The sequence below is a fragment of the Carettochelys insculpta genome, chromosome 16 (assembly GCF_033958435.1).
Source record: "Carettochelys insculpta isolate YL-2023 chromosome 16, ASM3395843v1, whole genome shotgun sequence".
Lineage (NCBI taxonomy): Eukaryota > Metazoa > Chordata > Testudines > Carettochelyidae > Carettochelys > Carettochelys insculpta.
Genome location: NC_134152.1, coordinates 17696348 through 17840526, shown reverse-complemented (window position 1 = coordinate 17840526; position 144179 = coordinate 17696348). Strand labels below are relative to the sequence as shown.

General features: G+C 42.5%; 1 protein-coding gene across 1 annotated transcript; it reads right to left on the bottom strand.

Moving 5' to 3' along the window:
* Positions 1-45960: 45960 nt before the first annotated feature.
* CPPED1 (calcineurin like phosphoesterase domain containing 1) lies at positions 45961-143059 on the bottom strand. Its single transcript, XM_075010728.1, has 4 exons — positions 142758-143059; positions 122733-122951; positions 77468-77890; positions 45961-48606 (listed from the first exon to the last, which is right to left on the bottom strand). The coding sequence occupies exons 1-4, from the start codon at positions 142819-142821 to the stop codon at positions 48377-48379; spliced, it is 936 nt and encodes a 311-aa protein (XP_074866829.1). The 5' UTR covers positions 142822-143059; the 3' UTR covers positions 45961-48376.
* Between the last annotated feature and the right edge of the window lie 1120 nt (positions 143060-144179).

Sequence of the window (144179 nt, the reverse complement as noted above, 5' to 3'; positions counted from 1 at the left end):
CTCCTCCTCAAGTGACACCGGCCTCCACATCATCCTCCCATCCAGGAGCTCCAGCCGGGCGTCCGCCCCCCAGCCCCGGGTGTCCCCCGACCGTGGGAGTGGACCGTCAGGTATGTACCCCCCCAGTGCACACCCCCGGGGTTGAGGGGTGGGGGTAATAGATATGACCAGGGCCCTCCACATGCCCAGATGACCATGGCCCCAAGGACAGCAGTGGCATGTCCCTCAGAAGAGTGCATCAGCCCCTTCCCCCACCCCCCAGCACGACAGTGCCATGCCCCATCCCCGGGGCTGCGGGTAGCGGAACCTCTAGGGTCCCCCGGGGGGAGGGGGTGGGACACCCAGCAGCAGCAGCAGCATGTGATGGAGTGGGGGAAGTGCAAATGCGAGACTCAGGCTAGATATGAGAAACAAGCTGAATAGCTCCCAGTGGCTAAGGATGATCCTGGGGCTACAACTGGCAGGTAACACCTCTGCCCTGAACAAAGAGGAGGGAGGAGCTGAGCTGGGTTTGAATTGGGGGCGGCAGTTAGAGGCTAGGGGAAGGGAGAGCTAGAAGGCAGCCAGCCTGAGGAAGGGGAAAGCTACACCCCAGAGGGGCACCCCTCGGGGTCTTCTCCCCAGGACGGGTTGGAGGGACCGTCTCTGACTGCTGTACTGTCGCTTCTGTGAGAAACTGGGCATCTGTTGCCTAATAAACTTCCTATCGTACCTGCTGAGTGAATGAGAGTCACTCCTGCCAGCGGACGGGGTGCAGTGCAGGGGGACCCCTGAACCCCATCACAGCAGCATCTCCCGGGGATGGGGATGGGGAACCTGCAGCACAGGGGTGGGGGGACAAGGGCCACAGCTCGGGGCCCACACTAACGGCTGTCTCCACTCTTCTTCCCCCCACCTCCTGTGTTCTGCAGCTGCACCATCGGAAGGACCGGAGAGCGCCGGCGAGGCGTCAGTGGTCCCGGAAAGCCCTCCGGGGCCATCAATCCAGGTCAGCCCCTTGGTGGAGGACCGACCAGCCCCACGGCGGGAAAGACGGCGGACCCAGCAGCAGCAGCCAACGGCGATGGACCCCCAGCTGCTGGCCCTCCACCGTCGGCAGCTGGAGGTCGCTGAGCAGTAGCTGCGTGTGGAGGAACGCCGCCTCCAGCTGCAGGAGCGGGCGCTGGCCTGGCACCAGGAGGCATGGGGGCCTACATGCGGACCCTCAACCGCATCGCGGACTCCCTGGCCCCCCAGGCTGCGCCGGCTGCTGCAGCGCCCGCCCTGCCTGCTCCACCTGCTGCTGCACCCGCTGCTCCATGCACTGCGCTGTCCGCTGTCGCACCGCCACCTGCCACCGAGGGCCATTCCGCTGAGGGGGACCTGGGGCCAGCTGACAGTCGCCGGCTGTATCTCCTGCTCCGCCCGGCTCCCAGCCAGCCCCGGCCAGAGCTGCAGCCGAGGCGGGAATCCCGGCCGCCCACTCCCCCAGCACTGGACTGTAGGGGCGTGGGGCCCAGGACGTGGCCCCCCCCCTTTGTATATATTCCCCCCAGTTTATTGTTATTTTGTTGTAAATAGTTTGTATATTTGACCCGTTACTATGCTGATCCTTACCCCCCATGTAAATAGTTCTCCCCTTCCTTGTCTTCGCCTTTCATGTTATCCCTTTTTTTATAATGTATATATATTTATCAGTTAGATTTCCCCTGTACAAAGTTAGTTTGTCTTGTTCGTAATAATAATAAGAGTTCTCCTAAAGATGTTTGAGTTGACAAACAACTGTCTGCTTTTATTTTTACAAGAAAAGTCGGGGGACGTGCTCTTGGGTGCTCTGTGGTGTGGGCATAGGAGCAGGGAGTGTTGTGGAAGATGGGGGAGCAGTGGGGGGCCTTCCAGCGTTCACCCCACAGCCTCATCGAACTGGGCCCGCAGGGCCTCCTGGACCCGGGTCCCTTCGGGGTCCACCTGGTGACTGGGGGCAGCGGGTGGCTGCATGTCGGCCCTGCCAGCCTCCACAGCCCAGCCCTGAAAGAAGGCCTCCCCCTTGCTCTCCACCAGGTTGTGGAGGGCACTGCACGCGCCCACAATCTGGAGGATGTTGGTGAGGCCTGCATCAAGGCGGGTGAGGAGACACCCTTTGAGGCGGCCAAATGTGCGCTCCACCACCTGGTGTGCGTGGTTCAGGAGCTGGTTGAAGCGCTCCTGGATGGCAGACAGATGGCCCGTGTACGGGTGCATCAGCCAGGGCCGGAGGGCGTATGCCGCATCTGCGATGACGCAGAGGGGCATGGTGGTGTCCCCCACAGCGATCTCCCACTGGGGGATGTAGGTCCCTGCCTCCAGCCGGCGGCACAGGCCCAAATTCCGGAATACCCGGGTGTCGTGGGTGCTGCCAGGCCAGTCCACATAAATGTCCAGGAAACGGCCCCGGCTGTCCACCAAGGCCTGGAGGACCACTGAGTGGTAGCCCTTCCTGTTTATGTAGCGTCCTCCACTGTGCTCCGGGGCGCGGATGGGGATGTGAGTCCCATCCAGAGCCCCGAAGCAATTGGGGAAGCCCAGGGTGGCAAAGCCCGCGATGGCGGCATCCGGGTCCCCAAGCCTCACGAGCCTGTGGAGGAGCAGGGCATTGATGGCGCGGACGACCTGCAGGGGAAGCACATGGGAGAGCACCAATGAGGGGTGTGTGGCCCTCCCCTGCCAGGGCTCCCCTCCCCTCACCTCCCCTCCCCTCTCCTGCCAGGGCTGCCTCCCCCTCCCCCCGTGGGTCCTCTTACCTCCATGAGGACAGCCCCGATGGTGGCCTTGCCGACGCCAAACTGCTGGCCCACGGATCGGTAGCTGTCTGGAGTGGCCAGCTTCCAGACAGCGATGCCGACCCATTTCTTGACGCTGAGGGCACGCCGCATGGCGGTGTCCTGGTGCCTCAGTGCGGGGGTGAGTCACTGGCACAGCTCCAGAAATGTCTGCCGGCTCATCCGAAAGTTCTGGAGCCAGTGGTCGTCGTCCCACTCTCCGAGCACCAGCCACTCCCACCAGTTGGTGCTGGTGGGGTAGCTCCACAGCCGGCAGCGTGTGTGGCAGGGGAGGGGGTTGAGTCCTCCTCCCCTGTGGGCAGCTCCTCCTCTGTGGCAAGGAGGTGATCAGCTGCCTCCCGCATGGCATCGAGCAGGGCGAGCACTGCTCCTGCAGGGGCGGCTGTGTGGACCTCTGGCTGCTGCGGCTGCTGCTGCTGCTGCTGGGGTTCCATGACTGCGTCGCTCGAGGTGTGCGTGCCTATGGCTCTGCAGACCGCGTGCTGTGCAGGCTGAGTGTGTCTGGGAGGGGCTCTTTAAGGGAGCGGCTAGCTGTTGCCCCGGAAGCGCTAGTCCGCCTGTGACCCTCTCTGCAACTGTTCCTGGCACCCTTATTTCGATGTGTGCTACTTTGGCATGTAGACGTTCCCTCGCAGCGCCTATTTTGATGTGGTGCTGCGCAACGTCGACGCTGAATGTCGACGTTGCCAGCCCTGGGGGACGTGTAGATGTTATTCATCGAAATAGCCTATTTCGATGTTGCTACATCGAAATAAGCTACTTCGATGTAGCGTTCATGTGTAGACGTAGCTTAATATAGCTCCCATATCAAGTAAAGAGAAGTCTATGCAGAAAGCATAATACTGGAATTAAAAAAAAAATTGCAGAAATACCATTAACTCTGCCTGCTCATCTGTGTGCTGCATTTTATAAAACATTAGTCCTCAGGCTGGGACGTTTATTTGCATGAAGACATTTGTAGAATCAGGGCCTTAATGATTCGTTCCCTTTTTGTCCTGTGGTTTTTGCATACTGCTAGTTGGCAGAAGCACTTGGTGTGATGTGTTGTGGCAGTCAGAGATATATTGCTCAGGAGAAGGGGAACTCAAGACAGAGGTGCAAAAATTACAATCAGTACATCTCAACATAGACTTGGATTTGCAAGAAAAAAACAGGTTGTGTGAGGAAGAGGAGTTTACCTCAGGTGCAGGTGTCACAAAGATGGGTTGGTTCTAAATTTCTTATATTTTCCTTACCTTAGATTATTCTGGAAATAGATTGGTCTCAGTCTGCCAAAAAGTATGGATGTTCTGTAGTTATTGCTCTGTGGTCAACATTGTACAGATAGTTCTTTGTTAAAATAGTACTATTGTCCATCCATGTGCTCCCAACAAACACCCTCACTTCAGTTTGTCATGTCATCCAGATCTTGTGAAAAAAATTGGAAAAACTCATCCAACCTATTTTAACCAGTTGCTTGTCACAAATATTGTTCATTAGATAGTTTAGTAATTATACCCCATGCTAATGTATAGGTTGAACCTCTCTTGTCTGGCACCCTAGGGACCTGCTGGATGAGAAAATTTGCCAGACCTCAGGAAGTCAATATTTTCTAGCATACTAGCAACACTCCCACTGCTTACTGGGCTCTTAGAAGACATTTAGGGGTGAATTACAGCTCAATAACAGCACAGAACGCTGAGAACCAGGACTGGTGGCTGGAATCAAACTTTATGGGACCACAGGAAACTTGGCCACACCCATGATAAGTGGTCGTCTGGCTAACTAAAATCATGTCAGATTATGGATGGTGATGGATGAGAGAGTTCTGGATTAGAGAGGTTCAACTTGTATCACTATTTTGAAGGTTAGCCCATGATATAATTGTTACTGCATCAACAGGACTCACTCAAGTTATTGTCTATGTATTTTTGCATGTAGATACGATCTGTAAATGCCTCTCATTAAGAAAAAAGACAAATAAATCGGGTTTATGCTGCATATAAATATTCTGGAATGCTTTCTTGCTCGCTGACTTGTTTTTTAGCTCCACCAAAATCAGTGGAAAATTCTTCCATGTGCACAAATTATTTCATGGCTTGGTATCTGTGTGCCGTTCCCAGGCAACAAAGCATTTGATTATATTGAAAAGTGCCACAAAATAATTTAATGTGATGGTATCTCATTTATTAAGTGAAAAACCAACAGTACAATACTATAGAAAATCTTTTTTTTGAAAAGCCTTTAACTAGGGAAAGGCAGACCATACAGTTAGTAATGTTCGAGTAAATAAACTCATGCAGAGCCATTTTATTTCTTCTTCTCTGGTAAGATTAAATTTGGGAAATGTAAAGCGTGTGTGTATCTGTGTGTGAGAGAGAGAGAGAATAAAAAGTGCATTTCAGGTATGTAGAATCTGCAGCATTCACTGTCAGTAATAAGACAAATGTAGACCTTATACAAAAAATGGGCACAATCCTCAGCTTATGTAAAATGAAGTCAGTGTAACCACACAGATTTACACCATTTGGGAAGCTGGTTTGATATTGTAAGAGCACACAGGTAGGCAGTATGAAGCAGGCTGAACAATACTATTGATTATTTTGAAACTATCACAACTCATGTCTCTTAATTTTCATCATAGGATAAGGAGAGAAATGTAGCTGAGCTAGCACTAAGAAGTATATTACTTTCTAACAATAAGTAGTTTATTATTACAAGGCAAAATTTAATAGGGGTTGGCAGGAGGGCATCAGGGTGAATATAGATAGAGATTATTCCTCAGCTCCTTAGTTTTAACTTTCTACATTCTTTGCAGAAAGGAGAAATACAGCTAATACAGACAACATTAATTTTAGAGTAATCTCTTATTGAGCAGAGAAGAAAATGTGATGGATAAATATGGAAAAAGATCAGAATGCAGTTTTGATGCTAGTAGCCATCTCACCATTATTAGAGGCTGCATATACATGTCCTCAATGTCCATTATGTTTTTTGAAAATCTATATCACATCTGACGTCAGTGGGGGTAATGTTTGCTTTTGCAGAGGTATTACTCTTTGGCTATGTCTACAGTAGCACACTACGTCGAAGTAGCCTATTTCAAAGTAAGAACATCGAAATAGGCTACTTCGACGCATATCATCTACACATCCTCCGAGGCTGGTGCCGTCGACGTTCAGCGTCGAAGTAATGACGGGGAACGTCAAAAGGAGCCGCTCCGGAAGGAAATGTGGAGCGTCCACACACACAAGCTCTCCCCATCGAAATAAGGAGCCAGCAAAGCCTGTGGATTCAGTCACAGGCTGGACTAGCCCTTCTGGGGCAACAGCAAGCTGCTCCATTAAAGGGCCCCTCCCAGACACACTCGGTCTGCATAGCACGAGGTCCGCAGAGCTGACAACCAGTTGCAGACCCCGTGCACACAGCATGGACCCCCAGCAGCACCAGCAGCAGCAGCCAGAAGCCCTGGGCTAAGGGTTGCTGCATATGGCGACCACAGAGCCCCGCAGGGGCTGGGCAGAGCACCTCTCAACCCCTCAGCTGATGGCTGCCATGGAGGACCCCGCTATTTCAATGTATTGGGATGCAGATCATCTACACACGCCCTACTTCAATGCTGAATGTCAAAGTAGGGTGCTATTCCCATCTTCAGATAGGAATAGTGATTTCAATGTCTTGCCACCTAATGTCAATTTCAACGTTGAAATAGCGCATGGCACGTGTAGACACAAAGCGTGCTATTTCGACGTTGTGCCGGCTACTTCAAAGTAGCCGGCTAGTGTAGATGCACCCTTTGTGCATTCAACATGTAAAATGTGCATTGCAGCTGAGTTGGTATTGCTCTAGAATCTCAACTTCTGAATTTCATTTTCCTGTGTGTATTTTCATTGAGCAGCCCTCATGAGCCTTTTGCATTTATTTTTCTTTACTTTGATTAATAATCCAAGTTCTTTGGCTCCTGAGTGCATTGTATCAGTTGGGTTTGTGTGTCTGGGGATGGTTTGAGCCTTTGTTCATTGATCATCTTTGTTCCATCTTGTGAGTCCCATCTGTGTTTAATGAGGGGGTAGGGCTGACCTAGAACAGCAGGGCTTAAAAGCCAAAGGCTAAGCAACCAAAGGACCACAAATAGGGGAGTTTGAGAGGGAGTTTATAAGAGGTATTCCTAATATAACCAGTACAGTTAGGAAGGCCAGATGTTGTTGCAAGGAGGGCTTTGATGCAGTTACAGAAAGAGGACAGGAAGGATGGGCTCCCCATAAACCAAAATGGAACCAGATTACTGGCACTTGGAGTTAAAAAGGTCATGAAAGAGTTTTTAAACTAAGGGCTGAGTGAAAGCCGATTGGTGCAGAGGCGCACATTGAACAGCCAGAGACATCTCTTAGGGGACAGTATAATAACAGGGATTTTCTGTATTCTAGTAAGGAGGAGAGTATTGAAGATAATAAAATACGGGTAAGATCAGATGAGAAACAAAAGAAAAAGAGTCCAACACACCAGGAAATGGCAGACAGATAAATAGTGACAAATTTGTAAAGTACTTATACACAAACTCTAGAAGCTGAAATAATATCATAGGTGAACTAGAGTGCCTCTTACCAAAGGAGGATATTGATGTAATAAGCAGCACAGAAACTTTGTGGAATGAGGGACAATCAGTGGGACTCAGTCATACCAGGGTACAAAATATATCAGAAGGACCGAACATCTGTCCTCTTCTTTACTTTAAAAACACTGTCTGAAGCTTGTAAGGAATATGGGGAATATGGAGTATATCCTGTAGAGTAGGACTCTAAGCACCACTGCTTAGAGGTACATTAGTTTTCAGTATATTAGATTTATGTAACTTGCTAGCAGATGGGGAATGGCAATCTCCTGGTAAGTCAGCTCTGCTGTATTATGGCTGACATTTGTGCCTTCACTTTCTTACCTAAGAAAAAAGCCAAATAACAATTTTAAAAACAAGAGGGGAGCAGAGGACAACTCAGCAGTTCCTAAATGCTTATTCAGGGCCCTCAGCTATGATTCTACATATGAGCTTGGCAAAAATGTTGCTGAGCCTTGAAAGCCATGTGTCTAGACAAACAGCTCCAACTCTGTAAATGATTTAGCAGTAGGGATGCTATGTGTCAGCAATATGATGCTTAAGTACTGTGAAGCAATACAAATATGTTTCTCTCTCTTTTTTTAATGCCCGGATGTGTATTCCATATAAAATGTGACAAAAATGGATACTCAAAAGGTAGCTACAGTTATTGCATGATCAGCCTGGCACCCGCTCTCAGGAAATAAACATTACAAATATTCACAATATGGATTTTTTAAAAAGTCAACTTCCATTCAGTGTGTTCATGCAAAATAACCATGTATCATTACTTCAAAGGAGTTACGGTTTTCTTTGCCACATCGTAGGATTATATTTTACTCCAAGTGTCACACTGACACTTCATGTCATGCTGAGCACCAGACTTTTGTAGCTTCATGCACTTTGAGTTCCAGTTTGCTTACGAGAGAGAGAACAACCCTAACTACATAGTCAGTCAGTGCTGCTATTTGACCCCTTCAGTAACATTATATTTTCTATCACATAATATGATTGTGGAACCAGGCAGAACTGTGACTGTGTGACACCAGGATCTTTGTGCATATGTCATAAATATTTTGTGCTGAATGCCAAGGCAAAATGAGGTTATAAAACTATTTCATATTGGTCATTCTTTTGCCCTGTCTAGTTTTAACACTTGCATGAAATGGAAAGTAGTACTATCTGTTTCCTTAGCTGACAACCTTGTACAAAAGGGCAAAGAACCAGCATGTAGCAACGCAATAGTAGGGAATTAGGGGGATGTTACAATTCCCTCCAGAAGACCTCCACATATTCTTTATTAGCCTTACACAACTCTGTGTACGGTAGAGTGCACAGTAAGGCTGCTCTAAATGTTTGGTAATCATTTCCAAGGCTTGTATTTGATTATAGTGACTCTGATTTCAGTTCCTTGGTTCTGCTTTTTCTGTGTTTTTCTACCCTGCGAAGAATATTATTGACATTTATTCAGTTCAATATCATAACAGAGAGAAAACCATGCTAGTCTATATACTATCAAAACAACAAAGCAGTCAAGTAGCACTTTAACAGAATAATTTGTTAGGTGAGCTTTTGTGGGACAGACCCACTTCTTCCAATCATAGACATACCAGAACAGACTCAATATTTAAGGCACAGAGAACCAAAAATAGTACTCAAGGTAGACAAATCAGAAAGAAATATCAAGGTGAGCAAATCAGAGAGTAGTGGGGTAGAAGGGGGCAGGAGTCAAGTGCCAACAAAGCCCAGATGCTTTGTGTATTGGACAGACTTCAAACTCTCTTAGACAAAGAGTTAATGGGCACAAAACAGACATATAAACACTCCTGATCCATAAACCTGTTAGCCAGAATTTTAATGGAGTGGGCCATTCTGTTAATGACTTAAAAGTCTGCATTTTACTGAAGAAGAATTTTCACAACACTCTTCAAAGAGAGGCTGCTGAGCTCTCTTTTATATTCAAATTCGACACATTAACACATGGGTTGAATCGGGATGTGAATATTCTGGGTAATTATAGGGGTTCATTTGCATACTTGGCTTAATCTAATTCTTGATTCCCTCCCTCTTCTACTCCTCTACTCTCTGATTTGCTCACCTTGCTATTTCTTTCTGATTTGTCTACCTTGATTACTATTTTTGGTTCACTGTGCTTTAAATATTGAGTCTGTTCTGGTATGGCTATGATCTGAAGAAGTGGGTCCGTCCCATGAAAGCTCATCACCTAATAAATTATTCTGGTAGTCTTTAAAGTGCTACTTGACTGTTTTTTTGTTTTGTTAGTTCAATATCAGTTATTCACAGCCCCTTGGGAAGCTCAGTTCTCTGTACACTATCATGCTGAAAGGCTTGATTAAAGTGTTATCTTGCTAGTTGGTAGTACAGCCCCTTGCTTGCCTGAGACTTTGTCACTGGTCATGTCAAAGGCTATGAGTCTTCTGTGTTGTATTTATAGATTCACCTTTGTCTTTCAATTATGGTCTAATTTACGGGGTGGAAAATAAGTTTTTTACAGCTGCTGCCATTGCAGGTCCCCTGTTGTTTGCAGTGGATTGTAATATATATGTAATTAAAACAAGAAATCCAATTTGCTGATATTAATACTGATTTATTCCAACTAGGCTTTTCTTAAAAAAAGTGGATATTGTGGTGTAGCGAACGAAGCCCTGTGACATACAAATGCAGGGCAGGGCAGTCGGTGTGTGTGGTGGGGGGGCTGTCAGGAGACAGTGGGTGCAGGGGAAGTGTGGGAGAAGGGTGCAGGGCTGGGTCAGTCCTGATCACAGTTGGTGATCCGGTTGGATTAACAATTCTATGGGCTGTGGATATCGGATATTGTGGGCCCCGGTATATGTCATTTTCTTATTGAATACAAAATAATCACATGCACTGGGGTGGTGGTGGTGGGGGGGTCTTTGGGCTTCCTCATGGCTCTGGGGTAGGGCTAAAATGAGGGGTTGGGAGTCTGTGAGGGGGCTTCAGATTGGGACAGGGGGTTGGGATGTGAGAGGAGGGTTCTGGCTGGGGATGTGGGCTCTGGGGTGGGGATGAGGGGCTTGTGGTGCCTGTCACATGTTGCTGGAGGCAGTTATTTGACACTGTGGCTATGTCTATACTAGCCCCAAACTTCAAAATGGCCATGTAAATGGCCATTTCGAAGTTTACTAATGAAGTGCTGAAATACATATTCAGCGCCTCATTAGCATGTGGGCGGCCGCGGCGCTTAGAAATTGACGCGGCTCACCACCGCGTGGCTCGTCCTGACGGGGCTCCTTTTCAAAAGGACCCCACCTACTTCAAAGTCCCCTTATTCCTGTGAGCAGATGGGAATAAGGGGACTTCGAAGTAGGCGGGGTCCTTTCGAAAAGGAGCCCCATCTGGATGAGCCGCGCAGCGGCAAGCCACGTCAATTTCGAAGCACCACAGCTGCCCGCATGCTAATGAAGCACTGAATATGTATTTCAGCGCTTCATTAGTAAACTTTGAAATGGCCATTTGCGTGGCCATTTCGAAGTTTGGGGCTAGTGTAGACGTAGCCTGTGACAGTTCCAGAGTTTCTTCTCTACTGCCCTAGGCCGTGGCTTGGTGCATTCCGCAGCACCTTGCTACATAGTAGTTAATTAGCTTAGTTATTATTTAGTTTCCTGCAGCTGCTTAGCTCATTTCCTTTCACTTTATCATCATTTTTTTTTACTTGACTTGTGGGCGTCTGCCTGAGGAGTCCTTCAGTCAAATCTCAGCATAGACAGGTATTCTACAGGCAGAAGCCCTTCCCCAATCCCCTCAACCTAAATGCTTTGTTTCCCAGGCCTCAGCTGTAAGCTGATGACATCTGTCTCAAACAGCTGTGATCATGGTATTGGCTGTGTAGGAGAAGCGCAGAGCACAGAAGTGTCAGTGCTGCCTCAAGCTCATGGCCAGACGAAAGACAAGCCAGAGCATTGCAGCTCAAATGCCTCCTTATGGAGGAGTCTCTCAGACCCACATCAGAGCCCAAAACTTTGACCTCTCCTCCCCTCCCAGATTCACTTCACTGACCACAACGAATCTTCAAACCCTACTTTGGAGCAGCCTGCTAGAACTCAGCTGAAGAGACCAGCACCTGTGTCCCCACCATAGCCAAGAAGAGCCAGTCCACGAGTGGACGTGCAGCCCTGGCGCTGGCTGTCCTGTCAGCGCTAGAAGTAGAAACAGTGGGAACTACTGGACCCACTAGAGCCAGGGGCTCTGAGAGAGCCACAATGGAGAAACCAGAACTCTGTATCTCTGCACTGCCAGCACCAAAGCTGTGGCCTGCACAGAGTGGGGTGGCATCAGTTCAAAATGCAATGTCTTCAAAACTATGCCCAAAATGCACAGTGCCCCACAGCCCCCAGAACCAACAGGCAGGCTGCCACAAGGGCCAATCAAACACACCTCGCAACAGTTAGACAGATGGATCTGGCATTTGGATCCACCCCAACTCCCCTATCGTTGGTAGTGATGTTAACATGGCACCAAGTCTCCTCAAATCCTCAACACAATTTTGCTCCTTATTGACGTGAGGAGGAGGGCAAAGAGGGACAAGGAGATCTCCCTCCACTCTCTCTTATCAACCAGGCACCATCCAACCCAGGAGCCCAAATACTTACAATGGTATAGACAACACTGGGGGCCCTCTAGCTGCCTGCACCCCAGTGGGCCACATATCCCCCGATGACAGAGTCAGAGCAGACAGCTACAGAAGGGTGATAGAGGGGAGAGATGTTACCCCTAGATTGAGTAAGTCCCTGTTCCCAGAATAAACTAGCGAGGGCTGATTGAGAACCAGCAGGCACCCGCTAGAAGCAATCAGGGCAGTTAGGTCAATTAGAATATCTGGGGTCAGTTAAGAGGCTTGTGGACTCCAGGGAGCCAGGTTAAGCAGGACAGTCAGAGTGAATAAAGAACCAGCTGAGACTGGCTATAAGTAGTAGGCATCCTTCGGTCTGCATAGACTATGGATCGCGACCTTTATAGTTTCAGTTGAGGACTTCATTTACAGCGTCTACTGTGACTATGAAGACCCACACGAGAGTGACAGTCCTTGCTGCATCTCTTGCAGATGTGGTGGGTGTCTGGCAAGTCCTTATTGTGCTTTCTGTGCGCTCGCTTCTCCTCTGCTAGCTGTCTGATCCTCATCTCGCCCTTCTGAAGGCCCTTGTGTAACCCCTGTCTCCATCTGCTGTGGTCGTCTGCTAGTTCTTCTCAGTTGTCCAGCTCGATGTCTACCTCTTTGAGGTCTCTCTTGCAGACATCTTTGTAGCGCAACTGGGGGCATCCGGGAGGTCTTTTGCCAGAGGCTAGCTCACCATACAGGATGTCTTTTGGAATCCTTCCATCATTCATCCTGTGGACGTGGCCAAGCCAGTGGAGCCGACGCTGCCTGAGGAGGGTGTGCATAGTTGGGATTCCAGCTTGCTTAAGGACGGCGGTGTTGGTCACTCTGTCCTTCCATGATATTCCAAGGATGCGCCTGAGGCAGCGCAAGTGGAAGACGTTCAGCCTCTTTTCCTGGCGGGCATACAGGGTCCAAGTCTCGCTGCCATAAAGGAGGGTGCTGAGGATGCAGGCTCTGTAGACTTGCATTTTGGTGTGAGTGTACAGCTTGTTGTTATTCCACACTCTCTTGCTGAGTCTGGACAGAGTTGTGGCCGCTTTTCCGATCCTCCTATTTAGCTCAGTGTCCAATGACAGGGTGTCAGTGATGGTGGACTCAAGGTAAACGAACTCGTGGATGACCTTTAACGTATAGTTGTCAATGCTGATTGATGGGGATTCAGCAACATCCTGACCGAGTACGTTTGTCTTCTTTAGGCTGATGGTAAGCCCAAAGTCCTTGCACGCTTTGGAGAACTGATCCAGCAGTTTTTGAAGCTGGTCTTCTGTGTGAGACACTACAGCAGCATTGTCTGCGAACAGCATGTCTCTGATGAGGACTTCCCGCACCTTAGACTTAGTTTTCAGCCTTGCAAGATTAAACAGTTTCCCATCAGATCTTGTGTGCTGCAAGATGCCCTCTGTTGAAGATCCAAAGGCATGCTTCAGGAGGAGTGTGAAGAAGATCCCGAACAATGTTGGAGCAAGCATGCATCCTTGTTTGACACCGCTCCTGATTCTGAAAGCATCCGACAACGCGCCGTCATATTGGATGGTTCCTCTCATGTCTTCGTGGAACAACTGGATCATCTTGAGTAACCGTGGAGGACAGCCTATCTTGTGGAGCAGCTTGAACAGACCATGCCTGCTGACCAAGTCAAAGGCCTTGGTCAGGTCGATGAGGGCTATGTAGAGTGGCTTCCTCTGCTCCCTGCACTTCTCCTGCAGCTGCCTTAGAGAGAAGACCATGTCAACGGTAGACCTCTCTGAGCGGAATCTGCACTGCGATTCAGGGTACACCCTTTCAGCAATCTTCTAGAGTCTACCAAGGATGACTCAAGCGAACAGTTTACCAGTGACGCTTAGGAGGGAGATTCCACAGTAGTTGTTGCAGTCGCTTCTGTCTCCTTTGTTCTTATACAATGTTACAATGTTAGCGTCGCGCATATCCTGTGGAACTTCACCCTCTTTCCAGCACAGGCACAGTAACTCATGTAGGGGTTCCAGGAGTGTGTAAAGTTCTTGGGTAAAGCCCAAGAAGAACCCAGAGAGCATGGTGTTGGCTTTGCTGTCAGAAACACTCTTCTACAAATGGTGGAATTAGTCATGGGTGGATCAGAAAGACTTCTTCGGATCACGCTTCAAACTTGCACCGGTCCCGTCCACCTGATCAGCGCTTATGCTCCAACCCTGTACGCCACAGCAGAAGTAAAAGACAAGTTCTATGACGTGCTTAGTGCTGCTGTAGCGCAAATACCTGCTCGTGAACAACTGTACATCTTGGGTGACTTCAGTGCAAGAGTTGGAGCTGATTGGGCCTCATGGCCTTCCTACTTAGGACACTTTGGTGTGGGAAAAATGAATGACAATGGACAGCATCTCCTTGAACTGTGCACATACCACAATCTGTGCATCACAAACACATTCTTCCAAATGAAGCCCCAGCACAGAGTGTTGTGGAGACACCCACGCTCGAAGCACTGGCATCAACTAGACGTGGTCATCACTAGGTGTAATAACCTCAAAAACGTCCTTCTGACATGCAGCTATCATAGTGCTGACTGTGATACAGATCACTCGCTAGTTTGCTCCAAGCTCAAGCTGAGACCCAAGAAGCTGTACCGCTCTAAACCTGCTGGAAGGCCCCGCATTGATGCCAGAAAGACGGCAAACTCGGAGAAAGCTGAAAAGTTCAGAGGGACCCTCCAGGAAAATCTGCGCAGTGGCCCTGGGGGCACCGATGTGACATCCAAATGGCAACATCTGAGGGATACAGTTTACAACACGGCCTTGTCGGTGTTTGGAAGAAGAGCTAGAAACATGAACGACGGGTTTGAAGCTAACTCCGATGAGATGATTCCAGTCATTGAAAAGAAGGGTGCTGCACTCCTGGAGTACAAAAGCTCACCGTGCCAGAGTACCCAGCAAGATAATCAATGTGCTAAAGGAGTACTCAAGGATGACAAGGCCATTATGGGGAAACTAAATGAATTCTTTGCATTGGCCTTCATGGTTGGGGATGTGAGGGAAATCCCCAAAACTGAGTCATTCTTTTTAGGTGACAATCTGTCCCACATTAAGATGTCATTTGTGGAGGTTTTTGGAACAAATTAAGAGACTAAACAGTACTAAGTCACCAGGATCAGATGACATTCACCACAGAGTTTTCAAGGAACTGAGATTTGAAATCAGAGAATTACTGACGGTGGTTTGTAACCTAACCTTTAAAGCAGCCTCTGATCCAAATTAGCGACAGACAGCTAATGTGATGCAGATTTTTAAAAAGGGTTCTAGTGGCATTCCTGGCCATTATAGGCTGGAAAGCATAATTTCAGTACCAGGCAAACTTGTTGAAACAATAATAAAGAACAGAATTGCCGCACACATAGATGAACATTTGTAAAGGAAAACCATGCCTCCCAATCTACTAGAAGAAGTCAACAAGCCTGTGGACAGGGGGGATCCAGTTGATATAGTGCACTTAGATTTCCAGAAAGCATTTGACAAGGTCCCTCACCAAAGACTCTTAAAGTAAGCTGTCATAGGACAAGAGGGAAGGTCCTCTCATGGATTGATAACTGGTTAAAAGAATGGAAACAAAGGGTAGGAATAAATGGTCAGTTTTCAGAATGAAGAGCGGTAACTACTGGTGTTCAGAAGAGGTCCATACTAGGATTGATCCCATTCAACATATTCATAAATGATCTGGAGAAAGGGGGAAAGACTCAGGTGCCAAAATTTGCAGATGATAAAAAAATGATCATGACAATTAAGTCCACAGCACACTGTGAAAGCTTAAAAGGATCTCACAAAACAAAACTGAGTTGACAACAAAATGGCAGATGAAATTAAATGTTGATAAAGGCAGGGTAATGCCTATTGGAAAACATAATCCTAACTACACATATAAAATGATGTGGTCTAACTTAGCTGTTACCACTCAAGAGTGAGAGCTTAGAGTTGTGAATAGGTTCACTGAAAACATCCACAAAGCATGCAGCAGCAGTGAAAAAGGCAAACAGAATGTTGGGAATCATTAAGAAATGGATACATAATAAGGCAGAAAATACCATATTGCCTCTATATAAATCCCTGTTACACCCATTTCTCAAATATAACTTGCAAATGTGGTTGCCTTATCTCAAAAAAGAACTATTGGAAAAGGTTCAAAAAAGGGCAAAAAATGATTGGGGTGCATAGAACAGCTGCCATATCAGGCAAGATTAGAAAGACTGGGATTTTCAGCTTGGAAACAAATCAGTTAAAGAGGGATATGTTAGAGGTCTGTAACATCATGACTGGTGTAGAAAAAAGCAAATAAGGAAAAGTTAGTTACTCCCTTCCAGAACACAAGACATGGTGCGGGGAGGAGTGTCATCAAATGAAATTTGAAGGCAGGAGATGTAAAACAAACAAAAGGATGTATTTCTTCACACAACACACAGTCAACCTGTGGAACTCTCTGCCAGAGGATCCCGTGAAGGCCAAGACTGTAACAAGGTTCAGAAAAGAGCTAGCTACATTCATGGAGGCTAGGTTCAGCAATGTTGCCTCTAGCCTCTGTTTGTGAGGGCTGGAAATGGGCTACAGGGGGTGAATCATGCCATGAGTACTTGTTTTGATCATTCCCTCTGGGGCACCTGGGCACTGGTCATTGTCAGAAGACCGGATAGTGAGTGCGATGACCTATTACGGTCATTTTATTGGTCTTATGTTTAAGGATAACATATACCTCAGACCGCACCCCCAATTTTCTACTAAAACTCGTTTCAGCATTCCACTTTGGCCAGCTCACCTATTTACCTACATTTTACCCTAACCCCTCCGCCCACTCATAGAACATGTTACTCACTCCTATTTGGAAGGTATTGGCCTTCTGCATAGATGGAACTAGACTGTTCCGTAAACCGCCTGGCTTGTTTGTATCCACCACTGAACATTCCTAACAGAGTGCCATCGCTAAACAAAGACTCACCAAGGCTACGTCTACACATGAAGCCTACATCGAAGTAGCCTATTTCGATGTAGCGACATCGAAATAGGCTATTTCGATGAATAACGTCTACACGTCCTCCAGGGCTGGCAATGTCGATGTTCAACATCGACGTTGCGCAGCACCACATCGAAATAGGTGCAGCGAGGGAACGTCTACACGCCACAGTAGCACACATCGAAATAAGGGTGCCAGGCACAGCTGCAGACAGGGTCACAGGGCGGACTCAACAGCAAGCCGCTCCCTTAAAGGGCCCCTCCCAGACACACTTGCACTAAACAGCACAAGATCCACAGAGCCGACAACGAGTTGCAGACCCTGTGCATGCAGCATGAATCCCCCGCTGCAGCAGCAGCAGCCAGAAGCCCTGGGCTAAAGGCTGCTGCACACGGTGACCATAGAGCCCCGCACGGGCTGGAGAGACAGCGTCTCTCAACCCCCCAGCTGATGGCTGCCATGGAGGACCCCACAATTTCGACGTTGCAGGACGCGGATCGTCTACACGGTCCCTACTTCGACGTTGAACTACGAAGTAGGGCGCTATTCCGATCCCCTCATGAGGTTAGCGACTTCGACGTCTCGCCGCGTAACGTCGAAGTTAACTTCGAAATAGCGCCCGACGCGTGTAGCCGCGACGGGCGCTATTTCGAAGTTAGTGCCGCTACTTCGAAGTAGCGTGCACATGTAGACACAGCCCAAGTGAATCACCGATTGCATAGAAGTCTGCTATCATGAGTGTGACTGGCAACCTCACAAATACATTTGCATTCATTCTGCCAGAGCCCTTTCCACCTCCAATCTCTTTCTGAATAATATACCCATGACAAGTATTTGCAGAGCTGCTACCTGGGACTCAACCCATGCCCTTACATAGCACTACGCATTAGAGGAGCAGGCAACATCTGATACCTTGTTTGGACATTCTGTATTGGCATCTGTCCTGACTCCAATTCTGAAGCCTCCTTCTTCTATTGGAGGGCACTGCTCTGAAATCACCTGAAGTGGAGCACCCACATGAACAGCACTTTTAGAGGAAGAATAGAGGTTTACTCTTCTTGAGGGTTACATCTCTTTGAGACATGGCCCCCTGTGGGAGCACCACTACTCCCCTGCCTTCCCTGTCCCCTTGCCCTCTTGCCTTTCTTACTCTGCAATAGAGATGGAACAAAGCCGGAGGGGGGGGAGTGTCACAGCATCACCTAACTCCCTGCAACAGGGATCTCACATATGTGACCCACCCATGCACTGCTACCAAAAGTCTCTGAGTATGAGCACAGGAGCACCCACAGGGATACACATCTCAAAGAACCTCAGTTACAGTGCAAGGTGCATAACCCTCTTGTACGTATCTATAAATAACTTCCTAGCCATATGCAGGTTGAGTATTTTTGCAGCTGACATACAAACATGAAACCATATACAAGGAGTTGAAATTATTCTGCTACTAACCCAGCATAGGAGGAAACATGAGTAGTGTATCCATCTCATGGCACTCTTCTAAGGTGCCAGGATTTAATTTAGTGAATCACAAATCACATAGAGCATACTGAGCTTGTCTTAAAAAATCTCAAACCTAAAAACACTAATTTGGAGAAAATTGGTTTTCTATGAATAGACTGAGTGTTGCAATGCAAAGTATTTCCTAGTCAATGAAGGAGCCCATGGAAGCCTACCAGTGGTTTTGTTGCTGAGGTGTCTAGCGATCCTGTTGTAATTGGCCTGAACAGGCAAAATTAGCCTGTAGATTTGGTAGTTTTAGTAATGATGATCAAGAAGGCAAGAGCCCATCTTGACTGTCAAAGGTATTGTCTACATTAGCCCCCCTCCTTCAAAGGGGGCATGTAAATGAGCCTGAGCGGAGAATAGCAGTGAGATGCTGCACTGCATATGCAGCATCTCATTAGCATAATTCTTGCCGCATGAACTTCAAAGTTGCTAACTTAGGCACACTGGCAAGTTGTGTAGCCACAGGCACGTTGAAGTGCCTGCACAACTTCGAAGTGCCCTTACTCCCAAAGTGTTTTAGGTCACCCCACAGCTGGTGGGACCCAGCTACAGAGGCTTCAGTCTAAACTGGGACCCTTTTATTCCCGTGCCCCTGAATACCCATACATGCTGCCAGCACTTACACATGCCAATGAGAGCGATTTGTGTCAAAACATTGAAAGTTGGCCTTGATTACAAGAGCTTATTTTTTGGCTGCCCAAGCTGAGTAGTCTTGACTTGCTTTTTTCCAGAGGTGCTCACTGTGTGCAACCCAAATTGAAGTTAATGGGAGCTGTAGGTGTGAAACACCTCCGAAATCAAAGCCAAGGTGCCTCAAGCTGAGTCATGCACACCAATAGTAACATTTTTGAACCTTTGCCCCTTAGATCCCCATATTTGTTTAAATAAATTTTATTATCATGAGCAGACTGAGCATTTTGGAGGTGCAAATATACAGATGCACCTTCACCAAATTTTCCAAGGCATTAGCATGTAGGATTTAAATGGACTATAATCAGCTGATAAAACAACCTGCTGTTAGTCAATCTTATTGTTGCATTGCTGGACATGAGTTATTGTGAGCCCGAAGCACGCTGCTTTCCTTGTCCTTTCTGGTGTGAGCATATTGTCTCCTCCAAATGGGCTGCCTGATCTTTGTATTCATGTGCTAGCACCCCTATAGAAAGGGTATGGCCTTTCATGTGTCTGGGCTGTTGGCATGAAAATAGACACTTCATGCCACAGCCTTCCTCCATCCACTATTGCCGTGAGAAATAGTTTTTAAAATTAGCGAAAGGCTCGTCCAATCCCCGAGTGCCATCAGGATGTGCTCTCCAAGTAAGACTGTGGAATTTTCCTTTTGCGTTTAGACTCTGTGCTTATTTGACTAGGGGTTTCAATCTTTTTAATAAATGCTTTTGCTGAGAGAATTGTTAGATCACCTGGTGTGGCTCTCTCATGCTGCTGTGTTTAGCTGGAAGAGTAAAGGAGGTAGTAACCGAAATAGCTGTCAGCTGAAAGATGAGGTTTCATGTCTGCTTTTCTCCCAACAGACAGAAATTCAATAGTATGGCAAAGGAATTTCATAAAGAATTGTCAAGTTTGAGACCATTGACAAATGTAATAAATTTACTGCAGGCAAATTTAGCAGCTGTTTCTGTAAACTGGGATCCATTCATTCTCCTGAAGGCACCATCCTTGCCCTTGACCTTTATGTAGCTGTAGTTGCCTGATATTTTTTCGTAAGAGAGATCCTGGGAACAAGATGGAGAAGTTGAAGATTTCTTGAGAACTGGTATTACTAAATAAAAAGTTGTTACTTAACCATATTTAAAAATACTGAAGATGAGTGTGAAACCAGCTTTTACACATCCATTGCCTACTTCATCTGCATAAACCTCCGTTAAAACGCAGGGTTTGCCTTGAACTGGATTCTCATTTTTCTTATGTGGCGGAGGGTGAAGGCTCACTCATTTAGGGCTGCAACTCTGGCTTATGATTTCCTGACTGAGCTCCTATGCAACACGCTGCATCAAGGGACTTTTAAGCAGATGCACGGTTCATCTGGATTGCTCTTCTCGAAGGGAAGATCACTAACATTATTCTCAATCAAAGATATGTATTGAAAGATTTTAGTTTAAATTTGGTATTTGTGAAATCCTTTTTTCCAGACTGAAAGTCTATTGTAGAATTGTGTAACACAAATGGAAAACATTCCTCTGGCCGAGTAAGGCCAAAGCATACAAGAAGCATAATAATCATAGTGAAGTGCATTTGCCTGGATAGTTTATGGTCAATATGAAATGCAATTTATATATAAAGATAGGAAGCACATGTTCTGATTCATACATTCATTAAGTATGTGATGTGCCAAGGAGATTATTGACAGACCATTAGACACCTCCATGTTTTCTCAGCAAAGGAAGACTTTTCATAATCAAATAGACGTCAGAAATGCAGGGCTAGAAGGAACCTCGAGAGGTCATCTAGTCCTCCTCAACCCCTTAGGACACAACCAACTGTGTCTAGATCATCCCTTAAGACTGTTTCTCTTACTTGTTCTTTCCAACTATATTTAACCTAAATCTTCCTTACTGAAAACTAAGCTCATTACTTTTTGTCCTACTTTCAGTGAACATGAAGAGCAATAGCTAACTGCCCTCTTTACAGTAGACCTTAACTGCCCTCTTTACAGTAGACCTTAACATATTTGAAGACTGTTATCAGGGCCCCAGTCAGTCTTCTTTTCTCAAGATTCAACATGTCCAGTGTTTCTTTAAAGCTTTCCTCATACATCAGGTTTTCCAAACCTTTGATCCTTTTTTGTTGCTTTCCTCTGGACGTCCTCCATTTTTTTAAAGTGTGACACCCTAAACTAGATGAAGTAGTCTAGCTGAGACCTCACCAGTACTGTGCAGAGGAGAGCAGTGACCTCCCAAATTGTACATAGGCCACTCCTCTTAATACAACCCCAGAATTATATTTCCCACTTGTGCAATTATATTACATTGTAGGCTCACACTCAACTTCTTTCCCACTAAACCCCAAGATCGTTTTTTTACTTCCCCATTCTGTGAGCTCAGATTTAATATAACAATGCTGCAACTTGACAGTGCCTGTCCTTAAGATAGCTGATAGATAGATTTAAGAATTTAAAGAACTCCAATTGTGTATTTGCCTTTTTTTCCTCTTCAAAAATGTTGACCTTTACATTTGTTTTTATTGAATTGTAGCTTGTTAAATTGGAAAATAGGTCTAAAGTTTTCAAGGTGGTTTGAATTTTCATCCAGTCTTCCAAGTGGCTGGTGTCATGTGCAAATTTCATAAACATGCTGTACACTCTATTATCCAAGTCATTCATTAAAATATTGACTAGTATCAAGCCCAGGATGGACCCAATATGTTCTCCCAGTTTTACAGTGATAGCTGTCTTTCAAACAGTTTTGCCCTCACCTTATAGTAATTTCCTCTAGACCACATTTCTCTAGTTTGCTCATGAACATATCATATGATACTGTGTGAAATGCCACATCTCTTGATTTCAGACCAATAACCCTGTCAAAGAAAGAAATTAAGCTAGGTTGGCACAATTTGTTATTGTTAAATCCATATAACTATTCCTTATGATACTCTAGGTGTTTACAAATCATTTAATAATTTGTACTAGAATATCTCCAGGTATTTAAGTTAGATTGACTTAGAATTCCCTATACGTTCTTCTTTGTCTCCCATTTTAAAGATAGGTACTCTGTTTACCCCTTTCCTACCTTTTGGGACCTCACCTGTCCTCCATGAGTTCTTGAAGATAACTGTTAACAGTTCTGAAATTTCTTCACCTTGTTCCATATTTACCCTAGGGGTGAATTTCATCAGGTACTGTCCACATCTAACTTAACCAAATATTCTTTAACCTGTTCTTCACCTATTCTGATTTGCATGTCTTCCCGCTTGTCTATATTAATTAGGTTGAGTATCTGATCAGAGTTAACCTTTTTAACGAAGAACAAAGCAAAATAGTGATTAAAAACTGCAGCTTTCTTAATTTCTTCAGTTGTTACCCTTTTCTTTTGCTAAGTAGAGAACCTACTCTTTTCTCCTTCTCTCTGGCTCCTAATGTATTCATAGAACCTCTTTTCATTTCCTTTTATGTCTCTCGTGTGGTATAAGTCATTCTCAGCCTTAACCTTTCTGATTTTTCTCCCTTCATGCTTGAGCTTTTTTGTACTCATCCTTAGCAATCTGGACATGTTCCCACTTTTTGTAACATTCCTTTTTCAAATTGTCAAATCATTAAAGAGCTCTTGATGGAGACACGTTGGCTTCTTACTATTGTTGCCTCTTAGCCTTGGCAACTTAGGTGGTGGTTGCAGAAGAGGTGCAAAGGACTGAACAGAGAGAACAGGCGTCTCGATCCTTGAGGCAGTACCTCCCACTCGGAGAGAGAGTCTTTTATTATTTATTCAGATTTATAGAATAGGCTTCAGATTTAATATAACAGTGCTGCAGCTTGACTGTGCCTGTGCTCTGGATAGGTAATAGATTTAAGGATTGTCAGTCTGGTACCCCTCTGGAGCAGTAAGTTAAGGTACACAGACATTAACAGCAGACAAAATCTCCTTTGTTGCAGGTGCTGCTAGGTGGGTTTACTATCATGAAGCACTGCACTTGAATCTCCTCTCATTTACACTGCTGTAATTCTTTTGGTTTCAGTGCAGCTGTTCCTTAGTTTACCCTCCTTTGGATGAAAGGAGAATTACCTCCCTACCTTGACTTAGGATATGTAACCACCATGCAATCTACAGCTTAGTGGTGAGCAGGGGACTTCCTAACCACCAACGATGACTGAAACCACTGCCCCTGAGGGCTGCATATAATGAGTTACTGTCACAGTTGGTACTTTTGCTGGCAGTCTTAACACAGAGGCTATAAAGACCAAAGTAACTTCTCACTCCTTGCTGATATCCAGGTGAGTTAAAAAGGGAAGCCTACACTTCTGCAGCTTGTGCTGTTACGTCCTTGCAGAGAGAAAATATTCCAGACTTTCAGACTCAGTTTGGATTTGGGACTTTGCATATGTCCAAAAGTTTCACTTTAGGAAATAACCAAACAGAATCCATCTGTATATGGTGAAGAGGACAAGAGATTGCAGGCTAATTAAGGTAGCCTTTGTAAGATTATGTGGTAGATATCCAAGGCCTTGAAGCTTGACTTCCAGCTTGAGGGGAAATCAGTGATATCGAGTACAGGTATGTTCTAAACTGCATGGGTGATGAGTGAAGCTTCCCCTTGGACAGACTAGCTCCCTGCCCTGTCTTGTCTGGCCAAGGTCCTGCCTTTTCCGGCTGAGGCCACACCCCCACTTACTGTTCTCAGCCTCTCCATCCTGGGGTTGGGGTGGCACTGAAAGCTCAGGCCCTTCCCTGCAAGGCCCTACCTGGGACACACAGGATGTACTGAGACTTCAAGCGGAGACAGGGAGTCTGAGAGCTCAGCCCTGGCTGTGATCAAATGCTCAGTCTAAACCAGGACTGTGGCAGAACTCTGCTGTGGTTGGAAGTCAGATCCCAGATCCATCCTCTGTTCCACCCCCACTCCACTTCATTCCCTGTGGGGCCCCTCACCCCCCTGCCGAGTCCCTGAGACCAGAAAAGTTCTACGTTTCTATGCTAGGCCATGCCAGAGAGTGAATTTTTCAGGGTGTCCCAAATCCACCACTGCCCTCCTCAAAGTGGCGGAAGGTTTGGAGAGGCTTAGCCTCCCCATGCCTCCATTAAGAGCCACCAGTATTTAAGTAAAACTTACTTTATTTCCAAGCGCACCCATGTCCTAAAATGAGATGGGCAAACAGCATGCAAGACAGTTTTTTTTGTCATGACACCAAATGCCCAGTTCCCAGCCCCTGCAAGGATTTGCTCAGAGACCACTTTAGAGAGAGCACACTCTCCCGCTGCTTGTCCAGTTCCCTCTACTCAGAACCTTGATAACAAAAACTTCTAGTACCATGATACGTCTTCCCACAGCAGAACATTTGCTCGTAGGCCAAGAAAAAAACTAGACAAACTATACAGTGCCTGGTGGCGTGCTGCCAATAACAATATATTATTTTGACCAGTCCGGGCTGAATAATTGCGTAACATGTTTTTTGAACAAGCTATTAAATGTTATCTCAAAATTCACTGAATAAATGCTGGAACGCTATATTGTCTCATAGTAAAAAGACATGAATAATAAAAATTGAATAATTTATTGAAAATATAGTATGATATTCATTGAGTAAATTATTCAGCAGCTATGTTTTACCTGTTCTAGCTCTAACTAATAATATGGCATTATAAATAGGGCAAAGAAGCAACACGACTTCCATTGGTTAATTTGTATCAGACCAGTAGCTGGGTTAGTCTGTATCTTCAAAAACAAAAAGAAGTCCTGTGGCACCTTGTAAACGAACAGAAATTTTGGAGCATAAGCTTTTGTGGGCAAAGACCTGCTTCGGTAGATGCATGATTAATTTCGTTGCTGCTGGATACCATGCGCTAAAATGTCCCAGTGTGTGCCTTTGGTAGTTTTCCACTATGATTAGTAAATTCTGACATCCAGGAACAGAAGTGCTGATGATCCATTAGCAGTCATTCCAAAATAGTTTGTTACCAAGTCAAGTCATGAATGAGTATGTTTTGGAGGATCGTTAAGCTTTTAAATTTTCTCCTTTCAGATGTGGCTAACAATTCTAGTCATTCACATTTTTTTGAACCATGTTTCTGAAGCGTTTTATAATCTTAATGTAAGTGAAACTTTGGCCTATTTTGCAAAGCCTGTGCAAATAGGAAAACTCTTAATAGCAGGTGTGTTTAATTAAAAGGCTGTTTGATACATGTTTTTACCAGGACTACTTAAGTGTATTGAAATGCATTAGTCACATGCCATATTTGGTACCCATCCCTGTAAGAGTGAGTGTTCATGTCAGAGGTAATAAAAAGGTGCAATGCACTTGAGCAGTCAGGTTGCATTACTTGCTCTTACAGTGCCAGTTAGCAAGGAATATTCAACTGAACAAGAAAAAACACCCACCTTTTGAATGCCTCTTTCCATTTTTTCCTTTCCTGTTAAACATTTGGAAAATATGGAGCTAGGTGAACGATGCCACTGTTAGAGTCCTGCCAAAAATATAAATTTAAAATCACTTTGTTAAATTTAAGTTGACATGACTCTGTCTGACATCAAAATGAGACCACATAGGAGTCTCGTTGTGTTATTTTAACACACTGTGCCTCACTATAAAGAAGTGAGTGCTCTGTTAGGGACGGCTTCTAAGTTCCTCTAGTGTGATCACTGCATAAGATAGTTCAGGGAGAGCATTAAAGTAATGAGTTCGGAATCAGTGTCAGAGTTAGCGAAGAGGCCCTGTAGCTTCCTCTACTGAGAAACAAATGGCAGCACAGGATGCACGTTTTGGCTCTTTATTACAGAAATAGTAAGAGGAATTACACACAAGAGACTTGCCACGGTACAGAGGACATCTTTGCTGAGACTTCTCAATGAGGCTGATTTTTAAAACGTTTTTGGGCTTTTCTACCCTCAGCGCATTATCAAGTGAGTCTGTGGAAAAAAGAAGAAAGGAAATATTCTAGAATAGCTTGTTTTAAAATAACACCGCTACACACCAAATCCATTTTGTAATAGTACTCAGCTACTTCAAAATACAGCGTCTTCCCACATAAAGTCTATTTCAAAAGAGATCTATTGGACACGCTTTGGCTTTTTTAGAAATAGGCTCTATTCCCTGTTTTAACAGCCCTATTTGGAAATTGCTATTTCAAAATAGGCATTATTCTTTGTGCAATGAAGTTTACCTGTTTCAAAATAAACCAACCGCTAGTTTGAAATTATTTTGAAATAGCATCTGTGTTGTGTGGACGCTGGGAAAGTTATTTCAGAATAATGTTGCTGTGTAGACGTTGCTCCATTTGATCTATGATTGATCTACTTTTGCTGAGGCGCTGGGTATCTGCACTGCGCTAGCATGTTTTAAGTGTGGACATGTTCTGGGTATTCAACCACGTCTAGCTTCATTCAAAAATCATTAAAAGGCACAGGAGACTTTCCATTCACATCAATGGGCTTTGGAGCAGGTTTTATTTTTAAACTGTCTTATTTTTAAGCAACAGTATACCCTTAAGTGGCTATTGTCTCTGTTTCTCTCTTTGTCTTTCACACTAATTTAATTTGTGAAAACAATTTATGAATTACTTTATAATATTTATAAATGTTTAATTTTATAGGGTATTAATAACAGGCCAAAGCCTTCTTGAAAGTGGGTAAAGTTTTCAAAAGCACCTAAATGTAGGCCCCTGATTTCCATTGACTGTCTATGGGCTGTAGGCTGCTAAGTCACACATGAACCTTTGTGGTGTTCACGTTGTGGGCACAATAATGTTGTGAAAATAGTATTTTGTAATATTTTCACCTAAACAATATTGATGAACAGCAACTTCTTCCTGAAGATTTGGACTTCAGTAGCACTGCTTAAGTGCTGAAAATTAAGCAAAGGGCCTCACCAGGTCAGGCCCTGAACATTCTGTACTTTACAGCTCCAGCTCTGAACCAACATTTTATCTAATTTAAAAATGAAGATTTTCAGCTTGCCCGGGGGGGAAGTAAGATGAATGGCCATATTGTAGGGAACCTCTTTGGGTTGCTGCTGGATGCCATGTTAATCTCCAGTAATGAAGAAATCATTTGTCTTACTTGAAATATGCAAGTGTTCTTGAGTGTGCCCCAAGAGCTTAGTTCTAAGGTCTGGAGTGCCTGCAATGGCTGTCGCTCTCAGTTTGTGGTACAACCAGCATGCAACCACATTTGGAGTGACAACCTGCAGTGGAGTCAGTTATGCTATGTTAATTTGGTCTCCTTTCCTGGTTCTTGATCTTTCTGCAACTGGCAATGCAGATGCCAAATGGCCTGGTGGTGATAGCCTCAACTGCAATAAAACACTTCTCTATTAGAAACTGATCTGAGACAATCCACTCACGTTACATGGGTTAGCAATCAATCCATGTGCTATGTTCTGTCACTATTAATATTAGAGCTAAAAATGTGACTTAGAAGTGAAGTCCACTGCTGTTCACGTTGAACTATGATTCCCTTACACTGCAGCAAGGAATGATGTGTAGAATGGTGTTGCCTTACAAAGGAATTTTTGTTAAATCCATATCAGAGTTAAACAGATTATTTCGTTCCTTCTTGTCATCTGGAACATTACTTTGGAACTATAATGGACAAGACTGAACTGCTCCAGAAATCTGGGTAGATGACTGATCTTATGTGAAGGAATAACTGGACTGTGTGTTCAATGCAAAATGACAAGAATTCAGTAACTTCTACACAATGCACAATTTGATAAACTCTATTTAATTATGATTTTTACTTTTCAAGGCAAAATTATAATATTAAAGGCTGTAACTGTGTGATAGTGCTTGCCCCAAATACACTTGCTCTGCACCAGCATGGAAGCTTTTTGCAGTAGATTTTTTTTTAAAGCCAGCCATTCATCGTGAAATGAAGAGGGCAAAAGCTATAATCTGCTGTAGAAGAAAATATAAAATAGTTCACTGAGACATCCCAGAAACAAAGTTGCATGAGATCAAAGTAAATTGCAACAATTCATCTTATGCTTTTAAAAAAACAGCATGCTGTCTTAAAAGAAAAACTCAATCTTTTTCCCTTAGTCCACCAGACTGCATGTTCAAAAGGCAAGAAATTGTTCAAGAAATTGTTTATGAATCAACTATTAATTGTATTTTAAAAATAAGGTGCTTAATAATGGTGGCAGAAATATTTTTAAAATGTTATTCTCCTGACTGGGACTTGCCCATATATTCTTCCCAAGTGCAAATAATCTCATATCTGCATATTATAACACATCACATGGAACATGGACAGAGATCATTAAAATTAAATTTAATCAAGTTTACCAATATCTTCCTTTTAGGTGTGTGGCACAGGGTCTTTCATTAATGTTACTTTAAATTCAAGGTTCCTACAAAATTTTATTTAACTGTCGTTAGCCAGTAAAACACCAAGGCATGGCTACATTAGGCCCCGCTTTTTGAAAGGGGTATGCTAATGAGCCACTTCAGTAGATGCTAATGAGGCACTGCCATGAATATGCAGCACCTCATTATCATAATGGCAGCCATGCACATTTTGAAAGTACTGCTGTTTGTGTAGACAGGGGCCTTTCCAAAGGAACCCCCCCCATATTTTGTAAGCCCCTGCTTCCCATTTGTTTTGGAAAGAAGGGGCTTTCGAAATCTGGGGTCCTTTCGAAAGGCCCCTGGCTACATGGGCATCATGTGTTTTGAAAGCAGCAGTTTCGAAACGCATGTGGCTGCCATTATGTTAACAAGGCACTGCGTATTCATGGCAGTGCCTCATTAGCATCTGCCGAAGTGGCTCATTGGCATACCCCTTTCGAAAGGCAGGGCCTAGTGCAGCCAAGGCCCAATAGCCCAGGCTCTTCTTGAAGCAGATAGAAGGATACACATACACGTTTACTCTTGTGATTGAATAATTTATTTAATTTAAAATGTTATGTCGGAAGGTGTTCATGCACTAGCCACTTTTCATACAGGCTAACCAGAAGGAGCAACAGCCTTCTGTGCAGTGATAGCTGAAACAATAGAAACCCACTACCCAAGGCAGTCAGCCTCATAGTACTACTAATGAGAACCTAAACTGTATGGGCCTGTGGGGTAGACTGTAAAGCCAGGGACTTTTATTTGATTGGTTGCAGCTGTGTTTGTATATGTGCGGCAGAAAGGTGCGAACATGGCCCAAGAGGGAGCAGGGCACAGTAATTACTGGAAGGGCAGGCTTGGGTTTCTTATCATGGCAACTGCCTCCTGTCTGGTTCTACTGTACTCAAAAAATGGGACTCGAGTGTAATCGTGTTATGCAAAGAAAGTACACAAGGAAATACCCAAGTGTTATGATTATTTCTCCTCTCACTGAAAACAGCCTGGAAATACCCAAATAGTGGCTAACCAGTTAGGCCAAAAAAGGGACAATTTATATATGTACTGCAAACTGCACAATCCAAATTATATTCTCGTTTAACTGAGGTTTGATTATGGCTCCTGTGCTGAACTGTGTGTGCTGATAGATCTCTGAGTGGGTATCTGGCAGAGCAAGGCACCAGGTGCTATTGTCTTGATTGTGCTGCAAGTCCCTAATTGTGGGGCATAACCTCTGCTGGCTAACGGAACTAGTTTCCATGTCTGGTGGGGACGGGGTGGGGTTGGGGGGGGAGGTCCAGACATCACCTGTGTTCCACAGCTGCTTAGTATCAGCAGAGGTCTGCCCGCAAGTGTAGTGTCTAAGCTAGGCACAACAAACACTGGGAAAGATAATCAGTGTCTTCCTTGAATTCTACAGCCCCCTCAGCCCCAGCTTGCAGTCTCTGCAGCAAAGCTAAAAAGTTCACCAAGCTCTAAGATTATGGGAGCCTTTGAGGTGAACCCACCAGGCCCACCGCTGTTGATGAGCCCCCCACTACGTGTAGACTTAGCTTACTCCTGACACTTGGGTATCTTGGAGGTGCATTGGGTAGGGTCATACCTGTGTGTGTGTGTATGTATGTTTCAGACCCACATAAAAACTACCCTTTCTTCTTCTGAAAAAAAGATGTGGCGTTTGATCCTGCAGAGCAGAGAGCTGGACTCCTACATATGGGGGCACGAGTTAAAAGGGTGAATAGAAGGGCCATGAATTTAGCAAGGTACTTTTAAGCATCCACAGAATGTAAGCTCTTTTGCTGATATGCATAAATACTCTTGCTGATTGAGATTCTAGGATTTGAAGCTCAGGGGAGCCTAATCCTTCTCTGAGTGACTTACATTAGGTGGGGATTGTTGGGTTTGGCAATATCCACTTTTTCCAGTTATTTTTTCTTACAGCTCCTAATATTGACTGAAATATTGAGTTTTTTTAATGCTAATCTTCATCTGTTTTGGCATTAATATTTAAGGTTATCAGGGTAGAATAACAAACTCTTCTGCTGCTCATGCAAAAACAGAGAAAGAAAATACAATGAGCAGTAAATTGCAAAGTGTTTAATTGGGTTAAGTTATGATGTTTTCTGGAAGCCTAGAAACTTCCTAGTTACATTTATCTGTAATACTAAGTTAATACAAGCACCAGCGGAATGTTCTCTGCTGAAATTGGATTTCTAGGAACCCACGGGCAAGACAGCATAATTAAAATGTTGAAGGCTTAAAAATAAACTTCACAGGATTTGAGTGAAATACAAAGATCATGTAATGCTGGGAGGTCAAACTACTGAAGCTCCCAGCTTGTTAGATCAGTCAAAGAAACAACACATCTCTAATGAGGAAACTAAATTAAGAATTGTATTGTTGGTTTTTAGAGGACACTGAGGAGAGGCACTTAAGTCATCTATTATTAATAAAGAGGTGTTAGATACATTTGAAGATTATAATCAACACAAATGGAAAATTGTTGCCCCAATTATTGGTAAAGTAATAAAATTAAAATAAATACTGTTGTAAATGACAAATAGAGCACTGACATATAAAGTACCCATTACCAGGTAAATTCTTACAGTAGTTGCTTTAGCATAGTCCCTCCTGTCTTCCAGTTCATAGGGATGCCTCCACTTCATGTCCCAAATGCTTGTCTGGCAATTTCTCAGCTCTGAGATCCTGATTTTACTGCAGAATAAAGCTTGGGCTGCAAAACTTATTCTAAATTGTAACCCCCCTAGTCTGAAAATACTACTTGCATGCATCCTGGTAAAGTAAGATTTTATTAAAAATGAGGTAAGTTTACCAAATATGTTTCAGTGATTTCCCTTATGGTGGCAGACTTCCAGTATCAGCGAGAAGAATATCTACTCTTTGGGTGGGCAGAGGATGAAGCAATTGACTTCTGAATATGCATTTATCTCCTGAGCTAAATTGCGACAGAGCAACAGTGGATGCTTTTTCACTAAAAACTAATCAGTTTCTTCTCTACTCACATTAGGTCATGGAAACAGACTCGCTTCTCCCCGTTCTGGTAATTGAAATGCCGATCATTATTGGGATGAGATAGGCTGCTCACATAAAAATCTAGTTCCTATTTCATTCTCTGGTGGAGCCCTATTGATATTGTTGGAACATATTACTGGTAATGAACACTTTTGTTCAGCATTGGATTGTAACACAAACAAAAATCAGAAACAGCAAAATAAATGGACTGTCTATCAAAAACTGTAAAAATTCCTGTGCACACCCTATAAAGCTAATGCACTGTGTTGATGCTTTCTATAAATGGTGAATCATCAGGTAGATTTTGATACACTTCTGTATATGGGCAGATCCACCTTTTATCCAGCTGTAAGTCACTGGATTGGCAGATGACATTTTGCATTGTTACTGTATAAATAATTTCTGTTGTCCAATCCCTTTTGCTGTAGTAGATAAGCTTACAGCTGTGTGCCTTTAAATGTCCCCTGCCAAGCGGCAAAGTACAGAGCAATCTTCTGCCTCAATTTCCGTGCAGAAATTGTGAGGAAATTGAGGAGGGAGACTTACATTTGTTTGAAGGCATATGCCTTGTGCCTCATGCAACACTGGAAGGGCAAATTATTGGTGTTACCAGCTTGTTAGAAACTACAGCATCCTTTTGTAGCCTTTGTTCAAAGGTTTTCTCTGATTTTTACAATAAGCTTAGAGAGCTATAAAGAACATTCAGCAATATTTATGTTCAGTCAGTTACCAGCTACCCAAAGTTTAGATAATAACACTGCTTTTTAAATGGGAAACGACCTTTTCTCAGGCCTTTTAGTGGGAAAAAAGGTGTTCTTAGCCAGCCTCCTGCAACTGTTGAAAGCTCTAATGGATAGAGATGCTTTTAGAAAATAGATGAAAATGTAATTTTGAAAATAAAAAGCCATCACCTTTGCTCCCTTTGAATGAAAGCATGGCTTTATTTTTCACCTGAGTGCGTAAAGCAATTTTGGTTTATCTCAGTCACTTTAAACTAGCTTATTTTTCTTATTTTAGGTCTGCAATATTGGAGTTAGATTTAATTTAGGCTAGAGTTGAATGGCTATAGTGATGGTTGTAACTCTGTTCTTGCCATACTATGCATGTATGTTGTACCATAGCTTTTTAATGCAAATGTCTCTCAGTAGCAGCACTCATAGCTCTGACTTTCCTAATCTGGGGATGATTGGCTACTGAACAATTAATAAGCTTGCTCTTGCAAGGGGAGTGGGGTGGGGGGAGGGGTGGGTGGAAAGGAAGAAAAGGAGGTTGTAGGGAAGCAAACTGCTGCTAGTGTTTCCTCTCCATTATGGTTTAAAGGAACAATTTTTATTTTTTAAATTTAACCCAAAATAGGTAACAAATCTGTAATTACCAGGTCACATAAGGCCCTAGCATTAGTCCATTGCTACTTATGCAGTTACAAGAGATGTGCGCCTGGTTCAAATCTGTTGATAACAGACAAATGCAGGGATGAATTCAACCTTTTTAAAGTCCCAGCTTGACCATGTCCTGGCTGGGATGACTTAGTTGGGGATGATCCTGTTTGAAGCATGGGGCTGGACTAGATGACCTCCTGAGGTCCCTTCCAGCCCTATGATTCTATGACTCATTACATAAGATTACCTCTGTGTGTTTCTCACTTGCCCAGAAGCCCTGGGTGTGTGTGTGGAGGGGGGCGGGGGGGTGACAGCAGAATCCTGCCTTGCCTGTGCCAGGCCAACATAACCTGACTATGTGTGGGAGATGGGAAAGGCGCCCTGCCTCAGAGCAGCTTGGCCCTGGACAACGCTGTGTGGGGCACTGCTGTACAGCAGGTGCTGTAACACCCTTGCGGGGTAGTGCATGCTATCAGAGCTGGGGCTAGATTGCTGAGCCCTCATAGGGCCAGACTGCTGGGCCACTGACTGAGGCCTACATCACTTGCTCCCCTCTTGAGGCATCCTGGAGTAAAGTGACTGCCAGCGGCAGCCCCTGCTTTCCCTCTTTGTGGTTAGCTACATTCAGGGAGCAAAGGTTGCAGCATGTAGAATTTAGTTGTTTCTACAGGCACTTGGCCGACCTCCTTTCATCTGTCAGGCGCAGCTGTCATGTCACAGGACTTCATGCAGAGACAAAAGTGACCTAGCGTGGCCCAATATGCCACCCCGACAAGGAAGGGGGGCCAGTACCTGGTATCAGTTATTTACAGCTGGTACGGCCCCATGGAACAATCACTGTGCTGCCCTCAACCCCTCCCCAGAGCTGCTTCTCCTCTGGCTCTGTGTGTGGCACAGCAGACCCCAAGGCTGGGGCACCGGGGGATGTGGGAGCGATGAAGTCAGGAGAGCTGCTGATGTTCTGCTGCTGTCCTAGCTGCCTACCTCCCAGCAGGGAAAGGAGAAACTCCACGCCCAGCCCTGCCTCTCTCCCCGGCCCAATCTTCTGGCAGAGCTTCTGCTGTACAGCCGGAGCTGGAGGAGAGACAACTCCATGGAGGGACAGGGGGTGCAGCTTTCTGTTCCTTTCTCCACTGGCAGGGGCAAAGCAGGGACAGCAGCAGAACAGCCGGCACTTTCTCTAGCTTTCAGAACGTGTCTCCCGCACCAGATTACGTGGGATGGGGAGGGAAAGGGTGTTGGGAGGGTTGTGTAGGAAGTGGGGCACAGTCATGTGTGAGATCATGCGCCCCCCCAGCTGCTGTGCCCCCCCGCCATAGCAAGAAGTAAATAATTTTACTTTACGCCCCCAGTGTTCATTGGTCTGCCGGTGCCATTTTGGGACAGATTAAAATATCAAAGAGCTGTCTTGATGTTATGACACGATAGGGCTCAGAACTGAGCTGGCAGAAAGAGGTCCGCTCACAATATATGGGTAACAGCTATGGTAGAATAATAGCAATATGACCTTGCCCCGATATTGCTACATCATTACACAAACTGGAATTCTGTGGGGGACGTGCGCACATCACAGAGCTAGGGAGTTTCTGCTGGAGTTCTGCGTAGCAGGGATTCTTGACAACAATTATCATACCTGCAACGTCTCTCTTAAAGGACATTAAAGTATTAGTGTTCAAACTGCAGTTGCAAAGAAGGCTTAGTGAAAATATCAACAAAAGAGGCTTCTAGACAGCGTTAAATTAGTGGAAACAATACTGCATTTTGCTGTCACCTAGAAAGACAGAGACTGCGGGAACATGGATTTTTAACCACTGAAATGTTCAGGTTTAATATGATGAATATTTGCTTATCTTGGACTCAGCCCTAATTATTCTTTTAAGTCACTAAAACCACCAACATATAACTTGGTGAATTGAGCACCATTGAGAATTATACTTTTCCCTGTAACGATATACAAAAGCAGTCAGAAAGAGCCCAGCCTTGCTTGGGAGCGTATCTCCTGCAAGGGGCTCTGTACCCTCAACTAGCACGAGACTATGTGTTAAGTACTTGTCAGCCAACAGAAATGGAAAACAAAATGCTGGCTGTTGATGACGTATGGCAGCATGTTAAAGGTTTATGAATGTGTTGGGTAAAACTCAACCTCTGGCCAAAACTGGATTTCTTTGTACTGAGGTGGTCTAGTCTACACCACTGCTTGTGTTTCTTCCATCTCAGGCTTTGTCTTCCAGAACAAAAAAGCAGTCTGGAGAAGGCCCTTGTTTCTGTGCAGTGAGCTGTTCCCCTTGTGTCTAGCTGCCCAGATGAAATTGCCATAATTTGGTGCAAGAAAATATATTGGGTGTCATTGTTAGCCCTGAAATTGACACTGTGAGCTGAAAAATCCAGCTGGAACACTTTCTTTTTTCATGAAATATTCTCTCCTTCTTCATGCCTGTGCAATCCCACTGCCACCTTTTGGGTTGCAGCAGAATCCCTGAATTTGTCTTACCTGAGAAAATTAGTGAATAATCCTGTTGATGCACGAAGACCCAGACTAATCAGTTCACCTCTCATGGTTGTGTGAACTCTGCAAGTTTAGGAGTGGCCCTTTTAATGGAGGGCATGTTGCTTGGCTTAGAAGATGCTATTTGTATAATAGTCATTTTCAGATTAAAATCCTCTCTGCACTTGTTTTCTCCTCCCATACACGCCTTTGGGCCTTTTAAAATGCTACAGCCTTTTTGTACTCTGATCACCTTCTCTCTCTTCCTTGTTTGAAAGCCACATGACACAATTAGGTTTTCTTTTATAGAATCTTAGAATGCTAGGACTGGAAGGGACCTTGAGAGGTCACCGAGTCCACCCCCTGCACTCATGGCAGGACCAAGTACTGTCTAGACCATCACTGTTAGACAGTTATCTAACCTGTTCTTAAATATCTCCAGAGAGGGAGATTCCACAACCTCCCTAGGCAATTTATTCCAGTGTTTGACCACCCTGACAGTTAGGAACTTTTTCCTAATGTCCAACCTAAACCTCCCTTGCTACCGTTTAAGCCCATTGCTTCTTGTTCTATCCTCAGAAGCCAAGAACAACAAGATTTCACTCTCCTCCTTTCGACACCCTTTTAGATACCTGAAAACCTCTATAATGTCTCTCCTCAATCTTCTTTTTCCCAAACTAAACTAGCCCAATTCTTTCAGCCTTTCTTCATAGGTCATGTTCTCTAGACCTTTGATCATTCTTGTTGCTCTTTTCTGGACCCTTTCCAATTTTTCCACATCTTTCTTGAAAAGCAGCGCCCAGAACTGGACACAATAGTCTAACTGAGGCCTAATCAGCACAGAGTAGAGCGGAAGAATGACTTCTCATGTCTTGTTCACAACACACCTGTTCATGCATCCCAGAATCATGTTTGCTTTTTTTGCAACAGCCTCACACTGTTGACTCATATTTAACTTGTGGCCCACTATAACCCCTAGATCCCTTTCTGCCATACTCCTTCCTAGACAGTCACTTCCCATTCTGTATGCGTGAAACTGATTGTTCCTTCCTAAGTGGAGCACTTTGCATTTGTCTTTATTAAACTCATCATGTTTACTTCAGACCATTTCTCCAATTTGTCCAGATCATTTTGAATTTTGACCCTATCCTCCAAAGCAGTTGCAACCCCTCTTAGGTTGATATCATCTGCAAACTTAATAAGCATACTTTCAATGCCAATATCTAAATTGTTGATGAAGATATTGAACAGAACTGGTCCCAATACAGACCCTGAGGAACCCCACTTGTTGCACCTTTCCAGCAGGATTGAGAACCATTAATAACCACTCTGAGCATGGTTATCCAGCCAGTTTTGCACCCACCTTAGAGTAGCCCCATCTAAGTTGTTTATTGATAAGAATATCATGCGAGACGGTATCAAATGCCTTACTAAAGTCTAGGTATACCACATCCACCACTTCTCCCTTATCCACAAGGCTCGTTATCCTATCAAAGAAAACTATCAGATTGGTTTGATATGATTTGTTCTTTGCAAATCCATGCTGGCTGTTCCCTATCAGCTTACCACCTTCCAAGTGTTTGCAGATGATTTCCTTAATTACTTGTTCCATTATCTTTCCTGGCACAGAAGTTAAACGGACTGGTCTGCAGTTTCCTGCGTTGTTCTTATTCCCCTTTTTATAGATGGTCACTATATTTGCCTTTTTCCAGTCTTCTGAAATCTCTCTGTCTCCCATGATTTTCCAAAGATGATAGCTAATGGCTCAGATACCTCCTCCATCAGCTTCTTGAGTATTCTAAGATGCATTTTGGCACTCACAGCTCTCTGCACCTTTCCCTCATGTGCTGATCATATTAACACAAAAACACCTAAAAGAATTAAGAACTATCCTGAAACTGTGTAATTAATTGAGAACTCCTTAAGTAATGCTCTTCAATCAATAGGTCGCCATCATTCCTGAACAAGAACTCTGCCTTGCTTGTATGTAAAATACATATGCTGGTGACGTTAAAAAGAATGCAGTAAGATCTTGCACTAGTGTTAATTACATAGTAAAACAAGCCCAAACAATGCAGGCTCAAGAGAGGTAACAGGGGAGGAGGGAAACGTGACTGCATTCAAATATATGATTTCTAGGGATATGGGTTTTTGGGGGGTAGGGTGGTTAGAGGGACCAGTTTACTTCTGAAACTAAAATGAAAAACAGACATTGGCAGCTCAGAATAGTCTGCTTTGCCAAGGCTATTATGAGCAGCCTCAGCACAGGTTTCTCCTTCAGACTGAATTTAATTATGAAGAATTAGATTTCTCTCTCAGATTGTTCTAGTGTTTTTAACCTGAATTTTCTACACATGATGAAATTCTTCAGCAGTGACCTTGGACTTTTAGTAGCTTTCAGGAAACAAAGATGAATTTGATTTTACATTTTTTTCACCTAGAGTGCATGCAAAGGCCTTAGAAATGTACAAGAATGCAATTATTCTTTGTTTCATCAGCAGTTTGAGGTTTTCGTGGCATCACACTCCAAAGCCACTCGTACACTGACAAGAATTATAATTATCAGCCCTGTTGGAGAGCAAGAAATATCTCCACAACATCAAAAGCTTGTTTTCTTGAATGATAATTAGTGTCTCCATGGGTGGACTCTTCATAAATTAACACAGTATGAATTATTTTTCTGTACATAAACAAGATGAGGCACTGTGACCATAAGGACCTCTGCCATTTCTAATTAGTTAAGACATCAGTATTAATACTAAATTAGCTAATTATGCCTGGCAAAGTAAATGAAGCCAACAAACTCATCATTTTTGTGCTGGTGGAATTGTTTTTTTGTTTTTGTTTTTTTTAAACACTTCGGTGGTATTTGCCAAGCAATTCCACTGAGGTTTAGATGGATTGTAAACTAGATCATGTTCTGCTCGTTTGCACTGATGCAAGTCCATTTAGGACAATGGACTTGAAGCAGAAGTTGATGCCTTATTGTTTCTGGAGTATTGAGCAGAGTTGGAATAATGTTTTCAGCCTCTAGTAATATGCTGCAAAATATATTTTGGGGGGCACTGAAACCTATTCAGTAATTCTTTTCAAGTATGGCAAATAGTTTTGCCAAACTATTGGGATTTTAATTCAAAACAATTAATTTTGAACTAAACAGTGTTACTGTTAAGTGTTTATAAAATGGACTTAAATATAAGTGCCAATTAAACTATGACAACAGTACTTACAAGTATGCTGTAGAAATAGTAACATGTATTTATAAGCATCAGTTCAAATACCTTTAACCTCATATTTACTGCAAGTGTTAAATCAGTTTTTGGGCAGCTACCTAAATAATATAAGCACATGGTAACACACAAATGGAATAAATATGAAACAAAATCTTTTAAATGTAAACTTACAAATTTGCTTTCATACAAAGTAAAATAGTACGTACAGACAGCATGTCATTCCATGAGCTGGGCATTTCTCTTTAATTCCAATCATCCTGAAAATAGTTCCTTCCGAGCTAAGTCCCTGTTGCTTTGGGATTGGGGAGCGACTAGGATCTGGGACAGTTGGTAGGGATGTGATTGTGCAAAAACCTATTTTGAAACAATACTTCCAGTTTTAAAGGAATCTACCTACAGTAACATTAAAATGTATGCAACTACAAGTACTAAATACAACATAATAAGTAGCATGCTTCGAAGTACTAAGGTATTTAAGTAAATTAGACCACTGGAAATTAAACACCCAATGAAAATTCAGAAAAAAAATTGTTTGAGTCAAACAGGTCATTTTGTTCAAATGGAAGCAAGGTGTGTTGGTTACTAGGAAAAAAAATAAGTTTTTATTTGAACTATTTTTTATTTGTTTAGATTTTTTGAGTGTGGTGGTAGTTAATAAAGCAATTATTTGCTCATTTCTAGTACTGATTTCCTTCTGTTCAAAATGGGTTATTAATGTTTCCTTTCTTCCCAACAAAAAGTCAATACATTCAATTTAAAATCTCCCACGAAGTTTCAAACCTCTTACTCAAAGATTGTCATTTTTTGTCAACACCTGGTACATGAGGTTTTTGCTAGATATGTCTAGAAACACATGCTAGCAAGAATGTTGCCTCTGAGCATTTCCTAACTTGGCTACTGTTGCTCTATTTACAACTGAGTTTGAAATGGTCATAAATTGATCATATCTAACATCTTGGCAGTTCATTCTAAAATGCCTGAAAAATTAGAACTAACAAATGTGTTAGACAATACGTGTGTATCTCCCTCCCACCCCTGCTATTAGATATAAACCTATACAGGAGTTGTCGGACCTCACAGACTATACAGGTGTCATCAGCCCTCACTAAGCATGTACATATCTTTGCTTTACTTTCATATTTAGGAGAAAATAATAGAAAGTAGCTGACTTAGTAATGTTAATCAGTGTCACTATTCTAGCTATATAGTTCATCTAGGCTGATTAGGTTTGAATCACACAGTATTGCAGGAACACTAGCAACTTCTAAATCACACATCAGCCTGACATTTCTACTTAGTCTTCTTGTGGGCAGCAACCATGAAGACTAATTTAAAGAGACTGGATTCCTCCCCCCCACACCCCTTTCAGTTTGCTTGCTTAGTGTACCTGACCGAATTTTTGTGTGCAGTATCGGAGGGGTAGACGTGTTAGTCTGGATCTGTAACAGCAACGAAGGGTCCCGTGGCACCTTTGCTGTTACAGCTCCAGACTAACATGGCTACCCCTCCGATACTTGAAACCATGCAAGGCACTGCATTTAGCTGTATGGAATGGAAATCTATCAACCTCACAAGGAAGCTTGCACAAACTCAGACAGACATCATTTTTCTCTCCAAATGCAAACGAATGGACATCATACCAAATAGACTAAAGGTGAAAAATCCTTTGCAATCTACATACTGCACAGACTACAGTGAGAGATTATGCCATACACTCTCGAAGAAACTGAGGAACCACCTAATCAGCATCCTGTACAACAAACAGGAGAACATCAAAACAGAGCTCTCAAATCTGGAGTCTTTCATAAAAAACCAACCTTCAACCAAACTTCCACACTGCTGAACTTTACTAAAATAAGACAGGAGATTTACATAGGACACTTCACTACTCTACAGAGGAAAAAGGACTGAAAGCTTCCTAAACTCCTGCCTGCCACACAGAGCCACAGCAGTGGTACCACTAACTCAGCCAGCAATATCGTCAATCTGTCCAGCTACACACTCAGCTCAGCAGAAGAGTCTGCTCTCTCTCGGGGACTCTCTTTTTGCCCCACCACCCGCACAAACATAATACAGTTCTTTGGTGATCTGGAAGCCTACTTTCGCCGTCTCAGACTCAAAGAATACTTTCAACACAACACTGAACAGCACACCGTTACACAGACACCCTCCCAGCAGCACAAGAAGAATAACTCCACATGGACGCCTCCTGAGGGTAGAAATAACAGTCTGGACCTATATATAGAATTCTTTCGCCGACGCGCACAGGCAGAAATTGTGGAGAGACAGCATCGCTTGCCTCACAACCTCAGTCGTGCGGAACGCAATGCCATCCACAGCCTCAGAAACAACCCTGACATTATAATCAAAGAGGCAGATAAAGGAGGAGCTACTGTCATCATGAACAGGTCTGACTACCGGAAGGAGGCTTCCAGACAACTCTCCAATACCAAATTTTACAGGCTACTTTCCTCAGATCCCACCGAGGAATGCACTAAGAAACTACACCATCTGCTCAGGACACTCCCTACACAAGCACAAGAACAGATTTATACCAACACACCTCTAGAGCCCCGTCCAGGGCTATTCTACCTACTACCCAAGATCCACAAACCTGGAAATCCTGGACGCCCCATCATCTCAGGCATTGGCACTCTCACTGAAGGACTGTCTGGTTATATGGACTCTGTCCTCAGACCCTATGCCACCAGCACTCCCAGCTATCTCCGAGACAACACTGACTTCCTGAGAAAACTGCAAGACATTGATGACCTACCAGAAAACACTATCCTAGCCACCATGGACGTAGAGGCTCTCTATACCAACATCCCACACAAAGATGGAATAAATGCTGTCTGGAACAGTATCCCTGACAATGCTACAGCACATCTGATGGCTGAGTTCTGTAACTTTATCCTCACACAGAACTATTTCAGATTTGGCGACGACATATACCTTCAAATCAGCGGCACAGCAATGGGTACCCGCATGGCCCCTCAATATGACAATATTTTCATGGCTGACCTGGAACAGCGCTTCCTTAGCTCTCGTCCACTAACACCCCATCTCTACTTACGCTACATTGATGATATCTTCATCATCTGGACCCATGGGAAGGAGACTCTGGAGGAATTCCACTGGGACTTCAACAACTTTCACCCCAACATCAACCTCAGCCTGGAACAGTCCACACAGGAGATCCACTTCCTGGACACCACGGTGCTAATACACGATGGCCACATCAATACCACCCTGTACCATAAACCTACTGACCGCTACGCCTACCTTCATGCCTCCAGCTTCCATCCCAGACACGCCACACGATCCATTGTCTACAGCCAAGCACTAAGATATAACCGCATTTGCTCCAACCCCTCTGACAGAGACAAACACCTACAGGATCTCCACCAAGCATTCTTGAAACTGCAATACCCACCTGACGAAGTGAAAAAACAGATCAACAGAGCCAGACGTGTCACAAAGCCTCTTACTACAGGACAAGCCCAAGAGAGTAACCAACAGAACACCACTAGCCATCACCTACAGTCCTCAGCTAAAACCTCTACAGCGCATCATCAGGGATTTACAACCCATCCTGGACAATGATCCCCCACTTTCACAGGCCTTGGGAGGCAGACCAGTCCTTGCCCACAGACAACCTGCCAACCTGAAGCAAATCCTAACCAGCAACTATACACCGGACCACAGTCACTCTAACTCAGGGACCCATCCACGCAACAAACCTCGTTGCCAGCTCTGCCCACATATCTACACCAGCAACACCATTACAGGACCTAACCAGATCAGCCACACCATCGTGGGTTCATTCAGCTGCACATCTACCAATATAATTTATGCCATCATGTGCCAGCAATGCCCCTCTGCTATATACATCGGACAAACTGGACAGTCTCTACGTAAAAGAATAAACGCACACAGATCAGACATCAGAAATGGCAATATACAAAAACCCGTAGGAGAGCACTTCAATCTCCCAGGCCACACAGTAGCAGACTTAAAAGTAGCTATCCTACAGCAAAGAAATTTCAGGACCAGACTCCAAAGAGAAATTTCTGAGCTACAATTCATCTGCAAATTCAACGCCCTTAGCTCTGGCTTAAACAAAGACTGCGAATGGCTGGCTAAATACAGAAGCAGCTTCCCCTCCCTTGGTGTTCACACCTCCAGATCAACTGCTGGTAGTAAGCCTCACCCTTGCTGACTGAACTAAACCTTGTTATCCCCACCCTCGCTCTGGCTTATTTATACCTGGCCTTGCAGATTTCCAAGACCAGCATCTGATGAAGTGAGTCTGTGCTCACGAAAGCTCATGCTCAAAACTTTTCTGTTAGTCTATAGGTGCCACAGGACCCTTCGTTGTTGGTTTTGTGTGTAGTGTCATATGGGAGAATGGGCGTACAGTATAGGTCTCTAACAGGCGAAAGGAAAAGAGAGAGAGTGACATCTTAAAGGAAACTGTGATTATAAAATAAAAATCATCATGAGGCCTTGGGCATATAAAATAGGATTTGATTTATTTTTTTCCAAAGTGACTAAATGCAACTACTACAGATCCAAGCCTGCAGCTATCATTGGGGCAGAATTTCCATTCACTTTGATTTCACTGACCCTCCTGCCCCGCCATTGACTTTAAGAATTCAGCCTTATTTCTTTACAAAAAAATCCAAAACTTATTAAATCTTGCAACTAGCTTTAATAAATCTGAATTGAGTTATGATGAAAAAAACCTCATTTGATCAGTGAATGGTACATGGCTGATAAGACACCCTCAAGCAATCGGCTAGCCAGGTTTATAGCACATTGTGAAGTAATTTTTAATCTTGCATCACAATGACTCTTTGACCTACTTTTCCTGTTGATGATCCACAATAGCATTGTAAATGGTCCAGGTTGCAAACATTGTTAACATGTGTAGGAGTCTGCGATACTTTCCTCTCCCTTTTAAGTAACTTTTTACTTCTTTGGATTCAATGGTATTTAGAGCTATATTCCCCTTCATGTTAATCTCCTAAGATAAACCTTATTGATGCTCTGAAATACCACTCTATATGATCAGTTTAAAATATTTACCTGCGTTTGAAGACTTGATAATTTTATCCTTCAGGGTCAGAAACGTTTTAGACGTTTGCTTGTATAGTCTTGCAACAGAAGGCAGGGAGGAGAGAGGAAGAACAGCTCAATGGTTAGCACGTTGGTCTGCTAAACCAAAAGTTGACAGCTCAATCCTTGAGGGTGCCACTTAGGAATCTGGGGCAAATAAATTTAACAAAAAACAAACAAACCCTGTCAGGGGTGGTGATTGTGAGTGCAGGGGGGCTGGACTTAAGGTCCCTTCCAGTTCTATTAGATAGATAGATAACTAGGACAACACTCTACTTTGCCAAGAGCTTAAAAAAAAGTATAACTTGCTTAAATCAGGAAAATGACACCTGTTTTGTAATAAAGTATGAATATGTGAGGAGCATCCTTCTGGAGAAACAGGCACACACAGCTATGGGTTGGACCTCTCTAATCTGGCACCCTCAGGACATCACTGGCACAGAACCAGAGAATTTGCTAAACCATGGATGATAAACATTGTCTTGTAGCATTACAAACACTCCCACTACTGGGCGCTTAGAAGACATTTACAGGTAAATTAGAGCTAACAGCACAGAATACTGACAACCAGGACTGGTGGCTGCACAAGGCTTTATTGGACCATGGGAAACTTGGCCACACACATGATAAGTGGCCATCAGGCTAACTAAAAATCATGCGTGACCCTGGATGTTTCCAGACCAGAGAATCCTAGGTTCAACCTGTAGTCCATACATGTCACTAGCTGCTACTGCATGGTATTACTGCTGTCACCATAACTAAGATTCTAATTCCCAATTAAAATGCATTGGTCTTCTAATTATACAAACAATAAGGATCTAACCCTTTAAAAGAGTAGGACGTAGCTTTGCTGAGCAGAGCACATGCACAGAGACGCTGCACAGCTTGTGCAAACATCGTGTGCAGTGGAGCAGGAGGATCCCAGAGAAAGTCTGGTGTCCAACCTGTCTGCCAAATGTGACCACACAGCAGGCATTTTGGGATATATTTTAAAAGTAGAAATTACTTTTCCTTAGCTGGAGGGCTAACTGGAGCTTTGCACCTGAGCCAGCTGCTGTAAGCAGGCTAGACAGCCATCCCCTGTGGAGGTCAGGCAGCCAGAATATTCCCCAGCTTTAGTTGATGAATGGTTCATCCCTAAATGTCATTGAAACGTGTGGGGTGATATTAAGACTTCATGTGACGTCCATTTTTTAAAAAATATACAGCTGCCTCACAGTTACTAGCGTTGTAGATACAAGCATGGACCTTGAGGGGGGGAGCTGCAAGAGGACAAAGTAGTACCTGGAGGTTTCAGCCTCAGGAGGCCTTCTCGAGGAAAGGCAGTGGCAAATAAAATAACTTAGCAAGAGGCTAGCGGTCTACTACTAAGGAAAACATCCTCCACTTAAAAGAAAATTCCAGTCAATCTAATATTTGAATTCAACGTCTGATTATTATAGCAGCTTCTGTATTTTATAAAGCTAGTATTTTTCTTTTTTTGTTTTCACAGGGCTTTGTAACAGTTAAAATGATCTTAGAAATCACAAGGTACACAATATTTGGAATATAAAGCTTTAATTTATTTAGAACGATTGTACAGTATAGTGAGAAGGTGATATACTCTTTAGTGAGAAGACTATTATAGAAATCTCTCATAAAATACAAATTTGGAACTATTTATACAGTATGAAATAATGTTGAAATTTGAGTTATGAGGTTGTATAGTTAAAATGATTCTGCATAAAGACTTTCATCCTTCTTTTCAAATCTATCTTGTCTCTCCCGACTATCACTCTAAATTAAATAGCTCACTTTATTATTTTGTGCCCACTGTATTTTATGGGGCAAGACCAACAGAATCACCCAACTCCTCTCATATGTTCCATTTTTTCTGCTTAGCTATTATAACCTGAAGAGACATGCTTAAAATTTTAATCAGTGGAATACTCTTCTTTCTTCAACAGACTGTAAGGCAATCACCACTCAAACATTAAGTCTGCATCTACATTTGCATTCATTCCTCTTTCAAAATGAAGGAAATCAAAAATGCATATGAGGTGCAGATTTACATATCTGGCACTTCATTTGCATATTCTTATTTCAAAAGAGGTTCTTTTGAAAGAAGAAAACCAGTGTAGACACTGCTCTTTCACAAGTAAACCCCATCTTCGAAAAAACCCTTCTTCTCGTTTTATGGGAAGGAGGACTCTTTTGAAGATGGGGGTTTACTTTCGAAAGAGCAGTTTCTACACTGGTTTTCTTCTTTCAAAAGAAGCTCTTTGGAAATAAGAATACACAAATGAGGCATCAGATATACAAATCTGCACCTCATTTGTATTTTCAATTTCCCGCATTTTCATGCCTCTTTCTAAAGAAGAATGCAAGTGTAGATGCAGCCCATCTGGCAGTGAGGACAAAGAAACCTTAACACACTTGGGGCCAAGTTTGGAGCTACAGACAGACACTATTGAAAATCCTACAACATGCTTAACTAGCATTGAAATCAATGGGAGTGAGGCACCTTTTCAACCATGGGTTGAAAATCAACCCCATGTAACTTTATAAATCTGGTCCTTAGCCTTGGACCTTAGTTGGCAAATCTGAGATGGCTCCTTGAAAGCTAGATTATTCAAAACAACTGAGTAAATTCACTTAGAGGCTCGATACCTTCCTTAAACCATGAAAATTATTTCACAGGTTGTGTGTGTAAACTGTTACCTGCAGTGGTAGGAGGCACCCGATACATTTCATTTTCCTGTCTGCCCACTCCTAAAACTATGTCTCTATATTAAGCACCTCTTTGAAATTTCACCCCAATTAAAAATTCAATTTGTGCTGTCAGTAGCCAAAATCGTCCTGACTAATGTCAGGATCAGCACAGTCTGCTTAACACACAGTCTCCCTGTCAGGCTTTCAGAGACACCACCAAATCTAGGGGTAGAGAACCACTTGCCTCACATATCTAAATATCTCTCCTCTTATAGAAATGTAATTTCCCTCTGTACAAGAGAAAAGATATATTTCTGTCTCAACAATCTTGCATGTGTTCTTCAACTCTCAGACTGTGAAGCTGTGCTACTACTCTCTCATCATCCCTGGAGTGTATATTAAGAAATGCTCATTTAAACAGCTTTTTTAAAGTACATGCCAAATATATCATAAACTTAATAGAGCACAGACTTATGTACCCACAAGAAATCGATATATTTGTGCCAAAATCAGGGCCTATGTAATGCAAAAGTTTGCAGCATAATTCTTGACTGCTCTTTTACATGTAGGCTACATCTATGCTAGCATTCCTCTTGCAAACGAGGCATGCAAATGAGGGAAATTGCAAATGAGGGAAATAAACCCCATTTTTAAAGGAACCCTTATTCCTAAAAAAATAGGAATAAGGGTTCTTCGAAAATGGAGTTTATTTTTGAAAGAGCCACATCTACACTGGTTTTCTTCTTTTGAAAGAAGCTATTTTGAAAGAAAATACAAATGAGATGCCAGATATGTAAATCTGCATCTTATTTGTAATTTCTGTTTCCCTCATTTGCATGCCTCTTTCGAAAGAGGAATGCTAGTGTAGAGGTAGCTTTGAAGTTATATTCCTTAATTCTTCTTGGACTTGCTACATTGACCAAATCTCTCTCTCACGGTGTTTCAGGGGACTTTATATTGTACCTAGTGAATCTTTTAAACCACATTGCAGACTAAAACAACATATTTTATAGTGTTTTATTCTTTAAGAAGTATATACAGAAGAGATGGTTTATGAGCTTTAGCAATCTGAAATTTGGTAGAACTGGAAATCCATAAATCTCCATTTGGTTAGTAGTCAGCTGGTTTCTAAATAGGATATGTTCTTAAAGGGAACTCAATAGCAAATTTAATTGATGCTAAATGCCAAAAGGCAATGGTAAAATGCCTTTTCTATAGATAGTTTGTCTGTGGTTTTCCTATTATATTTACTTAATGTACAGGCTTTTCTAACCTCCACTCCGGCAGCCCAAATAGTGAGTCTTATGTCTCTTAAAGCACTGACAATGGCAATTTGTTAGGCAGAAAAGAATCCAGTTAGCTCTGTGCTGCAGTGGTTCTGAAGACAAAACAAAATAAATGCTTGAAATTGGAGATGACATCAACTGGAAGGAAGGAGAAATAGAGTCTGGTCCAAAACTCACTGAAGTCAATACAAGTCTCCCATTTGACTTCAAAGGGGTTTGAATTAGCCTATACTGGATAAAAACATGTCATGTTTGTCACTTTCTGGAGGATCACCAAGAACTTAATAGAGAACATCAAGTATAATAGTTTTAAGATGTATCTTGCTGACCATCCAACTAGACCACTAGGGGAGACCTGAGTTGAAGAATTGAGTTTTTTGTCCCTCTTTTCCAGTTACAAATTAAACAGCAAAAGTATTACTTCTATTATTTTTCATATTATAATTAGTTTCATTTCACCTCAATGTATAACTATCTCTTTTTGCTTTCTTCTTTCAGATGGTAATAATTAGTTAAGATAACTATTTTGGTGTGGGATACACAATTAGGAATCATCGTCAGCCTGTGGCATACTACTTTTGTTTTTGCTGAGCTGGTGTTTCTATATTCTATATACTGTGAAATAAAACACGATTAAAAATAAACTGGAGAGTTATGATAGTTAGAAGATGGCTAAATTTGCTTAATCAAATCCATCAGCTCTTTTTCTATTCCTTGGCTACTCAGGTCATTTAAACTGTAGTATCTATGAACAATCTTCTCAGCTGTAACAATGACCACTCTAAGCCCATGCGTATCTTCTCCAAGTTGACATCCTATTGCTGATGAAACCACCATCTGTAGGTCCTTGTAAGAGCCTCCGGCATTTCTATGGTAGTGTCCAGAAAATACAGCTTTAATGCCTGTCAAAATAACATAAATATGTTAAATGCTATATTTGTAATATATATTTAGTTAACACTTACAACCTATGGTGCAAATTTGCTTAAAACAGTACAAGCTCCTTTTTATGTTTATGCAACTACTATAATTCAAGAGAGATTTATATGACTATGAACAGCTACCCTTGTCATGCTTCTCCTTTTCTTAGTGGATATTTTTAATCTAATGGATTCAGAAATTGTGAAAATAATAGGGAATAATTTATACGATATTACATATGTAGAAAGAAAATAAGTATTAGCAACATATTGATATTCAGAAGACCTAACCCCCATATCTCTAAACTCAGATTCAAGACATATCTTCCCTTTACATCTTTGGTCAGAAACAGTAAAAATGTGAGAATATGCTGATTTAGAATTACAAAAGGACTTTCAACAACAAGTAATTAACCAAAGGATGGTGTATGTAGATAAGAACTGTAAGTCAACTGCATGGATTCACACATTACCTTTCAACTGTGGAGAACTAGAGGTAACAGAACCCTCAAATCTGTTTATTTGAATGGAAAATGGCTTTAAAACATGCAACCAAGACAGGATGAGAAGGGAGACAAAGACAAAGACAAACCTCTATTGGTATGAGACAAAAGTTTTTGAACCTACGCAGCTAAATACAAGGTGGAAGAGATTTGTATAATGCACAATTCAAGGGACTAGTCAAGTGCAGTGGCTTGCTAATACCTCTCAAGTAATGGGCTGTAATGGGGCTGTGGGAGAAAAACTAAGGGCTGGACCTACTTTGAGCTGCCAGGTCCTAGACTGTGAGGTGCTTACTTCTGATGACCAGATTGGAGAATTGTCTGAATGCCAGAATGATATGGGAGGTGCTTGAAAGAATTTTTTAGGTTTTGATGTCCAGTGTGTTTGGTAGGTGACAAGTAGGGGTGTGCAGTCAAAAGGGGCTCCATTTCTGTACTGAAACAGATTCTGCCTCCACCATTTGCATGACCTGCTCTATTATGCTATCTATTTTTATGGTGGGAGTGTCCTTGTTTGTATATTCTATATACTTAGTTATTCTGACCTTGTGGATACAAGTCTATCTAGTGGTAATCTTAAGTTAATACCATCCTGGCTGAATCAAAATGGATTTAAAAAATTGTAAAATGGATTTTTTTTAAATTTAAACCAAATTATTTCTATTTTTAAAATCAATAAAATACTAAATTTCTCATTTAAAAATAACAATTACAACAAAATCTCATTACAAACATGCTACCCATAATCTTACTGCCCCCTAAAAATGAATTCATGGCTCTAGTCTGTCCAGCCTATCTGTCAGCTCTTGCTTTTTGAAAATTCTGGGCCTTCAATTGCTAAGCATACTAAAATGTAACATGTACAAAGAACACCACCAGCTGGGTAGGATTGTTTTTGTTCTGTGATTGTATTGTGGTAGACCAACCATGGTAGAGAAGTTAGTTAAGACATTTTCTTAGGACAAAGAGACAATATATAAGAAAGAACAGAGGTAGCATAAAAAGGAACAGTGGGAGGACTAGAAAGAAAAAGGGAAGACATTATTCAGCCCACACCCAGCTTCCTATATTCCCCTACACTTCTTACACAGAAAAATGTCATGGCTTCTGGGGTAACATTTGTTCCTTGGCTAAAAAAAGGGAAATGTATCAAGTGGAAGCAGTGCAAGAAGATGCAGAACTAGTTGCAAGCATGAAACAAGGAAGACTGCTAATTGGGAGAAAATGATGTGGATGAAGATGTGGATCAACTGGTTAGTAACTTAAATAATTCACTTTGCAATGCATCATTCTTCAAGACTCTCTCCATGCCTTTTAATATAAGTATGATTTGACAAGTAAATTCCCAAACTGTTTGCTCTGCTGAATTTTTCTAGGAAAAAAAAGTTTATCTTGGCTAATCCTTGTGGCTTGTTTAATGAGTTAACTAGGTTTGGACTCTATCACTCAGGAACACAATACAGAAAGCTAAAGTAAGAGAAATCTAGAGGTGCCAGTTGCCACTGTCATTTTCTTTTTATATTGCATAGCACATCCTCTTTATTTTTGAACAGCATGGCCACAGACCATAATGCCCTAAGTCTATTTCCTATTTTACTTCAGCATAATTCAGTTTTTCAAATTCTGTACTTGTTTTCTCAAAACTCAGAAATGCCATTGAGTTCAGTGGAGCTTACCCCAAAATTAAGTGCACTCTAAAGCACAGTCAATCTTAGTTTTTTTGGTAACTCGATTTAAGTCAGTGATTTATATCCTTGAGTTAAATCAATCCAATCTGAAAACATCACAAAGAAATGTACTGTTTTAGTCCAGGTGCTAGTGGAAAAGATCTACAATATAATGACTTATCTCCTTGGCTTTAAATGGAACTGCTCTAGAACAAGGGCAAGGCATGCTGGTGAGGCAGTTTGGGAAAGCCTGAATTGTTGTTGCATGTGCTGTATGTGTTCTGTAGCTAAATGGAGGACGTTCTTCTCCCAGCTCTAAGTCCAACTCTTCAACAGCAACAAAATTTACCATAAAACCAAAAGCAAAAAGTGTCACTTCCAAAATCTGTCAAGTTCTGTGAACTTTACTGTGCTCGGCTGTTCTATTCCACTGCTAGGTGGACTTCCATCTGATTAATTAGAATCAGAAATAAACTTAACTACACAGAGGCTGTGTCTACACTACAGAAATAACTTTGAAGTTGCTTACTTGGAAGTACAACTTCGAAGCTGAGCAACTACACACACCCTACTTTGAAGTTAAACTTTGAAGTAGGGCACTACTCCATTCCTGGGAATGGAGTAAGAACTTCGAAGTTGGGGTCCCTACTTCAGAGTTAACTTTGGAGTTCGGGAAAATGTGTGTAGGTTGAAGTTAGTTCCTAGTGTAGACACACCCAGAATTTAGTAAACAGCATTCAAACTACAAGATCATTGTTCAACTTCCTTGTTGGCTTTAAAATCGTGCACATTTTACTTTGATATGAAAATAATAAGTGAAAGGAACAACAGTCACTGCAGTCTACCCAGGCTTACTGGTACTAATTGATAAAATATTGCAAGAATAAGAATGTTCACAGAAGTTCATCTGCAGGGACAAATTAAAGGAGTATAGTAATTCAGATATGAAAAATGAAAATGCCTATTTAGGTATGTATGATGGTCAATATCTTTTTTTTGTGAATGCCAATAAATGTAACATGTAATTTAAACATGAGTTTATTCTTACAGCTAATTATTGTTAATATGCACTACTTTCACACAATGCAAATCACTTCAGATACTGTACAACTTAGAAATATGAATTAAGCATAAATAGTAAAATTTAATTAACAGATTTAGCACTACCCAAAACAAACACCAAACCAGCTAAATGCTTTGTATGTCAGGCTATTACAAATTCCCTAAGGCTGCATCTACTCCTATTCTATCACATTCTGCTTGAAAACACAACTAGACCAGATGGCTGAAAAATCTGAAAATTATCCTATAATTTATCACGACATACAGTGCGTATAAATTTAATAACCCTATGGTTAATACCACTGTAGAAAAAATATACCTAATGTTACTTAAGAATACTATTCATGATAATTAAAAAAATGAATGAAAAGTACGATTTTTCAAAAGTACCTAAATGACTTAGGAGCGTATCTTCCATCAATAGAAACTGTGCTACTACATCACTGAGGGCCAGATTCAGTAATGTTTACAAGTGCAACATTTAGATGCAAATAGCTCAATACACGGGTTGAGATAGTTGCGCTATATTGAAAACTTTGCATACTACTAACATATGGCAGAAAAACATGCCAAAATTCGGAGACCAGCCATTTTCTAATATATTAATATCATATTTAACTAGGCCAAAATGTAAAATAAAACAAGCATTTTAAGACCTCTCCCCTGCCTCAAATTTAAATTAAAATCACAAGCAAGCTTACATAAAAATAAAACCTATGTAATAACTTCAAATTTGAATTGGGGCACAGATTTCGTATGGTCTATTAAAAAGTTGAAGCAGTACATATTCAAAGACAAAGTTTTAAAGGAAGTCTAACCACTGATCCGGCGGAAGTCACTCTTTGGGCATGTCTAAACAGCTATTCCGGAACAGCTTATTTTGAAATAATGCTGCTACACACAAGAATACACTTAGCCATTTCAAAATACCACATCTACAAAATAGAACTTACAGCAAACCCTTGATTTAATGGACCCTGACATAACGGACTTCAGAAATAATGGACGCTGTCTGGCATCTCCAAAATAAATGCTGGAGACTCACCAGAGACAGTGCCAGGGCTGGAGGAGATGCCAGAGTGTCTGTAGCCACTGGGGCTGGAGGGGCCACCAGAGCCAGAGAAGCTGGGGGGTGGGGCTGCAGCAGGGCACAGATGCTCTCTTCCTCTAGCCCTGTGTGTGTGGAGCATGTTGGTGCCTGGCCGCCGCTCTCTGCAGTGGTGCTCAGCAGCAGCCCTGGTGTCAGAGCCTGCTGCCCACTGGCAGGTTGGAGCAGCCATGCTCTACCTTCACATGGGCGGCTCGGAGCTGGAAGAGCCACAGCGCTGAGAGCTGCAGGAGGTGGAAGGAGCCAGGCTGGCATTCGGCTCCTCTCCTGATAATTGGGAGAGAGAGACGGAGATATGAGGAGAGAATGGGGCAGGAGGGGTGAGGGGAAGTGGGGGGCAGAGAAGAGGAGTGAGTGATGGGCTGGGAAGGTCAGTGCATCATCATACAGTATAATCATTTGGACATAACGGACTTTCAGCATTAACGGATGCCCCTTCCCCACATTAGTCCATTAAATCGAGGGTTTACTGTATTTCAAAATAGCGCCATTGCATGCACTATGGCTTATTTCAAAATAGGTGCTGTTAAGATAGGGAATGGATCCTATTTCAAAATAGGAACCATTCCTCATAGAGGCCGTGTCTACGCTTAGAGAAATCTTCGAAATAGACATGCTAATGGCCATTCGAAGAATACTAATGAGGCACTAAAATGCATATTCAGCACCTAATTAGCATGCCGCCAGCCACGGCACTTTGAAATTGCCGCTTTTTGAAAGGACACCACCAACTTTGAAATCCTATCCTATTCCTACTGAGGAATAAGGGGATTTTGAAGTTGGTGGGGACCACTGTCTGAACGAGCCACGCAGGAGCAAAAAGCGGCAATTTCAAAGTGCCGTGGCTGGTGGCATGCTAATTAGGTGCTGAATATGCACTTCAGCGTCTCATTAGTATTCTCTGAAATGGCCATTAGCATGGCTATTTCAAAGATTTCTCTAAGTGTAGACATAGCCAGAATGAGATTTACCAATTGTGAAATAAACCAACTATTGTGTAGATGCTAGGTCGCATTGCATAGACTAGTGGTTCCCAAACTTTTTGGCATCACACCCCCTTTTTGATTTTTGAGAAACAATCATGGCCCCCACCTCTTCTTTACCATCATTCAACTCCCCTTTTAACAAAAAATTCAATTAATAATTTAAAATTTAAAATAAACACAAAAGCTTGGTATAAAAATTTTATTTGAAATTTTAAGTAAACACAAATAGTTTTTCTTGGCCTAAACATTTAATAAAAATGTAATTTAACATCAGAAATAGCACAAACAAAACAAATTTAATGTGAAGGATGATGCATTTTCTTCATGAGTTGGGAAATCCTAGGTTTGAAAGATGAAAGTCCACAACGCAAATCATTTTCGACATCCAGTCAATTTCTTTGTTTCCTTTTTAACATGACTAAACTTGAAAAGCTTTTTTCACAGAGGTACATTGACAAAAACAGAAAAAATAATACACAGCACTTCGCAAACTTTTGAGTACATTGGGAAATATTTTATCCAAAATTCCTACAAGCTTGAGTTTTTGAAATTATCTTTCGCTCCTGAATCATATTTTATTTTGAGGGCTTGTTCTTGCAATACTTCTGGCAATGAATCAACACCAATGTTGAATGGACTGCGTAGTAATTTATGAATGGGGATGCCAGAAAAGTTCCCTGGAAAATAGTGGATGAATTCATCAGAAAGGCAGTTCAGATGAAACACAACTTTGTTCTTTACATCCTCTTTACAAATGTCTTGGAAACCTTCATTTTTAGCAAGCGATGAAAATGTCGCAAAAAAAAAAAAAAGATAGGTGTCTGAACTTGTGTTAAACATTTCCAAACCTGGATTTTTTCCATGAATGCTTTGATGGCATTATGGTGTGTTATAATGTTTGCAGCATTGTTTCCTTGCAGCTTCAAATTGAGGTTGTTCAAAGATGTCCACGAAGTACAGTGAAAGTTGAAACGTTTGGTCTGTAAATGAACGATATAACTTTTCTTTCTTCCATTGCGTGAGGAAAATTTCCACTTTGTCTTTCAGTCTGAATAATCTTGAAAGCAGGTTACCTTTGGAAAGCCATCGTACCTCCATGTGAAACAAAAGACTTTTGTGATCTGCTCCCAAATCCATGCAAAGAGCAGGAAAAAGTCTCGTATTTAAAGCACTGTTCTTCACAAAACTGACAACTTTGATGGCCAAATTCAATGAGACACACAGGTCATCTGGAAGGATTTTAGCAGCCAATGCTCATCTGCGTATGACACAGTGAGTCGTGGTTACAGCTGGTTCTTTTCTTTCACCAGTGTCACCAATCCAGAACAAGAGCCAAGCATCACTGGAACACTATCTGTGCATATACCAACCAGTTTTCCCCATGAAAGTCTATTTTCTTCAAAAAAGTCAGAAATTGTTTTTGTAACATCAGAAGCCTTTGATGTGGTCATCAATTCCTTCAAAAAAAGCAGTTGTTCTTTCATAGTTCAATTGTTAATGAATCAAACATAGACAGGCAAGTGACAGCATTGTGCTACATCAGTGGCATCATCATACAGAACTGTGAAAAAAGGAGAAGCCAACACTTCCTCCACAACTTGAAGTTTAAGATCTTTCGCCAGGTCATCAATGCGATGTTTCATGGAATTGTTGGAAAGTGAAATTTCCAATAGTTTTTTTCTTGCTTCTGACACCAAGCACAATATAAGCTGCTTTCAAAAGGCAAGGCTTCACAAGAGTTTCTCTGATTACATGTGTTTTCTTGGCTTTCGCGATGAGCGATGACAATTGATACAATGATTCCACTGCTTTGGCTGATGCTTGATGAAAAGCTGCAGCAGTGTCCAGCTGCACGTATTTAAAATTTTGAAGTTTAGCAGCAACACAAAACAAAACAAAACAAAACCAACCTTTTAGTTTGTCTGTCAACGTGCTGTGGTTCTTCATCAAGTGTCACTTAAGATGACTAGGTCTCAAGGGTCCATTGTTGAGAACTGCATGGCATACTATGCATTGAGGATGATCAATCCTGTTTTTCCCATGACAGTGATGCCATAACTTAATGTACTTTTCATCGTACATCCTTTTCTTAATCACAGCTATAAATTATTTTTATAGACTTTTTAAAATTAATGTATTTCCTGATTAGAATAAAATTAATGGATGCAAGTTACTTTGGTAATTTATCACAAATGTTTATTTACTACTACTATTATGCACAGACGCATGCTGTCTTATATATATCCCACCATCAGTGGGATACCCAAGACCCAGCTATCTACTACCACGTAAGAACAGTCCCAAATACTCCCATGAGCATGCTACACAGTTTGAAAAAATTCCATTGCCTTTTACATTGTTCTTCCATTGCTGCCCACCAACAAAATTGGTACCCCTATATGTTGAAAGGGTAAAAAAAGAAAAGGTCTTTATTTATGGTGGGGGGCGGTGGGGCGAGGGACCACCTAAGTGAGATGCAAAAACAAAACAAAACAAAACAAAACAAAAAAACTCCAAACAAACAAACAAAAACCTAAAAAACCTCCCAAGCCCCCGCAGGCATCCCTGATGTGGCCCCAACTGAGACACCTCCCTCCCCTGGTACCCCAGCCCCATGGGGGAGGGTAGGTGGGACTGAGGTACAAGGTCTCAATCCAGATTAATTCTTCTGGGATTCCAGACTTAGTGGAAATTTGGGCCCCTCTACACTTCAAGGCTGGCCAAAAATGAGGAATCTGGTGTGTGGGATAGGGCTGCCAGTGAGTGGGATAGGGATGGGGTGCAGTACCTGGGTGGAAAATATGGTACAGGAGCAAGCTGGTGGTACGTGTTTGACCAGGTGGTAAGAGGCAGGAGCAGAGGGCAGGTGGGTCTGTGGACAGGGTACTCATGGAAGTCTGGGCATGGGGTCAGGGTACTTGTGGGGGTCTGGGCGTGCTTCCTCCTATCCCCCACACTTCCCCATGCAGGAAGGCAGCAGGTGGAAGGAAGTTGCCGGCAGGCAACAGACCTGGCTTTTTAGGAAATGTGCCAGCTGTTTGGGGAAGGGAAGCAGCACATGCACTTCCTGAAATGCCAGCTCTGGTGTGCCGCTGTGGGACTCCCCCGCTACATGCCGCAGGAAACCAGCACTACCTCCATTTTTGCAGGAGGTAATGCTAGCATGGGCTCTTTCTTGGAGTGAAGGGATTGCCCGAGGGTGGGGGGGGCTGGGTCGCCTTGCGCGCCCCCCTGTAATTTCTTTACGCCCCTCCTTGGAAGACACACCCTCCAGTTTGGGAACCTATGCCCTAGGATACAAGTAATATCCGTAATTCACAATAATAAACTTCAAAAGATTATCTCCTTGACTAAGGTGTATGAACCTGGCAAACTAGTTTGAAAAAAAAATCAGATATTTAACAGATCTTTGGTATTCTTTTGGATTTTTTAAAAAGGAAATGGTATTTATTAATCACATTATTGCCATGTGGTTTTTAGTTTAGACAAGTGTCTCAATATTTACATGTAAAATGTGGCTTCTGGAGTTTCCTGATCCTTTATTCTGCTTCAGTGAAAAGCACTGTGAAGACTTATATGGTTTACTGGTGGAGGATATTTTGTTGTTGTAAAACAGAATATGTGTCTAAAAAGAGATAAAATATTTCCTTCTGTAACCAGGCCAATGAAATTTAACATGCACCTGCTTCGCATCTCTTTACTGTTTAAGGTTCATTAAATTAAACCAAGACTTATTTTTCTTGCACACACTGCTCTTATTTCCCTTGATTTCTGATGGGGCCTTTAAGTAAACGGTGCTCAAAGTCCCACTGCACTTTGTGATAAATAAGTATTAATAAGAAGACAGCCCATGCCCCAAAATTATACAATCGGGTCATGAAAGTTGTTCTATGAGACGAACTGCTGGATGGGGCTCATAAGACAACCAAAACCCAAACAATTTATTGCTTTTAAACTACCTCCCCCTTTCTTGCCTTCCTGATTACATGATTGGCTTGTCCCCCCACTATGATTTATCATTGGCATAGTCATTCATGTAGCATGGATCTAATTGATCTAGGTCTAGAGACAGTATGTTCTAGCTGCCCACCTTTTGTCCACCAACCTCACCCTTCCCTCAAAACATTTCCAACCTTCTCAATAAACTCACCAACTTCCCTTATCTCTGACCCATACCCTCTGTCCAGACATTGACCTTCTTATAGAACACGAGGTAAGACTTTTTCTCAGAGTAAGCTGACAGGTCAGCTCAGTTCCATCAAAACACTGCAATAGATTCATTCAAAAATACAATATGGCTACCTCTGGCTTAAAGCTGCAGGAATAACTATAGTGTGCCAAGTGGTTAGAATAGCCTAATTAACTCTTTTCAAGTAAAATAGAAAGCGAGTTAGTGCTGTCAGTGTGAGGAGAAATTCTAAGGGTTTTTTTTTTTCCAAGAAAATATTGTCACGTTTACAAATGAAGAAAAAATGCTGTAAAATTTAAGTTCCACGACAGCCTATTTTTCTCCCTTCCCCTCCTGTTACTGTCACTTTTCTTGGCTCTCGTCTACAATTCCACAGAAGGCGGAAAATGTCATTTAAGTTTGCAGTTTCATCTTCTGGTCTTTTATGAAAAAAGTTAGAGTGATAAAGCTGTAGGGAGATGATAACCTGTGTGACAAATTTTTTTTAAACTTAGAAAGGAAAATCATCTCTCTCTTCAGCTTGAAGGTTTTTGGTGTGTTTCTAAAGTTACATTTTATTGCTTTCCCCTGAATCCTACTGGTCTGAAAGAAAAGGGTCAGCAATGTCCCCACCCCGCAACAGTGAAGCCAGCAGTGACAAGTTGCCCCCCTTAAGAAACCCAAACCAAAGCACCTGACTTATATTATCAGAGAGGCTATAAAAGCAACATTGAAGCAAGATGCAGTCTGACAGGTAACTTTAATCCTGTCTTTTGCCCTGATATAAACCCTGTATTTCCTTCTATAACAACTCACAACTTATTTGCAATGCTGCTGAAGCCATGGTCTCAGGCTATAATAAGCAACACTAGTAAGGTAAATGGACCATTTTCTGTTGGTGAAAGAAATGTGAAACAGGAAAAGAACCTCCTACCCCCGCAGACTGCACACTCTTAGTTGTCACCTGCTTCCTCACAGTGGGAAGCTACATAGGGTATCAAAATATTACCCCTTTTCAAGCCTTCATGCAGCTCCCTTGTCCCCTGCAACCTCATTATCAGAAACCAACAACACAGTAGGACCCACCAATTCAAAGCAGCATTAGGCCACAACCTAACAAAAGATGCAAAACTTTCAGATGTCCCACCACTGCTGCAATGCTAAACTACCACCCACAACACAGTTTTTAAGAGCCAGGGGTCCTACATACGCATATCACAACATGTGGTATAACTCACACTGGGCACTAAATGCCCCCAACAATGATGTGAGTGAAATCAGAGAATACTACGCACAACTCTCCCAGAAAAATTATAACAATCAAAAACACCTTATCACATCTACGTGAACACTTTTCACAAGGCACTCCCTGTTATGTGACCTCTCACTCTTTGCTGGCAAGGAAAACTGCACACCTTGAAAAGATAAGCACTGTTATTTTCACATCATAACCCTGGTAGACACTAAAAATCATGGTCAGAAACTGATGTTTTATTGCTCTCTACAACGCTCTGTAACCTACTGAGGCTCCTTCGTCTTGTGACTGCAGGGCTGTTCAATGTCCACTTAATTTTCAGTGGATTCTTGCAACATAAGTTATACCCTTATGATTCCCCAGTTGTCCCACCTTATATTTAGCTGTGACACTCTGGTTACCTTTTCTTGATCTGCATAAGATAATCATGAAGCCCCAAAGTTTGTCTCTTCCCCCAGTCAAGGTTGGCCCAATAAAAATATTAACCCATACAGTTCGTCAATCTCAAAACTTGTTTAGGGTGTCTGTCTCCATACTGCAGCAAATTCATACACCCTAAAGGAAATTAAAATGCGATGATACCTTTTCTTCACATGTATAAAAAGAAGCATGTTAAATATGCTTATGTGGTGGGGAAGACCCATTAATGTTTATTAATGGTAATCTGATTTAGCTACACTTACCACGGCAATCCTTTAATACAGCACTGAATTAGCATCAATGCCATTATCAAGAGATTGCCCAAGACCCACCCCATCAGCCCATGGCCTAGATACCAGGACACTCTCGTTGAAGTTGGGAACTCGTTTTCATATAATGTATTCTACCTAATCTTGAGCAGGTCCTTGGTCTTAGGCATCTCGCCTTCCAAAAGCATGGCTTTAGCCATGCAGACAAAAGTTTGTTCCCAAGGCTACATCTATGCAGCAGTGTTATTTCAAAATAATCCATTTTGGAATAGCTAATCTTAAATAGTTTATCTCAAAATAACACAGCTACACGCAAGAATGCATTTCAAATATCATGTTTGGACAAACGGTGCCTATTCTGAAATAGTGCCATTGTGCCTTATTTTGAAATAGCGCTATTCCCTATTCGCGCTATTTGCTATTCTTAACAGCGCCTATGTCAAAATAGGTCTTATAGGTTTATGAAATTCAAAATAACACACCCACTATTTTAAATTTATTTCAAAACAGTGTGTGTGTAGCATAGATGCTCGCAAAATTTTTTCGACATAATGGCTGTTATTTCAGAATATCTTTGCTGTGTAGATGTACCCGAACTGTCCCACTGAAACTGCTTCACTTTGTGTAAATCATTGAAATGTTCACTGAACGAGCAAAAGCAAGACAGACTGACACTACAGTCAGTGGTTATGGACGTATGCAAGTCCTGTTCCTGTCTCCCCGAAATAATTAATTATTTATACAAAGTAAAAGAAGCTTCAGCAGGTGATGTTGAGCAAACTCCACCCTATAAACCCAATAGTCTGGGTGCTTGGGCAAATGCTGGAACGTAGAACCTAGTTTCAGTCCCTGACAGAACTGTCCTTACCCATACACAGACTAGACAGCTGTGTAAGGCACCCAAAGATTTGGAGCACCACTGGGCCTTCAAGTCCACCCATTTGCCTCATGCTCTCTCTCTTCTGTGGCTCTGCTTCCTCCAGGGAGGAGCTGGTTAACTCAGGCATGTAAAAACCAGAGCTATTCACAGGAGAACCTGTGAAAGAGCCATTCAAGTGGCAATGAAGCCATTTAACAGGCACGTGCCCTGCTCTCTGTTTCTGAATTTATTGTGCTAGCTTGCAGGACCATGGTTTAAAACAAGTGGGGAGCCCTTTTAAGAACCGGGGGCACTCACCCACAGAAAAATCAGTTGGGGGCCCACAGTGAGGAGGAAAAAACCCTCACAGATGTGGCTCCCGAGAAGCAGAAAAGATATTCACTTCACTGCATTCAAGCAGCACCCAAAGCCTAGGGAGACACAGACTGATAGATTTTTGTGGGAGCCCCTAGGCTCTGAGGAGGGGCCAAAAATGAGGGGTTCAGTGCATAGGAGAAGACTAGGGTAGGGATGTGGGGTCCAGGCAGGAGATAGTGCATAGGTGTGAGCTTGGGGTGAGGAGTTGGGACAGAAGGGTGCAGCAGAGGGCTGGGAGTGAAGGTACAGGGTCTGGGCAGGATATCAGGTTCAGAAGGGTGAGAGGGGATCTTGGTAGGAGGGAGGGTGTAGGTGGGGGCCCTGAGTGGGAGGGTGCAGGAGGGGAAGAGGGGTGGATGGGAGTGGGGGGGTCTCAGCAGAAAGGAGGGTGCTGGAGTGTGTTGAGGTGGTGTCTGGAAGGGAGTACAGGACGAGTTTGGTGTGGGGGGCCTGGTGGGAGAAGGGTGCAGGAGTAGGTTGAGGATGGGAATACAAGGCCTGGGGCAAGAAAGCAGGGGATTGCGGCACCTATTTGGTGCAGCTCGGAGGGGGAAGGGGTGCATACGGCAGGGAAGTTCTTCCCAACTGCACTACCCGCTGCTGTTCCCATTGGCTGTGATTCAGACAATGGCAGCCACAGGAGAGCAGTGCCAATGGAGAACACTTCCCTGCAGCACACAGGAGTTGTTAACATCCCTCTGTCAGGCAGAGCCAGCAGGCCAGTTCTTGATGATGGCAGGAGATACACATAAAAACGAGAAGTCCCGTGGCACCTTATAGACATAGATGCATTTGATGAGGCAGGTCTTTGCCCACAGACGCTTATGCTCCAGTATATCTATTAGTCTATAAGGTGCTGCAAAATTTCTTGTTGTTTTTGTGGATAGAGACTAATGGATACCCCTCTGATACTTGAATTTTGTACATACCTATGGAAGGAAACTTAAATGCCTAGGATTTAAGGGGATATGGCAGCTGAGCGGGCATTTTCAAAATCTCAGTGTGGGACAAAGGTTGGACTTAGGCGCCTAAAGCTCTTTGTGGATCTGGTCCTTGGTGTTTAACTTCGGGCACCTACATTTAAAGATGCTGGCCAAAAAGCCATGTAACACCTTGCGCAAAAATGCAGAAATAGGTCTCTGCTGTATTTTATCAGAAATCTAAATGATGGAACCTCTTTCTTCCCTTATGCATGGTTTTGGTATTGGTTTTTATTTTGATTCACTTATTCGTTAATTCTCATAAGAAGTCACTCTGAATCACAGTGCAATACTGCTAAGGCGACAAGCAGATAATTTACTTTTGTCTTACATTTGATCTTGACTATAAAAAGAATATTATGTGTATTGCACTGAAATGTAATGTATTCACTTAGAATGTTTCCTGAAGTAGTGCTGTCAAATTACTATTTCAGATATATATTTTATTAGAAAGAATGGTACATTTCGTCCAGGCAGGCATCATTTAACGTCCTACTTCAAAGTATGTTTGGCTAAGTTAACTACACTTCTGTATAACTACACTTTTGCATAGTTTACTATGTTCAGAAAGCATAGTGTTCCCTGTTATGATATAGAAAATAAAAGGATTAAAGCAGTGTATGGTTGTTAATATTCATTATGTTGCAGGCATGGTGTTGATTTTTGAACTAGCTGTTAGTAAAACCAGTGCTATGAATACAGAAAGCACAAAACAATCTAACTACTGTGCTAAGAAATGTTCAAGCACTGGCACCTTGACATTACATCAGTTTGATGAAATACACTTTAAATCAAAATTGTTAGGTAATACAGAAGGTTTTACAGAATCTGTTCACAAAAGCTAGGATCTGTTACATCTATTACTATTGATGCATAAATGATTAATTTCTTTTTTAAAGCAACTATATGAAGTGCTCAGGAAAGCAAGAGATTAAATGCACCGGGCAGGAATGTTTCAGATAGGTACTGTACATTTTACACTTATCTCTGCTGATGCTTCTCTACGTCCTGATTATTGTACCCAGATTTTTCATATTATACCTATCATTGTGATACTGGAATGTGCCACAAATTTAAACAAGCCGTGAGTGAGCTACAAACACACCCATGTATGATATTCTCAGATATAGAAGGTCTAACAAAAACCAAAAATGTCATTCCCTATTCTTCTCTCTCTACTATGAGAGGAAACAGAATTAGTAGGTTTCACTGTTTGGTCAGTTCTATCTCACTCACAGGGAGTGAGTGTGGATGAGTACTGAACATTAAATCTAGCTAAATGCAGCTTTGTGTGATTTGATTCATTATTACCTTAAACAAGCAGTCCAGTAGCACTTTAAAGACTAACAAAATAGTTTATTAGGTGAGCTTTTGTGAGACAGACCCACTTCTATCCCACAAAAGCTCACCACCTAATAAACTATTTTGTTAGGCTTTAAAGTGCTACTGGACTGCCTTTTGGTTTTGATAGCATATAGACTAACAGGGCTATCTCTCTGTTACTATGAACTTAGTTATGGGAAGGTACTGTACATCAAGTGCAGTTGGTGCTACATGAAGCTCCAGACCTTTGGACTATCTGCTGGGACTAGTTTATCATGACCAATGAGAGTGTCATTATCCCAGAGAATTCACAGCTGCCTGTTTTCTATAACTCCTGCTGATCAAAGTCATGATGACCTCTCAAGAAGAGACTAACGATCATACAGAGATCTGTCAAGATTTATGATGCTGACAAAGTGTCTACTGGCACCAAACTCACTTTTGATTGAAATGGAATTTTAAATCAGGTCTTCAAGACATGAATCAATCACCTACATCACCATGCCTCTAGCGATCCAAACTGAAACTACACTCAGATTGTTGTACAAATGCCTAAGAACACTGATATTTTTGCCTGTAGACCAAAGATGAACTTTCTTTAACCACCTTAACACAAACAGTTCAAAAATTTCTGAATTTCCTTTAAAATATTGCCTAAATATGGGGTTTGATTCTGATCCCACCGATAGTGGGTAAATCAAAAGTAACTCTGCTGAAGTTAATATCTGTCCTAGTGTAGAACATGGCAATAAGAGGCAATTAAAGATGATTTTAATGGCTCCAGTCAATGAAACTGGTTACATTGATTTGGTTTTGACAAAGCAACAAAATGTGGTACTTCCAAAGAGCAGAGTTTGGCTTTTTCCCTAATTATGCAGTGGTAGTAATAGACTTTAAATGAATTTCTGCTTATCCGTTCTGGGAGCACAGCAGCCTATTAGCAGCGTCTGCTTCATGACATATTAAATCAAGGGACAATGTGTAGTTTATCTTCAAATAATACTTACTAGTTGTTGCAAAATATTGGTAACTGCATTTCTTGAAAATCTTGATCACAAAGTAACATTTTTAAAGGTCCTGTTTTTATTCCAATAAATATTAGATTATGCTTTGGCTCAGGCTTTCAGAGTGCATGTATTATACTATGGGACAGATAGCAGAAGAGAAAAGTTTCTTCAGGAAGTGGCATGTAGTTTATGTAGTTAAAAGGTAGTATTTTGAAACAATGGATGCTTGATCAAATAAAAAAGAAGTATCTCATAGTGGAGAAATATTTAAGACATAAGCATTAGACAAATACCCTATTCATTTTTAATTTGTTAGAATTTGTAACAGTTTCTTTTCAGTTCAAGAGGAATTAAAAAAAATGCTTTTAAATATTTTGCCTGTCCCATGAATACTGATGCATTACAGTCTATTTTCTAGAAATAAAAATTAGCGAGGAACATACCAAATGAGAAGCAATTACGGGGAAAGACAAGCTCTCTTTGGTTTAAATGCTTTTAGTGAGAATATTTGCCAGCATTCTCCAGAGTCTCTTTTTTTCTTGACTCTATTCTCTTACACCAAACCACCGACTAAATTAAAGGGGCCTTTCTGAAAGAGAAAATCTAGTAAATCCTGCTATCCTATGCACATGACTCACTGGGAAAGAATATATGGGATCCAGAAAATTCCTGCTGCACAAGGTTCAGAAATATGTGCAAATGTGAAGACTCATGGTCTGATTCTGTGATGTTCAGCAACCTCAACTCCCCCTGACATCAACAGGAATTGAGGGCACTCAGCACTTGTCTGGTTTTGGCTCTTGGTGTAGAAAACAAGAAAGTTATAAAGCTAAAGGTTTTTACCAAGGTTGACTGAGCTCCCTATTACTTATTGGGAAGCAATTTCATTCAGTCTATACTATTTAGTGGTTCTAATATCACACTCACTATCACAATATCAATTACCTTTAGATGCACTGCCAAAGCGATTACATATGGTCTAGATCAGTGGTTTTCAATCTGCAGATCCCTGTAACTATGGCTGCATCTACACTACAAGATAAAATCTAAATTAAATGAGTTAGCTTGACATTAAAATGTCACTATCTTCATTGTAAACATCATTAGCTCGATTTAGTCTGCCCAAATATCCATAAAAAATGTTGATATTAATGGATGGATATAGCGCCAATCTTGAGTTTAAAATATCAAATAAAGGCTAGTGTGGAAGCGCCATGTCTTTCATTCGAATTTATTAGCCTCCATAAGGATCCCCTTTGTATCCCACAGAGACACGTGCTGCACCTGGCTCCCAGCTCCTTGCTACAAGTGGGAGCTGGGAAACTGACCAGGGCTTCTGCATTCCTGCCATGCCAGGCCAGACAGCTCCAGCCATGTGGGGCCAGGCATCCTGCAGCCAGACAGCTCCAGATGCATGGGGCCAGATGCCCATGGGCAGCTGTCCACCCTGCAGGCACCCCTGGCCACCTGCTACCAGTAGCAGGTTTTTGGTGGTGCTAGTGGTGGTTGGGGGGCGGAGGGGGGTTGATTTTTTTTCCCAGGAGTGTGTTTGAGTGGTTTTTTGGGGGGAGGGTGTTTTGGGGAGATTTTTTTGGGGGGAAGCTGGGTTGGGGCTCGGGAAGCCTGCGGGGAGGGGGAGTAAACCCTTGCATTTAACTGACTATCAGGAAGAATGGACAGCCCTTCCCCCCATTAGCCCATTACATGCAGGATTTACTGTACTATCAGAAGCTGGGAAACTGACCAGGGCTGCTGAGCTGCCAGTTTCCCGGATCCTGTAAGCTGTGGGATCTGGGAAACTGGCAGTGCTGCTTCACCTGGTTCCGAATGCAGAATGGTGGGATAGATTCCCACAATGCACTGCTTCAACAGTCAATGTTTGGTAATTTCAGTGTTGAGGCAATATGTCAAATTTGTTGGGAGCCTGTGGGAAGTTGGCATACTCAAAAATTGAATTAAAAATGACATTATAAAATAGACTTCAATAAATTCAAATTTATCTTACAGTGGAGACATAGCCTATGATTAGGATTTCCAAGGGGGTCTGCACCACCATTTGACGTTTTTAGAGGGTTGCAAACAATAAAAGTTTGAAAACCACTAGTTTAGATTCCAGAGCCCTAGTTTACATTTTGACCCTTTTGGTGGAACTTTGCCGAACCTGTTTTTAAAATTAGTAAATATATATGAATTACTCTGCAGGTTCTGCTTCTTCTATTATAAATAAAATTAACAAATGCAAGCATGCTGCACGATTTCTGAATCATGTATTCCTTGTTGATATGAACAAACAGTTTATGGTACTCGGTAATCCCAGTACAATCAGAAGCCACCGGCAGTGCACTGTTCTGACAAAAAATTATATATAAACATGAACCTTTAGATCCTGAGTTATTCCCCCTCCTTCCAGGCGTAGCAGTTGTGTTTATGGTTTCACAGTTACTAACTGTAACAGTGAGGAATGGAGAAGTGAGGAGAACAGAATTTTAAAGAATGCACACTAAAGGACATTTAGGTAGCTAAAATTGAGTTAGAAAATAAATCATCAGTTCTATAAAACTAAGGGATGACACATGAGGAAAGGTTTAATCTTTGATAATCTTTGTTTAATTTTTAACCACCTGTTGAACATCTTAAAGACATCTATTCCTGTGTCAGCAATAAAGATGAGTAAAGTTATTTAGACTTTTAAAACTGCAGCACCATCTTCTAATGAATTATATTCTTACTTACTAATAAACCCTTTAGATTATCACTTCTGCAGCACCAGGGGAAAGGGGTCAGCATGATGATATAATTACACTGTAGTGGCACAAAGGAAGTTAGCTGTGGTGTAATGCACATAAGCCCTTGAAGAGTAATTCTACCACAGTAATTACACCTCAGTCCTGCTGTATTGTTTAATTACACTTCTGTGATTCCACGATTCGTCTTGCTCCTCGCTCAAGACTGTTCTACTCTCATTTTCCCTGAGTAATGGAATGAGTGCAAAACCAGTTTGATGTTAGTGCCTCTACCTAGCCATAGCCACCAGAAGAAAGGCTATGTCTCCATATGGACCAACGGAATTGGCTGGCCATTAAGTGGAGCATTCACTACACCCTTTTGAGGGCAGGGAGTGCACTGCAGAGCACAAGGACACCAGAATTGCTCTTATCCCTAATGTGGGACAGTCCATATAAGAAGCAATGCAGCTCTTAACTTCAGACTGATTAATCTTCATCTCTGTACACTCTCCTCCCTAATATAAATAGGGCGACAATATCTCCCTGTCCCAAATACAAGACAGGGAGTTATGGTGGGAGGGTGGCTCCTGTGACATTTCCCAGATGACAATCTGGGCCAATGAACAGCTGTCTCTCCTCAGTTAACCAGTGTGGGTTTCTTTTACAGTTCTCACACAGGCATCAGCTTTCAAATTACCAGGGGAAAAGGGTCAGCATGACGATATAATTACACTGTAGTGGCACAGAGGAAGTTAGCTGTGGTGTAACGCATAAAAGCCCTGGAAAAGTATCTGCGGGTCTTTGCGCATGGAAGCTTATGCTGCAAAATATTTGTTACTCTATAAGGTGCCACAGGACTTCTTGTTGTTCTCGTTGATACAGACTAACATGGCTACCTCTCTGATATCTATCATACTAATCACACCTCAGTCCTGCTGTATTGTTTAATTACGCTTCCCCGGTAAAAGCTTGGGTATCTACCACCCAGACAACTAGCACATTGTGTTAATCAGCACTTGAGCTAGTTACTCAGCTGGGGCTGGCTGCCAGTTACGGGATGGCTCTGGCTGCTGCGGGGCTGGTTACCAAATCCAGCATATTTAAGTATCTGGCACCCACAATTCCCCGGAAGTGCCGGAGAAGAGAGATTTCACTGTACTTCCTTTCAAAATTCAAGAATGCTATAGCCACCCACCCCAGAATTACACTACAGGACAACACCAGCAAACTGCCACTCCCAGGCTTTCCACCAGAAATGTGTGTCTTGTACTGTCAGCTTCTCCTGGACAACACAAGCTCATATAAAATCTGTCATTTTGTTAACAGAAAAATGCAAGGCACAAATCCTTTTGTCCCAAATGCTGTTTCCCAAACACTTCTGTCCAAACACACTGGTCTAGAGAAAACAATAAAAGAAGTATACTAACTACAGAAAGATTGGTTTTAAAGCTTTACCAGTAACGAGGCATGGAAGTCAGAACTGGTTACCAGAAAATAATAGTAAACCGCAGCTAATGCCTAACTTCATAAGCTAGAGAGGATTCAGATCAAAGGTCTCTCTCACCATGTTTTTACAGTCATACGGGCTGAATCTTTCAGACAAGTTCCAACCCGCCCCTCGCCACCAATCTCCAGTTCAAAGGCTTCTTTTGTTTTTCACATGTTGTCAATGCCATGGGCAGAGAGACAGGAAGAACAATTTGGAGTGTCTCCTCTCTCCTTTTGTAGTCCTTCAAAATGATACCTCATAAAATCTAGTGAAAGGAGTGAACATGGGTATATGCCTTTACAGTCCACAAGGGCTTTCAAAAGGCTTAAAGAATTCTTAGCCCTAGGGTAGTAAGTGTATTATCCTTTGCATGAAATGTCTGCTGAAAGGTGGACTATTTAAATGACAACCTGACAGACAGAATAGTTTTGACTGGCACTTTCATGCACCAAATTATGCCCTCCATCAAAAATCACAAGCGCTCTGGGCAGGAATGGCTCAGAGTTGCAGAGTTCCATAATTTATAGGAAGGCAGAGCTATCACAGAATATTACTGAATTAAATACATTAGATTTGAAATGATCAAAATGAGTCCTTTGCAATCAGTCTGGGCAAAGAAGTGAGAGGACCCCCCCCCCCAGCAAAATGATAAATTTCATGAAAAATGTTTGTTTCCCCAGTTTCATGAATTAATTATGATGCATTCAATTATAACGCACCAATGGCATACTTTAAATTAAGTTAACTCAAGCAGTATAAAGAGCATTCTAATCACACTGGGAATCTAAATTGTGATAACCAAGACTGAGCACTAAACAAATTAAAATAGGATGAAAAATAAATGAGGAAATGTTATCTTGAAGGACTGACATTTGTCAATGTAATTCCACATGGTAACTTGTACTTACAAAACAACTTGCTTAATGTAAACAGAGATGAACCAATCCTGGAATCTAGAGTCAGATCCTTCCTCCTTTTTGTCTAGAAGTTAATTCAAGCCAAGTCCCAATCCGGATCTAAATACTGCTTGGGTCAGCTCTATGGGCAAAGTTGATGTGGGATGTTATGCAATAAACAAATGACCAACATTAAAATAAACTACAGAACTGTAAGAAGGGAGACCATGTGGGCGATAATCAGCATAGAAGACGAAAAAAGCATTTTTAGTAAGAATGATGTTCCCACAGAACCAGGTTCACAACAGCATCAGCACCACCTTGGAGCCAGCACCGTGCTCAACAGGGGCCAGCTGTCCTGGCACTCCACTTTTGCTTGTGCTACAGCCGAAGGACTGCAGCATACTGTCTCCTTCCTTCTTCCCACCTCTCCCCTGCTCTTCTCTCAGCTGGCTGGTCTTCTTGCTCCCATGGCACCATCCTGCCCCCTACTCACTCCTCAGCCAGGGGGCTAAACACTCCTACTGAGCTTCTTTTGCAAATAAGTTATAAGCTTTTGATGAGGCAAAGGCAGACCCTTATGTGGTACCCCATTTAGATATTGGTGTTGGAACTTGATTCCTTATCCACTCAATTCAATAGGACTTTCACTGACTTGCGTATGTAGGATCAGGCCATTGATACTTCTGTTATTACTAAAGTAGAGTCTCTACATGCTGAACTAAAGGAGAATTCTTCTAAGTAAGGCCTGTTGGAACAGGCTTTCTGACAGTAGTGAATGGTTTCTAAATCCATTTGCTTTTACTTAGAATTCAGTATTTGTAAGTATAGCTCAACCTGGATTTTCATTAATGTTTAGCATGAAGTGGCAGAGCTAGTAAATGGCCTATGAACACAAAATGCACGCATGACACTGGCACTTAGACTGGATAATTTTGATTATCAAATTGATGGTGACATTCCCAGACAGGCACAAATTTAATTCCTTGACAGTTCTGTCAGCGTGTGTGTATGTCCTTCTGTCAGAGCACAGTGAACAGGAAGCGATAGCTTTCAAAAGAATAACATGAAAATTGCCTCAGCACTGCACAGCCCTGCTAATATTACCCCTAACATTGCGTTCTCATCCGAGGGTAGTACTATAGCACATTCTTGGCAGATGGCATAAGGTGAATACACTGTCTCCTTAAGGTGTAATGAGAGAGAAATCAATTTCATTCCACAAGAGAGAGATACGATGGTGTACAAGGTTTCTAAATATTATCATTTGCTATGTAGCACTGGAGTCTTGAAAATGGTGTGTGGCAACTGACTACAAAAAGAAAACATTGGTGTGGAAGTTCTTTGGTTGCATCTGTGCTATAAGAGGAACACTCTGGAGTGCAAAACCATGTTGAGATTGTTGCTGTATTCGCCGCAATGCATGCTTGAAATTTTAAACAAATTACTGCATGCCCACAGTGAAATGAAAATCTGTTAATGCTTGAGAACTTTGCCACAATGTCAGTTGTGACTTTCCCCACTGCATGCCAGGAACATTCTAAGTGCTTTTAATTAAAAAAAGAAATATCTCAGAATAGCATCTATCTGAGCCATGGTACTCTTCAATTTTGCTCATATGACTGTTAAACTCTAGTCATACTAAAAAACAGTGCATACAAAACTATTATTTGCTCTCTGTGATTTTTCACCTTAACACAAGTATCCCCAAATTTCTACCCTCTTTTACTTCTACTTCCATTTTGGTTCTCTTGCTCTTCTAGCCAGTGGAAGTGTTGGTAATGCTGCTAGATATTATTGACCTCCCATGGTCAGGCAAACTCTCTCATCTGGCACTGGTCAGGTCCTGAGGGTGCCAGGATAGAGAGGTTCAACCTGCATGTGTAATCTAATGACAAAACTATGCTTATTTAATCAAAATCAAGCCACAGTACATTACATCTTATATGAAACAATTGTTCAATTTTAAGAAACAATATATAATTTTTTCAAGTAATGCGAGCTAAGGACCATTTCTCTGCTCAACCTGCACCCAGCCTTTCAGATGCAAAACTGTGCACACACAGTTAAGCCTTCACTTCTCAGTTGCAAACACAGTGTATGCAGTATACAAATTCGAACAGCAGAGCATGCGTACAACTCCTTTAGAATGTATTAGGTACAACAGATCTTACATGCGCAAATCCTAAAATGCACAAGCATTGGGTAGGTCAAATAACTTTTTACTGTATGCACATACATTTTCTTTACCATCACTTCACAAGTGAAAGAATGTATGTGCATATAAGGGTGACCAGACTCTTCAAACAGAGGCCTAATAACTCAGATGTTAGGCCATTATGGTTTAAAAAACAAATTTCTATTTGCTAATAAATACTGCTTTGAATTGAGCTGATCTATTTACTACTACATGCCAAACAAAAATCTCTGACTATATGCAGGAAAATGGATAATTTGTTAGATGGGATATTTGTATGATTTAACTTCATAAAGTAATAGTACACATTTACAAGTGCCAGATTTTCAATTTATAAATATTTATCATAAGGACATGATTTTATCTTTAATTAGCCCAACTGTTAAGGACACTTCTAATGTGAGAAATGTAATTCAGCATTTCGCACCAGATGTAGCTTCTGCCAGCTAGTGTTTTATCTTTGGTTGTAATGAATGAGATATTGAAATCAAATTAAAAATATTATGTTAACACGTAGCTGATTATTAGAGTAACCACACCAAATCTGAGCTCTAAACTTGAAAAGGATATTGAGGTTTTTGAAATCAAGTGAAATAATCTGAAAAAACTTTTGCAATACTTGAATGCTAAAAGTATCCTGTTTACTTCTTAAATACCGCCATGTGTTTTTAATTCATTTATAGTACAACCAAGTTTACCTTTTGCTATATTGCCCTTTAATAAACACAAATGTTTTCCCCATCTCATTTTCCCTGGCTTCCTCCCACATTAAAATTGATCTTTGGTATTTAAGTGTTTTGCATTTTTCCTAAAGTATAGTAATAGCTGTGTAAATTGTGGTTGTTCTGAACCAAGACTTTTATGGTAATGGGATTATACTCATTTCAAGGCTTATACTCACAAAAAAGGGAGGAGAGAAACTTAAAGAAAAATATTCTAAGTTCAGACAAAAATATCTTGTTAACCTTCACAGGAGAGAATTCTGTATTAGGATTTTTCTTCATTATAAACCATTTTGTACAATATTTCAAGTCATTCCCACTGAAGCAGAGAAAAGTACTAGAATACTGAGGAGGAGGAGAGGATGGGCAGGTGTTAAAAAGCTTTCAATAAAGAGTAATTTTCTCAGGAAATTAGAGCTAATATGAAGTGATCAGGTAAATCTTTTTAAATTTCATGAGCCAGAGTTGGCTTTTTTGTTTGTTTCTTTCTTCCTTTTAAAATAAGGAGAGCACACTGGAACTTTGTTATCTATTGTCTATGTATGAAGTGAATTATGGGGGAAACCAATTTGATAACCAAGAATGTGCTGAAATTGATTGATTCTTGGCTAAAGTGCAGAGACAGAAAATAACTGTCACTGCTCATCTGTGTATCTGTGCTTCCATGATAACTGGTTTTTATACTTGTACAAAGAAGGCTCTTCAAGAGAAGAAAAAAAATGGAAGCAGAATGCATCTGTTACTAAGGAAACTCAGAACCATCGAGAGCTCTCAGGTTTTTGATTCAGAGAATTTTTCGCAGCTTACTCAGTTAAGCTGTTGTATTGCTAGCTTCCTAGCACTTTGTCCTCAATTCATTTATTTAATGAATGCCAACAACCAGTCAGACATTTGTATCAGTTATTAAATCATTTACTTATTCTGTAGAATAAACCAGAATTATCCATTAAAATATCCAGGAGTGAACCAAACAGAATATGCCTCTTATTATCTGGGGGGTTGGTGATTTGTTCATTAGAATGGTCTTCTATCACTTTCTCTTTTCCCCATAAATAACAGGGAGCCAGATGTTCTGTTAAAGTTCTAGCATATATAGGCACTGCCTGTCTAGTGGAGTTACTGGTATGTGTTAGACAGGTAAATATGAAACTATCACTATGCGAAGGGAGACTATAATACAGCCAGAGGATGCCCAAGTTAAATACAACAGGCATGGACTATTTTATGTTATCTTTCAATTAACTCTGTAAAACTTCATCTGAAGAGATAGCTCTCTGAAGTGTTAACATGGTTGCAACCAGTCAGAAATAGGAACGATTGACCTTTATATGCTCATGAAAGTTTCAGTCAACCAAGTATCACTTTGATGACAGGATAAGACTGTGCAAGCTGCTGTTCTGTGAGACATTCTGATAGAGGGAAGCACTGTGCAATGTGAGTTTTAAAAGGCAAGTGGAATGAGAGTTTTCAGTTAGACTGGGGTGTCCAACATGTGGCCTGGGGGCCAGAATCCGGTCCATGGAGCCTTTTCACCTGGCCTGTGAAGCCAAGTGAGGTGCCATTTTGAAAGCCAGCCCCTGGGGCACCGAGGCACCAGGAACCCAGAGTGGCACCTCTCCGCCCCCCCTTGCAGTGCCTGCAGGCTGGGCTGAGCTGCAACCCCACTCACCCAGCTCGCAGCCCCTTGCAGCTGCTCAGGCTCTGGCACTGACCCTGCACCCCAGCAGCCGGCCAGCTGAAGTCTTTCCACTGCCTCCAGTGATCCCCAGGAACAGCGCTGCCCACTGTGGAGCAGAGCCTGCAGTGCTGGCCCGTTTCCCACCACTGTTCGGAAGGAGATCATTGGAGGGGGCAGTGGAAGCAGGCTGGGAGCGCGCAAAGCTCCTGTGTGAAGTAGGTAGGGGGGCAGTTTGGGGCTGGGTTTTAATCCTGGGGGTTGGGGATGGTTTGGGGCTGTGGGGAGGGTTAAGATTGGAAACAGCTTGGGGCTGCAGCAGGATGTTTAGCCTGGAGATGGGCGGGGGGCAGTTTTTAGGTTGAGAGGGTTTTAATCTTGGGGGTTGGGAGAGGCAGTTTGGGGCTACTTGGGGCTGCGGGGGGGGTGTTAAGCTTGAGGGCGGGGGGGGCAGTTTGGGGCTATTTTGTGTTCAGCCCCCAGAACATGGAAACAATTGCTGTGCGGCTCCTGATGAATAAAGGCTGGACACCCCCGAGTTAGCTTTTGTTTTGAAATAGAGAGTTGTAAAGAATTTGCAATGACTCATGTAGCAGGAAGAGCATCGTGTTAAGCAGTTTTCAGGGGCATCCTGCTAGTATGTGGTGGGTGTGTGTCAACATGCTGTCTTTAGGCTCAGCCAGCCACCAGAAGCATCCAGTCCTGAGGAGGCAGAGAGGAACAACCCTAACATCAGTTCCCAGGTCTCTTCTTGACTCTGCACAGCATAGTAATCTCTCTCTCTCCCTATACCACTTCCAATCTCCTCTGTGTTTGTAGTGTAGGAGAGCAGAGCATCCCTCTTTTACAATCTGCTCTTTGATGCCACAGCTGTGTGGCCTGCTGAGCTGTCAGAACGGAGTTTAAAACAGTAAGCGGAATAGTCATGGTGGGCATTGTGGGATACTGAGAAAAAAGTCAGTTATGATAATATAGCAAATGGCAGCATCTACACTGATGATTTGTCACGACAAGTTTGCTGTAAAAAGCGCTGTCCCTCTTGTCACGGTGGTTTTATTTTGTCACTGAAACTGCATAGTTTTATTACTAAAAGTAGCATTGCAATGTGGACACCTCCACTGTTTTCTTGCCACAAGCCAACATTTGCAATAAAACCTCTTTTCTTTAAATGAGGTTTAAGTAACAATAGGTCACACATACATTTTTAAACATTTTAAAGCTATGACAGCCATCTGATGTCTGTTAAAGATATTTCCTACTGAACTAGTTCTGACAGGAACAGCTCTGCAAAGACTCCACAAACAGATACAGCAGACCCCCAACTTACACGGCAGTTGCATTCTTGGCAACCCTGTGTAAGTTGAATTTTCATGTAACTCAGGGAGCCAGGAACTAACTGACCAATGCAGCAGCAGTTTCTGGTCTCCTGTGAGCTCAGGGGAGCTGGGACTCAAGCTCCAGCTCCCTGCCCTCAGAGGAGCCAGGAAACTGACCAGCATTGGTGCTGGTCACTTTCCTGGCTCCCACAGTGAGGCAGGGAACTAGGAACCAGTCAGCAGCTTGGCTCCAGCTCCCCTCCACTGGCACGAGCTGGGAAACTGACCAGCACACCTCTGGTTCCCAGGGACCCGGAAACTGCTCCTGTCAGGGCAGCAGCAGCCAAGAGTCAGGCTGCTGCTCCTGTCAGGAATGGCAGCCTGATTCTCAGCTGCCGCCACTGACAGGAGCATCTGCTGCCCTTGACAGGAGCGGGAAACTGCTCCTGTAGGGGCAGCAGTCACGTAAACCCGCAACTCAAGTGTGCCTATCTTTACTGTATGAATATTGTATTTTTTCTACAAATGCTAAACAATTTACCTAACAAGTATTAAAAGGAACAGATGGAATGAGTGTATTTTGTACAGGAACTTCCACCATGATCGTCCAGCACAGTCTTGAAAGACACTCTTCATCATGCTTTTTATAGTCTTTCCTGTCCTCTGTGGCATTTTCTTTTGTATAGGGTCTTGCTGGCAGCAGGGACCCAATAACTAAAATGTGGCCAAGTATGATTTTGTAATAACGCACCTGCAAGGTGTATTGCATTGTCAGTGAAGCTCTGTGATTAAAAGGTTTACATTTAAACAGTACAAAAGGGACAGATTTATTTTGTTTAATGTTTAAATGTATTTTAAAATAACATTCAAATATGCTTGCTGGGTTGCCATCACAGTTTCTGAGCTTGGGGAAGAAAATATTGGAATTTATTTTGGAAGGAATATACACACAGAGGCATAGACATAAAAATGTATGTGAAATTTGCTATCAGCAACTGACAAATTTTAGAACAATCATACATATTCTTTCTTGCTACTGGTTAATGCAGAACAAATTTTTAAAATGAGCAATGAAGCTGAAGTGTTCAAGGTAATATTGTGACTGCAGTTCTTTTTATCAGGAGATGTAAAATGGGAGAGGGCCTGCTGAGGCTGATAGCTCACAAGGTGGAACTGACCTGCCTCAAACCACTCTTTGGTATAAAAATTGCCTATGGTAATCAAATCAAACAGATTTGCCAGTCACATCACTTTAAACAAGATGGGAATCAGTATTATCTGATTATTTGCTTTTATAGGACACAGCCTGTTCTCTGGATGTAACTTTAAAAAATATTACACAATATTTACACAATATTGGGAGGCTTCAACCTATGGGATACCGTTTATTCACACAGTCAAGCATTTTGGGATCCATCTCCCTCTTAAACCTTTATCTAAAAGGCAGTCCAAACTAATGGCTATTAAGGAAGGGTTATTTGTTTGAGGTGGAAAGGGAGTTTTCCAACTTTATGTAGTTCACTTGTATTAGACCAAATTAACTTTATTGTTTTAAATGATATACAAACTATTAGAAGCTTCTACCCTGAAGAGCTTATAGTTTAAAAGTCAGGAAATAGAAAAAAAGTACAGGGAAAGATGAACAACATGCACATGGTGATCAAATCACACATCTGATTACATTTTTAGTGTGTGTGCGTGTGCGCGTGCACACGTGTGTGCGTGTGTAATGTAAAATAAAGCTTGTAATGTACACACCACACAATGTGCAGGATATGAGCTGTTCACATCAAAGTTAAGAAAAGAAAAATCAATGGTATGCAAAAAGTAATGATACCTGCTTTATGACACTTTTCCATCAGCTCATGACGAAGTGACTTCTCCAAGTTAAAATAGTTATGGTCTTCATCTGGGCTTTGTATAAATAGAGGAATATGCTGAAATACTATTACATGTTTACACTTCCGTTTTTCAGCTACAGCCAGTTGTGCATTAAGCCATTCATCTTGTGCCTGCTTTAGCTCAGGACATTTAGAGGAATCGAAGTATAACTGAGAGTTAAGCACAAGAAAGAAAACCCCTCCAACCCAAAAACTGAAGTAATCATCACCCCAGTGCTTGCAATAATCATCTATTGTTTCTGGTGTTGGAGCATTGCCGATATCGTGATTTCCACTGACAAATACCAACGGAATGTCTTGGTCAAGGTTCTTCAGGACTTTTTTCAAATCTTGCTCTTGGTCCTTTCGCCACCGAGTTCCTATAAAAAGAAGTACTGAGTTATTTTACCAGGATTTTTCCTTTTATGTTTATGCTACACACTTCCATCATCGTCTCCATCTCCTTGCTTCTTTGCTGAGTGATCTTTACAGAAGAATGCTGCATTGTATGCTTAGCCTTTTCCATTATATCATCAGCATTCTTGGCAATGGTATGAACCATTGTCGGAGGTAGGCCAAGATAAGCAAGCAAGGTTGGCAACCCATTCATCATTTTTGATGCATTTTATCACATCTGTTTTTATGGCGAGACTCACACAAACATGTTGCCTCTTGCAAATAGCACTGAACTTTGCACCAACACTTAATTTCTGAGCCATGATTAAAGGATCATACAAATATATTAAGATAAAGTATGTGCACTTGCAATGTGTTCACTTAAACTTACAGACAATAAGGAGGATGGTGCAAAGGATCATGGTCCCTTGAAAAATGACTTAAGTGCAGATCTGTTTGATGAACAATTAATTAAGGAAACTAAATTCATTAATGACATATATGTGAAACAACTTGTAACAAGGTGACTTATAATGGGGACCCCCTGTGGAGGACTTGGCAACCAGTGTGCCCATGGATTCAACCTTGCCCTCTCTGGGGGGAGGTGATGCTCTTCTCGGTGGTGAGTTTGCGAGGGTGGCTTTAAGTTTTGTACTTCCCCGGTATAGAGGAGGGATAGCCATCCGGCTTCCTCCTTTTCTGTGGCACTGGAGATCAGGAACAGTGCCTACCTGACACCCTTTGGATGACTTGTGGTGGTACCTCCAAGCATCTAACTAGTTGTTGAGGCTAATGGCACTGGAGCACTAAGTAGTATTCCATGCCAGAGACTGCAGCATACCACAGTTCTGAGGGTAACAGAAACAAATTCTGGATGGGGAAGGTAGTCGGGACACTAACGGAATTATTTAACACTAAATAATATAACACTAACTAAGAGCTAATAACAAAAACTAAGCAAATGACAGATGAAAGGGTGTCCTTTCAAAGCAAGAGCTATGTAAGTTTCATCCTGCCATCACCAGTGCGAAAGAACAGGGTGCTATATCAGTTGATATAAAGGTGCCATTCTACAGGGTGCCCAGACCAATCCTACAGGCATTGCTACGGGAAAATCTTCCAGCCACTGTGCATAGACATGCGCACACACTCGCATACTCCCCCCAGTGGAATACACAGGAGCAAGCACTCAAATAATGAGGGGTTTTTTTTTTTAAATAATAAAAGGATATGAATACAAATAAACAACAATAACAACAAGGGAAGAAAATGAAAAGCAAGCTAAGGTTAAAATGAGAAAAAGCTATGTAAGGACATTGAAACGACCACGGAGCCACTGAGGTTCTGACCTAAGCCTTATGTAGTAGAAAAGGAAATGAGGGTTGATTGACAGTGCACAATGGTTAATGGCTCACACAGATATGAAGTGTGTACTGCACATGCACTGCCACTCACAATACTGCTGCTAAAAATATAGAAATATAAGTGCAGGGCACCAAAACACCTTATGTGGAGCACCCACAAAGACACTCCTCAAAGAAGGAGATGTTGTTGATACAAAAGGTTGAGCATCAAGACAAAGTAATCATATACTTGTAAGCTTTTGATGAATTTCCAGAATGGCTTAAGAGGAAAATAATTTTGCTGGTAGAAGCTAAAAACTGAAACATGCACGGTAATTTTGGAGTCTATGGGTGATGTTTGTTCTAGTCTCCATTTTACTACTCTGTCAATTTTTTCTGATTGTGTGGAAAAAACACTTGGAAATCCCTGTTTTTGGGGAGGCTAATAGAGCCTACACATTATTTATCTTAAATACCATATGCCTTAACTTTTATTAATGTGTATTTCAAATTTTTAAATAGAGAAATTTTAAACATTTTATATATATAAATTTTAAAACATTTTATGCAGCTTGACATACCTTTAGATGACTCAAAAAATTAAACAAAAATATAACCAGACAAAGCCAGTCATTGAAGTGGTAACTCAGTACAATTTGTCTTATTGATGTAACAGAAAAGAGCAACTAGAATGATCAAAGGTCTAGAGAACATGACCTATGAAGACATGATAGCGATTTTCAGGTATCTAAAAGGGTGTCATAAGGAGGAGGGAGAAAACTTGTTCTTCTTGGCTTCTGAGGATGCAACAAGAAGCAATGGGCTTAAACTGCAGCAAGGGAGTTTAGATTGGACATTAGGAAAAAGTTCCTAACTGTCAGGGTGGTCAAATACTGGAATAAATTGCTTAGGGAGGCTGTGGAATCTCCATCTCTGGAGATCTTTAAGAACAGGTTAGATAAATGTCTAACCGGGATGGTCTAAACAGTACTTGGTCCTGCCATGAGGGCAGGGGGCTGGACTCTATGACCTCTCAAGGTCCCTTCCAGTCCCAGCATTCTAAGATTCTATGAAAGTGCCCAGGACACACACAGAATCAACTCTAGCTTTTAACAGAGAGAGTCCTGTAGCTAAGAACTTAAAATTTAACTCAACAACATGGATAATGAGTAAGAGGAGACCCAGTCACACAGAGAAATACTGAAGTAACTTGTCCAAAGTTCAAGTCATTGAGCAATGCTTTGGCGTAGTAGTGAAAAGAACCCAGGTCCCCCGAGTCTCAGTTCACTACCCGATCAATGGTGCACATTGTCTATTATAAAATGACCAACTTAATGGTCATTACATAGCTCATGGACACAGCTAAACAGTACAGCAAGGAAGAGTCAAAGATAGCAGTTCCTTTGTACAGTTACTGACATCCACAAAAGCAACTGCTGCTTTGAACACTGGATGAAGAGTCAGGAGAACACTGGATGAAGAGTCAGGAGAACACTGACTACTAGCCCATCTTTCTCCTCCAAAAGTTATCCGTGCAGACAGTAGAAAAATTGAATGGCATTAAAAAGCAGATTGCTGTATTGTAGGTGATTACTTTGACTGCTCATACTTCTATATTCAGTTTGCTTTGTGTGAGCTACTACTTCCTGTCAACCTGTTTTGTTTGAGCTATTTACTTTTCAACAAATGAATGCTTTTTCTAAATATAGCATTGGATTGTACTTTTGTTTCCCCTTTGCTTATTCAATGATCTCCCAATTATCCAAACTCCTGACTACATAAAATCCACATTCTCCATGCTATTTGGAAGAATGGGAGTATACTGTATGTAGTCTAATACACATATCAACATAGCGTTCACCATGGGGAAGGTTAAATAAAAGTGAAATGATATTAGTTTTGTACTTTATTGTAGCTGTTTCTTGAAGCGTGAAAATGGCAGGGAGAGAGGAGGATTGCTGGAAGGCATGACAGGGAAACTTGACTTGGGAAGTGTCAGGGTGGATATAACTAAAGTAATGAAAAGTTCATTTTTGTTCAGTTTTTCCTGGAGTTATACTGTCACAATGCCTTCAGTCACTAGCTATACCATACAACGATGATGACGACATTACGTATTATGTTCTGTACATACAGTTTTGCTCTAAGATAAATTACTTTAAAAATTAATAGCCCATGAAGGATAGTTCTGCTTTTAAGGAAAATAAATAAACTAGAACTGTCACTAGTGTACAGTTGTCTGCATTTTTCCTTCAAGCTTTCTATTCTACCGTATTTTGAAAGTTGAATGACATGAGCCAAAGTATAAAAGGGGAAATGCCAACTTCTCTGTTGCAGTAAATCTGTATGCTGTGTTATCTGTAGTCACTATTTGTGTAAACATTTCCAACTGTCTATTTCTAACAAAAAGTCAAGATATTCCTTTTTCTCTCACTTAGAGCAGATTTCAAGAAAGGAAGAAGTCCATTTTGCAAATATCTTTGTCAAAGCTTGCTGCAGTCAGCAGGAGTTGTATATGCAGGTTATTCTGAAAAAGTAATAATCCTTTTTCTAATAACCTATGCTCCGACTGCCCATGGTAACACCCTATGGGAACCTGAATACTAAAAAAGGCAAACAAACAAACAAAAAACCCATCTTTTTCAAATGCCTTAGTTCAACTATTCTTTAAAGCATCACACAGATTTCTGGTTTTGTATTGTTTAATGTGTTTAACAGACCAGTCAGTTTCACTTCTGTGCAAGGAAAGATAATGAAGCAAGTAATTACGGAATTCATCTGCAAACATCTGGAAGAAAATAAGGTGATAGACAATAGCCAGCATGGATTTGTAAAGAACAAATCACGTCAAACTGACCTGATAGCTTGCTTTGACAGGATAAGTCTTGTGGATGAGGGAGAAGCTGTGGACATGGTATACCCAGACTTTAGTAAGGCATTTAATGTGGTCTACCACAATGTTCTTATCAATAAATTAAGCAAATACAACTTAGATGGGGCTACCATAAGGTGGATGCATAATTGGTTGAATAACCATGCTCAGCTGTGTCTACACTACAAAAATAACTTCAAAGTTGCTTACTTCGAAGTTAAATTTCAAAGCAGGGCACTACTTCATCCCCAGGAACTAACTTCGAAGTAAGGGAAATGTGTGCAGACTCTCTGCTGGCTACTTCGATGTAGTGTCTAACTTCGAAGTTAGCTCCTAGTGTAGATGCACCGAGAATCATTATTAATGCTTTACAATCATGCTGGAAGAGCATAACAAGAGGGGTTCCCCTTGGGTAAGTTTTAGGGCCAGTTCTATTCAACACCTTCTTCAAGGATTTAGATATTGACAGAGTCCGCTTATTGTTTGCGGATGATACCAAGCTGGGAGGGGTTGCAGCTGCTTTGGAGGCTAGAGTCATAACTCAAAATCATCTGGACAAACTAGAGAAATGGTCTGAGGTAAACAGAATCAAGTTTAATATGGACAAATGCAAAGTACTCCACTTCGGAAAAAATAATCAGTTTCATACACACAGAATGGGACGTGACTGTCTAGGAAGAAGTACTGCAGAAAGGGATCTATGGGTCATACACATGAGCAATAAATATGAGTCAACAGCATGATGCCGTTGCAAAAAAAAAAAGGGGGGGGGCAAACATCATTCTGGGATGCATTAATACATTAATAAGAGTGTTGTGAGTGAAACATGAGAAGTCATTCTTCCATGCTACTCAGTGCTGATTAGGCCTCAGCTGGAGTAGTGTGTCCAATTCTGGGCATTATATTTCAAAAACGGATGTGGAGAAACTGAAGAATGGCCAGAGAAGAGCAACAAGAACGATTACAGGTCTAGAGAACATGAGCTATGAGGGAAGATTGAAAGAACTGGACTTGTTTAGTTTAGAAAAAGAGAAGACTTAGAGGGGACACGATAGTGGTTTTCAGGTACCTAAAAGAGGGTTGCAAGGAGGAGGAAGAGAAATTGTTCTCCTTGGCCTCTGAGGCTAGGACAAGAAACAATGGGCTTATACTGCAGCAAGGTAGGTTTAGGTTGGACATTAGAAAAAACTTCCTAACTGTCAGAGTGGTTAAACACTGGAATAAATTGCCTAGGGAAGTTGTGGAATCTCCATCACTGGAGATATTTAAGAGCACATTAGACAGGCACCTATCAGGGACAGTCTAGACAGCGCTTGGTCCTGCTGTGAGGGCAGGGGTCCGTACTTGACCTCTCAAGGTCCCTTCCAGTTCTCGTGTTTATGACGCTATGATTCTATGAACACTCTAAGACAAAGGCACATATACAGTATTCCACCCAGGGAACTCTTTCAACTGGCCTCCACCCAATACACTCCACTTTTTGTCAATGTCTTTAACGACCCCTCCCTATTCAATGCTCAGAACCAGTACTCCACCCCCTTTCTCCTTGGCTCTTCAGCTGTTTTTGCCACTATATACCATGCTCTTCTTGAATTCTTTTGTCTTCTATGACTCTTTCCTCTCCTGATTTTAGCCCTCTCTCTCCAATTATTCTTTTAGGGTGCCCTTTGGAGAATCCTGCCAAGGTCCCCTACACCTCTTTCTGTAGGCTCGTAAGGACTTTGCCATTGGTCCCCTTCTCTTCTCTTTGAACAATTTATCTGTGCATAATCTCATCTGTAAATACAAATTCAACTATCATCTCTATATCTCCTTCTGACCAAACTAATCATCACCTGTCTCTCTGACATCTCCTTATGGACATTTAGCTCAACATGGCTAAAACAGAGCTCTTAAACTTCACATTTCCTCCTCTCTCAATCACTGTAAACACAGGGACATCATCCTGCCTGTCACTCAGGCCTGTAGTCTGAGTGGCATTTGTGACTCAGATCTGTCTGTATCCTTACACCCAGGCTATGTCTAAATTTTGCCAATTCTTACTGCAAACATCTCTACAAGTCTACATCCTTATTCATCTACCCACATTCTCATCCATGTCTTAGCAGCTCAAGTCTCATTTACTACTACCTCTTTCTCTCTCTGGCCTAGACAAAAGCAGTCTTACCCTACTCATGTCCGTTTAGATTGCCGCTGTAATTTTTCCTAACCAGTTTCTTTAACCGTGTCATCTCTCTCTATGTATCCCTTATTTGGGTTCCCCTTCTTTATCAGAAACATAAGCTATCTGTCTTCATTTTCAAGGCCTTTCACAATGTAACACTACAACGGAAGTGGGCAAAAAGTGTCCCATGGGCTGGATGTGGTTTGTTAGGGTTAGCCCCTGGTGGGTCACTAGAAGCTTTATTTACATGAGCAGTTCACCGGCCAATGGGAGCTGTGAGAAGTAGTGGCTTGGCCTGTGAAGCTTCCCAGACAATGAGAACTGTGGGAATGATGAACTACAGGCAACGGGAACTGCAAGAATCCAGAACTGTAGACACACAGGTACAGGTAAAATATCTGGCATCTCACAGGGGCTAACTTTGGCCAATCATGGTTAGCCTGCAGGCCACTTATTACCCACCCCTGCTGTACACATTCAGCTATGACCGAAATAAAGCAAGCAGTCCTGTTGTACCTTAAAGACTAACAATTTTTTTATTAGAGAATAACCTTTCCTAGGTAAGACCCATGAGGATGAAGATGAATCTGATGAAGCTACAGGATTCCTTGCTTTGCTTTGCAAAGATACAGACAAACATGGCTACCCCTCTGAGACCATGACTAAAATGTCAACTCACACCTCCTTGTAGTTCATGACACCAGCTTCTCTGTGATGCCAGCCTCCCAGTTATTAAATTTTCAAACAAGCATCTTTGTGCTTTCTCCCAGGGTGTCCCTGGCACTTAGAGGAGGTCCAACTAATATTCACAAAGCTACTTCGTTATCCTCCTTCAAATCGCTCCTTTGAAGTCTTGCTTTTCTGTGACGTCCACAAAGAAGTTGGTGTGCTGAGACCGCTGTATATTATTTTAGTCAGTGCTGTCTGTTTGTGTACTTCCCAATCTGTCTGCATCCATCTGTTGGACATTGTTTTACACTTAGATTTTTAAGAGCCTTAGGGGTTGGGATCATCATTTTGTTCTGTTTACGCAGAGTCTAGCATCGGGGGTCCTAGTTAATGACTAGGGCTCTTGCATCACAACATTAATACAAACACCACATTGGCTTTGAAATATGCTGTAACAATTCAAACTAATACAGTAAACCTTCAATTTAATGGATCCCAATTTAATAGATTTCGGAAATAATGGACACCGTCCACCAGCCATCCCCACCCCCGAAATAAATGCTGGCAACTGTAGGGCCACTGTAGCAGCTGGGACTGCTGGGGCCAGAGGAGCCACCGGGGCTGCCACAGCAGCTGGGGCCACCAGGGGTGGGGCTTGTGCACAGGCAGGCAGTATGCGCTGACATGCTGTACGTGAGACTGAGATGCTGTGAGCATCCATCTCACCCAGTTGCTCCTAACCGTAAACAGCGCAAAGAGCCTGCTGCCAAGCTCTCAATCCTGAGCCTGCTGCATTCAAGTATTTATTTTCTATGTAGATTTGCTAATAATTCAATGCACAAAACCTTAAAACTTTGTCTGGGAATTGTCATTTCTCTGTGACTTGTTCAGTTCAGAAGTGCATAAATTCTGCTTGTACTCCTGAATACAGATGGTCTGCATTATGTCCATAGCATATACCAAGTTCCAAATTCAACCAGCAACAGCAAAGACCTCCAAACTTTATCCAGTTACCACAACAGCTAAAATGTGGACAGGATAATTCAGTATCCTTGAGTGCGTCTGCACTAGGAACTAACTTCAAAATTAACTTTGAAGTTAGGAACTACACAGAAGTAGCCAGCAGAGAATGTACACACATTTTCCCTTTGAAGTTAACTTCGAAGTAGAGAGCTCAACTTCTAAGTCCTTACTCCATTCCCGGGAGTGGAATAGTGCCCTACTTCGAAGTAGGGTGTGGGTAGACACTCAACCTCGAAGCTGCTTATTTCGAAGTAAGTAACTTTGAAGTTATTTTTGCAGTGTAGACACAGCCCTTGTGTAATAAAATATAAGTGCTGCTCGCTCTTGTTTGTAAAGCATGTCAGTCTAAAAATCAACTGGCAAAAGTTTGATGAAGTTTATTGCTTTGTATATTGATAAACCTTTCATTTGGAAACAGTCTAATGACAGCATAACTGAGGTTCATCTTAAATACTCTAAAATAAATTTAAAAAAAAAAGCAAAATACAAAAAAGTGCCACCGTGGCTAAACAACTAAGTAAAAGAAGCACTGAGGCAAAGTTTAGAAACTGGAAGTTAAACCCTATTGAGGAAAACAGAAGAGCACACATGGCAAATAAAGTTATAATTAGGAAGGCCCACAGAAAAACTAAAGACTCAAAAAGTTATAGCAATTTTTAGGTACATCAGCAGCGGGAAGCCTGCTAATCAACCAGTTCACAAATCTGAGCTATCATTTTAGGTGACAATTCTGAGGAACTGTTCCAGACTGAGGTTTCATTAGAAGAGGTTTTGGAACAGAGAATTACACAGAAATTTACATCAGTTTTTGTACCAAATAACTGGAAGATTACTAATATGAGGGCAATTTTCACTTGGGAACAGAGATAATCCCAGCGATTGCAGCCTGATAAACCTGACTTCAGTACCAGGCGGACTGACTGAACCTATAGTGAAAAACAATAAATATAGTCAGACACAGATGAACATAATTTGTTGTGGAAGAGTCAAGATGTATTTTGTAAAGGGAAATCATACCTTACCAATCCACTAGCATTCTTTGGGGAGAGAGGTCAACAAGCATGAGGACAAAGGGGGATCTAGTGGATATAGTGTACTTTGATATTGAAATAGACTTTGAAAAGTTTCCTCTTAAAGCAAAGTGAGCTGTCAAGGATAAGAGGGAAGTTCCTCTCATTGAATAACTGGATAAAGATAGGAACCAATAGATACATATAAATAGTTGATTTTCAGAATGGAGAGAGGTAAATAATGGCGTCCCACACAAATCTGTTTTGGAACCACTCCTATTCAACCTATTCATAAATGATCTGGAAAAAAGGGGTAAACAGGTGGCAAAAATTGCAGAAGATTCAGAATTACTCATGACTCATTACTCACGACAATTAAATTGCAGGCAGATTGCAAAGAGTTACAAAAGTATGAAACAGCTTACATATGAGGAAAGTTTAATAAAACTGGGACATTTCATCTTGGAAAAGAAGCAGCTATGGGGAGATATGATTAATGTATATAAAAGCATGACTGGTGTAGTGAAAGTAGATACAAATATGACTGACAAGCATTTCCTCAACACAAGAACTAGTGATCATCAAATGAAATTAATAGGCAGCAAATTTAAAACAAACAAAAGGAAGTATTTCCTCTCACAACATAGAATCAATCTGTGGAATGCTTTGCCAGAGGATGTAGTGAAAGCCAAGACTATAACTGGGTTAACAAAAGAACTAGAAAAATTTATGGAAGATAGGTCTATCAAAGACTACTAACTAGGATGGGCTGGGATGGTGTCCCTAGCTCCTGTTAGCCGGAAGTTGGGAATGAATAGGGAATAGATCACTTAATTACCTGTTCTATTAATTCCCACTAGAGAATCTGACAGGTTACTGGGGTAGACAGACCTTTGATTTGATCAGTTATGGCCATGTTCCTAAAAGCTTAAAGAAGTGGAACTTTCATACATGTGACAGTTGCTTATTTCTTTTGACCAAATGTCAACAGCTAGATAGAGGTTCTGCCTAATCATGTCTTACTCTCCCTTTTGAGAAAAAACACTGAAGGATACTTAGAGCCTCTTGAGATGTGCTGTGTGACCTCAACCCCGCTGCAATCAAGTGCCTAGTGCCTTTTTAGGCTCAGAAGTGCCTCATAAGTAACATGGTCTAGAATATTTATAATTGTCGTGCCCATTATGGCTAAGGAAAATACTGGATTTCAAAATCTATCCCTTACATGGGAGAATGATGAGTGGTGTATTTTTTTCCTTAGTCTGCTCCACACTGAACAAAATTCATTACTCAGACAAACCTATAAATGCCAAAAAGGTTACGTTAGTAGGTCTCTCAGGGAGGACTGAAAAATAATGTTTTAAAAACATTATAGTAATTATAAATTAAAATGAAACCTTAGCTCTACCCCTAGACAATACCACTATTAACTCTGATGTCCTTTAATTCTAAAGCTCTCTCTTCTGAACATAAGTAACTTCATTCTCTACAGTGCATTAATCATGGTTTGTAAAAGCTCATTTATACAAGTATTGTAGAGTTAAAAAAATCAATGTGCCCAATTCATCTTGTGTCCTGATTAAGAAGTTGCTCAGGGGTAAAGTCAGAGAGGGAGGCAGTGATTTGGATAACAGCTGCCTAATATTAAGTTAGAAGCCAAATATAAGGAACCAATTTTTAAAAATCTTGGCAAATATTACCGCTATTCCTTTTCACATAGAAAATATCCACCTGAGATAATTTAAAGCCTTGCCAAATTTGGAACACAAAAGCAGTACAAAAATGTTTTTAGCAGTGCAAATCTGTCCTATAAAGGAATTCGGTAGTACTGCTTTAAGTAGTTTGGGAGTTCTTCTGCTGAAATCTCCATAGAAGACAGGGATGTCCACTTCTGTGATCCCAGACTATTAAATGCAATAATACCAGAATTCCTACACACTTCAGCATGGGTATCTTGTCCTGACATGGACTAGTCTCATAACACAGTTCTGTTTCCATCAAGATCAGCATTTTGTTTTCCCATTGACAAAATTACTATAGTTCGGTTAGTCCAGGGGTTGGCAACCTACGTCTCTTTAAGGACCCACTTGTGGCTCCAAGTGCTGCTGCCACTGACTCCACTTGTGGCTCTGCAAGCTGCCGTTGTTTAAATAATGTCCACAGTGAAAACAGAATTTAGTTCTTTCCTGTAAGCGGAGGCAGACACTGGAGCTGCTGAGCAGTCAGCTGCAGCAAGGGAGAAGATGGCACCGCAGGGAACCGCCCACACACGCCACATGGAAGAAGTCAGCCTACAAGATAGCTGGGGGTGGAGGGGTGGCTGTGCCTGCCCCTGCAGGAGTTGTGCAGCCATGCTGAAAGGGAGGTGGAGGTGGGAGCAGCAGTAGCAGCACATGGAGCTCGCTGGCTGAGGCAAGTAAATCCTGGGGACGGGCGGGCAGGTTTGGGGCTGAAGGGTTAAACCTGGGGATGAGGTAGGTGGTTTGAGGCAGAGAGGGGTTAAACCTGGGGATGGAGGGCGGGTTTGGGGGCTGAGGCTGGGAAAGCCTGAAGATGGGGGGTAACAACTTTTAACTGGTACAAATCAATGTGTGTGCGCTGTTCTTAAAATAGGGATGACAAAATGTACAATGTGACATTATTTATTAAGGACTGTTTTGTATTCACATGCATTGTGGTTCTTGAAGTATTGATTTTGTAACCGAATTTGAAAAAAGTGGCTCTTCTCACTATTTCGGTTGCAGTCCACGGGGTAGTCTTAAAACTGTCCATCTCCTGTATTACCTCGCCACATCTGCTCTCTACAATGACATCCAAATGTTCAAAAAAAGAATATTTGCTGTACACTATTTTGTGTAAAATCACATACTTCACTTGTACTCTTTTTTGTGTTGATAGATGAATTGGTTGACAAGTTTCTTGAGAGGTAATATAAAATAATTTTACAAAATCCAGAGTTTCAGTCCAGTATATTTACTAATTTCTAGATCCAATTATATTTTGTGCAGACAGAGTTCATTGGTTTGTGTTTTTGTTTTTTAAAAAGGTATGTAGTACTTAAGAGTTTGGACATAATTAACTATTAGTAGATTGTGTCCGTCCCCAGAGAGGATACAGATCATGGATTGAAGATTTATTAGATTTAACTCTGCTTGATCTTAGCCATCAAGTTAAAAACACCTATTTAAACATGTTGCTTCTAAGAAAATAAAATTTGTACCTTCTCTAGAGAGAGCAAGAGAACCACAGGCCTGAGCTTTTTACAGCTCTCATACAATCAAAAGCAAACACTTCAAACAAAATAGGAGAGATACAGGGCTAGGTCCTAAGGGGCTGTGTGTGGGGTGGGGTGGGAACAATGTTTAAAACCATCTTTTAGCTACTCTTTCATCCTCAGTTTCATCCAGTACTGCTCATGTGCAGAAGTCTGGCCCCAGAACTATAAATCAAAATTATACAGAGCATTCCTGAATCTCTCATAATCAATGTACCTTAGATGGCTCACAAGAGCTTATTTGTTATAATAATTAAGGGGAAAATAATTATTTCACATAGCACTTGAAAAATAAAATCAAAAGGCTTTGCAAATGATAGAGACCCTAGTTAATGTTTCAGACTTACTCTATCCATTGCAAAGCATATCAGTGTCTGCCAGAAGAGTTTAGTAAAGGTGAGTGTGAGGTGGTACATAAGAGTAGAACAACAATAACTAAAGTAAATCACTCGGGATACTGGGGAATCCTCATAAGTCTTTTTTTTAAAACTACAGATTTTTCCTTATAATAAAGATGCATATTGTATAGTACTTGGTTAGTCGTGAGTAGAGAATAAACAATATTTTTATTCATCTATCAAAACATTAAAATAATCACATCTAAACATTAATGATCTATTTCACATTCAGTGGATTAGGACAACTACGGATATTTTCTCTTCTTTAATAATGTTGATCCCATTTCCAAATGCCATCCTTGGTTATTAGAACCCAGCTGTAAATTTCAACAGGATACATTTTCCTTCATTGCACCTTTCAAAATATGTTGCCTTGCACTGATTTCACATAATGGTATTCCATCCCAGAGATGACAGCATTTCACCAAAAGACAGAAGGCCCAGTTTAGCTTTGCCCCCAATGAAATTTGTCCCTGATTACATCAGGCATAAATATGACCTATATTTTTAAGAATTTAGAAACTCCTTCTGGGGGAAAGGTGCCGCATGTTTAGGCTGCTATTCATCATACAATCACTAATCCTGATCATACAGATAGGGGTGCGAAGTCTTCATGTGTGTTCCATATCTAATACGTCATTTATCACTTCTCAGAGCATTATGCTGGATGTTGTATCCTGTTCTGAATATGGCAAGCTGCCTACTGCAACAATTTGGCATCAGAACTATTGTTTGGCTATACCGAAAGGAGAACAGGAGATATGATATGGGTTTAACCAGGCCACAACTTCATTAATAGATGTCAGGGACTACCTGGCAGACAAAGGTGTACAGTGTTGGTAACCCCATGTAGAACCACCCCACCCAGTACCCCAGGCATGGGGCTCAGGACATCTCCCCACACATACTGCAGATCCCTTACCCCCTTCCTGACTCCAACTCCCATAATTCAGGCTTTGGAAGACATCAGTGGATTGGACAGATTCTATGCTGAATTGCCTGGGACCATTCAGGGCAAAAATAAACTAAGAAAAGGACATAATGTCGATTTCCAGAAAGCCTTTGACAAGGACCCTCACCAAAGGCTCTTAAGCAAAATACCTTACCTTGGGCAGGGCACAGTGGCAGCAGGGATCAGCCCCCCCCCACACACTCACCACACAGGCAGCATGAGCAGCAGCCTGCTCTGTTCCACCATGCCTTCCCAGCCCCCTGAGCCCCACTTCTCCCTGGGCAGCAGGGAGAAGAGGCAAGGAAGTGCAGCTCAGAGGGCAGCAAAGTGAAACAAGCACTCATGCCACCCACACAGTGAGTGTGGAAGGATGGGGGTACTAAGGGGAGGCAACCCCCTGCTGCTGGTGCACCCTGTCCCAGGTAATCCTCCCCCACCTGTCCACAGGGGCAGCCACTGTAGACCCTGCAAAAGCATGGAGTCTGGGGTGGCTACCCCAGTTCATCCTATGGACAGGATGGCTCTGGCCCCATATTTATTCCATAATTGCCTGGGGAGGGGGGCGGGCTTTTACGAGCTCCAACTCTTTCTATCCAGATCTGTCCAGCAAATCCATGGCTGGGACCTTACTATCCACTTTCCACCCCCTCAAAGGAAGAGTAAGGTGAGCTATAAAAATGGGGTTGGCTTCCTGCCATACTAAATCATAGGAACCCCTAGTCATCCCCCCATTTGTTCCTCTGATGAACACTTCTGTTTAAGTCTGTTTGAATAAGGCAAGCTGCCTGATCCAACACTGTGCTATCAGAACTATTATGGCAAAACACGGTAGTCAATCAAGCCAACCAGAAATTGTCTGAGCAGTTAAGGTTTCAGTTGGAGGAAAAGAGAGCAGTTTCTTACTAGCATTCAACACATTCAATTTAATATAACATTATAATGGACAGCTTAGAATGTAGTGCTGCCAAAATAGTAAACTAAAATTTCTATGACACACATTTTCAAATTACTGTTATGTATTTATATTGTTCTAAAATCTAGGTGCTCCAGTCACAGACTAGGACCCCACTGTGTTAACGTGGTAGCTACTGTACAACCACGTTAGAAGATCTTATTAAGCATAAGACAAAAGGTACAAAAAGGCATACAGAAAGGAGCACAAAGAAACCATACATGTCAAATCGGGTTGTGGTTTTGTAAAACCTTATTTAAAAAAAAAGCTGGTGAACAAGTTATAAAGATAAATAAGTACATTGTGGATACAGTTAGACCTCAGAGATATGGACACCTCAAGACTGGAAGTAGTCCTAAGTCTGACATGTTTGTAAATTTGAACAAAATATTGCATTTGTTCTTGTAAAAGTTTACAGCCGAACACTACCTTAATATAGCTTTGAAGCCTTACTATGCAGAAGAAAAAATGCTTTTCCTTTATATTTTAGCAGTTTATATTCAACACAGTACTGTACACACACACACACACACACATTATATTTTTATACCAAAATAAATAAATTTTTGGCTCTGCTGCTGCCTGATTGTATATTTCAACTTCCAAATGGGGTCTGTGGTTCAATGTTTCCTCTAAGTTTAATCATCCATGTGTGGAATAAATTTTATGTGCACCAAGGTATGTGCAGGTGTGCACCACCAGTAAAAACATACGTTGCCACTGTGGGTACTGTTGGCATTCAGCTAATCTGCTCAGCAGAGGGCAGGGGCTGCTTTGAATCTTTCCTGTGTGGCCACCTAAGCGTTTTGCTTACAGGGAACACTGATGTGGCTGACAGTTCAGTTTGCTAAAATTCTACTATATGAAACTAAACTTAATCTGCTGCGCCTATCAATAATGGCAGACTGACTGTATTGATTAAATAAAGACATAATTTTACCTTTATGCTCATGTGAAGATAGGTAGTATTCTATAGACAAGAGGGAAAAGATAGCAGTAGACCTATACAAATTCTTAGACTTAAAGGTGGAGAACACAAACATTTTTTGATAAGTAAAAAAAGAGGGTTTCTTCCCTTTTACAGAACACTGTACTATTCAGTACTACTGATACTTGAATGCACTACCTAGTTAAATGCTCTGTAATTTTACTAATAATTATGGGAAGCAGCATACAGACTGATGAAAAGATCATCCTAAGCTTGGTAACAACCTTGGGAGAAAGCTACATAAGTGCCATCCTCAGTATTCAGAAGCATGATGAAGATAGCACACACTGCCTTAGCAGCTAAAGAAGAGAACCACAAAAAGGCCACAAATCAGCAAGATACTTCAGCACAGGCTTAATTTTCAGCACGAGTAGTTCCACTGGCTTCAGTGGGAGCATTAACATATGTAAAAGGTGACAGTTGCTTGAGGACCTTCCTAAAGTGGATCATTAAACAAAAAATAAAGGGGAACCTCAGCACAGAATGAATATATGGCTCGTAACCAGAGTAACACACTCATGACCAACCCTAATGCCTTCAGGCCTTATCTCAAAATATACCAATTCCCATAATATAGGCTTTGGAAGACATCAGTGGGTTGAACAGATTCTGTGCTGAATTGTTTGGGACCATTCAGGGAAAAAAATAAATTAAGAAAAGGACATAATTTAGATTTCCAGAAAGCGTTTGACAAAGATCCTCAACAAAGGCTCTTAAGCAAAATAGCTGCCATGAAATAATAAATGGTCAGTTTTCAGAATGGAGAGCGGTAACTAGTGGTGCCCAGCGTAGGTCCATGCTGGGACCAATCCTCTTCAACATATTCATAATGATCAAGAGAAAGGGGTAAACAGTGAAATGCCAAAATTTGTAGATAATACAAAACTGCTGAAGACAGTTGAAGTCCAAAGCAGACTGTAACAAGCTTGAAAAGGATCTCACAAAACTAGATGACTGGGCAATAAAATGGAAAATGAATTTTAATATTGATATATACAACTTAATGCTTACTGGAAAAACAAACCCAACTACAGTATGAGGTAGGACTTGGATTTCTTCTCAGCAAGAGAGTTAGAGGAGCATTGTTAGGATACAAACCAGTGAGTGCGAGAATGACGGTAGCAAGATTTGAAATGAAACCCTTCAACATCTTGGTCGTTCAGGTGCATGCACCCATATCAGATAGCATGGAGGAAGACATCGAGCGATTCTATAAAGACTTGACAAAGACACTGGAAGAGATACTGGAGAGAGATGTGTTGATCGTGAGAGTTGGAACAGATAACCAAGGTTGGGAGAGCATCTCCTGGGAAGGTTTGGATACAAAGGAAGAAACAAATGAGGTGAGAAACTACTAGAATGTGCTATGGAGCACGAGATGGTGTCTGCGACATGAGAGTTGAACAGAAGGGCTGTAGGAAGTAGACATGGTGATCGACTGACAAGAAGTCTAAGAATATGATAGATATGATTTTGATAAGATGATGGGCAACATCAGTACAGCACTACCTGACTTTTCAAGAAGCGGATATAGACTCAGACCACAGTCTAGTGATTGCAAACATCAAGGTGAAACTAAAGAAAAGTATGAGATCGTTCAAGAAGCAAAAGACGTGGCGAGGCTAGGTGAGGAAGAAATAGGGAATATGCATAGAGCAGCGCTTGAAGAGAAGATCAGGAATGCAGGCACAGAGAAAGACTTAGATAAGAGAGTCAAAGAGAGAGCCATGGCAATAGAAGAGGCAATTGAGCAAACGGTTCCAGAGGAGGAGAGATCAATAATAAGAGAATTATGCAGGAGACGCTGAAGCTGATCCAGGAGAAGGAACGCTGTGATCAGAAGGGATGTTTCCAAGAGGGCAGAACAGCAATATAGAATGAAATGCAATGAGGTAAGAAAAGCGGCCAGAATGGATAAGGCAAAGTGGTTAGAGGAGCAATGTGAAGCAATAGAGAGTATAACACAACCCCAGGCTTGTCCTTGTCCTTGCCCTTGTAGGTCCCTGCACTACGTGGTGGTTTAAAAGCAGCCTCAGGGGCCTGCTGTGTCCCTCGCTCTGCTTCCTAGCACCACCGGGCCATTCTCATTATTAGCTTGTCCAAAATGCAGTCTTTCGGGGAGGAGGCTCACTCCTTGCCTGCTGCCCCTCTAGGGCTGGTCTGATGCGTGGGGTGGTTTGGGGAGAACTCGGTCCCTGGTCCCCTCCCACATGTCCCAAGTTCCAGCCCAGGGACCCTAGATAGCTGCGGCAGGAGGGGCCTCCCTCCCTGGGCCCTCCTAGTGCTACAGTCCGCCTCCCTGATCCACTTCCACCAGACCCTCTTGTAACACAAGCCCCAGTACTTTCCTCCGACAACTGCAGTTCTTCTCCCTAGTGAGTCTTCTCTCCCCAGTCCTCGTCCATCTTCTATCTCCCTCCCATTCCTTCCTGGGGGAAACCTTTTTCAAGGGCTCCACAGGCCTTGATTGGCCTCAGCTGCATAATTTGCTTCAGGTGTTGGCTTACCCTGGTGCTGCAGGCTGCTCCTTCTCGGGCCTTAGTCCTAGGGAAACATAAAAGGACACACCTAGCTACCTATATATCTCCCCTCCCACAGGGTTCCGTAGCTGGTCGCAGGCCTGGATCTATCACAAGAGGAATTATGGAAAGTGTAAGACAAGGGAGGTGTATAAGATGATCAGGAATATTAATAGGAAGTGGCAGCCGAACCAGATGGCTATCAAAGATGAGAATAACAAGCTGCTCATGAACAAGAAGGTTGTGCAGCCATGGATGAGATATTGCACTGATCTATACAAAAGCACAGTTGAACCTGAGTGTCTCAGAGAGACTGATCAAACAACTGAAAGATACCACCACCAAGCATTGAGAGTGAGACTGATATTTTGAAGGAAGAAGTAGAAAGAGCAGTGAAATAACTAAAGAACAACAACAAGAGCCCTGGAAACAATAAGGTCACAGGAGAGATGATCAAATATGGTGGAGAAAGTATGATTTAGGAAATACACCGTCCATGTACTATAGAGTGGAAAGAAAGGAAGGCAACTAAAGAATGGACAAAATCCATGCTAGTGACAATACACAAGAAAGGGAGTGAACTAGAGTGTGAGATCTGCAGAACGATTGCCCTAACAAGTCATCTAGACAAGGTGCTGCTGCTGATGATACTGACGGAGAGACTGAGATCGCAGACAGAAGAACATCTAGCAGATGAGCAAGCAGGATTCAGGAAAGATAGAAGTACCATACAGCAGATATTGGCACTAAGATTGGTAGCGGAGAAAGCTTGATGGAAGAACAAGAACATACAATTGCTTTATTGATTTTCAGAAGGTGTTTGAGAGTATAGATCAGAAGATGACTTGGGCGGTGTTGGAGTCTTAAAGAGTGGATAGCAGACTGATACAGTTGTTGAAGGATATCAACAACAATGGGGAGGCAGTGATGAGAATGTGCAGAGAGCTGGGAAGTTGGTTTAGAACGAGTAGAGGTATGAGACAAGGTGATCCGGTATTGCCAAGTATCATGCACCTACAGAGTGATGAACAAGATCAATGAAGAGGCAGAAGGGATATCAGTGCACAGGATGAGAATTAACAACTTGAGGTTCACAGATGATATAGTTATCATTGAGGAAGATGACAAGAAGCTAGTAAGAGCAGTGCAGGTGCTAAATGAGGAAGGGAAGCAGTACAGACTGATTATGAACATCAAGAAAACAAAAACAATGGCATTTGGAGATAAGGAAATAAGGAAGATCAGCGTAGACAGGACTGAACTAGAGAACTCAGAGAAATTCACGTATCTGGGGAGCAATACGATGCATGATCTAGATTGTAAGAGGGAAATAGCAACTATAATTGTGAAAGAAGGGTGAGTTTGAAGGCAATGGATAAGATCTGGAAAAGCAAAACGATTAGCTTAGGAACGATGCTGAGTGTCTTGAAAACGTGTGTATTCAACAGCATGTTGTACAGATGTGAGACATAGGTGATAACAAAAGATTCGGAGAGAGGAATATTGGCATTTGAGAGGAGTTGTTATGGAAAGATCCTGAGAATAGAATGGATGTAGAAGGTCAACAATGAGGAATTATATAGGAAGATACAGCTGAAAGAGAACCTACTGCAGAAGGTTATACAATGGAAGCTACAGCTACATGGACATATCTGCAGAATGAACAATGACCGAAAAGTCAAGATCCTGGTATTCAGCATAAGGGATGGCTTGACGGACCCCATAGAGAATGGGTACATGATATAGTTGATTGGTGTGGAGCTAGTCTACAGAAACTAAGTCACTCCACACTGGACAGGGAAAGATGGAAGGAATAGTAAGGGAGGCATTGGACACCAATGGGCACTGAGCCCATGGTTGATAATGAACTACAGTTAACCCTCAATTTAATAGTCCCCAATCTAACGGGCTTCATAAATAAAGGACTCTGTCTGCCAGCACACCCTCCTGCCCCCCAAATAAATGCTGACAACTCACCAGAACCGCTGGAGCTGGAGCCACTGCGGCTGGGGCTGTTGGGGACGGAGGAGTTGCCAGAGCCACCGCCACCTCTAGTCACACCATTCACTCCTCCCAGTGCATGGGCAGGCAGCATGCACTGACATGCTGCAGATTTGGATTTACCATATTTCTGGCATCAATGGACACCCCTTGCCCTCTGTTAGTCTGTTAAATTGAGAGTTTACTGTGTAGTAAGTTGGATGGCCTAAGCTCATACAGCACAGGCCTGGTTGGAGGCCTAAACCTAGCAACAATGGACAAAACATGGCTATAAGCAAAACTAAGCTGTGAGCCAAGAGGTAATGCCTGTTAACAGAACATGGCACAGAAAAGGCTGAGAGTATAAAACATTAATTGGTAATTGGCCCAGATTCGGAACACTAATTGGAACAAGTTGAAATCACAAGATACCACCAGCTTATTAAAAAAAGACCTTGATACCTATTCCTTAACGATACAAACCTAAGTTCAGGGAAGGGTCTAATATCACAGCATGATGGATAAGAGATGATCTAACCAAACTATGAGGTACATGGAGATGGGTGGTAACCTGACAATGTCAGAGGGTGGAAACTGGATACATCAGCATTAAAGTATGCTTTGTTTGTATCTGTATATAAAGGGATGTCTTGCAGGGACTGTCTTTGTCTGACCTTGGGGGGGACAGGAATTCCCACTAGCTGTGTCAGTTCATTGTTGCAGGTACATCTGTACAGTGTGTCAGAATACTTGACGACTGTTATTTGTACCTTTCTTGGCAATAAGTCCCGGCTGGACGCCTTCAGTCCTTTTCTGGTCTGTGGTCTTTAAGGAACCCTGCAGGGCCTGCTGCGACTATTGGGCCCATATAATTAAACACACATGCAAGCAGCATTCTGGTTATCATCAGTGGAGCCATGAGGACACAATGGCAGTAAATCTGCCAAACTACACACTATACACATACAAAATGATGGGGAATAAATTAGCTGGTACCACTCAAGAGACAGAACTCGGTGTCATTTTGGCCAGTTTACATCCACTCCATATGCAGCAGCAGTGAAAAAAAGAGCAAACAGAATGGTGGGAATCATTAAGAAAGGGATAGAGCAGAAGTCAGAGAATATCTGTGTGTAGATGTAGTCACCTCATTTCAAAAAACATATCTTTGCATTGGAAAAAAATCAGAAAAGTGCAACACAAATTATTAGGGGTATGGAATGGCTGCCATATGAGAACTGATTAATAAGACTGGGACTTTTCAATTTAGAGAAGATATAGACCTCAATCACATCCCTCTTCAGTCATAAAATCATGACTGGTGTGGAAAAAGTGAGTAAGGAAGAGTTATTTACTCCTTCCTGTAACATAAAAACTAGAGGTCACCAAATGAAACTACTAGGCAGCAGGTTTTAAAACCAACAAAAGGAAGTACTTCCTCACAGAAACACAGTCAATCCACAGAACTCCTTGCCAGAGGATGTTATGAAGTCCAAGACTATTATAAGGTTTAAAAAAGAGTTAGGTAAATTCATGGAGGATAGATCCATTAATGGCTATTGGAAAAGATGGACAAGAATTATGTCCTGCTTACTTGTCAGAATCTGAGAATGGGCAACAGGACACTTGATGATTACCTGTTTTGTTCATTCCCCTGGGCACTGGGCATTGGCCACTGTCACAATACAGGACACTGGGATGATGGACTTTTGGTTTGACCCACTCTGGTCATTCTGATAGATGTTCTTAAGAATAAGATACTGACAGATCAAGTAGAATTGTGATATTTTAAAAGTAAAAAATTGATAACTGTTCAAAAATAATTTAAAATGTTCTAGATTTTGCTTTGTTTTGTTGAAATCCATCCTTTCATACTCAATTTCTAACTTAATATCTGATTAGTGTAGAACACACTGCTGCACATATTTTAATAAGATGTCATAGTTAATACCAATCCCTCATGTTTTTTTATTACTATGCTGTCCAGAAATGGGCAGCTTTGTTTAAATTTGACAGCTTCAGCTTAATTCTCCCCAGCTGCACCTCTGCCCCCTAAAATTATAACTCATTTTTATGTCTGAAAAAATACCAATTTCTGTCATTTTTACTCGGGTGTTCGCACTCAGTTCACTTAACATGATAAGGATCTGAAAGATATTTGGCAGGATATAAACAGAAGAACATACCAAGAAAGCACAATAGCAAATGAAGGCAAGCAAAATGTATATTCCACCAGAAAGGCAACTTAGATAACACATGACAGTTATGAAAAGATATTTTCTTAACTTTTAGGCTTGAAAAAAAGGAAGTCCTATAGTAATGACGTGACTAACATATTTAAATGTAGTTAACAATATACTGTTCATTTCATTTGAAACATGAAAAATCCTATTGCAATGCTCTTTGCTCTGCAAAGCTGTGGTCTTTCCTTATGGCTCTCTCCTACTACAATATCTGAACGACTAAAATGTTGTAAATGCCACAAAATGTCACATTCTTCTTTAGTAGGAGGATTAATAAGAATAATACTTCAAATGGATATAGCAATACACAAAAATATTTAGGTCCTGGCTCTATAGCTGTAGCCAAAGCTGTACCACAGCTAAGGCAGCAGGTCACAAAGGTGGCTTTAAGTCACCCTACCACCTCCTGATTCTGGGGTCATTTGGGCCTCAGGTTTACCTACAACAGCCTAAAACCAGTAAGACAGACAGCCATCACGGTCCCTGGGGCAAAGTGGGAGGGGGTCTGGCTCCACGCCTCCAGAAGGGGCAGGGTCAAAGGCAGTCCGCCATTAATGCCGCCGGGACCGCAGCACTGGGCCCTCCCTTCCCTCAGGGCCATGTGGAGCTGCAGAGCAGTGCTGCTGCAACACTTCAAAGGGGCCCAGAGCTCTGGCTGTGGCTCCAGGGCCCCTTGAAAGGCCAGGCCCTAGGGCAACTGCCGCCTTTGCCCTCCCACCCACCCTTTGTGTGGCTCTGCCTAAAGCCCATCTAATTTGTGTCAGCTCCAACACCTGACCACTCCAAGATCAATTCCAGCCATCAGGGGATGCCCTAGCCATACTACCACCACTCAGGAAGGAGAGAGACAGACACAGGTCATTCGGTTATGTTTGCATTGCACCCCAGCACACTAAACTCCCTCAGAAAAGGGTTCCATCTGGATGGACGCTGCAGAGAAGAACATCAGAAATTACCAACCACGGTGTCTCTAAAGATATACTAGACAAACGAGCCTGTCAGTTCATCTGAAGATTTACCTCTTATAGGCCATGTCTACACTAGCCAAAAACTTCGAAATGGCCATTGTGGAAGTATAACATTGTATAAGTATAACGTTGTATAAGGGGACATGCTGGATACATTGTATATGAGAGGGCATGCCAAAACATGTTACTAAGTATCTGAGGGAGCACAGGTAGGGACCGTTAGCTTTTGAATGGAGAAGCAATTAAGATGGAGCCAGCACATCTAAGAAGCAGGCATCAGAATGGAAGGTGTGAAGGGCAATTAGTTAAGTTAACTGGAAGCTGTTAAAGGAGATTGTTAAGGGTGGCAGGTAATTGAAAATATGTAACTGGTCTCAGGGATCTCGAAGGGTGGTGACTAAAATCTTTTTCTTCTTTTGTCTGTAACTTCTCTGTAACTTGTTCTCCAAAAAACTGTATAAATTAAGAGACACAAGCCCCACTCGGGGGGCTCACTTCTAAATGTATTAGCAGAGCGGCTTTGCTAATAAAACAGAGTGGTCTGATAAATTGTGAGTCTGAGTCAAACTTTGACACCATGCAAATGGCCATTTCGAAGTTTACTAATGAAGCGCTGAAATACATATAAATACCGCACTTTGAAATTGACGTGGCTCGCCGCCGCACAGCTCGTCCAGACAGGGCTCCTTTTCGAAAGGACCCCAGCTACTTCGAAGTCCCCTTATTTTCATCTGCTCATAGATGGGGATACTCAATTTCGAAGTGCGGCGGCCGCCTGCATGCTAATGAGGCACTGAATATGTATTTCAGTGCTTCATTAGTAAACTTCGAAATGGCCATTTGCATGGCCATTTCGAAGTTTTTGGCTAGTGTACACATAGCCATAATGTTGTAACATGAGATGAATTTATAGTAAAGCCAAGAATAAGTTTATTTAAAGTGAACAGAGATGTAAGTGTTAATAAGTAAAGATAATAGAAATAGATGACGACAGTGACTCCTTCGCCAATCATCACTTGATGGGCTCTTAGAGTCACAAGGAGAAAGGTATAGGATAAGCTCTACAGTACCTGGGGATCCCTAGGTAGGAAAAATCCTCCAGTAAGCAGACCTGCCTAAAAGGCTTGGAATAGCCCCAAACAGTCCTCTCCTAGAAAAGTAACAGGGTCAGCTCTCTGAGCTTCTTCTTTTGGCAATTATAAAATACAAGTGAAAGAGCTTAAAAAAAAACCCTATATGTTAATTAAAATTTTTAACAGGAAGTTGATTAAATGCGCCTAAGACGAGTAAGAATATTTGAAGAATTTATCAGCTATTAAAATAAATGCAGTAACTGTCACAGAGAGATTTCATTTAGCAGTTGCCAGTTCAAAGTCTGACTAGGTTGTTGGAGGCAGCGGGGATATGAGTTTATCAACCTGTGATTATTCTTATGCCAAAAGTACTGCCTCACCCCTATCACACCACTCACAATCACGCTAAGTTCTGCGCAAAGACCCTGTTACAAACACCATGACACAAGATTTGCCCTAAGGAGCTTGCAATCTATTATTTATCAAACAATATTTTATTTCTTTTTAAAAAGATAAAGACTAGGCAGAATTTTGGAAAAGGAATTAAATACATAGGCAAAGTGATCAATATATCAGAGTTTTTTTGTTTAGAAAAAACTATATATAGTCTGATAAATAGATGTACATCTATTATTTTTCAAAGCACAACCTCCTTCTTGATTTACACATTTAGCATTTTTAAAGATTAAAAATGCAAAAATTGCTGTCCTATGCCACAGCTTATTGCTCTTAGCCCAAACTTCACTCAATGCTCATTAAGTCTTTGGGGTAGTCACACTTCCAGTGGACAGTGGTCCACCTTACCAATTTCTGAAGAGAACTGAATTGACTGTGGAGGATGATTAGAAGTGGTCCCTTCTATGCTCAGGGAGGTCACGTGGCAAAGTTTGCACAGCAGTTACTTAGGCTGTACCTCTTGTGTGGATGAACAGAAAATGCTAGCCTCTCCAGAGTTTTAATTTAGTCTCCTGCACAAGCATTATATTTTACATCTACCTGAAGTATCAGATGATAGCCTATTAACCAAAATAGTAATATATAAATTGATACTATGCTATAACTCAGGGAAATTAGTGCATTTTGACAGTAGGGGAGTATTTAACATAAATCTCCATATCACAATGCTCACATACAACAATTACTTTACTTCCGAATGAGAGACCGAAAGAATTCTAATTAATATTTTCTTTATCAAACACATTCATGCAGATGCAGGCTACCAATTCCAGCAGTATTCTCTGACGTTGATGTCTATAGTTAAATTACTGACTGTTATTGAAAGAAAAAATGCATTCAGAATTTTTCCCCATATATGCCAGGAGAATGAGACATGGAACTATAACAGACTAACGCAGTGCTCCACAACCAGTATGTTGTGGCACACTGGTGTGCTGCGAAGCAGTGTTAAGTGTGCCTCAGAATCACATGCCAGGAGTACCATCTGTCGCTCTGCGCACGCACCCCGCCTCCTGGTGGGAGAAGCACCCAGTGGTGGTCACTCTGGTGAGTCACTAGCATTGATTTAGAGCAGGGGGTCTGGAGGTGCCTGACTGTGGGGGAAGAGGAGGGCACTGAGTTATACCTGGGGGAATGGAGGGCTGGATGTGCCTGGCCCTGGGGGAAGAGGATTGGGATATATACATTGGGTGTGCTGTGGAATTATTACAAGTGCTAAAGTGTGCCACGAGGTGATGAAGGTTGCTGAGCACTGGACTCATGCATTCCTAACTTAGCAACTTGGGTGATGTCTAGATTGCAGGCTTCTGTCACGAGGCTGGAGAGCACCCAACAGAAGCCTGCCGCTCCAGGAGCCTTCTGCCAACATGCCAATCATGCTCGTTCCACGAGGAAGAAGAGATGTGTCCGCAGAGGGGGTTTTCCCCAACATCAGGCTCTGTATAGATGGGCTGAATGTCGGGCAAGCCTCCTTCAACAGAATTGTCAGCAGGAGATACGCAAATGCATTGCACAATTTGCATATCCTTTGCCAACAGATTCAATCTAGACATAGCCTTGAAAACAAAACATGTATCTGGATTGAATTGGCCTATTCAGATGGATTTAAAGAGTGAAACCTGTGCCTCTCTCAGGGAAACTTCTTTGAATTCAAACCTCCCTCAACCCCCCAAAACAGTTAGTCACCATTGTAACTGTTGCTGTCTTAGTTGTGTTCCTCATATCTATTTGAGTTATCTATTCCAGTGGTTCTCTACCAGTGGTAAGTGTACCCCTGTGGGTACTCAGAGCTATTCCAGAGAGTACATTAACTCAATGTTTCTCAACCTTTTCTTATTAATTAAAAAATATATATATTTATTTTATGTTCATCTAAACTGTGTGTCTGAACATTCTAAGTACTGGGGGTCCTTTTTTTTTAAAGGGGTACTTCATAAAAAAAAAAAAGATTGAGAAATACTGATCTATTCAACTGTCAGAAAGTAATACCCTCGCTGCCACCTGTCGGGTCATCTGTTGAGCTTCTGGAAGTGGCACCAGTGCAAAGCCATATGACCCTGCCGACCCAACTGCCCCGAGTGCCTTCTTCCTGGTTACTCCAACAGTGAGGAAGGAAGGTGGATTTCGAATAGATATGAGCAACACAGAACAACAGTTGCAATGGTGAGTAACTTTTTCTTCTTCTTCGAGTGCTTGTTTATACGTATTCAAATTAGGTGATTGCCTAGCAAACCCAGGAGGAGTGGTCAGAGCCAATGTGTGGCTTTCTCAAGAACAGTGTTTGCACAGGCTGAGTCCCATCTTCATTGCTGCAATATCATAGTGAGACATGAAAGCATGTACAGAGGACCATATCACAGCACAGCAGATTTCCTGGAGGGGACATGCACCAGGAAGGCAGCTGAAGAGGCCTGAGCTCACAGAAGAGTGCACCATGACTAACGCTGCGAAACTTTATGAGGTCACAGCACACCCATATACAGGACATGATCCATAAAGAGAGGCACTGCAATGGAACCAGGAGTCCCTTCATATACCCAGCAATGGCCACAAAGAGCTGTGAGGTCTTGTGGAAGTGTTTGGTCCAGTCAATATTGAAAGCAATCATGCCTCACACAGCAAGTGCAGTTGCTGCTCCTGCTGGGAGCCATAAAGTTTAGGATAGAAAACAGGCAGGAAAATATCCTAATTAGCATGGAAGCTAGAGACTCCTTTTGGTAGTAAAGCTGGGTGAGGGAGGAGTTCAATCTTGTCCTTATGGAACACTGTGTATGGGGGCTCTGACATGAGGGTCCGGAACTCAGACACTCTTCTGGCCAAGGTGATGGTAACTATGAAGGCCACTTTCCAGGAGAGATACAGAAGGGAACATGTGGCCAACGGTTTGAGCTGGCGGGCCCATAAGCACCTGGAGCACCAAGCACCCACACCAGAACCGTCCAACAGACCTGTGGGTAGAAGTGGCCCATTCCTTTGAGAAAGCACCACACCATGGGGTCCACAAAAACAGATCACCCATTCTCCCCCAAATGGAAGATCGAGGTGGCTGTCAAGTGGACCTTGAGTGAAAAAGAAGCAAGCCTGTGCTGCTTCAGGTAAACAAGGTAGTCCAGCACCTGTGGGATAGAGGTAGAGACAGGTATGAGTTTGTGGTGATGACACCAACAGGAGAAAAGTGTGTCCACTTGGCCAAGTACAAGCTTATAGCTACTGAGAAGGACCTGCCACATTTGCTCTGAGCATGCCCACTCAACAGAGTTTAACCATGAAGCTGCCATACCATGAGGTAAAGGGAGTGGAGGTCCAGGTGGCAAAGGTGACCGTGGTCCTGTGTAAAAAGATCTGGAAACAGGGGAAGCTGAATAGGTGGAAACACGAAGAGCTCCATTAATGTGGGGTACCAACACTGATGACTCCAAGCCACGGCTATCAGGGTAACTTCCACCCAGTCCCTGAGACCCTCAAGGAGCACTTTGTGTAAAAAGGCAAATGGGGGAAGGTGTAAAACAGCCCCAAGGTCCATGGTATCTGGAATGTGTCCGTTAAGCAGCCAGAGCTGAGACTGGAGCAGAACTGAGGGCATTTGCAATTGCTCCAAGATATGAAGAGGCCCAGTAGAGGACAGCCCACTTTTCGAAGACAGAGTGGAGGATGTCCATGCAAATTGACCATTTGCGAGTGAGGAACAGCCAACTAAAAGTGACCTGCCAACTGGTTCTGGACCTCTGGGAGATAGGATACCTCCAGCTTGCTAGAGTGGGCAATGCAAAGTTCCCACAGATGCAGAGCCTCCCAACAGAGCAGGGAAAGCATGTACCCCTTTGACAGTTGATATAGTACGTGGCTCTGGTGTTGTCTGACAGGACCGCTACAGAGTGGCCACAGAGATGAGGTAGGAAGGCCGGACAAATAAGGTGAACGGCATGAAGCTTGTGTACACTGAGGTGGAGAGAGAACTCCTCTGCTGACCACATTGCTTAAGTGGTGAGGTTGGCCCCCAGCCCAAAGCAGAGATGTCCATTACCAGGGACATGGTAAGTTGCGAGCCGTGAAAGGAAATGCCAACCACCCATTTTGGTGACTGGAGGACGGAGACATGTTGAAGCACCATGATGCCCATGTCCATTCTGTTCCGACCAGGGCGATACACCAATGCAAACCACACCTGAAGAGGGCAAAGGTACAGCAAGGGACTACGTACATGCATGCAGCCATGTGACCCAGCCGGTGAAGGCATGTCCTAACTGTGGTGAATGGAAACTTGGACAGGAAGCATAAAAACTGAGTGAGAGCCTGGAAATGATGGTTGGGAAGAAAGACTCTCACCTGGATAGCACTGAGAACCACCCCGATAACTCTATGCATTGAGTTGGGATTAATGAGGATTTTGCCAGATTAAGCAAGAGACGTTTCCTTGGTGAAAGCCACCTGAGTCTGCACCTTACAGAACAAATGGACCCACAAGACACATTATGGTCCTTCCAAGATGAGGATGTCTACTGTGGGGTCATCTGACTCAGTGACCTCCCCCATGGAAATGCTGGGGCTCACAGACACCCAACAGAGGAGATCCTGGAGCACTCGGAATTCCATGGGTTCAGGACCCAAAACAGAGGAACCTGCCACTGCATCATCTAGAGAGGAGCTGAAGAAAGCCAATGGGAGTGCCACCTGTGCTGAAACCCCTGGCTGATCAGTCAGTGGGATATAGAGGAGAGTCAGACAGAGGTCAATGCTGATAGTGTGACCAGTGCCATGGGCCAGACTGATGCTGCCAGTAGCAGCTGGGTCATGACTCAGCGCGGTGCTGGGACTCCATGAAGCCAGGCACTTAGACTGAATAGGCACAGCCATGACAGCAGGCTTGCCCCTGGAGATGCCTCGAGGGGCAGAGGCCCCAGTCTGCCCTGGGGATTGCATCATTTCTGTAAGTCCCTGCACTATGTGGTATGCATCAGATGTCGACAAAGGGCCAACTGGCACTGGTTCTCCTCTTGCCAAGTCCAGGAAGATCGGGCTTAGTGCACGTGATGCTGGGGCATCAGGGTCATAGTCTCCAGGGCCATCAGGTGCTGCCCTCATTGAAGATGTTGGGTTGATGCACTGCAGAGTAACAGCTCACTGGAGAGTGGGAATGATGCCATGTTGGAGGCTTCAGGGAACGCTGGTGCCAGGACGAGTCCTCTTCTGGAACTGGGCCCAGAGTACAGGATGGTACTCTGTGCACCGAGGAACCGGGTATGCAGCCCTGCAATGGAGGTTGAGGTGCCAACTCCACAAGGAGCTAACGGAGCTGAAAGTCATGCTCCTTATGAGTCCAGGGCTTACAACCCCTGCAGATATGGCACTTGTCTGTCTGACAAGATTCCCCCAAACAACGGAGACAGGAGTCATGGTGGTCGTTTGTTGGCATAGACTTCAAGCAGGAACTATACTACTTAAAACCTTGGGATTTTTCATGCCCGAGTTCCCCAGAAGAGAGACAGGAGGAGGAGGAAAACCCTTCCCCACCTGCTGACTGCCTAACACTAACTAATTGGAAAGCAATGCTGTGTAAAGAACTGTTTACAACTATTTACACAAGACCACATAGGAAATCTATGGGAGGACCAGGAAAAGAACCCTGACTTCACCATCAGAATACCTGTCCCCTAACAACATGACTATCCATGCCATCCAATGGGGAATATGTTACACTCATTACGGTCAATTCGCAGCCAGAGCATAATTTGTTTAAAAAATACTGTAAGAAGCAGCATGGCACTTTGAAAGGCTTGAATTCAGCAACACAGGGATTCAATATTAAAAATGAGAACAAATATGAAGAGAATGAAAAGCCCTACCCTAACTACACCCTGGTGTCAGAATGCTTAGCACATTATGACCTGAATAGCACTTGAGCAGACGTTAAAGATCTGGGATTTATTCCTTCACTTCACCAGCTCAATTAGCACGTGTATACACAAAGAAGCTGAAGTGCCATAACACTTTCCAATTCTAGTGATTTTAATTCTAATTAGCATATGTATACAACTGTATTGAGCTAGAATGGTGCAAGCATCAACATTATTTGTTCACTGGTCCATTATCACACTGCTAACAGATCAAGCTTAATCAGGTTCTATTCGTTTTTCGATTATACACATTATTAGACAAGACTTGTTTCATTTAGCCTCTTAACAGCTACATCTGATTTACAGCTGGAGGTAACTGAAGCATGTAAGAGGTCATCGCATGTACTTTCACTCATACTTCTGTCACCCAGAAAAAGTACAACTCATGAAACACAGTTAAACACCTGCCCTAATAGTCTACCATATAGCAGACTTTAAAAGATTCCATTTTTATTACAAGGTGTACATCAAGTTAATAGCAAACAAGTTTCATAAGGAAATTACAGAATTTACACAAGTTTCTTCAAGGAAGCTCAGCTATATGAAAGGATACCCAAAAGATCTGGGCACAGATTTTCAGGTGGTCTAAACAAGCATTGAGCTCTCACCTTCAATAGAGTTATGGTGACTTACCCCAGCAGAAAATCTAGCTCTTTGATTCTGAAATATTAGTCTACTGTAGCCATTTTCAATGGACAAAACAACACTACTGTTATGAAGTGAAGAGGGAAATACTGTATGATACATTAAATGAAAATTAAACCTAAATCCATCAATTTAGGAGTCCTATTATTTTACACTGGATGTTGAAAGTCAGATATTTAAAAGGCACTTAGGGACCTAAAAGCAACAAGAGGTCCTGTGGCACCTTATAGGCTAACAGATTTTTTTTGGAGCGGGTCAAAGCCGGTCTTTGCCCACAAAAGCTTATGCTCAAAAAAAAAATCTGTTTAATCTATAAAGTGCCACAGGACTTCTTGTTGTCTTTGCGCATACAGACTAACACAGCTACCCCTCTGATACCAGGGACCTAAATATATAGGTCCAGTGGATTTTACAACAGACAGAAAGGCTATTTAGTCTAACACCCACTGATTTCAAATCTGAGCCAAATTTTCAGAATCCCTCTTTGAGTCCGGAAAATTTAAACAATCGCTCATCATTTGGTCTATGTCAAGAGACTCAGTATTTTATTTAATATTACATATTCCTTTGCATTGTACAGGTTTTTCCATAATATGACCACCAGGATAGATAAACATTGGTTTTAAAAAAAATAAATCTGATTTTTCATGTAAGGTAAATACAGGGTTTTTTAAAATAAATAAATTTAAATTGACAACCTATGTTAAGGCTAAAATTATTATAATGTATTAAAATACTTCCAATTAAATACAAAATATAATACTGAATAGTGGCAAATTTTAAAGCAAATCGAACCACTTAACTGGTGAAAATACCCGCCTAAACATCTGGAACCCATTTGTTAACATGTTAAACTAGGTTTTTACAGGTACACAAACAACTCTGCCGGAAGAGAGAGAATATTTTATTTCTGTTTATTCAACTACTTGAGTAACTACTTCATTTAAAGTTAAGAAAGAAAAAGGGAATGGAAGAGCAGAAAAAGCTTGTTTTTCTCTTCTCAACTATTAATACAATCTAAATGAGAAGCTGAGATCTACTAGCTCTAATATCTCAAAGGACACAGTGACCAGAACATGTCCTAGAGAGCTAGCAAACATGAGCTGCAAATAGAGGAGTTTGCGAGGGAGTTCTTCAGGCAAAGGAAGAGTGACTGCATGTGCTTGCTGTTTATCTGTTGTGTTTGATTGCTTCCCATGTGAGTGCTTGAGTGAACTTTAATGTGCTTTGTTTGCAGGGCTTTCTGTTGAGCCTATTGAGGCTGAGAGCTTCCCAACAAGGTGCTAGCCGGCCATCTTTTGAGCTCTACTCCTTTAAGGATTATAAACAGTAGATGCTAACTCAGGGGCCATTTCCACAAATGCCACTTTCTCCAAAAGTGGCATGCTAATAAATGGCCTGAAATGTGCTAATGAGGTGCGGATGTATATTCCCAGCGCCTCATTAACATAGGGTCACATGATTTGGAGTCCGGACTCCAAAACAGTTTGTAGAAGCGCGGCCCCTGGGGGATCTTCTGGAAGGAAGTCCTCCCTCTGGAGGCACCTTCTTCCTGAAAATTTTCCATTTATTAGCATGCCAAGTGGCATGTGTAGAAATGGCCAGGGAGAACAGGTGTTTCAAAAACTAGTTCATAATGAACAGAAGAGTGAGCAAAAAGGAGCAGCAAAGATGTGAGTTTGGAAGTCAGCTCAGAGAGGGAGAATGACAGCTAGATATACTTAAAAAAGATTTGCTAAACTTAGACCAGTAATACCCCTGCCCCACCCCAAACATACAAACAATAATAAAAAAATAGCCCCCATGAGACTGAAACTAATGCAGGCAGAAGTGCAGCAGCAGAGCGGGGGACTTCCAGTTAATTGTACTGAATGCAGTATGTACACCTGCCTCCCTTTTGGGCAGGTAGCACACATCTGCATTCAATGCAAACAGCTCATCACCCTCAGAGACAGCTGCATCTACATTATGAGATAAATTCAAATGTATTAATATCGATTTTGTAATTCTGGAATTTATAAGTTCGAATTTGACCACCCTCACCTACGCATGTGCTCCTCAGAAAGTCGACTTATTGCTGCCACACTCAATTGGCAAACATCGACTGTTGCAGTAGTGCACTGTGGAAACCTATCCCACAGTTCCCTCATCCCTGTAGCATTCTGGGTATAGTCGCTGGTCTTTGACACGATCTTCTCACATTGCATTTTCCTCATTCCCTTCCTGTGGTAAGCAAACATCCATTTTTCCCATTGGAAGGAAGGAAAAGTAGGGCATCCACAGATTTGGCAAAAAGTTTACAGAAGTGTCCTTCTTCTATAGCCAAATTCTCAATTGGCCATCCACTGAATGTCCCCACTCCCATGATTGCATCTGATCCCTGAAACTAATACAAGGACCCTGAAAAGCTTGAAAAAAGAGAAGACAGGAAAGTTTTTTAAAAAATAGAGTTGCTGAGGGGAGAGCCTTTGGCTTTCCAGTACACTATAAGGCTCCTGTGCACTGTCTGTGTTCTCAACTGCCCATCCACTGAGCATCCCCCCTCCTATCATTGCATCTGAATCCTGACAATAATACAGGGACCCAGACTGCATTCTCGAAGTTAGAAGAAAGAGGATAGAAAAGTCTAGGAAAAAAGATTTTTGACCTTCCTCTTCACTACACAGACATTGTGAATACAGGTGGTGGCAGTGAAATACGATACACTGTATTTATAATGGAAACAGGAATCTCACCTAGCCCTCCCCGTGTTTCTGAGGGGGTTAAAGCATGAAGAGAGATAGGAAATGTTAGCAACAAGATTTTATAACAGAAGCATCAAACCAGCAAATGTCTGCAATGGACAGCTAGCCCCTGAAAATATATAAGGCAGAGAGGAGTTGCTGCAGTCTGTGGCTGCAGAGCTGGTTGGAATGCTGATGCAGATGAAGTAGTCCCCTCGCCTGTCTTAACTGCTGGGGAAGACTTCCCCTCAGTGGCAGCAAGCCCCCGAATATCTTCATCGCTGGGGGCACTTCCCTCCAGGGGCTGCAAGTCCCCAAAATTCTTTCCCACCTTTGGAGCCCTAAATGCATGCAAGCAAGGACACAGTGCTGCCTGGCAGCACGGGGTCAGCACTGAATGGCAGGCACCTCCTTTTATGGGGTTGGAGGCTACTCACATGATGTGGCTGAGCACAGGAAAGACCCCGACTGCGTGGCACCTCTGGGGGAGGAAGGAGGGCTTGTGCACAAATGTAAACCGCTGAGAAGAAGTTTCTCAGTGTCTTATGCAAGCATGACTCCCAAAACAGCCTTGTTGTCATGTAGTGGGGGAGGGCAGCGGCTGGTGCCAGGCAGCGCAGAAAAAAATACCAAGTGTAGAGACAGAACCATGAACTCCCTGCAGGGGATATCTGAAATGGGTAGATGCACGCATGCTGCTAATAGCAAAGAAAGTCTTTTCTCAGGCTCTCATACAAACATTCCCACAGCCACAGGCTTGCTGCTCCTGCTTTGAAATTCATGCTGTTCCTGTTACCTAATTCCAGTGCACCTGAGAGCAGCAGCCAGAGCGGAGCACTGAGAGGCATTGTGGGTTACATACAGGACACCTCTGGAGGCTAATATATTCAATTTTAAGAAGTGGTGCTTCCACACTGGCCTTTAATCAAACTTTTGAATTCAAGCTTGACACTATACCTATCAGGTAACAACGGTACTGCGATCTTGATATTAGTGCTCCTAAAATCAAGCTAATGGTATTTAAAGTGAAGATAGTCGTGTGGTAATACCAAACTAACTGGCTTAAATTCGAATTTATGTTGTAGTGTAGACACAGGCGGAGTCTGGGCTCTTGAAAGGAGAGTAGATGAAATAGAGGAGCTAAGGGAGATAAAAGTACACAAATGAGACTTTCAGGGACATTGTAAGAATGGTCCCGCCTTCAAAACTGCCAGTCCCTAAGTTGTTGAAGAGTATGAAATTCTCAGGGAAGATCATCAAGCTGGGGCAGCAGGAAAATGATTCCACATTTGGAACATTTGTCCAGGTAATATTATGGCAGCCTCTCACACTGAAAATATCTCTCTGGAGAAGAGGGTCACTGTTATTACCAAAAGTCAGGTAATTATAATGGGGAATTCAATAATTAGAAAAATAGCTTGCTGGGTTCATAAGGACTGGGAAAGCTGAATGGTGACTGGCCTGCCAGGTATGAAGGTTACAGATCTCTCAAGACACCTAGACAGGTTTATGGACAGTCCAGGAGAGGAGCCAGTGGTCATGCTACACATTGGTACCAATGATGTAAGGAAAGGCAGGAGAGACATCCTGGAGCCCAAATTTAAGTTGCAGCATAAGAGACAGTAAATTCTAGGACCTTCATGGTAGCAGTCTCAAAAATGCTTCCAGTTCCATACACACATCAGTGACACAGAAAAAACTGTTGGGTCTCAATAGGTGGATGAGACAATGGCATTCTGACGAAGGATTCAGGTTTCTTAGGATCTGGGAAACTGTTTCTAAAAGGAAGCGCCTATACAGGAAAGAGGGTCTCATTCTCAAGCAAAGTGGTGCCAGATTGCTGACATGTATATTAAAAAGGAGTGTACACAGAGTGTTTAAACTAAGGGTTTGGTGAAAGCCACAAGGTACAGAGCACCACACAGTTTGGATGGACGAAATCAATCAGAAATAAAAATTTTATAACCTAGTAAATACAAAATGCATCATTCACAATTTTCTAATATAAAAAATAAAAATAAGTTAAACTATATAATTGATTAAATGTTTATAGGTATAGCATACCTTCCTGGCTGGCAAAAAGAACCATATTTAGTATCGGTATCAATATAATTCTAACAAGTTTAGCTTGGATTCAGCAAAGTATTTAAGTGCAGATTTAAAGTCAAGCATATGCTCAAGAGTTTCCCTGAATTGGAATTATAACAGTAATATTCTTAAGATGTCTAGTATACATGTGGCCCTTAAAAGCCACAAATGTGTTCAGAAGAAAATGTACACCTGGTTATGAATTGATAAATATGCTCTGTGGCCTGTGCTCAGAGATTTTTCAAAGGAAGCGTCTGAATCGGCAGTTTCACTACCAGAACCACTGTCTCCACGACCGTCTTTCATCACTTCTTCTGCAAACCAAGGAGCAGCTCGCACCTCAGTGAGACCACTCTCAGCACTTGTGGATTCCTTTCTTCTGTAGCTACTAAGCAGCTCACCAGCTGACTACCCATTGCATTGCAGGGGAGGGACGAAAGCATCTTTGAGGCTCCAGTGCCTGCTTACTTGCCGGGTTGCAAGTCTCTGGGAGTGTAGGATAAGATACAGATTCACTATACCTGGGTGTAAGAGAGCTCACAAAAAAAAGATTGTTCCCAAACCCGCTGTATATATCACTTAGGGCAGTCTAGGACAGTAGGAGAAGCTGAGCAGTAACCTCTAGTTATGGTTTCCTGACTCTCTTCCCCAACCCAGATTAAAGGAGCATATTAACTTGTGCTACCAGGCAGAAATCCATTAGCACCCATATCTCATCCGACACTAGCAGAGAACAGTGCACAACAGCCCCTGCATCAGGAGAAGGTGGCCACCTCTGGGCAGTGGTACTCAGACCTCTGGGATCAACATCATCCAAAAGAGTCGCCGATGTGTGACTCCACTGTTTCATTTTCTATTTTTATATATTATTTTTACAGCAAACTGACTGGCCAAGTATAATTATTTTATCAACTGCAGTTAGCTAATAACACAGGAAAACCATCCTAATTGGTTAATAATTAAATCACACAGTGTTTTGATACCATGTGCTGCAAACAGCTGCAGGAGATGCATTTGGGAGTCACTTGTGGCTCGGGAACTTCAGTCTGATTATTAGTACTCTGGGGACTCCTTCCCACTGGGAGAACTCCCATTAGGAGACTTCCATTTGGCTTCCGCTTTCTTTACCCTACCTGAGGAGTACAAGTACTGATTGTGGCCCCTTAATTCTTTGTGAGGTTTCTTTGGCTGAAGAAGTTGAACAATGATGTCTTAAATGCTCAGAAATGGAGGGATGTCTGACAAGAAGCACAAAACTACATGAATAGATGCTTGATTAGCAACTAGTTATATGGGCGAGGTCTTCCATGGATTAAGAGTGTGTGTCCTGCCTCAGTAATTGCACTTTCCCACCAAAAATATTCCAGACTTAAACCAATCCTCTTCTTCTAAACAGGGGACCTGAGTTACTCCTATCTCAAATCACATCCCCAAAATTTCCCCCTCTCATAAAATGTCCCACTGCAAACCAAACATGCCTCATTTTTAGTTCCTTTGTTTTCACTGCTCATATCAGCTCTGACTCCTGCACACATGTACATACTGTCTTATCTCCCCATTGATGTTTCCTGAAGCTTGAGAAAGGTAACATATGGAGTGCAGGACAAGAATTAAAGATGGTTCTGGAAGTGAGAAATTGGAGCAGATTGGGATTTAGTCAAAGCATGAGTCTTAACTTAAATTTTTGCCTCCTCTGAATACTGGAGTACATGGCCCATCTGCAACCTTTTTGTTTTGTGGAAGTTCCTTTTTTTTTTTTTTGTATGCTGAATTCCATCATTTATTGCAAGTTCATGGTAATTTGTCTTATTTTTGTTAGTTATAAAGCAGTGACATCTTCCTTCAATGTATTGATTGCAATCTCTTTTGTGCTAAATAAATTACCAGCTTTTAGGATATTAGACAATTTATTTAATAAAAACAACTGAAATGCTCTTTGACAGGAATAACTTTCTAATGGTTAAGCAAGATGAAAGTTATAATTTAAAGAGGAAGACTTAGAAGACACAATACACAATTATTGGAGCATAAGCTTTTGTGTGTTTTTCCAATACATCTGTTAGTCTATAAGGTGCCACAGAACTTCTCTTTGTTTTTGCAGATATACAGACAAAAACAGTTACCCCACTGGTAATTATTGGAAAGTTGCAGCAAAGCAATGAAACAAGCAATTTTTCTAGTCAACAATATTTATGATTTGCAAGTTAACGTTTTTGCTACACCAAATTACTCTAACTTAATACACACATGGCAGACAAGAAAAGATGCTTCGGTTATCACAATACATCTAGTTATACATATCTAAGGAGCATGTGGAAAAGTTATTTTTAGACATAACTTATACTGCAACTGTTATTTTGTAAAATTCTTGATTTAGTGCCACAACAGTAGGTTAACTATTCTTGGTAACACTATTTCTGATTACATAATCCAGAAAAAAAAAAAAAACTTTTCAAAATAAGGTTCTGAGTATAAATCACTTTTAATCAGCATCTACATACTGAGACATTGGCACTGATTACTTAGCTTCTTTAATGGCATGTGTAATGGATAACAAGCATTCTGCTTGATTGCTTCCTAGATTAGCTGATCAGGATTCTATTCATCACTCCTAGCTGTTGGAATCCTGAGACTTTTTGGAGTCCCTGTTCAAAGGTCTTGACATCGCTTCAACCAAAAATCTGCTGTGCTTTAGAATTCAGTCACAGTCAAAGCTCTGCATACTTCATGAATTCCTCCTACTTAAAATGTATTTAAGATGGGTAGGGCTGTTATTCTTAACAATTGAGATAGAAGTTGAGCACATTAAAATGTAAATATAGTCCAAGAGAGCATGGATAATAATATAAAGTCAATGGATGGGAAAAATGCATTCCAACTTCAGCCTGCCACTCTTAAGCAAAAACATATTGAGGAAATAACTGCAGTACTCCATGATTAACATTATTTTTGTCACCTTAAGCATACGGTAAAACCACAGTGGAAATGGAGGGCTCCGATCAATTTGATATCAGTTACAAATACAAATGGGCCAAATTCACTACTGTCAGACTGAACTCAAGGACTTGTCTCCTCTTTGGTGATTTATGTTCATGGAGAATTTTTTTTTTTTGCGCCGCTCCTCTTAATATATTATGGTTAAAGTAATTAAACAAACTGACACAGATCAGCTTGAAAATCTCCACTGCAGAAAAGCTTGAAATGAAGTCAGGTCCACTTCACTACAAATAAATTGGCATAAATCCTAATGATCTTGTGTTGAACAATAATGAAAATAGTGAAGTCAGAAAGAATAAAAAGGCTAAGAAAAAGACCTCACAGAAATAGTATTAGACACCAATATCATAAATATTTTATGCATATGAATAACTTCACATGTGCAAGACTGAGCTACACTTAGGCTAAGGCTACACTACTGTTTCTATTTCAGGATACAGTCATATCCCAAAATAGAAACTGCACCGCCAAACACCATGCTTGAAACAGCAGGGCTATTTGAGCCTGGTATTTCGTTCCCAGCATCTCTCATTGCACAAGGGTTACTGGGAAGTTGAAAATAAGCACTTATTTCCTCCCCCAGTGCAGTGTTGCCTGCACCAAGTTTGAAATAAGATGCCTTGAAATAAGTTACGCAAACTGCAAAATGCAAATTGTGTAACTTAACTTATTTCGAGCTAGGGCTACACTGCAGCCCTAGCCTTAAAGTTCAGTTGATATGGCTAAGTTGCTTAGGGCTATGAAAATCCACAACTCAACTTTTCCACAGAGATCACTACGACTGTTTGTGAAGGTGGTGTTCCTCAGTTCTGAAAACATCCCTTCATTTGGTTGACACGATGGTGATTAGTCAGCATAAATTCAGTGCCACAACCATGCAAGTGTAATCTCCGTTGTACAGACATATGCCGATTCTTTACACTGGGGCTTCTGTGGAAGTGTCTGTAGGTTTGAATTTTGAAAATCAAGTTTTAAAATCTCTGATTATTGTTGGTTATACATTGCAGAAATATATTACTTGAAAAGAGGTAACTTTAAACACTGATAATCAATTATAAACTATTTATAACAAAAATATGTAAAGTTCTCAGGAACTTGTCTTTTGTCCTTAATGCTGCAGAAGATTTTTCTACAACTTCACATTATTGGCATAACAAAGTCAAAGCACTTTCAAACCAATTCAACAATTCTTGTGATGATTTCCATAATCGGGTTGTTTTCTTCACTGTAATCAATTGCTGATTTAGCTTTGCTCCCCATTTTGTATCAGACTAATTATGGCATTCCTGAATGACACAGAATGTCACTCTCTGAATTTTAATTGTGGTTAAAGATATTAAATCCCAAGCACAAAAGCAGCCACTGGAGTCACTGGCCATGTTACGGGGTACAATATTTTGTAATCTTGACCCAAACTAAGTGACTGAGCAAGGAAACAAAAACCAGTGTCCTTCAACACTCATATCAGAAGAGTTTTTTTTTAATTTTTTTAAACTCTGGTAATGTGTTTTACCAGTTCTTGCTATAAGTGGAACAGATGAAGCCATCTGAATCCTTAAGTGAAAAAGGGAATTTGGCAGGAACTAGAGATGTGATTTTATCACTTTCAAGTCTTCCTAGAATCAAATGTTATTACAAAGAAATTAAACATAAACTCTCTGTAGCAGCTAATTCTAATTTCAGGGAACTGAAATTTTGGTGGAGAAAGCAGAGCAAGCACAGGAAGCACATGAGTTGTTATGGATCCAAGATCTTGATTTATTGCAGACATGCCTGATGTTTTTAAAAAAGAAATAAAATATCCATCAGCCATCCGGACATGTTTTGAAAAATGTGTGTGAACATTTTCAGTAAATGTTTCATTATGATTTCTTTAGCAGGATTTGGGTTTGTTTTCAAAATTTTCCTCTCTTCTAGTTAATTTGTTATTCCACACATTTTGCCTTTTGAAAGATTTTTTTTTAAAGATTATTCCAAAAGCTTTCTACAAATAGGTGAAAGAAAACTTTAGGTAAAATAATACAAGGTCCACTAGCAATTACAGCGGTTCCTTGGCATACTTTTTATATTAATTCATTTATGATTAGACCAGAATCCTTCGCTTTGTTCTTATCTTTTATAGGATACTTCTGTTTCCACTCCACTTGCTACTTCAAGCAAGTATCAATGACCTTTTGGGCAAACATCCAAAGAACATTGCCCATGGTGTCTCTTAGCCATATAATGATTTACTTTAGTATCTTTGTCTCTTTGCAGTTTAAGCAGAAAGAAAAATTACTGCCTTTAAGATGTTTTCATAAAAAGTGTCAGTAAACTGCTCACATAAACATAAACATGTAAATAGCAATGTAATATAATGAAAGCTGTTCTAGTAGAAGGAGCTATATTTTCCTTTAACAGAATATTTCCTTAAGTATCTAATAAGCATAAAGTAGATACATAGAACATGTTTACCTTTTTAACAATGGATTGTTATGATCAAAAGCAAGGTATAGTTGTACTACCTACAGTTACTAGTTGCTATTACCACAGAAAGAAGAGATGTGACAAAGGTAAAAGACTAAGTAAGGTTGCTTTCTCCTGCTACTACTTGAAAATTGCAATAGGCTGCTGCCAATATTTAAGCAATGCCTAGGAAATACACTACACAGAACATAAGTAATCTTATCTCTACAATCTGTTCAGTTTAACATTCATATATTTTGTAGCTAACATAACTATCTGACAACCATGTGCCATACTCTGACAAATTTGTACCTTAATATGTGCAATAAATCAGAGCCCTATGCTCATAAACCTCATTGGAGTCAAATTACTGATCAGCATTCCCCAAAAGAGCTACAGTAGTGTGAATGCAATGTTTCATTCACTATAGTATCATATATTCATATTTAAACCATGTGACTGGGGAAATATTTATTTTTACATCTATATCTATGTATTTTCCTCACAGCAAAATGACTAAGCCAATTGTCAATTACATTTGATAAGTAAAAAAAAAAAAAGTAATATTAAAAGCATCCCAACTGGTTAATAATTAAATCCCACTGTTTTAATATCATATGCTGCAGGAGAAACATTAAAGAGGCACTTAAAATTCACAAACTAATATGACAGTGCTAGACAGATAATAGTGGTTGGAAAAGTCCAGTATCCAATCCCTGCCCCACCAAATTTCCAAATTCTGTCATGCCCACATCTGATACATACAGACACCACACAGAAATGAGAGGATACATCAGGCTGGATGCCCATTCATTCCTCAGACCCTCCTGAAATGTTTAACAAGACCAGTACTTATAATGGAGCTTGTTATATGGACATCAGTCCTGAATAAACTGAACTCTTTTCAGAGTCCTTTTTATGTAAATGACTTTAAGGAAATATCTGTGCAAGGTGAAATCCAACATACAAGTTTTATATTAGGGAGGTTTATGCCTAGGGAGGTTGTGGAATCTCCACCTCTGGAGATATTTAAGAACAGGTTAGATAAATGTCTATAAGGGATGGTTTAGACAGTACTTGTTCCTGCCATGAGGGCAGGGGGCTGGACTTAATGACCTCTCAAGGTCTCTTCCAGTCCTAGTATTCTGTGATTAGTTTACCACATTATTAAAATTGTGTGACTGGAAGTACTTTTCAACAGATACAACAGACATATTATAGCTGGTTTCTGGACTTCCGCTTGCGCTCCCACTATAGGAATACTGGAAGCAAATTTGTTGAAAAACTCATTACAACTTTGCAAGGTGGAAGTCAGACATCTTTAAAAAAATCTGACAATCCATTATGCAATAGAGATATTAGCAAGTGATAGTGTCCACCACTGAAGTATTTAAGTTAATGGGAGTTTTGCCTGCATTGATGTTGGATCATGACCCTCTATTCTTTTTTCCTTTCTGGGAGAGAGTAAAATTTACTATTTTATATTGATTTTATCATGTTCACTTTTTAACTAAAAGTCACCATATAAAACTTCCATAAATACCAAAACATACTATACATTCCTACCACTGTGGAAGGAGAACCTTGTTTGAAATTAAGTATTTTATGATTATATCATATTCTCTAGATTTATGGAGAATCTTTAATCCAAAATACAGCAGAAAAATTACAATAAAACAAGCAATCAACAATTCATAAAATGTTCACAACCAATAATCCTGAATGAGAGCAAAATACAAGAATATGGAAGAGATATTAGACTGTATGTAAATAGCAACCGTTCAAGTTAATACTTTGATGATGCCACCATCTCCACTGATTTAAATAAGCCAGATAAGTGACCCAGAGACAAAAGACCATATCCTATGATGAATTTATGGAACTCTCCAATACCATATTTGGCTAGTTTCGCTGGTTGTTTCCTTAGGAAGTTTAAATTAGGTGGTTTCCTATGCTTTCCTAATATCACAGTCGTGTACAGATTTTTTTTTAAATAGTCTGTTGCCTTTAAATCTCTAAACTCAATTGGGCCTTTAAGTTAAAATTGCCAACATGTTTAAGATTAAAAAAAAAACAGTGAAGTATATGAAATTATGTATACATCACCAAGAAGAGTATTTTTAGACAAAAAACAGTCATGGTAAAGAATATATTAAAATAATAGAATCATAGGGTTGGAAGAGACCTCAGGAAGGCACTGAGTCCAACGTTCTTCTAAAGCCAGGGCCAGTCTCAACTAAATCATCCCAGTCAGGGCTGTGTGAAACTGGGACTTAAAAACCTCTAGGGTTGAAGATTCTAGTTCCTCCTTAAGTAACCCACTCCAGTGTTTTACCACATCCCCTAGTGAAAAAGTTTTTCCTAATATCCAACCTAGACCTGCCCCACTGAATCCTGAAACCATTGCTCCTTGTTCTGTCATCTGTCACTTCTGAGAAGAGCCTCTCTCCATCCTCCCTTCAGGTAGTTGAAGGCTGCTATAAAACCCCCTCTCTTCTCATCTGTAGACACAATAAGCCCAAATCTCTCCATCTCTCCCCATAAATTATGTGCTCCAACTCCCTAATAAGTTTTTCTGCCTTCCGCTAGACTCTCTCCAATACATCAACGTTCTTTTTGTAATGGGAGGCCTACAACTGGGTGAAATATTCCTGATATGGCCTCACCAGTGCCAAATAGAAGGGAATATTACTTGTCTGGTTGCAAAAGTAAAGAACAGGTAAATACTGTAATCTATACTTGTTTAGGTTCTGTTGTATTCTGCTTCAGTATATAGCTTTAATCTGATCTCAGGGTTCTGAAATTATGGAGTAGAATTCAACTCCCTTTAAACCATGGCTTTTTGGGATCCTTCCCCAAAACTGCTGGAGTCCCTATACCATTTATGAAAGTAGTACTTTTACCAAAAGAACTTTTATACCCCCTCAAAGATTTTAGGTCATTCACTAGCCCCTAACAGAGAGGCAGAGCTATCATGTATGAGTGGCACTGATAGACAACTGGAGAGATCAGAATACTACTTTAAGTATTAGCTTAGAAGTACACATCCATGACAACAGTAAACTGACTGTAAAGCTAAGATAATTGTATCATACCTAAAATTTAAAAAGAGATTTGGAATACAATTACCAGTGTATCTTTTAATAGCCTTACCTGGCATACCATGTACGAGGTCACCACACAGTACAAAGAATTTGGGCTTTACGTTTAACTTGTTAATGGCTTGCACAGCTTGCTCTGTTAATTTGATCTCCTCTTCCCATTCATCACCTTCATTGTCACAGTTACCCATTGCCCAGGCTTTCATCAATCCAAACTGAGGATCTGCACCTTGGATGAAACAGAAAGGGGCTTTCCAGTGGCATTCATCATCTTAAAAAAAAAAAGAGAGAGAAAGAAAGAAAGTTAAATAGTAGCAAAATCCTGAAGGGACAAGAAATTTCCCCTGTATTATCAACACCAAGTTGAAGAATAGCTTGTTTTAAATGAAGTAGGAACATGCATTTTCCTATTAAAGATTAGAATGTTTATATTGTAGTTATGCAATGCTGACATGACGACTAGAGAAAAAGCGTACCAACAACAAAGCAAATGCTGCTTAAAACTCCAGGACTACATGTAGCTCAATAGCATGGAGCATAAGAGATTTGTTTTCAATTACTGACTTTTTAATTAGCAAATTAAAAATGTACATTAGATGTTATGGAGTCAGCAGCAATGTGCTTAACTTATTATGTTAAATGCTTTTCATTCTTGTCCTACCAGAGAAAGTCTGGAAAATTCACTCACTAGTGCTAAGCTCTTACTGGATAGAGATGAATCTCCTGGACAGGGGTAGAGGACATCAGCCCAGCAGGATATGCAGAATTCTTTCCTCATTCCCAGCTTTATTGCTCTTATGAGGCCTGCGCAGGACCCCTCACAGCAGTCCTGCCAACAGGGGTAAGGGAGGCAAAAAGGGTGCAAAAGGGCTTGGGGCTCCTAGCCCCCACTGTCTATATCCCAGTAGTGATGGTGACTGGAGCCCTGGGGCCTTTAAATTGCTGCGGGAGCATTGCACAGGAGCTACCTGCAGAGAGCCACACTGCAAAGCACTCAGGGCAGCACTGAGGGCTGGCTGCCCCAACCCTCCCCCTTCCATCAGTGGCCCTGCCCCTTCTGGGAGTACAGTCTGTGCTCCCAAGACTGTTGGCCCTCCTATCTCCCACACTTGGGCTGGGATCCTCCCGCCTCACTGGATCCTACAGCCCAGGCTCCAGAAGCTACACTGAATTTAAACAGCCCTGCAGCTTAAGCCCTTCAAGCCTAAGTCAGCTGGCACAGATCACTTTGCCAGCTTTCTAACTGCACAAAACCAAACACCTGAGACCCAGCAGTAACCCAGCTCCAGTCCTCTTCTGTCATTCGCTCTCCCCCCACACCCACTCACTCTGGTATAGGCTCCAGAATGGGACCACAAATGAGGCATTCTGGGTGCAGGCAGGAGTTCTGGGTTAGGGCTGGGAGTTGGAGTGCAGGGGGAGGGGTCTGGCTGGGGATGAAGGACTCAGGGTGCAGGAAGGGGCTCCAGACTGGGGTCAAGGGGTTTCGAGAGGGGAAGCAGGCTCAGGGCTGTGGGTTGGGATGTGGTTCCTACTCCCATGTGGACTCTGAAGTAGGGCTTGGGATGATGGGTCTAGGGAGTGGGAGGAAGTTCAGGGCTGGGACAGGGGGTTGGGGACACAGGAGATGTGGGCTGCAGGTATGAGTATATGTGCAAGAAGGGGTTCAAACTGGTAAGGGACAGGGGGAGTTACTTCCCAGTCAACAATGCAGGGGGCCTAAGGCAGGCTCGTTACCTGTCTGGTCTCTGTGGTGTTCCGCAAAAGCAGCCAGCATGTTCAACTAGGTGGAAGTGTTGCCAGCCTGACCTGTGAAGTGCATGCTGCCTGCATACCCCAGCGCCATCTCCGCAGTTCCCATTAGTTGTGGTTCCCAGCCCATGGGAGCTGTGGAAAGAGCCCTTGGTGGTGGTGTCAGCATGAGGCACTTCCCTGGCCACAGGGAATCAGGACATGAGGACTGCCTCTGGAAGTTACGCAGAGTCAGGGTAGGCATGAAGCCTGTGTTAGCCACACTGTGCCACTGACTGGGAGTCCCTTTTAGACCAGGCATTCGGGGGGTGGGTGGCTGGGTGGGAACAGATTCCTGGTAACCCTATCACAAGGTCAATGCACCTGAGCCTCCCAACTAATGCACCTGAGCCTCCCAACTAATCATCTTCCTCCCCCAACTGAGCTTTGGGCTGGTAGTTTCAGTCCTTTGGCAAATTTGTCAAGCCTGCTCATACACATTTTAGTTGTATTATTTAGATTCTTCCTACTGCCATAACACAGCATACAGGGAAACCTCACATCACTACAACTGAACTGCTTTTTCTCCTCAACATGTTATACAATATTTACAAGGTTCAATAAGGGCAAGTGCAGAGTCCTGCACTTGGGCTGGAAGAATCCCAAGCATTGTTACAGACTGGGCTCCGACTGGCTCGGTAGTAGTTTTGCAGAAAATGATCTGGGAGTTGTAGTGGACAAGAAGCTGGACATGAGTTAACAGTGTGCCGTTGTAGCCAAGAAAGCTAATGGCATATTAGGTTGCATCAAGAGGAGCGTTGCCAGTAGATCCAGAGAAGTGATTATTCCTCATTATACGGTTTTGGCGAGGCCGCATCTGGAGTACTGTGTCCAGTTCTGGGACCCCATTTATAGGAAGGATGTGGATACACTGGAGAGGGTCCAGCGGAGGGCAACCAAAATAATTAGGGGCTGGAGCATATGACTGATGAAGAAAGGTTGAGGGAGTTGGGACTGTTTAGTCTGCAGAAGAGAAGACTGAGGGGGGACTTCGTAACAGTCTTCAACGTACTGAAAGGAGGCTGCAAAGAGGCTGGAGAGAGGCTGTTCACAGTGGTCACAGATGGCAGAACACGGAACAATGGTCTCAAGTTGTATTTGGGAAGGTCCAGGTTGAACATGAGGAAGTTTTTCACTAGGAGGGTGGTGAAGCATTGGAATGGTCTACCCAGGGAAGTAGTGGAGTCTCCATCCCTGCAGGTGTTTAAGTCTTGCCTCGACAAAGCCCTGGCGGGGCTGATCTAATGGGTTTGGCCCTGCTTAGAGCAGGGGGCTGGACTCGATGGCTTTTTTAGGTCTCTTCCAGCTCTATTGTTCTATGATTCGATGATAATATAAATAATTTAATTTAATTTAATTATATTTTAAAATTAATATAGTATTTTGTGCAGCAGTAGCCCTGTTTATTTTATTATGTGGTTTTTATTTGCTAACTTGGTCAGGTACATTGGGTCTCCAGGTCATTAGAGAGAATTAGAAGTGTCACATGAAAATCTTAGTTTAGGATGCTCATAATTGCCTCGACGGAATAAAAAGATATGAACCTGGAAGCAAATTAAAATGTGTTCAGATTTTTTTTCTTTTTTGCCCCTCTGTCTAAGACCAGGCACTTATGTAGGAAAAAGAATACAACTGTTGCAGCCATAACCCTTTCTATGATCCTCTTTAGGATACGTCCAGCTCTCACTTTGGGCTAGTCTACATTGAAGCACTACCATGATGCAGCTGCACCGAAGCATGCCAACACAGTGGTGTCCACACTGACATTTAAGTTGGTGTAACTTATTCACATCCCTTAGTGACATAAGTTGTACTGACATCATCTATGCGGTAGAAAACCCCTCTGTCTTGCCCCTTTAGTTTTAATCTTGCTTTAATATCCACAGTTAAAACATCCACTCATAGCTGAATGAATTCTTAGGGCGTGTGTAATATGTTAGTGGATGGGTTTTTTTTTTTTTAATAGAATTATGGAAATCCACACTCAACTGCCCAACAAGAATTGTATTTCCACCAGAACTCTTTCTGATCAATATTACACAGCAGTTGCAAATGTGGTAACTGCAATAGGGAGATAAAAATAAAAGGTTAGTGTAAAACACCCTCAGCACCCCAGAACTACAGATTCAAACCTTATCAAGGTCAGCTCAGCAATTCATTCATCTAAGGCAACTACAGTGATTTCTAAGCAACCTACCCCAGTCAATTTTTTCAGATAAGATCTTAAAAATAAAAAAAAAATTGAAAGTTTTAAATAATAGGCTCCTAACGCATATTTAGACAACTAAATAAGTGGCTTGATTTGGGGATCCTTTAGGAAGAAACATTTTTAAAAAAAATAAATTGTTTAACTCCATTGAAATTGAAACACAGAATAGCAAAAGTAACTGCTATTGTTTAACATGCGCCATTCTACTTCCCTCTCCTTCAACAGCAAAAGTAAGAGATGTCAATCAATTCTAAGATAGTAGCAGCTGCCATGTACCTTTGCCAAATGTAGGATTCTACATTTCAATTACTTTAAAATGTAATAGCTAAATAAAACAATTTATAGTCACTTAACACCTTCTATCAATTCATACAATAATCATCCTCTCTTGTAAATTAATAATACATCTAAAGCTCATGTTTTAGAGAGACTGAAAGCCTATATCCATTAGTTTTTAAATCTGAAATGCAACCTTTAACATTTGCAAATTAGAAAACTCATTCAGACAGGCTTTTATTCAGAGAAGTGAAATGATCCATCAATCCATCTGTTTTCTATAGAACCCTTTTGGAACTAGCTGAATGACACAACATAATTTAGGTTTTTATTTCATGTGTCTTATACGGAAAATGAGAAATACGACTGTCATAAAATCAGTTTATGTGCTGCATCAAAGACATTGTTTCAGTAGAAAAATCTACTTACATTTTTAGAAGTGAAAAGCTATAAAAATGAGTTAAGGAAGCCCGTATCTCTATGGGTACTAGCTTAGCAGACATGTTCTGTGACTCAGTAAGGGAATGAGAGGTATTGAAAAAGATACTGAGTTTGGAGGAGTAGGGAGCTTTCCCCAGGATAAGCTCTCTGTATGATGCTGCTGTTCCTGCTCAAAGTTTTTCCATTCAGCGTCAAAATGAAAACAGACCAGATTCTTCTCAGTTTTCACTTCTGCTACTGGGAAACCCGCAGACAGCTGTGAAACTGATCAGAATCAAGTCAGTTTCACTGCTGATTTGGAAAGCTCCAGGCAACACAGAAGGGAAACATAAGGGAACACAAATGTAGGAAATGTAGAATACAAAGCAAGGACTTCATGAGAACCACCAACAGTGAGGAGAAACAAGTAGAAAGGTTCTGTTCTTTCCAGAAGCTAAGGAAGAGTGAATGCTACAGTTCCATCAGACACTAAACGGGGGTTTACAAAAAAAATGAACCACTAGAACAGGGTCAGAGAGAGAATCCCAGCAACCATCCATTTTCTGACAACTAGAGCTACAGAATTGGCTTATCTTATTACTGCACCCTGACAGTGAGGATGTCTACTTGTTTCATACAAATTGGATGGTAAATTTAGTCTCCTAGCTTGTAGTTGTCTCTGGTTTGTAAATTTAGGCTGCGCTTACACTGCAACATAATTTCAAATTTAAGGCAATTAGTTTGATATTACCATATGACTGTCTTCACTGTAAATACTATTAGCTCAATTTAGAGTGCATTAATCCTGAGATTACAAAATAGCAGTTACCTGATGGGTATAGTGTCAAGCTTGAATTCAGAAGTTCAATTAAAGGCAAGTGTGGAAGCGCCACATCTTAACTGAATTTATTAGCCTCTAGAGATGTCTTGTATGTAACCCACAATCCAATCAGTGCTCCACTCTGGCTGCTGCTCTCCAGCAACGGGAAGACTGTGAATTTCCAAGTGGGAGCAGCCAGCCTTTAGCTGTGGACTCTTGTTAGTACGAGAGCCTGAGAAATGTCTTTTTCTTTCTTTCTTTGCTATTAGCGCTCTGAGTCCATCTTCCCATTCAAATAGCCCTCCAAGGAGTTTGTGGTTCTGCCTTTACACTTATTTTTTTCCTGTGTTGCCTGACACCAGCCCATGCCCTGCTGCACCACGTGTCAACAAGGCTGTGCTGGGGATTGTGCTTGCACAAGACACCGAGAAACTTCTTCTCAGAAGTTTACATTTGTGTGAGAACCCCCTTCCGTGCCCAACAGGCACCACATGGTCTGAGTCTTTCCCACACTCAGCAACATCACATGGGTAGCCCCCAACCCAATAAAAGGATGTGCCTGACCCCCAGTGACTAAGATACTTGGGGCTTTCCTGCTGCTGTGGGGAAGTCTCCCCCGGCAGCTAAGAAATTCAGGGTTTTTCTGCTGCCATGGAGGAGAACCACCTCAACTGGCCCCCCACTGAATCCCCCTCTTCACCCATATTGGGGCCTGCTGCCACCCGGGGCAGGGGGGAGTCTCCCCGACCAGCTAAGGGTCTTGCTGCCACCAGGGAAAAGTCTCCCCTGGTGGCTAAGATACTGTGGGCTTTGCTGCCACCACGGGGGAAGGACCACTTCAACTGGTCCCCTACTGAACCCACCCTTCGCCCACACCAGGTCTTGCTGCCACTGGGGGTAAGTCTCCTCCCACTGGCCAAGATGATGTCAAGACCATCAAGCATACCCAGAACGCTACAGGGATGAGGGAACTGTGGGATAGCTTCCCATAATACACTACTGCAATAGTCGATGTTCACCAGTTTGAGTGTGGCAGTAATGACTCGACTTTGTGAGGATCACGTGGGAAGTGAGGATGGTCAAATTCAAATTTATAAATTTCAGAATTAGAAAATAAATATAAATAAATTCGAATTTATCTCATGGTGTAGACACAGCCTTAATCTCGTTGCTTATAGTTGTCTGAAAGTTCCCCTGACTTAAAAGTACACACATTAATAAATAGAAATTTATTAATATATTAATAAAGAGAAATTCAATATACACAGGATTCTAGAAGGAGAAGTGACAGAACTCATAAGGAAAGGGAAAGAGATATAGATGGAAGGACTGCAAATAAACTGCAAATAAACAGAGGAAAGAAAACAGAAGTTATGCAAGAAAATTACATAATCACTTCTTATATTAAAAAACCCAAGAAACTGAACCAGAAAAAAAAGAAGATACATCAGCACAGAGTTGGGAAAATGGTATTTAGTTAACATATTATTTAATTAATTTCTATAGCATTGCTGGCTAATTTAGTCAAGAGCTACATAGTAAACAGTGGTTAAAAAAAATCGATACAACACTTTTTCTGCTGTTCGGTCAGTCCAAGTAGTAAGCTCCTTTTTTTTTTTTTTTTTTTTTTTTTTAAACAAAATAAGGCTTATTTACACAGAGCTCCTCCCATCCCTAGTTTACTAATTCTGAATTAAAATGTGAGGATATTTTATACAAATTTTGACACACTAGTGCAAGTATTTTGGTTTACATTAGTTTTATTTTAGTTTGGCTTAAACTGAGTAACAGATTTAAAATAATCCAGAATAAATCAGTCTTCACACACAATTTGCACCTCTGCAAAACCCTGTGCGAAGAAAGATTATTCATAAATGAAGTGTCTTCGGACAATAATTAAATAGCGTGCAGCAGATTAGTTCGTTCAAAACTACAACAGGCAGTGACTGTTGGGAGTGTGCCAGTACTACTCTAGCCTGTTTTAATCCTCAGTGCTAGTTAAGTGTGGTACTTTTTTCATGCCCTTGGTGTAAACTAAATAAACACATGAACACATGGGTTATTCAAAGGGAGACATCAAAGACTAGAAAGTCCACATCAGTGAGCATCCTTTCCATCTTAGCTGAACATATAATTTAACAAGGTCAGAGAATTAAAAATTGACTCTGCGTCTTCATGGTGGCTGTAATGTTACTGTCTCAAATCAGGCCAGTATCAGAACAAAGTACTGCAACATCACTAATTCCTAATTCCCACACATAGTCATGAGAAACAGATATAATAGCTTCACCACAAACATGCATCAGGTGCACCAAAACCAGATGTAAAAGTTCTTTGTTTTGTTCTGATATAATTTTGTTTCTGGAAGCTCGATTGTTCCTAGTGTTTTCGGTTTTTACCAATTTTCCCCAATAACTTACAAGGATTTTTTTTTTTTAAGTTCAGTTTTTACTGATTTGCACATTCCTCAATCCACTCAATATTTTTCCAGATACTTAATTTTACTAAGCAAAAGCTTATACTCCAGAAAAACTGTTAATCTATAAATGCCACAGGACTTCTCGTTACTAATAATTTATGTGATTGTTGTGTCCTGTAGCTCTGAGATGGAAACAGTTTCTCAATGTAAAACACAGCACACACAATGGAGGTCAGAAAAAAAAAAATCAGTGTTAATATTGCAGTCTGACTAGCTCACAAGGAGACATTGCTCACCTATTTCTTTGTACTCATTCAGTGTGGTGCTGAATATAATCAATCAGTCTTCCACAAATAAAGGTGGAGGACTGATTGATTACATTCAGAAGCACAACAAACATGAGACAAAAATAAATATGAACCAAGAAAATCAGTGCTTAGAAATTTTCAAGAAAAAACAGCAATGAAAATAATGCCTTGTGCTTCAACTACTGCAGCACTGAGGCCAGTGTTTCCACTGACAGAATAAAGTAGTTTATCAAAAGCAAGCAACACAAGAAGCTGAAAGAAGAAAGTGAGCTTTGAGACAAGCAATTAGTATTAGGATCTTCACCAGGCCTATAATTACCGGATGACCACAGTTAAATGCAGAGGATCCTGTTGGTAACTTGTGCAGCAATACAGCCCACCCTAACACAGAACACTTCACTTGTAAGTATCTGAAAGAAAACGAAGATGCTCTATGATGTTACCGGATGGAATGAACTGATGGAGATGTGGTGTCTAGTCTGACTCTTCATGAGGCTTCTGGTGCTTAGCACTATCTAATTCTTGGCGTTTAGGCTGTTTCTTCTTTTTTTAAATTTCAGAATGAATTATTTTGTGGTTATCTGACGCTCATTCTCTCTGCTGACAATGTTTTGTTGACACATCTTTAACTGATAATATTTGAGATGTACCAAAGAAGCTGATAAAATGTGGGTGCAAGTAACACACATTCTGCTTCCTATATGACTAAGTGTCTGCAGGAAATTAAACAATCAGAAGCTAGAGCTGCTATATACTTTGTGTCCTGCTCATCTGAGTAACTCTGTGCTGTCAGCAGCTACGACTATAGAAGAAACGTGGAATCACGTGTTGCTGGATTCGGGGGCATTTTCAAGCACGCAAGCAGGCTGAAGGGTTTGTTTTACAAAGTATGGCCATTTCTCCACATGCCACTTGTTTCGGAAGATGACCCTCTAGAAGATGTGTTCTGGATGATTGTCATCCAGAAAAGCACATCTACACGCTAAATGGGCCCCCAAAAGAGCCACCTCTTCTTCTGGAAGAGCGCGTCTACATATGCGCTGACACTCTTCCGGAAGAACAGGGAAGGAAATGGTGTGGATGGGGATGCAAGGCTGGGGAGCCCTGCCAGGGCTGCTGGCCACATGGTCCTTTAAAGGGCTCCACCCAAACAGCCCCTCCCTGCACAAACTGCTGAGGCTCGCTGAGCTGCTTGCAGCAAGGCAGACCCAAGTCCCTGTCTTGCGTGTCCCAACCGGCAGGCATGGACCCACAGCAGTCACAAGCCAGCAGGCTTGCCCTGACCTGCAGGCTGGCCGTCCTCCTGGCAACCCTCCTTGGCTTCCTCTGGCAACAGAGACTAAGGCTCCACACTGCCCCAGCAGGCTCCCCCTGGCCTCTCCAGTGTGTCTAGACCCACACCACCAGCACAGACTGGTGGGACAGGGTTGTCATGGGGTAGTGGGATGAAGACCACTGGCTGCAGAATCTCCAGATGAAGACGACTTTCCTGGAGATCTCCAGTTGGCTCGCCCCCACTCTCCAACACCAGGACACCTGGATGAGGCCAGCCCTCTCCACGAAGAGGGGCATGGCCACTGCCATATGGAAACTTTCCACCCTGGACAGCTACTGGTCCATCGGACAGCAGTTTGGGGTGGGCATATCCACAGTCAGGACCATTGTACCAGAGGTAAGCCCTGCCCCAGGCCCCACCCTGGCCAGGGGCAAAGGAGGGAGCCAGCAGGCTCAGGAGACCCCTGGGGGGCTGGACCAGCGCCCAGATAGGCTTAGCCCGGGGGGATACCACATGCCTACTGCTGGAGGGGTTCACCAGTGGGGGGGGCAGTAGGAAGGGAGAGGGAGGACAGGGAAGGACCCCTGCATATGCCCTCGAGTGTACTCACTCCCATTCCCCTGCAGGTTGTGAGGGCCATCAACCATGTGCTGGTGTGGCAGCTGGTGCACATCAGGGACCCGGATGCGCTCCTTGAGGACTTCACGGAGCTTGGGCTCCCCCAGTGCTTCGGGGCAATTGACAGGACACATCTCTGCATCAGGGCCCCAGACCACAGCGGCAGCCGATATGTCAGTCGCAAGGAGTACCACTCGGTAGTGCTCCTGGTGCTGATGGACACCCAGGAGAGGTTTACGGACATTTATGTTGGCTGGCCAGGCAGAGTGCATGCATCCTGTGGAACTCTGTCTTGTTTTGCAGGATGGAGGCTGGAACATTCGTGCCCTGGCGGGAGCATGTCACCACACAGGTCACCTTGCCCCTCTGCCTCACAGGTGACCCAGCCTACCCCCTCCAGCCTTGGTTGATGCACCCATACATGGGCCACCCCAGACCCTCCCAGGAGCTGTTCAATGCCCAGCTCACTTGGGCCTGGTACCCAGTCCAGCATGCCTTTGGCCACCACAGTTCAGATGTCTCCTCACGCGCCTTGATATGGGGGTGGACAACGTCCCAAAGGTTGTAGGAGCCTAATGCACACTCGACAACTTCATCGAGGTTATTGAGGGGTTGGATGGCAGAGCCAGCCCCCGCTACCAGCAGCCCACCGCATCCCCTGACAGGTGGCTCACCTGGAACAGGGTCTGGATCTGCAAGGCACTCCAGGAGGCATTCACCTGGGGAGGACTACTAACACCTCCACCCTCCTCCCACACACACCCTCGCACACACCCCCAACCCTCTACCCTCTCTCACAATAACCAGGGACACAGGGATACATACTGTAAATATGTATTTAACAATCATACAACATTAGAAAACAGAGTGTAAAAAATAACTAGAAAAATAATAAAACCAATGTCTGTTAACCAAACAACAACTAACTATATACTTGAGGGCCAGGGAACAGTGGTATTCGAACTGGGACAGGGCCTGAGACAGGGATGGTGGGGGCCCGAGCCAAGGGACAGGGTGAAGGGCCATGAGCCCCAGTACCCATGGGTGCCCATCCACCTCGGGTGTGCGGTCCCCTCCAGGGTGTTGATGGAGCAAGGAGAACTGGTAGGTACGGGCAGCCCACAACCATTCCAGCCTCAGCAGGAGGGCAGGGGGAGGCAGGTCACTGCTCAGGGGACCCTCCCTGTGGCCTGCTGTTGCCATGAGCCAAGCCACAAGGTCCCTCAGGGAGGAAGTAGGCAGGCCTGGGGGAACTAGGGTGGTCAGGGCCTTGGGGCCATGGGTTAAGGGGTCCTGAGCAGCGGGGGCCAGGCATGCGGGGGGGCTTGGGGAAGGCAGTGGGGGGATAATGGAGAGGGAGCAGCGGGGCTGTTGGAGTAGCTTGGGGCTGATCTACCAGGGCCCCACACACGGTGCGAAGCATCCCCACCACCTCCCCGTGTCCCACCTCCAATTCAGCTAGGCCTCGTCAAGGGCCAGCTGCCTCTCCGCCAGGGCATCCTGGTGGCAAAGGGCTACAGTGTAGGCCCCGGCCTTGTCCTTGCAGCCCTGGGGCCTTGTCCAACACACCTGTGGCCACCGTGCCGTGGGGGCTGGGGCCAGTCAGGGCCCAGCGGGTGGGCTGCTGGGTCCTCTGGCCTGGACAGGGCTGGAGGGCCCTGGGCTCCTCATCTAGCTCCCCAGCCCTAGGATGGTGCCACTGAGAGAGAGAGAGTGCGGGGGAGGAGGGGATCACTGCCACATCCAGACCCTGAGTGGCATGACCCTGCCCCCTTGGATGGTTACCCCTACCCTGGACCCATGAGGCAGAAGTGCACCAGGGTATGCCGCCATGTGAGCCCCTGCGCACTTGCCACGCTGGCACCTGGGGCTTGGTGCCGAGGCAGAGGCACTGTCCATGGTGGCCCACCCCAGCGATGGGCTTGCAGGCTGGCCGTGCTTGGCCATGGGGGAGGGCACCCCATCCAGGGAGTGGGTTGGCTGGGTGCATCCATGCCACCTTAGGGACCCTTGCCATGCTCAGGGGGCTCTCCATGGGGGAGATAGACAGATGTTGCTTGCAGGCTTGGGCGCACCCCAGGCCCCGACTGGGGACAGGCCATCAGGGGTCAGAGCCTCACAAAGGGGCCCAGATGTGCCCCCCGCACCCCAGGACCTTGCAGGCATGCACTTAACTGAGGTCGCCTCAAACAGGTCAGGTGATGCTCGACTGGAGGGGGCTTGGCTGCTAGTGGCAGAGGGCAGCTCTATGACCAGGAAGCTGTCTGAGGACTCCCCATTGGACAGAACGTCCACAGTGCCAGGGCCCTCCTCCCGCTCTGGTGCAGCAGGGGGCTCAGGTGCGGCCATCTCCAAGGTGACCTGGGGTGGTGACGCATTGCCCATAGCCAGGTAGTCCCGCAGTTCCCTGTAAACCCTGTAGAAGGGGCAGCTGGCTGGGGCATAGCCAGATCTGTGGGCGCTGTCCTGGGCCCGCATGTACCCCTGCCGCAGCTCCTTGACTTCACACCAGACCTACTTGGGGGTCTGACAGAGGTGGCCACTGGCAGCCAGGTCCTGTGTGAGGCAGGCGAAGGCAGGGGCCTTCCTCTGGTGCTCACTGGTGTCGTGGAAGACCTCTTCATCCCGCCAGAGGCCCAGGAGATCTGGCTCAGTCCATGAGGGGACCCTCCATTTGGGAGCCCTGTTGGGTGTCCTGGCTGCCCATGTCCAGGTTCCCAGGGCTCTCCTGGGTGGTGCAGGGTGCTGGCCTGCTAGCCGTCACTGCTGCTCAGGGCCTGTCAGTGCTGGTGGGCCTCGGTGGAGTGTGGCTGGCACATGCTGCCTGTCTCACACACTCAGGTCCCTGCCACCGGGTCTCTGGGTCCTTTGAGCTTCAAAAGCCGCAGGACCTGGAGACCATAGAGCCCCACTTGGGTTGCCTAGATTGTCTCCATTCTCCAGTGGGCCGCCGCCATACTGGGCCACTTCTTCCCCAAGAAGTCTGCAAGCATCTACACATGCTTTCTTCCAGAAGAATCTTCCGGAAGAAGGAGCTCTTCCTGGTTCCACAATGGAGTACAGAATCTGAAAGATGAGGCGCCTTCTTCTGGATTCCTTCCGGAAGAGCGGCTAACATGTGTAGATGCTCCCTGGCTCTTCCGGAACAAGATGCTGGCATTCTGGAAGATCCTGCATGTGTAGAAATGGCCTATGAGTGCAGAATTGACTGCTGGTTACCTACCCCTGTTATGCCACAACTGAAGATGAGCTTGTACTTTGCTGTCATGTAAATAATGCGTGGAATATGCTAATGTGTCTCCCAGATCACCCTGAGTTAGTTGGTTCTAAAGCAGAAGCTTTGAGGAGACTAGAAAATAACCAGGACGTCTGATTCTGTGCACTAACATATTATTCAATACAGTAGTCCCTTGAGTTATGCAAGGGTTGTGTTCCCACACACCCTCACATACCTCCAATTTACGCAGAATTCAATATTGGCTCCCTCCTCCCACCCCCAGCGGAGCACACGTTCTGCAGCCAGGGAAACAGCAGGAGCAGCTGGATCTCCTTTTGAAAGGTAAGTCCTGGGGTTCGGGTGGGGCAGTTGGGGAGAGTTAAGACTGGCTATGGGAGTGTGCAGCCATGTGGAGGGCAGGGGGGTTAAGCCTGGGGTGGTGGGGGAGTGCAGTTGAGCCAGGGCCAGGCAACCCTGCAGGGGGTGAGCCAGAGCTGCACACAGACGGTTGAACTAGGGCCATGCTGGGCTAGGGGAGGGAGGTTGAGCCAGGACCAGGGGGAGTGTGGTTTTGAGTTGCGCTTAACTCACGTTAATGTGAGTTAAGCTCAACTCAAAATTGTGCATTTCGAGGATTACTGTACTGAAAACTTGGAATCACTGTGTGACACACAGAAAACACTGGTGTTTTCTGCAACTACTGCCAACACATTTGCAAACACAGACATTGACTGGATCCTAACGATCTCAGCTGCAAGAAAAGCATGTGTCAGGAAAACAGCTGTTTCTGGAGATCCTTCTGGCCCCAGAGCATGCAAAACAAAAACAAAAAAGGATTCAAAACCTCCACCACAGTGCTCACGAGGAAAGGGAGTTGAATGCAGATTGCTCTTCCATCAATTTAGCAGGTATTGGCTGGATTCCCTAAATTGGCTAAATTCACTAAACAAAATTCTTCCTATTATTCTTTCACTGAAGCAGTGTTGATCTCCCCATTTGTGAAGACAAGCCCTATGACTTGTACAAGGGCGTTTCAACCATTTGCCACTGACTATTAAACCTGAAAGGGAATTTTATTACTTACATGAACACGTCTATCCCTGACACTGCGAAACTGCAAGCGCTGACTTTTTGGAACAGTCATCAAGACATACTTTCCAATTTCAGCCAACTGGCATGTCAAGCTGTGAGCGTACCTCCTGGATCTACTGATGCAGAGAGCACCTTTTCAAAGTTGGGCTACCTCCAACACAGCAAAAGACTTGACATGAGTGAAGACAGGTGGAAGAAAAATGTGAGCATGCACAAACCAGACTTTCAGAAAAACTACTAGGGCTTAGATGTACGAAGATTTTTTTTTTAAAGTTTCAGTGACACTGTAGTAAGAAGTGAATATTACAAAAGGTTTTTGTTTCTTTTCCCCTTCTGACTTTTCCTAATTTTTTATTTTAAACTGATCTCATCCCAGCTTTAATGATTGAAAAATAACACTGAAAAATTCCAAGAATTTTTTAAACAAATGAAAACTGAAAATACACGAGAATACTGACTACAAATTATTCTATAAGTAAACAAACAAAAAAATGATGAACCATTAGAATTTCTTCACACTAAATTGTACGTGCTGACTTTTGGATTTACAGCTTTAAATACTCCTTTTATAACACTGGTATCACTTTATAGTGTATTTTTAAAATATGAAAATCTGTTAGAATGATTGGTTGAGCAGTCCAATTATGTACTTTTTAACAGTTGTTCCTTTTTTCTGTTTTTACAGGATTTCTTCCTCATTTCTTCCCCCAATGCTTTTACTTTAGCTTCCTAAGATGACCACCACCACTTGCCAACAAGAAGTAAAAAAAAAATATGTATTGTCGCTGGTTTACAGTTTTGAAAAAACTATTAGCATCTTAACTATTAGAAACTAAACTATGTTGAATGTCTCACTATGAAGTGACTTGGATTTACACATATAGAAACAAAGTCTTATTGCCAAACAAACTCCAGTTTTACCAGTTTTACTTTGTTCTTATCTTTTAGTTTTGCTGACTAAATGAATTACTACGGGGTGGGGACTCTACCCCATTTGCCCACAAGGGATTAAGGAAAACTCTACCCGGCAACAGGTACCACACTGTACTATCAAAGGTGACACAATGCTACCCCCTAAACAAACCTGGAGTGAGTGTCATGCCAAGAGATGAGCTGGAGTTATTGATGGGACAAGGGACATAACACAGTGCTCTGGGGGATTCTGAACTGTGAAACAGTCAGCCAACTGGCCCCTCCTAATGATGCTGGAGGCTGCACATTAAGTCATCTCTGTCTGTGTAGAGCCTTCTGGAATCTCATCCTAAAAGTTTAGCTGGTAAATAAGGCTGACTTCTTGACTCCTTTTTCCAAGCTAGAGAGACACAATTCACATCTCCTAGATAGTGTTTCACTTTCTGAAGGCAAAAATTAGCTCTGAAACTACCTGTTTTGCATGATAAGTCTGGTTAAACAAGAATTGCAAAGGAATGAAAATATTGTTGGTTTGCCATTTACACGCCTTTCAGTAAAGATTATCTCAAGCTTCCCTGCTGTTTGTTTTTAAACATAGAATGGCAGCAATATTAGGCCCCCATTTCCCTCACTTTGTTGGTGGGCGCTGGCAAAGTCTTGAGATATTTTAAATGATGTTACATTTGGTTATAAACTAAGCTATCAATCTTCCTCTGTATGAAATGGGAGAGGGGATCCTAACTCAGGGAGAGTAGTGAGAACCAAATATTTTTAAAGAAACAAGTGTGAAAATAGATGGATCTTTTCAAGCCAAGGCAATCTTCATATGTGAGAAAGAACGAACGTAAAGGGGGAAAACTTTTACCTTGTGTACTTGCTTCACCTCCAAGAAAATGTATTTTGCCATTTCTCAGCCACAAACAGCTTGCTTTTTTTTTAAAGAAAAAAAAGTGCTTGTATTAAATCAATTAAAATTTCTTGTTCAATACTAAAAATTCTCACTATTAATGACTTTTAACATGCTGCCATTATAGATTCTATGAACAGGTACAAAGAACAATTTCCATTCCCCAGGCATACTACCAAAAGACAGAGGCCGCATCTATACAGCACTACTCTTGCAGAGGAGGAATGCAAACGAGGAAGATCAAAAATGCAAATGAAGCACTGACTTACAAATCTCACACTTCATTTGCATAATCTCACACAATCATGCTTCTGGAAGAGACTTTTCTGAAAGCAAAAAACAGCCATGTAGACAGGGTTCCTTCGGGGAAAAAATGTTTCGAAAAGAACCTTTCTTCATTCATTCATTTCAGGAATAGTTTTGTAAAAGCTTCTTTGGAGGCATCATAAAATCTTTTTATCTAAAGAAATAAATATTGTCAAAATATACACAACTAAAAAACACAAGCTAAAATAATGCCAGAGAGCAGACCTGGTTTGGATAAAGATAAGCACAAATGTGATATGTTGAGTAATAGAGTGAAATTTCTAATACAGGTTGAACATCTCTAAACCAGCACATTCTTGTGCAGCAATATCCGTAATCCAGCATGATTTTAGTTAAACGGATGACCACTTATCACAGATGTGGCCAAGTTTTCCATGGTCCCATAAAGTTTGTTTACAGCCATCAGCCCTGGCTCTCACCATTCCATGCTCTTATTTAGCTGTAATTTACCCCTACATGTCTTCTTAGAGCCCAGGAAGGAGAAGGGAGAAGCAGCATTGGTAATGCTGCTGGACAGTGACATCCCATGGTTTGGCAAATTCTTTCATTCAGCACCAGTTAGATCCTCAGGGTGTCGACCTAGAGAGGTTCAACCTATATATATTTACAACATGCATAGAAAAATAAAAAGATTTAAAATATATACTTGTCTAAATATGAGTGGCACCCATTAACCTAGTTATTTTAAGAAAAATAAATTTGCTTCCTTTGCCATTCCTTTTCATTCTCAACACCAAATTTTAACATTTAAGCCCATTAAATAAAACAGACTACTTAGAGTTTTTTAAAAGGCTTGGAGAGGAAGGGGTAAGTTATGACAACATGAAATCATGGTACATTAGTCAAAACCTGTTACAAATTTGCCCAATGGTTATGAAAATACGAGTTGGTGTGGGAAAGTGTGTATCTCCTCTAAATTATATATATACACATTTATTTTTATATGTAATCCCAAAATTTATTAGCAAGGTGGAAATAGCGTCTGGGACTCTAACAGCTATAATACTCATCACCTTTGGGAAGTGGTGGGGAAAATGAACAAGTTATTAAATAATCTGTAAATAAATTAGAATAGCTTTAATGCTGTTAAAATTAAGAGTTTCTTATTTAGCTTATTTACTTAAGTAAAATATGTTGAGGACTTTTTAAAGTCTCTGTTTAAAAAGTGTGCATCATTTGAGAAAAGCCTAGATACAATATGTAGATTTTATTACATAAGCATAATATTTGCCTCTGGCAGAACTGTCACAAAAGTCAAATGCAATGAGTTTTGAGGTAGAGACAAAAAATTCCTTTCCCTTATTAGACTTTTTTCTACTCCCCAAATTAGTGGCTACTTGCCAGTATGACACTTATACAATCATTGTTCTCTATTAAGCCTCCTTCCTGAACAGTTAAAAGCTATCTTTCCTATTCCTCCAAATCCTTTGCCCTGAGAAGTTCTGCTGCAGTTCTGTGGAGCTACAGTGGCACCAAATAAACAGGATCATTTTTAAACTGCACTATATAGTTCCAAAGAAATTGTTTACACTACAGTGTTAAATAAGCACATTGCCAAAGAAATCAGTTTTAAATGCTCTGAGTTAATTGCTTAAAATACAGAGGTAAAAGCAGTTTAATGGAAGCACTACAGCTGCTCTAGACAATGAGAAATTTGGGGTACAATTTCACATGAAGAGGGTAGTTGGAGGAAAATGCATTTAACAGTGTGAAAACTGTGTACACCAAAATTATTATTCTGGGATAGAATGCAAGAGTGGATTAACAGAAGACACAATCCAAAAGGGAGCAAAACCAGCGGGTATTGTTTTCATGTTTTTGAAGTGAGAACTATTGTGCCAAATTAACATTATAGGTGAGAAGCAGCTCAATGTAGGTGAGAACTTGATGAAAGGAAAGATGTCTGTGGAACAAATTAACAAGTACATTCGGGAATCCCAGACAAAAATGTGAACAAATATTTTTCAGCTCTTTATGTATTCATCAAATGTTACTTCCGTTGAGCTTTCACCTTTTATAAAGAGATTAAATCCACAACAAGGAAACAACACAGCTAGAGGAGGCAAAAGAACACTAACAAATATGCAAGTCCTAACCAATACCAGTTTGCAAAAAGATTTTACTGGAAGTGTTTATTTGAAGAATACTAGATGATCAGATAATATGCAGTGAAAAGAAAAACTCTTGTAATAAATGTGGTTTGGAACAATTTTATTTGTTGCCATTTTCATACTACTGTATTGCACTACCTTTTTGGATCTAATTTTGCTCAGCAATGTTTACACTGTTACTGCTATTCTTTCATTGAGATTTCACTATACAGTTTGGATGTGTCTACACTTTCATTCCTCTTTCGAAAGAGACATGCAGATACGAGAAATAAAAACGCAAATGAGGTGCAAATTTACATAGGGTTCCATGTAAACTATGCACTTTTGTGGCCACTCAGAAGAGATTTAAATGCCGTCCAGCTGATTAGCAGAGGACACACAACTAGGGTTTTTGTTTTTACTGGTGATACAAATTCACACATACCTCTGTGCACCTAAAAACACATATTCCACACAGATAGAAAAGTTTAGAGGAAACACTGATCAAAATTAGTGAGTTTAAAACATTTGGCTTCAAGAGCAAGTATTTCCAGTGCACACCAACAAAGCAAGACCATACAACACAGCTTCCTGGTTCTTGCGCCCTTACTTCAACTAACCCATTCAGGAACAAACACCCACAGACAAAATCCACATCTGACTCTCAGGGTATATACAAATCAACCTGAGTGCATGGTTAAGTTAACAACCGCTGCTGGCCGCCTGTGTAGTCCTGAAAGCTGACATAACAGTGACCACACACCAAAACATCAACTGGTCACCAACCCAGGCCTCTTGCACAGAATGAAGCGGTGGATACACGAACAGGCGTCAGCTCTGAACCACCTGGGGGCAGCCTACCAGGCTTAGCGGCCAACAGTATTTCTTGTAATATCTTCGGAACAGACGTTAGTGTCTGACACAGCGCCGGGGCAGGGGAAGGGCAGCGCGGTGAGCGGCGCCGGCGACAGAAGGGCAGCTTGTCGCTCATCGGTCACAGGTTTGCAGGTCAGCTCGGCCTGCGGGACGGTCTGTGGAGCGCCCTCGGCTGCCCGCGCTGCACTCTGCCCGCAGCGGGCTGTCCCAGTGACCCCGCCCGCTGCTCCCTCGGCCGCCTCCCGCCGTCCTTGCTAGAGTAGTGACCCTCCGACGCGCGACGGACCATTGCCGGAGACCAGTCCCACCCTGCAGCCTGCGCACCTCACGCTCCCCTACCCCCTCACCCCGACCCCGCCAGACGGGCCTGAGCGTCGCCTGTACTGTCCCCCCAACGCCGGCGCGCGCAGGGAGACGGGCGCGCCCGGCTGGCACCCGCACCCCGCCGCAAACGTTCCGCCGAGCGCCGAAGTCCAGTCGCGCCCGCCCGCCTCCCTGCGCCCGGCGGGGGCCACGTACCTTCACGGAAGGTGCGCAGCGTCCTGCCCCGGGCTCTCAGAAACACGTCCGGGTCCTCGGCCATAGCGCCAGCTAATGGCAGCCGCGTCCGGAAACCCGGCTTCCCGCGCTGGGCCGGGAGAGGAGCGCGGGACGGGGCGAAGGCGGAAGAGAGGGGCCTGGCCCTGGGAATGGCGGGGAGCCCGGCCCCGACTGGCTCCCGGTCGCGGGGAGGGGCGAGGGAGGATCCAGCCCCAGAGACAGCGGAGAGCACCAGGGCCGGACTTCGCTCCGGTGTTTAGCACCTGCTGGCGGCCCGGGGGACAGCGCACGGAGCGTACAGACTTGGGCGGGGGCGGGGCTGGGGCTCGTGCCCGGCTCTGTGTGTCTGGTGTGAAAGCCGGAGCGCGGGCCCGGCAGCCAGGAGGGACTCGTTCCTCCCACCCCTCCCGTGTCCCATCGTTTACATTGAAATACAAAGGCAGCGATTCCGTTTCTCCCTAAAAGTGACAACACCCCTCAGGCTGCTGCTGCTCAGCCCCAGTCCCCTCTTCGCCTCCGGTTTTCTTTTAATTCAAGGCCCATTAGCTCTGCAGCGCGGTGCGCTTCATCCTTCTTTAAAAGCCAGAGGCAGTTTCTCCTACTGATCAGCCTTCCCAGCCACCAAGGCCTCGTGTTCCTTTGAACTCCTCAGCAGATTAAGTAGAGGCACCAAGGCTGGAGGGGAAGGGGAGTTGTCACTTAAATCAGTGGACTTACTACAAAATTACAGCAATTAACCTGAGAACAGACGTTTCCCCCAAATTTGAGGTGTCATAAAAACGTCTTGAGTATTATGAGACTGTGAAAATAATTGGGGCATCATTGTGCTTTCATTTACATCAGTGTAAATCTGAAATAACTCCCAGGGCTTAAAAAGAATTAATCCTATTTAAATTTGACCCATTTCTCCTCCCTTATTATTTTACTATTGATTTTGTTACAGTAGCACCTAGAGCAGTGGTTCTCAAATGTGGGTCAGGACACCATTTTAATGAGGTTGACAGGATTGGCTGACTTACACTGGTTGGGGCCCAGAGCTGAAATCAAAGTTCAAGCCCGATCACCTGGAGCCAAAGCAAATGTGAAAGCCCAAGACCCACCAGCTGAGCTAAGTGTTCCAGTTGCAGGGCCCTACCAGGGACTGAAGCCCTTTGGCTTTGGTCCTCCAGCTAGGGGTGATAGGGACTGGGAAGGTTTAGGCTTTAGACTCCCCTCCATGGCTCATGTAGTAATTTTTCTTGTTGGGAGTGAGTCCCAGTGCAATGAAGATTGAGAATCCCTGATTCTGAGGTCCAAACTAGTGCTAGATACTGTATAAACACCCAGTAATATATTCTCTTGCCTCAAGACTTTTAGAATCTGATTAGACAAAACAGTGAAAAGGTGGAAAGGGAAATGGCA

Excerpts from the sequence above, each read along its gene's own strand:
- CPPED1 (XM_075010728.1), bottom strand. The coding sequence starts at position 142,821 with ATGGCCGAGGACCCGGACGTGTTTCTGAGAGCCCGGGGCAGGACGCTG. Across the intron at positions 122,952-142,757 it reads GCTGCGCACCTTCCGTGAAG|ATGATGAATGCCACTGGAAA; the intron begins GTACGTGGCCCC and ends TTTTTTTTTAAG. Across the intron at positions 48,607-77,467 it reads GGAAAAGTGTCATAAAGCAG|GCATTAAAGCTGTATTTTCT; the intron begins GTATCATTACTT and ends TTATTTTGACAG.